The 143,643-nt window shown below is 40.2% G+C and overlaps 10 protein-coding genes across 16 annotated transcripts; 8 read left to right on the top strand and 2 right to left on the bottom strand.

The window, feature by feature from the left end:
* Positions 1–41,319: 41,319 nt before the first annotated feature.
* LOC131664018 (probable cytochrome P450 28d2) lies at positions 41,320–43,121 on the top strand. The gene has a single exon (XM_058934844.1). It carries the CDS (start codon positions 41,333–41,335, stop codon positions 42,803–42,805), a length of 1,473 nt encoding a protein of 490 aa, XP_058790827.1. The 5' UTR covers positions 41,320–41,332; the 3' UTR covers positions 42,806–43,121.
* A 332-nt stretch (positions 43,122–43,453) lies between these two features.
* LOC131664022 (probable cytochrome P450 9f2) lies at positions 43,454–45,447 on the top strand. The gene has a single exon (XM_058934848.1). The coding sequence runs from the start codon at positions 43,630–43,632 to the stop codon at positions 45,070–45,072; it is 1,443 nt and encodes a 480-aa protein (XP_058790831.1). The 5' UTR covers positions 43,454–43,629; the 3' UTR covers positions 45,073–45,447.
* A 187-nt stretch (positions 45,448–45,634) lies between these two features.
* Positions 45,635–47,198, top strand: LOC131664019 (cytochrome P450 3A19-like). 3 transcript variants are annotated; one of them, XM_058934846.1, is made up of 2 exons: positions 45,635–46,506; positions 46,584–46,752. In XM_058934846.1, the coding sequence occupies exons 1-2, from the start codon at positions 45,664–45,666 to the stop codon at positions 46,611–46,613; spliced, it is 873 nt and encodes a 290-aa protein (XP_058790829.1). In that variant the 5' UTR covers positions 45,635–45,663; the 3' UTR covers positions 46,614–46,752. The 3 variants fall into 3 exon arrangements, with proteins under 3 accessions (XP_058790829.1, XP_058790828.1, XP_058790830.1); XM_058934847.1 differs by having other exon boundaries at positions 45,660–45,751; positions 46,222–47,198; XM_058934845.1 differs by having other exon boundaries at positions 45,635–47,198.
* Positions 47,199–50,248: 3,050 nt separating this feature from the next.
* Positions 50,249–51,712, top strand: LOC131663932 (cytochrome P450 6j1-like). Its single transcript, XM_058934718.1, has one exon. The coding sequence runs from the start codon at positions 50,249–50,251 to the stop codon at positions 51,710–51,712; it is 1,464 nt and encodes a 487-aa protein (XP_058790701.1).
* Positions 51,713–54,819: 3,107 nt separating this feature from the next.
* On the top strand, positions 54,820–57,631 carry LOC131663941 (E3 ubiquitin-protein ligase NRDP1). The gene is made up of 4 exons (XM_058934729.1): positions 54,820–55,034; positions 55,159–55,418; positions 55,497–56,084; positions 56,410–57,631. The coding sequence occupies exons 2-4, from the start codon at positions 55,329–55,331 to the stop codon at positions 56,677–56,679; spliced, it is 948 nt and encodes a 315-aa protein (XP_058790712.1). The 5' UTR covers positions 54,820–55,034; positions 55,159–55,328; the 3' UTR covers positions 56,680–57,631.
* A 1,242-nt stretch (positions 57,632–58,873) lies between these two features.
* Positions 58,874–76,169, top strand: LOC131663908 (laminin subunit alpha). The gene is made up of 30 exons (XM_058934671.1): positions 58,874–59,098; positions 60,101–60,247; positions 62,306–62,722; positions 62,794–63,007; positions 63,074–63,283; positions 63,366–63,638; positions 63,708–63,845; positions 63,915–64,187; positions 64,256–64,555; positions 64,631–64,789; positions 64,859–65,305; positions 65,384–65,865; positions 65,940–66,498; positions 66,584–67,964; positions 68,036–68,261; positions 68,332–68,779; positions 68,846–69,106; positions 69,174–69,790; positions 69,866–70,235; positions 70,308–70,597; positions 70,667–70,857; positions 70,929–71,472; positions 71,551–72,230; positions 72,306–73,129; positions 73,199–73,270; positions 73,349–73,582; positions 74,721–74,887; positions 74,968–75,373; positions 75,454–75,681; positions 75,769–76,169. Exons 1-30 carry the CDS (start codon positions 58,874–58,876, stop codon positions 76,041–76,043), a joined length of 11,058 nt encoding a protein of 3,685 aa, XP_058790654.1. The 3' UTR covers positions 76,044–76,169.
* Positions 76,170–77,494: 1,325 nt separating this feature from the next.
* On the bottom strand, positions 77,495–80,719 carry LOC131663916 (solute carrier family 66 member 3). Its single transcript, XM_058934686.1, has 5 exons — positions 80,379–80,719; positions 78,561–79,120; positions 78,270–78,492; positions 78,066–78,186; positions 77,495–78,001 (listed from the first exon to the last, which is right to left on the bottom strand). The coding sequence occupies exons 2-5, from the start codon at positions 78,716–78,718 to the stop codon at positions 77,868–77,870; spliced, it is 636 nt and encodes a 211-aa protein (XP_058790669.1). The 5' UTR covers positions 78,719–79,120; positions 80,379–80,719; the 3' UTR covers positions 77,495–77,867.
* On the top strand, positions 79,061–80,439 carry LOC131663917 (transmembrane protein 208). 2 transcript variants are annotated; one of them, XM_058934687.1, is made up of 5 exons: positions 79,061–79,202; positions 79,559–79,717; positions 79,788–79,924; positions 80,005–80,089; positions 80,165–80,439. In XM_058934687.1, the coding sequence occupies exons 1-5, from the start codon at positions 79,197–79,199 to the stop codon at positions 80,309–80,311; spliced, it is 534 nt and encodes a 177-aa protein (XP_058790670.1). In that variant the 5' UTR covers positions 79,061–79,196; the 3' UTR covers positions 80,312–80,439. The 2 variants fall into 2 exon arrangements, with proteins under 2 accessions (XP_058790670.1, XP_058790671.1); XM_058934688.1 differs by lacking the exon at positions 79,061–79,202 and adding an exon at positions 79,213–79,417.
* Positions 80,720–81,274: 555 nt separating the features above from the next.
* LOC131663958 (zinc finger and BTB domain-containing protein 39-like) lies at positions 81,275–85,433 on the top strand. 2 transcript variants are annotated; one of them, XM_058934760.1, is made up of 5 exons: positions 81,787–81,872; positions 81,952–81,976; positions 82,152–82,331; positions 83,942–84,470; positions 84,986–85,433. In XM_058934760.1, the coding sequence occupies exons 3-5, from the start codon at positions 82,215–82,217 to the stop codon at positions 85,423–85,425; spliced, it is 1,086 nt and encodes a 361-aa protein (XP_058790743.1). In that variant the 5' UTR covers positions 81,787–81,872; positions 81,952–81,976; positions 82,152–82,214; the 3' UTR covers positions 85,426–85,433. The 2 variants fall into 2 exon arrangements, with proteins under 2 accessions (XP_058790742.1, XP_058790743.1); XM_058934759.1 differs by having other exon boundaries at positions 81,275–81,976.
* A 1,076-nt stretch (positions 85,434–86,509) lies between these two features.
* LOC131663957 (protein disconnected) lies at positions 86,510–106,387 on the bottom strand. 3 transcript variants are annotated; one of them, XM_058934757.1, is made up of 6 exons: positions 105,665–106,387; positions 95,537–95,870; positions 91,236–91,361; positions 89,622–89,828; positions 88,068–88,350; positions 86,510–86,891 (listed from the first exon to the last, which is right to left on the bottom strand). In XM_058934757.1, the coding sequence occupies exons 1-6, from the start codon at positions 105,698–105,700 to the stop codon at positions 86,510–86,512; spliced, it is 1,368 nt and encodes a 455-aa protein (XP_058790740.1). In that variant the 5' UTR covers positions 105,701–106,387. The 3 variants fall into 3 exon arrangements, with proteins under 3 accessions (XP_058790740.1, XP_058790739.1, XP_058790741.1); XM_058934756.1 differs by having other exon boundaries at positions 95,528–95,870; XM_058934758.1 differs by lacking the exon at positions 89,622–89,828 and having other exon boundaries at positions 95,528–95,870.
* Between the last annotated feature and the right edge of the window lie 37,256 nt (positions 106,388–143,643).

Here is a 143,643-nt window from a genome sequence, read left to right on the forward strand (position 1 = left end):
CGTCGATGCCAGTGTTTTATAGCAATCCTTGACTCTGTAATATTTCAATATGACTGAAGGCTGAATCAATCTCCCATTGTGATCAACGCACCCAAACAACAAGGAGATAAAAAACGTATATATATATATCCCTTACAATCATCCCTGAGGATGAAAAAAAAATCACCATGTATCAGGATTATACCGACAACGGACGTCGCTCCGGTAATCCGCGTGTCATGCGAGCAGCAGCAGCAACGAAAACTAAAGCAAAATATTATCGCGTGGCCGGTCTAAGGGCCTAATCCAATTGCTCGTATATGTAGGGGAGACGAGCCCAAAAAGCTTCGGACAGCATCTGGCGTTCACTCACTCTCCGCGCGTATGTGTGTAAACAGCCTCGCACGCACGGATGATTAACGCTTAGGTCCATATTTTAGATTTCGAAGGCTCGTTTATTAATTCGCGCATATAGAACGTGTGCGCAAGGGAAGCAGGTGGTGGATGTGCTTTTGTCTGAGTAGTCGAGCGTGTGAACTTGTGAGAGAGTTGCTTGGAAATCGATTAACCGAGAATGATTATTATTATTCCTACGGATTGCTTCGTCGCCTTAGCCGGCGAGAGGGTTTTTGTTGTAGACAGTGATCCTTTTTTAGAAAAGGGTTTGTAGCCAGTCGATCAAGAGAAATGGAGAGGGTTGGACGACCAGCATGAAAAGGATGACCGTGAAGATATTTTAGAATGGTAATGTAGGTGACTTACTAAAAATTAAACATACATAGCACTTCCATTAATTTTTTTGTACGCATAAAGACAGTACACAGCTTTTATATAATTAACATGGAAAACACTATCAGCATCGAGAGTATGATTTTAAAAACAAATATCATGCACAAAAAGATATTTCTGAAACATTCAAAAGATATCCATTACAACCAAGGACACACTGGAAAAAGCGCGTTGTAAAGCACGTACACCAATCATGAGATGAAATCTCGTTTCAGCGTTGTCCTACATCCGCAAAAAATAGATCCGCACACACATACACACATTTTTTTGTTGAAACGGAATACATGGACCTATACAATCTGCCCCACATCTACCCATTTTAATTTCCACAGGGTCATGCAAAACAGGTTTTCGCCCAGGAATGAACTGGGCAGGCGCTAGAGAAAGAGAGTGCGCGTACATTTCCAACGCGTCGCACACACAAAAAGCTAGAGAAGGGAAGAGAGCGAAAAAAGACCTACATCGCGACGACGTAAACGTCAAGGGGATATTAAAAGCGAGAGAAGGGGCGAAGAAAATTCTCGCGCTCTCTTTCTCTCTCGTTTTCGCGGTTACAGTAATGAAACAAATAAAAACGGGGAAATTTGGAAAACGATTACCACCCGTGAAAAGGTTAAAAAAGAAAAAGAGCGAAACGAAGAAAAAAGTGCGCAGCAACAACTCCAAAGGGCATAAAGCGTGCGCCGTAAAAACAACCCTATTGTTATCGTTGCTACTGTCTCTCTCTCTTTCGTGTCTCTCGTTTCACAGTGGGCGTATACATAAGCGGAAGAAAGAGAGAGAGAGAGACCTCGGGTCAGCGTATACATCCTGAAGAACGTTTTGAAATGCCGCTACCGCCGCGGCCGTCGGTTATTACGAGAAAGAGAGGCAGCGAGAGGCTCTCAGAGGGAAGGTATTTCGCTTGTAGTGTCTTGGCCTTCTTTTTAAATGGAAACTCATATGCTTCTTTCGAACATTTTCGAAATTTACATGCAACGGTTATTTGCACGAAGGAATGTATCGCGCGTATACAAATCTCGCATTAATGAATTATTTCAATGCTGTGATTGCCCCTTGTTTTTTTTTCTTTCGAATCGTAAAGCGACCAACAAGCCATTGCTCTTGTTATGCTGTATCGTAGAATTTAACATCAGATTCTTTGAACAGATAATGAATGGCACGAAACGACTAGAATAAAGTTTATAGTATCGTAATTCATTCTAAACCAGTCATTCAACTTCTATTTTAAACTCACATGTCACAGTAGGGGCATTCGAAGAATCATAAACCGCACGCACGTAAAATTTATTTCCACGCTTAAAATCAGCGTGACAGACTCGAACTAATTTTTAATAAGCTCGCAGCTATCTTAAGGAAGCGCTGGGTAGAATTCCTCAACGGGAGACGTAGCAAGTTAAGCGCGCAACTTACCAAAGGTTTCCCACAAACAAAATTACACGGGTTTCCCGCAAGCATCCCCTATCAAATTTCTCAGGATAGGCTTTTGCGGGCGCTCGCTTGCGCGTAGACGAATATCGGCAATTAAGCCAATCCGCCACTTACTTAACAAACTTGTGCTTGCCGGTGCTTGTATCGCTAAAGCTCGTCAGAGGAAAAAAGGGCTGTGAATTAAACTTCTTGCCACCGGCGAGCGAGAAAACTGAAGAAGAAGAAGAAGAAGAACAAGTTGGGTGCTTGGATCGGCGCTAAACTTTCGTTCCGAGTCAACAAAGGTCTGGGCAGACGTGCAGCAGAAGCACCCTTACGCTCAATTTTTGCGCTGCTTGGACTTTAGCGATCATTTTGTATTTTCCTCAAAAGGAATTTCTTTCCGGTTGATATTGAGTTGAGTTCAGATGAAGTTGACTCCACTATTGAACTACGAAATAGCAATTTTTTTCAATTAAAAAAAAGCTCTTTTACAGTTATTGCACACGGACTATATTAAGTTCCCAACACGACGTTATTGGAAAAATTTCTTTCATTCGAAAAATTTAATAACTCATACGTGGCAATACAGTGCCTAAAAAAAGGAGAGTTAGGAAATGCAACGCCGCACGCAATTTTTAATGTCCAAACAACGAGCCAGCAAATAAAAAAAAACTCGAGTGAGCATATATTCGATCGACATGCGTGTAATTAAAAATGTCTAGCTCGTTTTAGCCGTAGCTCCTTCTATCTCTCTCCCTCCTGGTAAAAATCGATCATCTGCTCGAGAGCTTCTGCCGTCGCGCTTTCGCGTCGTTTTCGTAAATTTGGCAGGCTAATTAAAGAGCCAGCAGCAGCTTTTCCGCGCGCAATTAGAGGAGCTATCATTAACATTTTTCCTCCGCTTCCACGTCTCGGGGAAACTATTTCAAACTTAATTCGTAGAGAGCATACATGGGAGCAAGAAAGCTTCGTGTCGTGGGTAGTAATTTTCGAGCTCTTACGCAGAGAAAGCGTTGGAACGAGTAATTGCGATAATAAGGGTGCTTTCGCCCAGAAATTTAAGTGTCCCTGGTTAACGCGCAACTGCCGCAGCGCATGCACGCAAAGCGCACTGAGTTTTCCGTAATTTGCTTGCGATCAAACGGCCGAGAGAGAGAGAGAGAGAGAGAGAGAGAGAGAGAGAAAGAGAGAGAGAAAGTTAGTGCAATAGATTTAGCCCCGTGTTCGATGCGATTAGTGGTCGCTTTGCCTACTTTAGTCCCCGCGCGCGTTGGGAAACTGCAAGTTTAGCACCTGATTTAACCTTGATTTTCTTGAGTTTGTTTGTTAACACGAAGGATTTGCCTCGAAGGGTCGAACGCGGTATCAACGAGCTTAGAATGTTTATCTCACGGTTGAGCACGGATTTATTTTCAATTAACGATTGGAGATTATTCATCATAGTTGTGCGTATTCTTTTTGTTTTATTTTAGATCGAGATTTCGTAGCTTCTAACGCGTCAAATTGAGTGGAACATAGAATATTTTCTTATCAAAAACTGTTTGAATCACTACGCCCAACAACTTTAAATTATAATATCTACAATTTGCAATTAGAAGTAGTACATGTAACAATAGAGACAGCCAAGTTGCACGCCCTTCTTTTCAAAAAGAACAATCGTGCAAAAGGAAAGTAACGTCGTCGAGGCACAAGTTTCGCTAAACTTGAATCTTTACTATCAATCAACGTAAAAGCACAAGCTTTCGGGTTCATTTATGTTTAGTTGGTGAGAGAGTGAAAGAGCGAGAGAGAGAGAGAGAGCTACTGCGAAAATTGCAGTCATTACAGGGAGACGAACTTCACTACTCGACAGACGGGCCACATCAATATGTCTCCTCGTCGTCCAATTGTACGAGTTACAAATGACGCAGCTCTGCGCCCCGAAGATCAAAAGTTAGTTTCATGGACAGCAAGAGGGGGTTAAACGTAAGACTTTAATATATCGCCTTAAATTTTCAATGGCCTCTCTCTTGAATATCAAATGTCGGCCGATATTTAGTCTTAGATCTTTCAATCTTTAACGGGACAACTGAGTTTGAGCTGGAGTCACCGAACTAAATCGTTTAAAAAGAGCCTTATCGTGACTCGACAGATTTAGTTTGATGATTCTCACGTTGAGTCTCTACCTTTCAATCATGATTATCTTAAGCACTTGTTTAGCCGTCAAATTATATTCTCGAGCCTCGCCCCATTTAGATTCAATGAGGAAAAAGCTGCGGTGAATCAATTGAACAATCAAGCCGAGAGGAGAGCCGATAAAAATTCATACGCATGTCTGCGTGTCCATGAACGTATGAACGGATGTGAAGAGCAAATTCGCAGGGAGGGAGCGTGAAAAAGTATACACGAAGAGCTAAATTAGCATGACAAATTCTTGAATTTAAACTGCAGTGTAATGCAGCGCGCGCCGCCGAACGATAAAAGCCCTCTATAATGCACTTGACAACGCCGTTTACCCACTATAATTTATTTGCACACAATGCATGCCAGCAGTACAGCCCGAGCGTGTGTACAGCTACACGTACACAGCGCACAGACAACGCAGGCGACACGCTATCGATTCTACTAGGCAAAGGCCTATGCGAGAGAATCAGACCGTTAGACGATTAGGGCTGCATGATGAGACGTTTTTTCCTGCCGCCGCCCAACGCGTAAATTATGAGCCCAGCTTCACGTGGCTTCATTGAATAAAGTTTGGTAATGGTCTTGTGCGCGGCAGGCCTTTCAATCAACAGCCGCTGCTAAAAATATATTCTCGTTTAAGATTGCGCTGATGTATTGATCGAACACGGCACTCAACATTATTATCATCGCCAGCAACGCTACGGTTTATTTTTCGAGAAAGCTATCACACTTTAATATTTACTGACTGTTAGCAGTACTCGTAGTCGCGAATTCATGTATTTATTGAGAATAAAACAACGATGAAAATTAATCGAGCGAAAAATCAAATTTCAAATAACCAATTTAGCCAAATAATTAACGTTCCACTATCAAAAACCTTCTAGTACGGGTAAAAGAAAACCAGTTCGTTTCTAATAATTTAGAAAAAGAATAGCCACCGAATGCTGATAAGTCCCGATAATTTATGCATGTAATCGTACAGTTTTTAACGAGGTCGACAGTTTTATGACTGCACGACATATCATATAATGATAGTAACTTCCCCGAAAGCCATTCGTGCCTGCATTTTAAGCGCGCACGCCTCACATGAAAATTTCAAACGAACATTTTCCCTGCTCTTAGGCAGGAAATAATTTTTATCGCGCGCACACACACACACACAAATTATCCTAAAGCAACGTACACATTATAATCCACAATTCCTAGCGCGGGCGATAAGTTAAAAATACAATCTTCCGAGGGATAAAGTCGTGCGGCAACGACTTTGCTCGCGCGATAGTGATCGTCGCGCTTCTATATCAAGAGGCTGGTGAAAGTAATGGCGAAAGAGACATTTTTCTTCCAAATCCTGATGATTTGCATGGTGTTTATGCACGGGCCCAAGCGTTAATTGCGTTAGATGGAAATCTATTATCGGCGTACTGCAAGAGACGACGACGACGACGACACTCGATCGGCTTTGAGAGACGAGGCTGCACACTAACGGCAACGAGGTGTTTGGTATTCGCCGCAAGGCTCCGCAAGCCGCTTGTTAAATATTTTAGTAGTACTTAGTACTCCCTCTCTCTCTCTCTATCAGAGATTTTAACGAAATTTTTCGAGAACCGAAAACTTTCGAGATTGTGCCCCTCTGTGAAAAAAACATTAAATTGGAACAGAAAAATCATTAGAAACTGAGTGTTCTCTTGTCCAACGAGGATATCGATAATAGCCGATGTAAATATTGAAAGAGATTTCGTGCGCTATCGACATCCAAACTTCAATCTCATTCATTTTTTCAAAACTTCCAACAAATCATCTTTCTCTCTCTCTTCCATGTGCATTTGAAAAATAATATTTTTCCGCGGTGAAATCGCTGATCTTCCGAGCAACAATGTAATAAAGAGCTAAAAACTCCACTATACCTAGTCTTTTAAATTTCATCCTCTCTGTCTATGTAACTAATCACCAGGAGCCACTGTTCTAAAGTATTTATTGTTTTAACTTATGCAAATTGAGCGAGAAAGTATGTATAGTTAGCCGCGTGAAAGCCCATAGTTTCATGCGCATAAATTTATAAAGTTGGACGCCAGTCAAAAATTCATAAGCCGCCTCCACCGACGTGACATAGCCCTCATCGCGGAAACTATATTGGCTCTATGCAGCTCACTTTATAGCACATAAGTCGTCGCAAGCTCCCGGCACAGCAGCTAGATGACCTCTAGTAAGTTGTCGAATAGATTCAAACACTAGATAAAGCGTCGCGAAAGAGGAAATAAAAAGAAAAAAAATTGGTCAATTCGCATAGGTATGACACATGTAGCAAGGGGGTTGATTGGACAGAACTCCTACCTGTATATCAGATGACAAGCGGTTGTCTCGCGCTCAGCAGCAATCCTCACGTGCCATGCGAGTCCTTTGGCTTTCACGCACTGACACACACAACAATCTCACCCTCGAGCGAAGTTGAAAATAAACTAGGAAGGAAAAGGTATAGTCAGACGTCCTTGGGCGTGATGGAAATTTTCTCTTCCCGCCTCCTTTGCGCGATCGATCGCACACCTTCTAGCTCTTATAACCCTTCGTCTTTTTCGTGATATCAAATACGAGCGATTCACGATATCACCGCGATACACCCATATCTCATCTAGCAATGCAGAGATCGACCGCTCATAAGGCTGTCGTTATTTCAATCTCATGACAGGTGGCGACGAAGAAAGGCGCGAAGGATCGAGAGAGAAACACTTGCGGGTAATACGGCGCGTTTTGTGTCGCAGCGGCACACCAAATATATATACGCAACAAAGGAAAACGCGATGCGACCTCTCGGAGCTCCGAGCGAACACTGGCGGGGCCAACGTTCTCTCTCTCTCGCGTTTAGACTGCTGCTGCTGCTTCTCGTCGTCGTCGGCGGATGCACGAGGGGGTTGCGCGCACGCGCGCCGAAACTCTCTTGCCGCCCGCCGCTGCCGCTAGAGAAAGACAGAGCCAACTAAATGGCTCTACGGGACTGAATGACGGATGGGACGACAGAGAGACAGAGAAAGAAACGCTGGAAAAGAGATAAGGCTATATCTGTATTTTTCCTTTTTGTTCGCGTAATTAGTTCTGTAGCTTTCCGAAGGAAATGCCTCAAGTCACATTTTTGAAACTTTTAAGTTAACGATGCTTCTGATATCCTTTAACCCCACAGTCTTCAATTGTATAAATTCCTCGAGGTACAGCGCTGAGTAAAAGTTGATAAATCCGTGTTCGAAAAATTTCTTCTCGGAAAAACTGAATTAGTCTAGATACCAAAGTGACTTATACAGTTCTTACGGTCACTTACTTGCAAGTTGTTTGTTGCTTGAGGGGTTGCTCGAAGATTGAGTTGCTTTTAGTTGTCTGGAGATGGTATTTATTGATTGTTCGAGGTTCGTTTGCAAAACGGGCTATTTTCCTTGATATTTACTGAAATTACCTCGGCATTCAAAATTATACCCTTAAGAGGAATCGAATCGATCGCCATTGAAAGCCAACGGATCGATAAATTCCATCGAATCCAAGTGATCGCTGAAAGAGGTACAAGAGCAGAACCTCCTCCCACTTGTTTGGCGTCAAATAAAAATGCGTCGAACGCATAACAAAACCAGGCTGCCTAGTTGCGATAAATCAGCGAGGCCCAAAATACCAAACGAAATTCCAAAGCCGTGCTGCATTTATCGAGGAGAGCAGCAGCCAAGCGTGCCCGAACAAATTTTGCGCGCGGGCCAAACAGCAGAACGCGCGGCAAAAAGGGGCGCGCTCGCGTGTATAAATTAAAGTGGGCCCAGAGTCGCACGCGCTGGACGTCTCAATTATCACAATGCTCAAATTCAACCGACGCGTTGGCGCCGCCGGCGCTAGCAAGCTAGGACAATTATTCGAGTCTCCAATATAGGCCTTCGTCACTGATGGAGAATCCCAACTATTCGGCGTTAAAGCTAGTGCACGTGGACTATCCCATATATATATATATATATATATATATATACATATATATACACATATATATATATATACACGTGCGTGCGTACATATATGTAGTCGCGCAACGTACGCTGGAATTATAGCCTCGCGCCCCATAGTAGCCGCACAGCTCAGTGGCTGAATTATAACGATATTTGTTTGTACTTTCGGACAATAGCCGCGGCGTTGGCCAACGAGATACACGCATACCTACGTAATGTAGATTCTCTATATCTTTATTCGTTGTACATAAATGATTTTTCGAAGGTTTATTTCTGTTGGATGTACGCGTATTTTTCATGCTTTTCATTCTCTCTCTCTCTCTCTCTCTCTCTCTCTCTCTCTCATTCTGTCGAAGTTGGAATTCTATTGAAAAGCATTGGAACTGGTATTTGTATGAATTAATTTTAAAAAGTATTTGAGCCCACGTTGAAGGGAAAATTTTGAGTGTGCTCGAGCTAGCTCGTCTGCAAATAACAGTTTCAATCAAATCCTCGCGATTTGCGCGAAGATGAATAATGCACTTATCAGTTCTTTATTATTCATGGGACGCTATTGAATTGGCGACTGAATTATCGACAGGCTAGAGAGCTCGCGGTTTGGAGTAAGTCGCAGATTATTATGCGAAATATTCGCATGAATTTAATATTTGGATTGAATGATAGAGCAGCTGCTGATGAGATTTATTTTGGATAAACATCGATATCCAAATTATAATGAGATTTTTCGATGCGAGATTAAACTGCGGACACATCACAATCACACTTTTAACATTACAAAGCTTGTGATGAATGGAAAAAAAACGTGTTATTGTTTAGAGAAAAAGGTCCCTATTTTTAAGCTGTCCACGTCAAAAACCTAGTTCGTCGCCGTCTATACGTATAACATCTTTCATTACAGTACCTAGCGAGCAAGCGTATAGAAAGAGCCCCAAGAGAGGACAGAACCGGCGCTCAAAGCTCAAATGATCCACTTGAAAAATTAAAACCCTCGAAACTTGCCAAATACCCAGCGTGTCTCGTACGCATACCTATCAAAATGCAAATCTCTACACAGCTGAATATAACTCAACCTGCCCGTTCCTCCTCTCCCAAAAAAAAATGTCCTTCCTCGTCCTCTCATTCCCTCCCCCCTCTCCTTCTCTCTTTCGCTCTCTCTTTGGTGGAGAAGACGCGTGAGCATAGGGCAGAAATTTTGCGAGTTCCGTTAATATCGCACGAGCCGCGAAATTGGGAGGTCGCCGTGTTTGCGCTCCTCGACAAAAGCTGTGTCGAGGGGTCCCTGCAGTCGCGCGCGCGTCGTCGTCGCCGCCGACAAGAAACTGCACGCGTGAGTGCGAGGGTGCAATTTTTTTTTTTTTTTTCGTAGCCAGTGAAAAGAGAGCGATGAATGACGACGACGAGGAGGGGTCTTGTGGGATTTTTGCCGGCGCTCGTATGTGCAGCGATGTGCTCGTCAGATTGTCAGGCTTTTTGTTTCGCGAGATTTTTTTAAGGGCCATGCTGCTGAGCCTGCGTGTATGAATTTAAGAAAAAAATGTCGTTTCATTTAAAGGTTCGCGATGTGAAAGCAAATATTTATTACTTATGTGAATAAATAATTATAAATAATCCAGTATTTAAGTATCGATAATAGATTTTTCATTAGTTAACTTTTTTTAAATTAAAAGTTTGATAGTGATGTGAGAATTATCCAAGATTTCATGCAGAAATAAATTAAATTTTATTTCTGAAACAATTATCGAATAATCAAATTACGCACAAAGATAGTGCAAAACCGCACATTCAGTTCTACCGAAATTGTATATACATTTTCGATCAAAATATGGCATGTTCCATAAAGATCAGACAGTTACTGTAATTTGCGTGAAATATTTACTGAATGAATCGATGAAAAATATACTTTTGTTTCGACAAAAGCAATAAATTTCCAGTATCACGCTGTCTTTATTAACGCCAAAATATGCGCTATTCTCTAGTTTTTTTTCCGATTATTATTTTGAAAGCTGCCAATTTATGTGAAATCAATATCTTGGAAATAAATTTACTCGACCCCATTTTAAAAACATGCCGAGGAAACTCTCGCGGTCTGCGCATCCAACTTGCTGCACACCCAGAACTCCATAGCATGCCGTGGCTGCAAATTCTCCACGACTCTAACCCGCATCTTCATACTCTCCCTCCTCTCGCCTTAATACTTTTTTCGGATACTTGCGCATCGTGATCCCAATACTGCCCTGAGCATTCGTGAAATTCAAGAATTCGGTCAGCTCGATATTATTCGAGTGCGAGCTGTAACATTTTGCCAGATTTCCTATTTTGCTTAGAATATTGTAGACAAATTTTTTCTGTTCCGAGCTTGTCAATGATATGAAAAATATCCCAAGTATATTTACAATAAAATTATACATAATAAGAGATATAATTGGAAGATTCGTTTTAACATGCAAATGGCAAATTAACTTTTGCGGATAAACCATTATTGAAATGGTATAGATCCAATTTAATTTTAATATCTGTAACCAGGTGGTAAATATATCAGAATTTCTTATTATTTTATAAATCTCTAGGAAAATAATGGTTCGCTTAAGGGTTTCTTATTAAACAACAGTCGAAATTCAATAATTGCTATTTTTTCATGATTGTTGTAATTTGCATTGAAAATCATATTTTATATAGTCTAATTAGGAATTAAAACGGATCACTTTCAAGACCATCTTCACTGACTTGTCGATCGAATAAACGTGCATCTTTTATTAAAAAATAATTTTAATTAGAAGAGTTTGTTCTTAAAATAAGCATACAGTGAATTTAATATGATTTTTTAAGTGAAAAGCTGTAGAAATGATGTGGAAATGAATAAATTTTATTACTTATGTCAGAAGCTATCGACAGACAAAGATATTGGTAATCACAATGTTTGATATTCGTATTTACTAGAAAGATGTAAAGGAAAAAATGTTCTTAAATTTTCTGCATATTTAAATTGAGAAATTTCATGCAATTTTATATTCTCATTTCGTTAATTCACTGTTCTATTAACGACATCAGCAGACAGAATTACTTCTGTTATTACAATATTGACATGAAAAATATAATAAATAAAACTTTATTTGCTGCTAGCCAAACTATCATAAAAATGTAAGTAATGAATCTCTCGAAATTATCAAGATCCTTCAAACACGCTGTTTCAACAACTAATTCCTTATGTGTGCACGTTATTGTCTTTTTATATGGTCCTTACCGTATATTATTAGCTATATTTTTATACGATAATTGAAATGAATAATTGAAATGTTTCATTGTAGAAAATATTTTTATTTTTATTTTACTTATAATATACATTGCAAATTATTTCTAGATGTAAACGCACTATGATTAGCTCGTTCAAAATAAATTACAAATAACTTGATTAGACGAGCGTACTATGTAACTCTAATCATAAAAATATATTAAACCTAAGGTGTACAAGCACTGGGAAGATTGTTCTTGCATAGACTTTTGATAGAATGCATCATTCGAAATCGAAATTTATCAAAGTTTAATATTATTAAGCATTACAATGTTAAATAACATAAATTAAAGTATAAAAGAAATACGAGGCATAAGCAAAAAATATAGCAACGGTCTTCGTTCAACGAACTAACCTTGGATTATTCTACAAAGCGAGATAAAGTAAAGTCCTCAGCCTTGGTTGCAATCTGGCGCACCTCCGAGGAAAGAAGCGTAATCGAAGAAAAAGGGACGCGGATAAATCGAATTACCTTCGCGCGGCCAATTTCGTCGTCGCGACGAAAAGGGCAGCGGCTAGCGGACAAGCCGAACAACAACAATAACAGGCGAAAAAAAGCGACACTTTTTTTCTCACCTTTTGTTCACGCAGCGAACAAAAGGGGATTATTTCGTCCAGCGTTACAAAGGGCCAGTGGCGTGTCGCCTGAGGCCTAGCTCTGACAGAGCGCAAGGGGTGCAAACTCAGAACAATTGGTTTGTTTATTTCGATAATGTATTTATTAGCGCCTTTGATGCCCATCGTTCCTACTATGATCATGGCGATGACGTTGTCTGGGAAACTATTTATTCGCTGTTTATGATTATGTAAATTTTATTTTATATTTATGTTGACTTGCTGCATTTGATTTTATTCTGAATTATAGTACATCGCAGGAATAGCGGAGAATACGGTATAAGAAGAGCAGTGGAAATGATTAATTTTGCAGTAGAGTTTGCTTGATTGAAAAGTGATCCGATTTCATTATGAAAAATTTACGGTTTTCACTATATGTTCTATTATAACAATAGCGTGAAGTATATTCAAATAGTCAATAATTGTTAATATTTGAATGTATCTTCCAGGAGTCGCTAATCAAATATTCAATGAGCACAGTTACGAGTCAAACACGTTTTTGGCTTTTATTTTTTTGTGCATGCAACATTATGTCTTTTCTTTCGTTGATTTCATCGACGAGTATTTGCATTCGCAACAAAGGTATATAATCCTCAGGCTGCCACATTTTTCGAGACACTCGCAAAGCTCGCACGAACGTATAAAAAATAACATAGCCCAATAGACAGTCTGGCTGAAAAAGCTCAGAAGTATATAGAGAGAAATGTGAACAAGAGGAATAGAGAGACAGAGAGAGAGAGAGAGAGAGAGAGAGAGAAAGCAGGGAGGCAACGAGGGCAGAAGGTGATAAAAAACAAGTTGAGAGACCTGACCCCTTTTTTCGGCGCACAATGAACTCTTTCGGCAAAATCATTTTTGTCGCAGCTGGGCGCATAATAATCAAAAATCCTCGCCCGCAGCAATCTCTCTCCCTCTCTCTTGCTCTCTCGTTTCGTTTCCACTGCAGTATACATAGATTTCCTATGCACGGCACCGAAACGAAGACAATGTCGCAGCTCGATCAATCGAGGAATAACCTAACGACCTCTGCCGCGTGCGCGAAAGTTTTTCGAGACTAGACGGCAGGGCACACGCAGACACTGAAGTGAGCGACAACGTTCGACCACGTCGATTAATACCCTTCAGCTACAGACGTTCACGCGCGCGCGTTGAAATATTATCGGCGACCGCAACCTTCGATCGCGTCAAAATCACAGATGTGATACATGCATCGTAGCACACTGAGCGAGTAACGCTCGCCTCTTGATAAACTACGCCATTTCCGTGTCTCGTATCTTTTTTGTTGCCCACGTGTGCCTTCACGCTCGTGTGTGCGTGAACGCCTTTTTTTTCGTCAGGAGACATTGTCACGGGCTTGATGTATGGTATGTTTGAAAACTAGACCGGACTCTTCTTATTTCTAGAGTGCGGGTTTGACCTTTCTCTGGTGAAGCAAAATAAAAAAAGCGCCTGGATAAAATGAAAGAATGTACGGTATTTTTAAGTTTTAAATATAGTTGAAATGAATGTTTTAACAAACTTTCTATGTAAAGTCATCACAGTTCAAAGTTATTATTCGATCGACAGAAATTTAAATTAGTATTCATTGCAAAACATTATTTTTGGCGAGTTTGACTGGTCGTTGACTCTCTATATCAAAAGCTTTTATTAAATCTAGGGAAACAGCTAATACTTTTGATTTTCATCCTCTCCTTTAATTCTTTGATTAATAACATAAGATAGAGTATTCTTTGTTCACATTTGTTTTTCTAAACAATCTATTTGTTAGTATAAATAAAAAATTATATATAATTTTACGTTATTTTTTCAAAAATTTTTACAATGCTTGAATATTAATGATATAGGTTTATACTTCAATAACAATTATTCAACGCCTGTTTTATGTATAGATGCTATGTTAACATTTTTTTAGATGGAGAGCCATAGTGTATTAAAAATATACAAATAAATATGGACTCCAATGGAAAATTTATATACGAATCCAAAGTTTTCAATATTCGTGCAATAACTCAATCAACTCTGTCTGCATTCTTTTTTAGAAGTAATATTATCTTAGATATCTCATTTACATTTATATTTTACAAATATATGTTTGTTTTTATTCTTTTTTGACAAATATAAGGCATCATCGCAGTTGATTTTATTCTTCTCTGCAAGTTCAGTAGCTACCTCATTGAAAAATTTATTAAAAGTACTGAGAATTTCATTTGGATTATTAGAGTACATACTATGATATACAATTTATTGTATATTCTTTTTCATTTTTGATTTTCTATTTAATTTGATATTTATATTTTCCAATTACTTTTAGTATCTTTTCTGTATCTTTTTTATATTGTCTTTTTTTTATTTTAGTATATTTTGATATTTTAATAAAGTATGACTTTTTTTTTAACTTTTTCGTATGCGGTGTATTCTTGTTTCATTTTCTTATTTAAGTATGCTGTAAGCCATATTTCATAAAAGTTCTCTTTATTTTTACACGATATAATGATTTCTTTTGTGATCTAAGATTTCATAGTTTTTTCTTGGCTTTATTTTATGCAGGACTACACAACAATAGTTTTTACTGTATTTATCACAGAATTACACGCGATATCTGGTTCATCTATAATGACAATAGCATTTCAGTTTATTTTTCTCGCGAAATTTTTCAGTTTTTCATCGTTGACCAATTTGTGATTTTTATTTTTTCATCAAATTGTTATGAAAAGTCAATAGCAGTGGATAGTAATCAGGGAAAGATTTTATCAGTTGAAACAAGTTGGCAATGAGAAGTCTATATTCGTGAATGCATTATCCACATATGTCTCTTTATATAAATTATTCATATTTGGTTATGTTATTTTGTTAAACAGTGGTATAAGTTTTATTTCAAAATCTTCTAAGATTCTATTTGAGTCCAAAATTACATCAGGATTGAATACATGAAAACAGTCGATTCTCTCAATGTTGACGATATAATTAATATTCTTATCAATCAATAAGACCACATTATTGGCTCTGCTTATATCGCTATGATTGTAGTATATATTGAAATTGAGTAATTTATATATTTTATAGCAATCCAGTCTGCATGATTTAGAGCAGACAATTAAGTGTGGTTTATGTTTTAATCTTGGAATATAAATTTCTAGATTATTAATGTTTGCATTCACACTTCTAATATTAATGCGGAGTAAAATAAATGGATTTGCCAAATCTAGCTTATTAATATCTTCTAAATTATTCAGCTCCATTTCATCTATAAATGGAAAAAAGTTATTATCGGTCTCCATTTATATTTTCTTAGACATCTTAGTCACTATCTTTCCATTATGTGCCTCTGGTTTGCCTGCAATCCTCTTAGGTACTTTTAAAGTCTTATCGATTGTTTCACTCGCTTGCATTGATATCGCTTCCGTATTGTTGTTATGTATCGTTTCCATACTAACACTTTTATAACCAAGGAAATCAGGTATAGTCGATTTTATGAGATAATCAGTTTTGTTTATTTTCCTATTGATTTGATATTTCAGATATTCATATTTTTTCGTATCAGAAGTGATATAATCTATTGATAAGTTATCATTAAGGTGGTTCCACCAAATTTTGTCTTACAACAGAATCAAACTAAAATTTTTATATAGATGGTATTTTGCAAGAGCTTTCAAAATTCATAAAATTAAATAAGGATTATCGATATGTATAAAGATAAATAAATTATCCAATTTAAGTTGTTATACGTCGGTGACACGGATTGTGTGCTAACATTTTCTCTAATAATTTTAATGATAAATGGCAAATTCTTATCCAAAACCATAATATTATTCAATACAACTACTAAATTAATATCTGAAAATAAAAATACTGATCATCGAATTAATAGCAAAAATATTGAAGAAAAACACAGCAAATTATTGCATTTTTCACTATTAAGTGTGAATTATTTCATATCTGAACGAGCAGTCAAATATAAAACTATTTTTAATAAATGTTTTGGTTGGAAAGATGTTAATTTTTTGAAACCTCCAACAGTGTCCCGATGTGATACGGCTCGTCCTAGTAAAACCATCTTAAATTTGATATTTTTGTATTGACAATTTGTACATTTTATTGGTTGTTTTTTATCGCATTCTATTGTAATATGAGGTTCAGATATGAGGCATATCTTAGACAAACTGTAACATTCAGACATTTTTTCCACTACACTCAATCCTACCACAAATGTAACAGGTGTAATGTTTAAGTCATCACAAACCTTACAACGTTAGTATCCAATATATATATTGCTATTGCTACTTCTTATATAGTTATGCGTACAATATAATTACAATATTCTCGATATTCTCGATATACACACACACACACACATACACACACACACACAAAATATTCTCGAAATTTCTTGTATTTATATCTCGCTCCACTTCATCGTTTGTTCTAGCGTTGTCAATTCCATATATTTTCAATTTAGGATTTTGCAGATCTTAAACAATATTGTACTTTTTACCTATTTTTCTTGTAACTGACTTTTAACAATCTGTAAATCAACTTTATTCAAACAGTTTAATACAACAGTTCCATCTTTTCTTTGTTTCCTTCTTATTTGAAAGAATTCTATCTTTAAGTAACTCTTTTACTACCGTCTTATAAATTGTATTTCTGTATCTCTCTGATTTTGCTTTAATTACTAGAGGGAAATTGTGTTTCACCGTGATTACATTTTGCCTAGTTACCTTGGCAATAAGTGAGTTCTTAGGAAATTCGCATTAGGCATCACTTAACTCTTCTTTTGCTTTATTAAGTAATCCCTAAGTAAGCTATTTTTCTCTTCTAATTTAACATTTAACTACCTATTTAGACGAATTTCTGTTTTCATCACAGTAAATCTAATTAATCACCAATTATTGTTAAATTTTTCCTTTCTATTTTATTACTTTTTACATTTTGAGTTATTCTATTACGTATTTTTTGTTATGCTTTGTTTTTTTTCGCATAACTTAATCTGGCTAATTATTGTTTTAACTTTTTTATTCAAAATATTTGAATTTTCTTTATAATTTAAATCAATATATTTCTTATTTGAGTATATTATCAAAGTTTCAATCAATGATATTCATATTTTACATTGCATTACATAGACTTTTATTTTTTAAAGTTAGATTTATGAATTATATGTTCACATATTAAGGAGACTTTGATTGTAAGACATTTATGACTTTGAAAATATATATAATTTTTATTAGTTCTTTTCTCACTTCCTGAATTACCTATTTGAATCTAACTGTCTTATATTTCGCAGCTACGTATAAATAAGACATCTGTTGAAATTAAAACTTTTGGTAGATATGTATATAATTAATTTATTATATTCACTTTTTTCGCAAATGTCTTTCTGTCGAATGATTCGTAAAAACATAAAATCATACCGAATATATACATTGTGTTTTATCTACGAAGCACATGCACAACCACCATAAGGTCTCTTGGTTGACCGAGGCCGAGGATTGTTTTTGTTTCCAGATTGGCAACAGTCAGCAATTTCTCGAGCCACTATAAAAATTAATAAAACCAATATTTGAATGATTTATTTATTTGAAAGAAAGACGTGTCAGGCTTAATATCGTAGTTCAAACCACTCAATCTTCATTCATTTTTTTATTTGGTTGGGATGAAAAATAGTACGTTAAGAACTCTCGGCCTCGCCTCGGATATCCAACACGTACTGTGTGTGGACTTACTAATACTTTCACAGCTTTACATTGTAATATAAGATTTTTTTGTTATTACAGTGCAAAGCCATTGTAACATACTATTGCGTAATAATATACTATTATTTCGTTTTTAAGTTGATAATACGAAATCAATAGTAGTAAACATAAACTTTTTAAGTAATTTCAATTTATTTAATTGTTTATTGAAGTCTATTGCACACCAAAGCTAAGTTTTAGTATATAATAAAAACATTCACTAGCAATTAGTTCATCTATTCATTTACGCCTCAATTAATTGATATCCAACATTGATAGCACACTATTTTTTAGTTTAGGCAATTAAAAAAATTCATTAATAACATTGAAGTATTCTAAATAACACTTGTATCAGTAGCATACTCAATATGAAGAAATTTCTGTTGAAGATTATATACTTACTGCAAATAGCAATAAGAGTAATAACGAGCAGGAGGAATACGATGAACTTCATTTTTGAATTCGAAGTAACTGAACCCAATGGAAATTAATATGTTAACGTACATCGTTCTTTATATAAAGATAGCAATTTACAAAAGAGGGGATAAATGACTCAAAACAATAAAACAACAGGAAAAATTCGATGTTTTTTTCCTTTGTTATTTTACGTTGACATTGATTGATTAAAAAAAAATATTCGTAGTATAATTGGAATGAATTTTCGCAATATCGATCGACGTTGCTTTCTCGACACTGCTTTCTAATTTTCACTGAGCGCTTAGGTCGTAACAACAAAATTGATCTGAACGTGTACAAAGGAGCGCGTCTGGACCCTCTTTGCGGCATTTCGAATGCACCGCAACAGATAGGATTCGACGCGGGACGGCGCACACGGAAATAGAAATCAAACTGCTGCGATAGAAGTGGGTGCTGCGCGGTTTTCCTCGAGATAGCCGGAAAGAAGGCGGTTACGTGAAAAGCTACACAATTAAGCTTACCGTGTCTATTTTCTTCGCAAATCGCTCGCGTTTAACGTGCGATTTTCACAACAGAAATTTCAGAACCGACCATCGATCGCGACAAGGGAAAAATCAGAAGCGTCCGAAAATAAAATGGCGATCCGACCTTTATCAAAATCCCGACGTACTCGAAGCAAGACGGAACGCTCTAATAAAGGCACCGCCTCGAGAATACGCGTCACGTACGGCAATCCGAGTGCACCTGCGACTTTCTCCCTCGTTCCTTCTAGCTTTCACCTTTTTCTTCCCCTTTCCTCCTTCTTCCAATTGCGATGCGTTATTTATCTATTTATTCGTCTTTCTTTCTCCTCCTCCGAAGCGCGTTATCGATTGCGGATGCGCGTGTTTGTCTTTGAGCTTCGCTCATATTTTCTAGGATTTGATAATTTTGAATTATGCGCGAGCGATGCGTCTTCGCCGATTGAATCGCTTGCTATTTGTAACTAAAACGGAAATAACAGTTGACATTGGAATAGAAATAGTGTATATTAGTCTTTTATATCACGAACATCTTCGTAGCCGTTCATTTCGTAGAGAAAGATTTTTCTTAATATGTTTCGAGATAAAAAATACCTTTTTCCATCCAAACATTCGCCAATCTACGTGAATTCTTCCTCCTCCACAAAACTTAATACTTAATGTTAAATATATTTCGAGATAAATTGTAGATCCATGTAGTAGAAGCTCACTTGCAGGATGTATAATATTATTTATCAATCGAGAGAGAGAGAGAGAGAGAGAGAGAGAGAGAGAGAGCAGGGTACACCGCACGGAAAAAGCAAGTAGGGTAACGCGTTTCGGATACATGTATAATGCATCCCGCCTCCTCCCTTCGGGGTCTGGATCTTCTTCGTGCATTCTCCTTGCTATCCGAAAGCCGATAAAATAAAGCCGAACAGGTGGAATGATGAGCGTGCCAGCCGTAATTTCGTGGAGGACCGCGAAAGCACTCGCGCGGCTACTTAGAGATTTATTCGTTCCAAGGTGTAATGTATCGATATGGGGAGGAAAATGTAAGCGCAATTCTGTGGGCGGAATTGAGTGTGGTTTTTTTTTCCTGCTTGCCCGTAGTTTATATTTAAAGCACAATTGCATTGTTTCTTTACTGGGAATTGAAACAAACTGTTTCATAAAATTAAGCGGAATGCTAGTGCGATTGAAGAGTAAGCAAATCATTTATATATATAAAATATACGTTTGTATAGATACGTATATTTCAAAAATACATACACAAATAGTATCGAAAGCAGAAAGCGATATTATAATTTTTTTTCCAAATGCACAGGAAGATCCACACGTCTATCATGCATATTCGATCACCGGCAAAAAATAAGGAAATCCTTATAAATTCCAAGCCGCGCCTTGCACGGCATTACACTAAACACCGAAAAAAAAAACGATATATAAACTCCAAACTCGAACTCCGACATGTGAAATGGACAACATCTCTCTCCCTTCCGCACGTGTGTGTGCGTACGCGCACCCTCGCTTTTCGGAACGAAATATAACACGACGCGTCGGCAATATTTTTCGATATCTCGCGTTTATATACACACTCTTCGAGAGCAGCAAAAGCTTAATGGATTTCCAGCGATTTTATCAAGTACAACAATCATTCTCGAACGCCCGCTCGATTCATTAGCTTCTTAGCTCAAAGGCATCTACACATATACACACACTTGGATGTTTATATATATACATCGGCTCTCTCAATTATCGGTCGCCCGCGGGGTCTTTCGGCTCCTAACTTACGAGCGCGGCCAAGGCAGGATAATTCGTTGCTCGACCGCACTATTCTTTTCCGACGTTTACGGAGATGTGGGCTTTGTTAGTAAGCTTCCTCTCCTCCGTTTGCGAACCGTTCTATTTAAAGGTTAACTTTTCATTTGTTTATTTTCGGCTGTAGCAAAAAAGGTCTAATTAAAATATTCCAAAACGTCCAAAACTAGTCGGTATCGTTTGCGATTTAAAATTTAATTTATTTTTCATTGAAAATCCGTGAAATTTTCACAAGTAAAAAATACTTGTCGTGCATCATATTTTGTAAATATTAAACTTGCAAAATGTTGACAAATTTACGTGCTCTAATAGTACATTTAGATACTAATGCGAGAAAGTGATTTGAGTCTCGCGTGAACATTTGTGCCAGAGCGAAGCGAGGGTGAAGAGGCCAGTCGAGACTGCAATATTATCTCGCAGGTGCATCTAACTTTATTTTTCGATACGACACGTGCAAGTCGAAATTTAAAACACGCTGGAGAAAGTCGTATCAGAAAATAGAGAAATAAAGTTGGATACATGTGTAAGAAGTGATTACAGTCCCGCCTGGCTACTTTACCCTCGCTTCGCTCGAGCGCAAACGTTTGCACAAGGCGACTCAAATCACTTTCCCACACCAGTATCGAATTTCAACAAAAAATATTGTATAATATTATTAAGAAAACTTAAAAAAATGTTGAAACAACAAAATTTCAATCATCTATTTGAACAGCTTGATGCATTCTCGCAACTTGATGAATTGCATAAGTCTAATTAAAGTTAAGTGAAATATTAAAAATGAATATTTTATTACATTTTTCACTAGGATTATCCTATATATAGGACTATACCTACATATACGTAGTCTAATTTCTAGATCATAATAAACTTACTTTAGGCAGATTCCATTTTTGGAATCGTCGTTGAATTATTATGTATTATTTATAGCCATAAGCTACTTTACTAGACTTCTGCTAATATTGTTGTAGATGTCCTACAAAAACTGCAAAAATCTATCTCGAATCACGGCCTCACTCCGCTCTGGAGCTAACTACACGTGATACACTAATGCCACATTCAAGTCATATGTATAGTGATATACTATGTACATATATACGTGTCAGCAAGAAGCATCTTCATAATGGCGTAAACTTGTAATTCACAGCAATTGTTTAAACTAAACGAATTTTCATCGCTCATTACAACATCATTTATTTCATATCAATTAAGAAAAACAAATTATAACCACACACATACATATTTGTATACTAAACTAACTCAAGCAGTTGTCACCGGCTCGTTCATTCATTCCCAGTAGGTATACCAGTGGACGTGCTTCTCGCGTAACTCTCATTACGTGGGAAAGAGAAGCCTCTCTCTCTCTCTCTCTCTCCGCGGCTATGCACGAGCATAAGAGAGCTCCGAGTCATTATGCGATACGACTCTGCGGCGGTTTGCACGTTGCGCGCGGCGCGGCGCTCGTTAAGCGTTTAGTGTGGCGCGGCGCGGAATTAAGGGAGTTTTTTCGGCAAATATCTTTAACGAAAATTGAAGACCTAAAGTATTTATCGGTGTATGATGTGAAAGATAAAATTGTTTATTTATCGTTTGAAAAAGTTGATTTACAGTGAAAAAAAAAATGACGCACTGTAGAAGAATAATCCGTAGTGGAAACTTACATTTTCAGACGAAAAGAGAGAGGAAAAAAGGCTGCTTTTGCTGCTGGGGCAATGATGATAATTAAGTGGAGTGGCTTTATTTTCATTTTTCAGACTGAAATTCTGCGGCCTCACAGTGCTTCAAACGTCAACTTCCTTTCTCGCGGCTATCTTGCAAATAATTTGAGTAATGTTCCTATAATAAAAAATAATAATGTTAAGTACGTTCATAACGAGCACATACGCGTAACGTCGTTTAGTCGAAGGCCCCTTGAGAAACTTCAGCTATTTCCTTACCCGCCTTATTAACGGCAGCTGCCACTCTAATAAACCTTCATTAACACAGATATTTGCTCTCGGAGATTTTCCGGAGGCAAAAACAAATATAAATGCAGCTCTTATTGAATTTTCACGGAGCGATATGTCACTGAAAATATATTTTTTAAATTATATATGATCTAAATTCATCGCTACATTAGTCGACTTGATTTTTGACACGTGTGAGGTGGCGAAGGTGATTGGACTTGAAAACAAAATCAACCCTAACTCGTTTTAGCCGAGCGAAAATAAAACCAACGCGTGTAAAACAACAATAAAAAAAAAGAAGAGACAAACAGAAGGGCGGGCAAGATCAAATCGGTAATTAGTCCCTTGTTAACGAAGTCGCCCTCTTCGTCTCTCCCTGTCTGTTTTTCTAAGGAAGGGAGAGAAAGAGAGAGAGAGAGAGAAGGTCGGAGGACTGAGTTTATTTATAGCATTACGCACGCGTTAATCCTCCTCCTCCTCTCTCTCTCTCTCTCTCTCTCTCTTTTTCTCTTTTTCTCATGTGTACGCTGGCTACGAAAAAAAAATTAGTCTAACTACCTAAGTCTCCGGGATTATTTTATTCACGCGCTAAATTTACAAGATGAAACTTTTGGAGCTTCCGGAAAAGAAATAATTTCAGAGGATATATATCTGTGAAGATATATGATTTTTTGGAGAGGAGAATAAAAAAAAGAAATAGTAAAAGCTTTTGTGCAATGCATGTAGGGATGAGCATCTCAAGGTTCCGCGCAAGAGAGTTTGCCTTACGTGTTTTTCTTTCGTTGAGTGGCGCGTGAACGACACACGCACACACACTTCGCGGTCTCGTCGTTATCGTCTTTTCAACCATCTTTGTTTTTCTTAGTTTTTCTATCTCTTCCATCCTCTTTCGTTCTTCCTTGTCCCGCGTTTTCGGCGTAGTGTGATGATTTTTTTGTGGCTGGAATAGAGGCAATCATTTTCGTTTGTAGAGGATAATTATAGTGGCGTGCGAATAAAATTACTATTATTATTAAATTTATTACAGATCTCAACCAATCTGCGATAATAATTGAAAGATATTTAGTTTGAGCTGATTATCAGAGCCCTACTCTAACATTTAAATACTTTATAAAATCCACATAAATTATATTATTTTCCTTTATAAAATTGTGCAATGGAATGTACAACTTTGTATCAGCTGATTTTTCTAATAAGCAAAAATATTGTTTCTATATCTAGTAGGGAATGTTCGCTTTAAAGAAAGTTACATTACTTTATGATTAGCTCAATCATTTAGACAGTTACGGTTATTAGACATGATCTTTCGGCGGATTTTCAAATCGTCGCAGCGACGTACTCTGCTCGATATACACATTTACCTCGACACCAAAGCTCGCATCAAAGTTGGCGTCGGCTCGCGATCAGTGCTCACACGCGATCGGCAGCGCAATTATGTCAGATTTTTTCGTTTGGAGCGCGTGGAGTTTGCGGGTTCGCGAGCAATTGATTAGGGGCGGAGCCTCTCTCTCTCAAACGTTATTGCCGAGCAAGTTATGTAACGTTGGCTTCGTTATCGCAGCGAGTGCCTCGAGGGAGCAGCTTGTAGGCACGCACACATATACATTCCCACACACGCTCTAAGCTAAAGCTGAAAGTGCCTCGAGCATGTTTATGTCCAGTGTTGTCTCTTGTATTCGGAAAGTGCGTGATAATGTTTCACCGAGGATGTGTTTCGTGTAATCATTGATTATGGCACGTTTCAACTTGATGGAAAGTGAGCGAACCAACGGATTTTTATGGAGTTATGGTTGCGTTGAACTCTCACATACCGATGGAATGGAAACGATATTACCGTGTGTTGCGCTACGATTTACAATCAGACTGATCAAAAATTTATAAACAGATTTAATGTTTTTCACGATTTAAGTTGTACTCTTGGTTATCTGTCTCCATCCAATTAACTCGGATTGATTGCAAGCCACATGCTGAGCCCCAAAAGTATCAACTTCAATTACTTCTACTGATACACCGCGAGGAAAAATTCGTCGAATATGTGAAAACGAAGAACAACGAGTAAATTGATAATGGAGAAAGAGGAAGTGATTTTTAACGACCGAATGATCCCCCATGAGAGATACTATAAGGCACAAGCCCTCATATCCGTACGCGCAAAATTCACGAGTTGTCGCCGTCGTGTACCTCCCCCTCTTAACTTTTACTTCCGCGCGAGCTCCTCCATTTCCGAAGGACGTGGCGCGGCGGCGACGCGAAAAGGGGGGAAACGAAAAAGCTGTGCTTGTACTCTCACTCGCACGGCCTTCATTAGTGGAAATTGAAGTGCGCGTGCAAGCAGGCGAGCTCTTTTTTCTTTTTTTTTTATTCCTGTGAATGTGTGGATGGGTGGGCTGTCTCGTCGTCGCTAACATTTCTTTTTTTTTTTTTTATTGTTGTTGTTTTCGCATATCGCGCGTGTCTCGATTTGAAATGCATACGTTCGCTTTGGTGGTACTATTCGCTGAGGGAGGGGTTTTGATGATACAACGAGTGTTAATTTCGTTAGCTCGTGCGTACGTGCGAGTGTATACGCTACAGTCTCCTTCTCTTGTTGTCTGAAAAGAACAAAAAAAAATACGATGTAACTGTCTTGGTCAATTATTCTTTTTCGAGAGTTTCGTGTTTTAGGTAATTGCAAAACCATTCGTGCACGCTCATTGATTATTAAAACAATCGAGCGTTTGAAAAAGCTCAACCTCCACTCATACAATGCATCGTATCACTCGTTTCTCAACGAGTCTCATTGTCAGAAGCAAAATACAGGTGCACATGTACACACAAGCTCGTTGCATTCTCATAACAACTCATACATCCACGAAACAAGAAAAGTCTCCCCTGGCGTATCATCACGTTTCTCTGCACTTGCGCGTGTTTTCTTTTTTTATTACGTCTCCGCCCCCCCCCCCCTCCCGTCGCTCCGTGTGCAAGCTTTTACTTCTTGAGCACGATGCGAAAGAAAAAAGAAACGATTGTCTCCGACAACGGTGCATAAATTATACGTACGCGAATTTTCCGGCTATTCCGACTACGTGTTCGTTATTCCGCATGCAATCGCGACAATTATTTTGCTGAAAATACATTGTCAGCCGATGAAAAAATATTTCTGACCGGAATTTTCAATTACGGTTATGAATTTGCGGGATTAAAGTATAGTGGGGCGCACGGAAAAAAAGGTAGCTCAAAAAATATACATCGAAGCATCAACTGTATTTTTCATTTTAATCGCCTTGGCTTTTAATTTTATAGGAGGCCGATTTAGCACGAGCAAGCCAGGCTTTAATTAATTATACTTTAATACATGCTGCGGTGTCCGAGCATCGTAAAAAGGACAAATTGGGACGGGTTACGGGCGACGGCTTAAAGGTTCATGCGTGGCACGTCGAGGGTCCACGCTGCTGCAAAAACTCAGGATGGATATGGAGTGGAGTTTGTTTGATCCCTGAACTTACTCGTAAAACCACTCTTGCCTTTTTAGATCTTGACGATAGTGCTGTTCTATTTTATTTTAATTTTTGTTTGATTCTTGTTTTATTCTTGTTCAATTATTTACAGGGTAATCATCAAAGTGGATAAAACATGGGCTTCGGCAATTTTTTTAGAACAAGCGAATTTGGCAGCATTGCAAACCCAAATCTTTTTTGGAAAATCGTGAAAAGTAATCTGTTGTAAATTATATCAGTTAATTAATGAGTAGGCATTAATTTAAAAAAAAATTAATTATCCAGCTCTTTCCGCATTTGTTCAGACCCTGCTTATTCCTTGCCCCCTGTTTTCAATTTCCTAATATGGATGCTATTAATGAATTTTGTTTTACTTTACAAAGATAAATTGAAACTAATTAAAATTTTAAAAACGAATATTGTACTGAGCTCGACGAGGCAATAAAAAAATCCAATAAAGCAAGGACCATCGACATCACTCAAGCGTTGGCATACAAAATCAGTACGAGCAATTCTAGAAAACTCATATCAACTCAGCATCTCTTTCATCTTCATCGTGAAAATATGCACAAGTATGAATTCTACCCCTCTCTCTCTATCTCGACGAAGAATTTTAATTGTTACTGCAGCCCCTCGCGCGTCCACTCATTTCCTTTTCGCCCTTGCGGATGCAAAGAGAGTACAGTGCGCAATATTAATTATTCGGCTTTACGGCCGTGATGGGATATCGTTGTTATCGGAAGCTCGATCGGTGCCCTCGTCGCACTCGCCAATTCCGAAGCAATTACGAAACCCCAAAAACATTTTCGACTACCAGGTTCAAAGTTACACCAGTTTATTGATACATTTTTACCAGTAGGTCGTAATTTTTGGAATATGTTATTGATTACGGTAGATTATTGATAAAAAACGGCCACTTGACGGCGCTTATCAAATCAATACATTTTATACACCACATACTTGCGTTCGGCTGCAATGAATTTCGATTTCTTGGTTTCTTGTAGTTAATAACTTTTGTAAAATATTGTGTATTAATCATTATCATGGCTAATTACGGCATCCATTCTAAAATGAACAATAACAATCTCTCGCGACAAGTTTATTTCACGGCAATACGCACAAGCGCAAATCAAGTTAAACCAGCCAAATTTGCAATTGCAAAACAATTCAGTGTGAGAATAGCAGCCCGTAAAGCGACCGTGGACACGCGGGCAAAATCTCGTCCGGCGCATTCCTCGTACGTCGTTAGGATTGCGTTTCGCGCGCGCGCGTATCCGTAATATGCATCGCACGCGCTCGGTCGCGAATCTTTCCGCGTGCCTGCTAATTGAAATGCGAGGGCTCTATATTTGCGTCATCTCGTTTTCTCAATTACTCGTTGTTGCCGGCGTGATTACGAGAACGCGCTTGCCCGAAAGCCACTTTCGCGTCCTTGTAAGTGGAACAGATGAGATTTCGAGCTGGCAACGCCTGGGAAAAACAAGCCCTTCTAAGCCAATTTCGTTGTTAATGTGTCAGCGAATGAAACCTCGGAGACATGTGCGGCAGGATCATTCATAAAATTACAAAGCGAAACGAAATCGTTCACCCATTCTCAGAAAACTGTATCGAGAGAGAGAGAGAGAGAGAGAGTCCAATGGTAATGTTGTACAAGGCCACTTCTTCAATTGATTTTCCTTGTCTCACGCGCACGAGAAAGAAAGAGAGACAAACCAAGGATTCGTAATGTGATGGGGAGCCAAAGGGAATCGCAATAAGTGGACAAGGTATATATATACACATATATATGTAAGGGAAGCGAGTGCAAAAGAAATGTTGGCTCGGAGATTTACTGGTACGGCTGAGTGAGTAGCCATGGCCGATCGTAAAGATAATTTTATGGACGTTGCTGATAAATGGAATCGATTGGATCGCAATACTTTTATGTGTGAGATCACGCTGATTCTGAGTGATAGCCTTCTGTATGCGCGATACAGATGCTATGATTTTTTTGTATCGTATCTCGATTGAACTACTTTGCGCTTTGCCTTTTATTTGGAATATTTCTGTTATAGCTTCAGTTTCACGGTACTTACCTTCTGTTATATTTACCGCAAGCTCGTAACGAAAGATCCCTCGCTGAAGTTTCTAACGCGATTGGTGATCGCCTACGTAAACCATAGTTACATTAAACATCCAAGTCTTCGCGATTGAAACTCCAACTCGCGTCAATGTATCCCAAGATCTTAAATGCTTCAGGAGACGAGGGAAATAGATATAACAGTGTAAGATGGCCGTCAATCTTGGCTCGAGGGCAAATGCGAAGATAATCAGCATTATCAATCATTTGGCCGCGAGCGCTATTCACGTTTTATTGCACTCTCGCTCTTTTCTTTCTTTTCTTGTCTCATTGATTTTCATGGCGATCCTATTTGCCCCTCGCCCACTGAGTCGATATAACAGTTAAATAATGCGCGGTGGACGATTTATAGACGCTTCGTTTTTCGTGGTAACTGCAATCGTTTTCGAAGGGATGCCTTATTGCGCTCGATTGTAATTGCACGAGGAGCCGGGCAACGCCGAAGGCGAATTTATACACCTGTGTATGCGCGCATTCTCCTCCCGTTGTATTGTAATCACGAAAGGCCAACAACCCTTTACATGTACAAACAATATCTGATGTAAAATTTATCGCCAATGATTAATTTATCGGGCGATATTCACTTTGTTCAAGATTCCGATTACACCGGTCGCTACTTTCGTTGAAAACTTACATCTCTTAAATTCGTCATTTCGTGAATATGCTAGAATACAATGTGTTTCCTCATTTATGTCTTGTTAAAAACTATGCGTCGTCAAGAGTACACTTTATTTATGTTTCTAATGTTACATATAGAAAACGAAAATGCTTAAATTGAAACTCATACACGTTGAACATAACTGCAAGAAAATAAAATTTGTCATTTGTAGAGAAAACAAACACTGATCTCGGTTGCGTGTTATTGTTTTCGAGCCACTGAGCGTTCGATTTCGTATCATTTGCAAACGCTTCGTCTTGAACTGCTGACTACTCGTCAGTAAAACACTTATATTAGCAATCCGTATGTCAAGCCCTCGTAAAAACACGTTTGCGTAAAGCCAAAATTATGCACAAATCTCACTGCTTGTGCCTCAACTCAGCACACGTTAAATTGCTAAATTTTTCAAGCAAGCGCCCTCGTACATAAGCAGAAAAGGTTGCGATAAATCATAATACATTCTTGGCTAAAGGTCAGCCAGCGTATTATACATATTTTTTTTATGCTTCTTCAATGCCTACTCACCGGAATAAATCAAACGTGTTTGCGGCCCCTTGGCGCATTCAAATCTCGCGGTCGGTTATTTTTGAAATTCCTCTCACGCATCGCAGCGAAGAAAGGTAACGCGCGCGCATACGTCCAGCTAAAAAAAATAGAAAGACCGGCCACAAATAAAAAGCGCGCGCAAGCTCGCGAAGTGGCGGACCTTGCTTAAGGGGATTTTCCTCGAAAAAGTCTCGAGGAGCGAGAAAGAAAGAGAGAGGTGGAGAGAGTTGGCTTGAAGAAAAAGCATTTGTCAGGAGGGGAGTCGACAGCCGCTGTGTTTGCTCGTTTTTCGAGAATAACGTTGTAAAATTTATATAGGTTAAAAAAGACAACTTGTAAATAAAATGGCTTTTCACAGTCAGTAGAACATGAATTCCTTAAGCTCCCGAATCACACGACGAGAAGGAAAGATTATTGAAATAATAAACACAGTATTTCTTTTGGCCACAATACATTATTTTCAATAGTTAAAACTTCTTAAAACTAAATACATTCATACGTGATCACAACTACATTCATACAATATTCACATTAACATATCTGCATTCACACACTATTCACACATATTTACGTATCCGCATTTCAATTGCCAATAAATTTAATTCTTTTTCTTTGGCGTAGAGTGATGATGGTAAATTTATGATAGATTTACTATCATAATTCGTTAGAATAATTAATACAATGTAATTGAGCTCAATTCGATTAATGCTTACGTTTGTCAACAAAGTCCGCTGGTATTCGTAATACCGTTGTTATTTATTGTATCACTAACAAATTCTATGACGTAGTGAATGTTGAGGATTCCTTGAGATCAACGAATTCAAAAGCCTCGACGAAACTAGATACATAACCACCGATGTCAGTCATTGATGATTTGTTCCGTGGCGATGATTTCCAGTCTCGTTAGATCACAGGGGTGGCAATTTCGGCGTTGACCTTGCCTTGCATCCCGCTTCGGAGACGGCAGCAAGCGCGACGATATGGAGTCACGCTGGTGGGACGGCAGTTCGAACAAAAGCGAGCGAGCTATGATGTTCGTTAATTTTATTTAACTCTCGCTCATGCGCAGTGATCCGCAACGAATCTACACACGCACACACACAAATGTGAAAAGGCGCGAGGTTCAAATCGACTCGTTACAACGTCGACAAGAGTATTGCGCCTGCGATTTTCAAGGGTGCCCAGTTCTGCATCATGCGATGGGGTTCGATTTGAGCAATCATACTTTTCCATTTCGAATGCTTCCATTTGGCTCGGGGGCTACTCGAGATTTAGCCCTGAATTCCCGCTTCTTGCTCATCGATTAAATTAATTCCGTACGTATCACTCATTTTTCTTTCGTCGCCATTTGTATCGCACGCAAGTGCAAGCTCTAATCAATAACATGTTTTCAAGTCGTGATTAATAATATTCGTTACAAAAACAAAAGATTTCATTGATCCAATCCGAGCCGGTGCGTATCATATCCTTCGTCCAAGATAACTCTCAATTAAATGTACGTCGTGTAGCTTCGTTCATTTCAGTAAGACATAAACAATCTTAAATAACTCAGAAGCATCCTGTTCCACTCTTCGGCGTAGAGAGAGAGAGAGAAAAAAAGGGAGTAAAATTTTTCAGACAAAGTACGCAGGTGCGGAGAGTTTATCAAGACGGCATTAATTCGCAATATTCAAGACGTCGCGCGGGCATCGTAAATATTTAAAAAATTCGGACGAGGAAAAAGTCTCTCTCGGTGTGCGAGCGAGCGCGAGGAAAAATCGAGTCGCACGATTGCTGCTCATCTCTCACGTTGACGTTGAAATACTAGTAAACATCGCTGCAATCTTCGAGGAGATAAGTTTTATTGTTTTCTTTTTTTCTTCTTTGGATTGAGTGCTTCTTTATACCTTGCAATTGTCAAGGTTTGCTAGCGCGTACGGTGTGTTATCGGCAGTTGTGGCTTTGAAATAATCTTTGTTGAAAATAACGAATAGAACTTGGCGAAGAAAATGCAGTTTTACAAGATTGTCCTTACGCAATTCTCAAAGAAACCGTTGCAAAATATCTATTTACATATGTTACAAATATACTGGTTGATGATCAAAGGGAGTTATAAGTACTAGACTCGAATATTACCTTTAAATATTTTCAAATCTACAGCATTTAGGATACAGAATTAACACGAAGCATCATACTTTATGGAAAAAACAACTCTCTCCTGATTATAGTATATATTTTCTTGCATATCGACATTCACCCACGGTTTCTCTCGGAGGACGCCGCTGCGCGTTTCTCTTACACTCACGCTATTTCATTTACTTCATTTCCTCATCCGAAGCATCTATAACCGTCATTCTTTTTACCCCCTCCCCCTCCAAATAGCCCTTCCAGAGAGAGAGAGAGAGAGAGAGAGAGAGAGAGAGAGAACTTTTGCGCGACTCGTTTTCGCACTTCTAAAATTCGCTGCTCCGCTCCCTTCTTCTCTTTCGTGACATATGATTTACGGTATCGGCCGGACGTGTTGATCTATGCACAGCGGGGCATCGCTCTTCTGCGCAAGAGAACCAATATAAGACGCGCGCCGCAAAAATTTATACTTCTCTCGAAATGAGTTTACGAAAGAAATATCTATATATAACACACGTGTGCGTTAATTCACTGTAAAATTCGTTCTCTCACTCTCTCTACGACGGCATATTTCGCTCAGTTTCAGCTGATGGATTACCATAATTCATTTGCATAGTCTCGCGAATCTTGTGCACAGCCGTAGGGTGAAAAAAGGGGAGCGCCTAAGGAAATTTCCCGTTGCCACACCGAAAATCCGCAATAATAATAATAAAAGGGCCTTGAATACTTCCCTTTTTCTCGCGCATACATTTATTACGTCTGGATCACTGCCGCTGGTTCATGAATTTTTGACAAGAGAAAGGCTGGACATTTGCATAGGGAAAGAATTAAGCCGCAATGGCAAAGTCGAACGAATTTTGTATTTGACACAATTGAAAAAGTTTTCGCTGCATTCTGTGTCTCTCATTTTCACAATTTACGTGGAACAATTTTTTCGTTCTTGCCAGATTGCAGTATGAAATCGATTAGGAATTATCCAATAATTATTCGCGAAAAATAAAAATGAGGAAAATGTTTCTCATCAGTCTATTACAGCAATTCAGCCAGTTTATTTAGCATATATACGCTTTGCTCAGCATGAAATCACGTAATAATTCTATCTAATGCAACGCCAACCAAATAATTATCATCGTTCAGTTATTAACATTTCATTGTAAACTGCTTTGATCGCTAATATTGATTTTATTCGATTCGCTCGGCTACGCGATTGTGTAGTACTTAATCATCACGTTATAATTTCAATGGAAAGCCTGGACGCACACAAACTATACTTGGATCCCCCCCTCCCTCCCCGCACAGACTAGCTGCGGCACAATCATTCAAAGGCTTAATATATCTCGGCTACCTCAACAATTACTTATACTCCCGACATCCTTTTCATTAAGCTTAAATTATATATTTTATGCATTGCAGATCTGCAACAACGAGATTGACCTTTTTACAATTCGTTTCCGTAATGAAGTCGTTTTATGTTTTTTTTTTCTTTTCTGCTACGAGGTTTGCTTCGCGTATCCGCGAATGTCAATTAAGGGGGTTGCCTCGAGCGAATACCAATTGGGCTTAAGCAGACTGTACGCAATGGGAACATGCGCTGAGCTATATAGATTCTAACCTCACCTTTGGATATGTTCCTAGAGCTTGTCGATAATCTAAGGTGAGATATATGTGCGGATCTACTAAATTATTCATTCAACTATCCAAGGTAATATAGTTTTAAAAATCCTTATGAATTTTATTAATAACGAATTATGTTCATTCTTGAAAAGCTGTATTTTTTGTCTTTTTTTTGCAAAAGAAAAACAGCTTTGTTTGTGCGTTCTGTTAGCTTCGAAGAAGATAAGATTAAGGAGATTACAAGGTATTTTGAGAAGCTTGGTTAGCAGCTATGTGAAAAAATACTATTATCTTCTGTATATTTTGTACTTTTATTTCATTTTTTCCATCGTCAACGGTACATGCGAGAATTAATCATTTATTGGAGATGCAGTCGAATGGAAAATTACTAACAATATTATTTATCGCACGTGCTCGATAAGTGTCGATCGTAGGCAAGTATAATTCCTACAAATTACCTTGCAAAAGATCAACTGCATATTGCTTTATCTATTTCAATTTTCCATCGATGATTGGATAACAGACTTAAACTATTGGATTTTTTTCTATATACGTGAACATTGGAAATCTATTCTACAAATTACGATGTCATCTGGTTACTTTTGACTGACGCTTTCAATTTATACTTTTTTTTATTTATTTTTGATTATCTCAAAACGTACCAATTATTACTTTTGGTCGTTTTTTATTGACTTGATATGATTATCCGAGATGTTTATGAATGTTTACAGCTTTAATTTTATATTCTTATGACTGCGATGATCTGGACAATTTGTCAATAACTCAATAGTCTTGTGAACCAACGATATCATCTATTAATTGATCTGCATTATAATGTTCTAGATTTACGTTACATCGAATCCTCAATAAGTAGTTGAATCGCTAAGGAAGCTTTGCAAATCTAGCATTTTTTAATGACTACGAAAAAAAAACAAATATATAAAGCATCCCCGAAAGCACATTTGATCTTTCCGCATATACGTGTATATGTATATACATACATCTCAGATGCGATTGAAGTGTGAAACGCGTCGACTACTGTTGCACAATAGACCCCCCGAAGTGTAACAAGACAGGCGCGCGGTTCGCGCGCTCGGCTCGTTATTAAGACTAGCTGGGGCGCATATCCGAAACACGCGGCAATATCCCGAAGCTCATGTGCGAGAGCGAAGCGCGGCGCGCAGCTTCATAACGATAACTCAAGAAACGAGACAACTCGAGCACGTAAGCTCCGCTCTCTCTCTCTCTCTCTCTCTCTCTCACTCTGCGTAATCCTCATCTCAGCCCGCTCATACTGCTACTGCCGCTGCTCTGCTACTAGTATACTCGGCTAGCCCGTTAATTTATGCGCGTGCGTGCGAAAAACGTGCATAAATTTCAGTGCCCCGACGACAAGCGAGGATCAGCTGACTTGTGCGATGCTTTACGAGCGCTTTATGAGCACCACCGACCTTGGGAGGTAAATTCATAGGTTGATACTTTTTCGTTGCTTATTTTTCGGGAGTGCTGCGGAACGTTCAGCATTCGCGCGACAATGGTTGCGCGGAGGTGATGGATTTTTACGTAGAATTATGACTGACAGTCGATCAACTACTGTTTTCGAACGAAGCACTTTGTACGTGCAAAATATTATATATCATATTTTGAAAAAAAATCCCCACTGGACCTCACTCACAAAGATGTGAGCTAAATCCTCGTGTGTGGCCGTAGCGAAAGCTCGCTAATTGACTTTTTCCGATCAAAGCTCGCGGCACCCTTGCGGCTAATCCGGATTAAAATTCGCGTTGCGGGTTAATCCGCCCGAAAGCAGCGGTTATTCAACTCGTTTTTTTTTTTTTTTTTTCAATCCCTCGTGAAGATTTTGCTCGAATTTAGGTGGTCGATGGGTCTGCCGTGCAACGATAAGTGGGAAATACGAAATGGTTCTTTGCCTGCACTGCGATGTAACGATAGACGCAAATGAAATTGCTTACGGCAGAACAAGAAGCTTATGCGAGTAGTGCTTTGCAGGTATTTTTATGAATTATCGACGACACGCCGATATTCTCTCAACAGCAACAATCAGCGCATCGAAAAGAAATTCCGACGAAGCGCGGAAAACACGGCGACGAAGAGTTTCAAAAGAATAATTTTATTTTCACGTGCGCACGCGCACCTTAATAGTCCAATAAAACCTTTGCCCTCGCTTGCACGCACTCTATGTTTTACGAATCTCGCGCGAGCGTTTTATCATGTCTCCGCCAAGTCGCACGAGCTACGAGCGCGACCCTCCGAATAAGGAAAGCAAAAAACCGTGGGCTGCGCGCGCGCGCGCGCGCGTGGAGACACCCCCGCGCAACAGCAAAGAAATCAGCCGACGCGTGCGACGCGCGCGCCGATTGCGCTTGAATAATTGTGCATCGATCGCGGCAACATATTGCGGGATAATTTGGCGACGCGACCCAGCGAGCTGCGAAATCAAAATTTATTTAGGGTGACACGCGGTCCGGCATCGACAGCTTTGTACGACTGATTTCCTTTTTTTTCGGCCAGCGAAGCCACTCTTTGTTTTGTTCGGCGAAAAAACAGCTCTAGGTGTCCCTCGACGATGAATAATTCATCGGCGATCAAACGAATAAAAGAAAAAAAAATATATAGAAAGGAAGCAAGCAGGAGACAATCGTAAATGAAATTCACGATCCGTCCGTGTCGCTTTATCCGTCGTTTCTCTGTCACTTTGATTCTCGTGAACTATTTCTGCGAGTCTCTCTACTTCGTCGTAATTACGTTTTCTATTTGCAATCCAGTTGGTTGTCGTACGTATAGCGAGGAAAAAGAAGAAAAATAGACGTTTTGCAGTGGTGAGACGTCTCTATTCGCCTGCTTGCTTTATCTTTTGCATGAAGCATTGCACGACACGTCCGAGCGCGCAGCTATTTCCGACAAACAAACATTTCATCGCAACCTCAATTTGCCAGGCGCGTATTAAATTTCAAAATCAATCCACGCCTGCCTGACTTTTTTCTGCTCCCGCCGCGATAATTCCATTCGGCGAATTAAGCGAGAAATTTTTCGGCTTATTTAAACGTTTCCCTTAATTCAGCCGCAGTGAGTCACGCAGGAGAACTGCTGCTAGTGCTGCGTAGCAGCGGCAGGGGCTTAAGAATTACCGCACGTTTTACATTGCCCGTCGGCCTTTAAATTCAGTTTATCCGCCTTGTAACTTCGCCATTGTTCCCCGCCACCGCTACTGCTGCTGCTGTTGCTGCCTGCTGCATAGTATTAAAGGAAAATGAGAGAGAAAGAGAGAGAGAGAGAGAGAAATTAATTCGTAGGTGGAAGAGTTTAATTCACTTAGCCGCATAAATGCGTCAAGAAAATATAACGGGCTGTTGCGCTTTCGTGGCGGCTTTATTTATTTTGATACGTTCGCTCTCTCCCCTAATTATACGATTCGTTGGATAACAAGAACTACCTTTTCATAATCAATTATGAATGATAAATATTTTTCAATCTTTTTACTTTTTCGAATAATGTTTGTATTCTCTTCATTTAATTGTATGTTGTACTTACAAATTATGTAATTGCATTATTAATCCTTTTTTTGTTATTATTTTTCATTTAAATATATTTCGAAATATTCGTTATTGATTTGACCTTTTATTCATTTTTTAATAAAATTAAGACATTTTTTAACTTACAGTGTACTGGTGCTGCTGGAGTAACACGAGAAAGCGCTAATGCGTTAAACGCGGACGAGTTTCCGTAAAAACAAAGTAGACTTTGCGGATTAGACACATGCGACTAAGGCTATCAAAAAAACATGAATCCTAAAGGCTTATCATGATAACTAACACTCTTGAGCAACACATTTTACTACGATAAGTGCTTGATATAATCACTTATAGTTTATATATATTATTTCTAGTAATTAATTGTAGTAGCTGTAAAAGTAAAGTAATCAATGGATTTTAACTATAAAATAACAAATTTGAAGCATCTATAGTATAGTATATAACCCAAATTTAGTAGATAATTCACGAAATTTCAGTTTAAAATGCACAAAGTTTCAGTATACAGTGACGAGTAAATTATCATGTTAAGCTTGATTGTAAAATTTTATCGAAACACACATGTAATTTATTTCTACCGATTAACGGTAGAATAAAGTCTTCGAAAAGAATTTGCAAATCCAAGGCTAATTTGTCGCGTTATCGTACACATGCATAGATTTTTATTGTCCTATCTATTATTTCCAAAAGGAACGGGGAATAGTAGACTAAGATAGGAGACTATGTATTATCAGATATACAAAATATTTGTCGTGACTCTTTCTCTTTTGCGCTAGCGCTCCTAATCCACAGAAAAAATACAGACTCTTGAGAACTCGGCATATCCTTCCAACTTAAGTCCTTGAACTAAAAGCATTAAAATTGCTTACAATAGTGACAAGGTACATCGAACAATCCTTAAATCAAAAGTCATTCATAAAATATTTCCTATACAGCAAAAATATGATATAATTTATAACAATCGGCTTTCTTATTCATACGTCCGTTTTTACTTCTGAATATCTTTTCAATTTGTTCGGATTTATCATCCTACACAGGAATTTTCTCTTACAGGTCCTTTGTCATGTTCAATTTATCTCCTCTTTTTCATTGCAATTCCTCTGCAAAGGATAAATACACTGTAACGGACACTTTGGCACTCCGTGTTTAGTTTTTAATATAACCACACAAGCTTAGATTGGGCGAATCTTCTTTTTTCATATACTTTTAAGAATTAATTAACTCAAGTATACTTTTCGAAAACGTTGGTACAAATGATTCATTACTTAATGCCATGGTAATATCATAGTCTGAATTTTCGAAGCTTTTGTTTTCACGAAGAAACATTGCTGGAGCCAAAGGTGTCAAATCGTCCGCTGCATCGGAAATATACGTCAACACGGGCGAATTTATTGTATTTTTGTAATCGCACAGAATCGTACCTATCACTTCGTGTGTGAGACAACTTTTGTCGAGCACTTTACGTAAAATAACTTTTACTATGTCTACTAATCTTTCCTACCAGCCTCCCTACCATGGTGCCGAGGATGGCTTATTTTTGCACGTTATTTTTGGTGCTGTACTGTCAGTCTAGATCACGTCCTAGTTTAATTTTTCCAGCGCATTTATCCGTTTCGACGAAATTTGTCCTGTTGTAATAAATGTTTAACGTACGTTCGCGACGGTCTACAAAGCGACGCAGTGACATTAAAGAGATATTAGCTGATAGATACGTGTTTAACTCTAACTGCACTGCTCGACATATAGCACAAGTCGAGAGACAGATCCATCCCTACTGTTGCCCACGTAAGAACAAAGGTCCGGCAACAGAAACTTTCACGCGATTGAGTGGTAAAGGTGGCGAGTGTGCTTGCATTGACTTTGCAGAAAACCGCTTACCAACAATACACGCAGAGATTACTTTTCTTGTAGTTTTTCGCTTTGACAGAACCAATATTTCTCTCTTACTCGACACATTACTGACTTTACATCTACGTATCATGTACTCTCGTGTTCCTCTTGTTTAATCAATTCTACATTTCTCTATTTATTATGTAACGTAATTCCATTCGAAACGGAAAATTTGCTAATTGTCGTTCTCAAACGTAACAAGCTATCGGTGTGCAAGAATGTCTGTAATGATCCCAGTTTTAATTCGTTCTTAGGTAAAAACATTGATTTCTGTACACAACTCAAAAATGTACACTCTATCTTCTATACCGGTTTGAACAATATATATTTGTCTTGTGGAACTCATTTGTTTACGATAAAATTCTTGTATCTAGGCATTAACATGACAAATGTTTTCAATTTTGCATATAACGAGAATTGACTTGCGATACTAAAATTAACCTTGTCACCTAATATTGCTATCTAATCCGACTTTTTAATTTCACTGTTCAGCTTGGCGTCCGCGCAACGGAATATAAACTTGGTTTTCTGGACGCAGTACGTGCTGCCACTTACGCGAAGTCGATAATCGACCTATTTCTCGTACACGATTCCAACCTTACGTGCCCTATTGATTGTCTCTATGCAACCATGCTAAAACCCTTGTTGAGTCTAACCAGAGTCAATGGGTATAGGTTCGGTGCTCAAAAACGTAATCGTGACGTACGCCATTTGACTTGCGTCCGAAAAGGTGTGTTGAGATAACGTACCTAATCTGAACTTTCTTGGAATTTCGGTCTTGTTTAAATACGTGAATTGTTCGTGCCATAATGAAAATTTATTTCGCGTTATCGTCAACATTCGCATTACAATCGACATTTAATTCACACAATTTCTTTTCCAAATGAACTTATTAACAGTATTAACATTAGCGGACTCGCGAATCTGATTGGGTCAAAAACTTTGTGTGCAACTGATAAAATTCTACGTTTTGTTATATCATTGATACACTGACCCAGTAAAGCGGGATCAATCGATAACGTATCATTCGATTTATTGAATAAAATGCCAAGCACCTGAGTAATTTCTTTTTACGTGCCGTTGCCCGTATATCCTATCACTCAACTCCAAACCACCCTTTGCTATAATTTCTTTAGCTTCTTTGATGAAAGAACTCAATTCTTGTTCTGTTGAAATGCTCGTATCACATTCGTCGACATAGAACGATTTCGCAAACTTTTCGATATTTTCGTCGGACTATAAATCATGAAAACGTTCCGACAGGATATGTGATATCCAAAACTACTCTCAATAGAAATGGACCATGATAAGACCGAAAACTCCGCGCCTATATCATAAAACTGTCAATTTTTCATTTATAAATCAAAGAAAACGTGAGCAGTTTTGATCTTTCGAATTAATTTCAATCTATAGAAAAACCTTTGAAATATCCGCTATCACACCAGTCTCATTTTTCCGAAATTTCAACAAAATATCAGGAATTGATTTTATTCAATTGGAGCCTTTTTCTAAGCATTTATTAAGAGAGAGAAAATTCCTTTACACGCGGATTTCACTAGAGAACTACAGACGAGCTTATAAGCAGTGAGAGAAAGTGGCAAGCTGATTTTCGGGTACACGTTCGATAACGCCTTGATCGAGCCGCTCCATTAATAGCTTATCATGCGCCTGATAGAAATCACTCTTTTAGAACTTTCTTACTGTGCTGTTTTTAAAAGTAACAGTATGCATGAAATTTTTTAGAACGTCTAATCCCCGTAAGTTTATAAACATTGTTGTCACCTTCAAAATCTTTTCTCTCTTCACTTGGAACTTATGATTTTTACTTTACTCACAATAACCCAACCTAAATGTGACTCAAAATCAGTTACACCGTTTCGCAAGTCGTACTCACTGCTGGTGAAAAACTTCCGCGACATCAGCGTCTATCAAAACATCAATAGAATCGTCACAGTAGCTTCAATTCATTTCCCCAGCCGATAGAAAAACACTGATTCTTTGCAATTCATGAAAACCAATGAGCTCGTTTTATTCGATATGTAACTTAAAAATCGCACACGTACTTATCATCTAAGCTCTTCATGTAAGTAAGGTAAATGTCGTGCAACTAAGTATTCAAGCTCAACTCTTCCAAACAGTGCACGTGTCACTTCACATTTGCCGATAGATTCATATCCAAAAAAACTTAGCCACATTAGAGCGAATATACAACCTATGCGAGTTTTGATCGATAACTTCGCGTGCCACTCTCGGTTTTGACTCCGAATGCACAATGAACCGCAATGTTTGTAAATAGACATGAGGGTAACTACAGAAATTCGCGATATTATTTACTTGACGCTTGTTTAATTTCGTACAAACAGGAATGGAAGGACGATCACCCCACCACGCGCACATTATTTTTACTTTGCATTTATTAGATCGGTGATTCGTTACCAAGCACTCCTTTAATTATCTTATTATTACCAAAAGGGACGAAGAGTAGTAGGGTAAGATAGGAGAGTCTTTTTATTATCAGAAATACAAAATGTGGCTTTAATTAGCTGAAAATCGGAGCACGCGTGAAGTGCGTGCTACACTTGCCGTGCCTCCCGTCCAGGCTGACGCGCTCGCGCTCCTAATCCGCAGAAAAAATATAGTCTCGTACTTGAGCACTTCGCACACTATCAGATGGATCGTACATTGATATAAGCCGTGATGGACTTTTTTGCAATCCCAGTCGGTCGGTCAACAGTTTCACATCATGAGTCTCTTTTACGGGCTCATCATTCTCACAATTTGTCTGCTGCTCCTCTATCACTACTTGACATGCACTTACGACTATTGGACGAAACAGGGAGTCGAAACGGCAGCTGCACCGATTCCGGGCTTTGGACACACATTGTCGGTACTATGCCTGCGCGAGAGTTTGAGCGACGTGTGCGACAGACTGTACAAAAGCTGCACGCCAAGTTCAAGTATGCTAGGAATGTTTCATTTGCGCACCCCGGTTCTGATAATACGTGATCCAGAACTCGTGAAATCCGTCCTTGTCAAGAAGTTCTCCAGCTTCCAGAACAACCTAATGCATTTGGACGAGCATCGCGACTGGTTCTTATCCAAACATCCATTTTTGGCGACAGGTGTTACGTGGAAGGAGAACAGAACGCGTCTTCTCAATGGTATGTCCTCGAGAAAATTGAAAGTCATGTTCGAGCCAGTGAAACGAGTATGTGCCAAATTTGACGAGCATCTCGATCTAATTTTGTCGAACGATCAAACGGAAGTAGAAATTAAAAATCTTTGCTTAAAAGTAACTGGTCAGATAGTATGCAATGCTGGATTAGGTATCGACGACGAACAACGTTTCACGAAGATTGCAGGAAGGCTATTTGAATCTTCGTGGGGTAATGCTACAAGGTTGATGCTGAATTTCTTCTTGCCGACATTAGCTGCAGCTTCTGGAGTCAGCTTTGCATCGAAAGAAGTAAGAAAATACTTTGAAGACTTAACAAAGAATGTATTTGAAAGTCGCCTAGTAAAGAGAAAAAAGAGCGAAGAACTATTTTTGGATTTGGTAACGTCCGGAGAAGTTGACGAAGAGACATTAGCAGGTTTAATGAGTTCCTTCTTTCTTCAAGCTTTCGAGTCAGCAGCAAGTATCACAAGCTTCACCTTATACAGACTCTCACAACACTTAGAAATTCAAGAAAAACTACGAAAAGAAATACATAGTGTTTTGGAAAAATACGAAGGAAATTTATCATACGACGCATTAAAAGAAATGACATATTTGCAACAAACAATCAATGAATCTATAAGGTTGCATATGACCTTAGAAATCAGTGCAAAAATTTGTAACGAAACGACGACTCTTCGAGGTTCTGACGGTAAAACTTGTACTTTGGAACCGGGTCACATAGTTATCATACCAGCACAAAGTCTACATACTGATGAAAAATTCTGGAACGATCCATTTATATTTGATCCTGGTCGATTTGATTGTGATAGAAAGAACGAGATAGCTAAATATGCGTATCTTCCGTTCGGCGAAGGTCCCAGAATGTGCCCAGGAATGAGGTTTGGATTATTAGAGGTCAAGGCGCTTTTAATTACCATTTTGAGGAAGTGTACATTGAAGGTATCGTCTAAAACGACTAATCCTTTAAAAATGGATCCGCGTAGTTTTTTATTGTCAGTGAAAGGCGGACTTTGGACAAAACTCGAACGAGTTTAAAGTTAAGATAACGCTCGAATGACGCAATATGTTTTGTTCTAATATAACTGGATTTATATGTAAGGACATTTCGAATGTGCATCTATTTAAAATGTACGAAAGTGATGAGTGATTTATCGAATATAAGTTATTAACACTAATTATTAATCATAAATATTTCATTGTTTTATATTTTCACCATATACTGATACATTTGCTCACTTTGGATTGTTGGTAGATATAATATATATGTAAAGCTGACATAGAAATATTTGTTTCAAAATAGAAGGACGAAACCTTAATAATAACATTTATTTTTTTCAGCCGACTTTAATAATAACTTTAATAACAATAATTTTGACTTATATTAAAATTAATTATTTAAATAATTAATTTTATAAACTATTAATTCTTATAAAAAAAAACTATAATCAAATAATTACTTCTTATTTGGTTTTATAATGATTTATGTACATAGTATCGCTATCTTGTAATGCAGGCAAGATAAGTTACGCAGATATTAATATTGCACGATACAAGTAATTCTTCAAAACACGAACGCCATTATGTAAGCTATTCGGTATTCTGTCATTTCTATAATGTATTATTATCAAATAGATATATGTAATATTAGCTTCTATATACAGTTAATGACTCTAATATCTTCTAAAATGTATCGATTTAGTATTTCTCTAGTTTAGAATATTGAATTTCTAAATAACGCAATTGATCACGGTTATTTAGCATTTCCAATTGCATATTATCTTACCAACGGAATTATACCAAATTGATAAAATAATTTATGCGTAAATTCTTCCACAGTCTTTAACGAGCAGTTGACCAGTATGGTTTATTTAAGCGTGCTTTTACTTATTGCGATTGTATTTATAATAAGATATATTTACGTAAAATTGCCATACGATTATTTCAAAAAACAAGGAGTGGAAACTATAAATTCGTTTATCCCATTTTTCGGGCATACCATGTCGGTACTATGCTTTTGGGAAAGTTTGAGTGACATATGTATTAATCTATATAAAAAATCGAAGTCAAGCATGATTGGCATGTTTCATCTCACTACTCCAGTGCTCATCATTTGTGAACCAGAATTAATTAAAACTGTGCAAATTAAAGACTTTTCCAGCTTCCGGAATAACATTACTAGTCTAGATGAGGAACGCGACCCATTTACCGCCGTACATCCTTTTTTCGCAGTGGACGAGAGGTGGAAAGAAAGTCGTACCCTATTTGCCAGTGGCATGTCCTCAAAAAAATTAAAAATTATGTTCGAAGCTATGCATCGTGTATCTCAAAAGTTTGGGACTTATCTCGAAAATCTCGAAAATGAAGTGGATTTAAAAAAGTTGAGTATGCATTTTACTAATGAGATTGTTTGCAACGCCGGATTTGGCATAGAATACAATCAGACCTATGCCACCATGGCTGGTAAAATTTTTGAATATACCTGGGCCAATGAATTCAAACAGTTGTTCAACTTTTACCTTCCCAAGGCGGCAAAAATTCTGCAATTGAATTTTGAAACTGCAGAGATAAGACAATATTTTGGAGCAGTTGCAAAAAGTATTGTTGAGAATGAAAAGGGTGATGACTTTGTACGTATGACAATGGAAACATTGGGAGAAATGAACCTCAAAACTGCCACAACACTAATAAGTAGTTTCTATATCGATGCATCTGGGACAGTTGCTACTGCTATTAGTATGGCATTGTTTAGGTTATCGAAAAATTGGAATGTTCAAGAAAAATTACGCAATGAGATTCATGAGACTCTCTATAAATACGAAGGTAAATTAACTTACGAAGCTCTTCAGGATATGACTTACCTGCAACAGGTTATCTACGAGACGCTTAGACTTCATCCTATACTTGAAATCAATTCAAAAATATGTACGGAAACTACAACTCTCGTTGGTTCTGACGGATTGAAATGCACGTTGCAACCTGGTAACATTGTGGTCCTACCAATCCTGGGATTTCATAAAGATGAAAAGTACTGGCGTGATCCCGAAACTTTCAATCCTGATAGATTTGCAGATGATAATAAAGAAAGTATAACAAAATTTACATTTACACCTTTTGGTGAAGGCCCAAGACAGTGTCCAGGAATGCGATTTGGTTTAATCGAAGCTAAGATCGTCTTAATCACAATTTTAAGACAATATAAGGTGGTGTCGTCAGATAAAGTAAACTTTCCTTTAGAGATGGATACTCGTAACACTTTACGTGCTGCTAAGGAAACGTTATGGGCTCACTTAGTACCCATTTAAATCAATGGATGGAAAGTTAATGGACTTTTAGCAAATTACTAAAAAAATATTCTAGAATTGCTTGGGTAATCACACTTAATAAGTCAATCTACAAAGTTTTGTAACTAACAATTAAAGTGACAGAGAAAAAGGAAGCTTCGCTCAAGCTATTACTATATTTTTATTTTGTTTGATGTTTATTTTTATATAAAATATTATAATAAATAAGTACCAAATGTAAAATAGTCATTATTTAAAAAAATATATAATAATTAGTTATATCCAAAGTATATTATTTTAAAATATTGTTTGTCCCTGATGAATAATGAAATAAAAATTATCAATGGAGTGTTATAATAGTTAAATGACATATTTAACTGGCAATAGTTTGTTGTTCAATAAAAATAAATAAAAAATATTTATATACAATAATGATGTTATTATGATATGTCACTTTCGACCAAACCGGTACTTTTCCAATAAGAGAGACAGTGTCTGTGTATATTTCATTTTTATCTCTACCGTGATAAGATACTTAACCTTTGTATCTGAACCTTGCATAACGACATTAAAAACCTTTCCGAATCAGTTGCTCTTACACTGTTACTCAAAATGATTCTTGTTTTACCACTGATCGTTGTGTTTTTATTTATTCTTTACTACTACTTGACATGGCCGTACGATTACTGGAAAAAACAAGGTATGGAATATGCGAAGACAATCGTCCCGGGATTTGGCAATACTTTGCCGATGCTACTCTTTCGTGAAAATTTAAATTTCATCAGTGACAGAATTTACAGAAATTGCTCGCCCAACGCGAGTATGATTGGCATGTTCCATTTGCGGACTCCAACTCTGATTGTCCGAGATCCAGAATTAGTACAAAAAGTATTAGTTACAAAATTTGCTGCTTTTGAAAATAATTTAGTATATCTCGACGAGCATCGCGACGAATTCTTATCAAAAAATCCTTTCTTCGCTGTCGGTGAGACTTGGAAGAATAGTCGCAAACTTGTAATCAGCGGAATGTCGCAAAAAAAGCTCAAACTTATATTACAATTTATGCAACGAGTGTCTGTTTGTTTCGATGAACATTTCGATCGCATTAATCATTCAGAAATTGAATTAAGAGATATGTGCTACAGATTAATCTGTGAAATCATTTTCCAGGTTGGATTTGGTATAAAACCTGAAGGCAATTTTGACGTGATGATAAATAAAATGTTTGAATCTACATGGTTTCGAGCTATTAGACAGTTGCTAAATTTTTTTTTACGTAGTTCAGCTAAAGTCACTGGTATCAGTTTTATGCCAATAGAGTCACAACGATTTTTCAAATATTTATCAAAAAATATCATCGAAAATTATAAAATGGAAAAAGAAAGGAATTACGGAGATTTGCTGCACATGATTATAGAAAATTTTGAAGATGTAAATGATGTAAATGAAAATATGGTATTGAGCATATTGAGTTCTGTGCTTTTTAACGGATTCGATACTGTGACCAACGTAGCGATAAATGTTCTTTATAGATTAGCATGGAACCAAAGAATACAAGATAATTTACGTAAAGAGATTCTCGATACTTTAGATTCATGTAACGGAGAATTGACGTACGAATCTATAAAGGAAATGTCTTACATTGATAATGTAATTAACGAGACACTAAGACTGAATCCAATATTGGAAATTAATGCGAAAATCTGCACTACAACAACGACACTCGAGGGATCGGACGGTCAAAAATGCACTCTCCAACCCGGAAATATAGTCATTATACCCACCAAAAGTCTACACAAGGATGAAAAATATTGGGATAACCCCCATGTGTTCAATCCAGATAGATTTAATAAAAATGAAGTGACGAAGTTCGTGTTTCTTCCATTTGGCAAAGGCCCAAGAATGTGCCCAGGGATGAGGTTCGGTTTATTGGAAATAAAAGTACTTTTAATCTCGGTTTTACAAAAATTCAAAATTAAAACCACAGATAAGACAGTGACTTCTTTGGAAATGGATCAACGGAGTTTTCTACCAGCTGTAAAAGGAAAAATACTTGTACAATTGGAAAAAATCTAAAATAGAAAGCATGCTTCGACTGATTTTTATTAAAAATAAAATAGAGATGTACTTAATAAATAAGTAATATATTTTCATGTACAACATTGAAGTAAAATATATACTCTATTACTGTTTTATTGTATTTTATTAAAAGAAACACCATATTTATTGGTATCTTCCATTTAATATAATTCGTTCTATTTCAAATTTACTTACCATTTTCCAGAACCTGAAATGTAGATTATAACTTTTATTCGCATTTATTTGTAACCGCTTAATTAATCTTCGTATGATTATCTCCTTTTTTTATTGATAGTGGAATTGATAAAATCTATTTTACAATTTACTTAAGCTCAATTCAGTTTATTAGCTCATCAAATCTTCAATTGTTGTGGTTAAATAATTGAATCGATTGAGTTGGAAATTGATTGTTTTCAATAGTAATATTAAAAAATGAATCAATTTAGCGAATCATATTTTAATTTCTTTTATTTTATTCTTAAATTTATATTAATCCTATATCTAAATCTATATTTTTAAATGTTTTCTAGAAATAAACTTTGCTAATTAAATACTCAATTTAGTAAAAAACCGGTGAGACAACTATATAAAATTGCATTATAGAAATGTTGACAGCTCTACTACTTAAATATTGCAGTATTTTAAAGTAATGAAAAATAATGAGTAATGACAACAATGTTTCTTTTCATAATACTTCCAGAGATAATAGTACGCAAAACAAAGAACATTTCCATTCCTGATCAAATGATCATCATTAGTGGACCTGTATTTAAATTATTGTAGTAATTTCATCTTCAAATACTTAACGAATAAGAAAAAGAATACAAACATAGTATTAGTGTTGTTTTATAAAAAAAACAAAGCAATATTGAAATATCTTTCAGAACCATGTACTGGTACTTGTAATATATGATAGATAGTATAGAGCCATTAACAGAATCACGAAACTTTTTCAGTCATTATATCATCATAATCTCTTTTTACTTTTAATCTGAGATTTAACATTAATCAGTTATAATCAATGTCTGAAGAAAAGAGGCGTGGAGTATCCGAAACAAAAGAATAGTAAGCACAGACTGATAAGTTATTATATATCCCAAAAACAATTTAGCTTATTGTTCGTTTCGATATTAATAAAGTCAAAAAAAGAAGAAAGCAGCATTTTACATTAGAAATTTTTTTTCGGCCCGTTTCGTATACCGTTGTTCGAAACGGGCCTCTATAAAGTTTTGCTCCTAGTCACTGTATTTTCAATCAGATGGTCAAAACTGCACTCTTAAACTAGGAAACATAGCTATTATATTTATAAAAAATCTCGAAATCGACGAAAAATGTTGATACAATCCAAACGTATTTGATCCAAAAATTATAGAAATGTGCTGATGACACATAACATTTCTACCATTTGATGAAGGCTCAAGGATTTGTCCCGGAATAAATTTTTCTCTTTTGGAACTAAAAATCCTTTTAATTTCGCTCTTAAAAAATATAAAATGCAAACAACGGATGAAATAACTTTAACACTTAAAATGAATCAAAAGAGTTTTCTACCGGTAGTTGTAGATGAACTTTTTGTGAAATTTGAAACAAAATTAATTAATGAACTTCTTATGTTCTAATATGGAATGATAAGAAATTTAATTATAAAGAAGAATGAAAATACTTTTTCTGAAATTTGATAGTTTAACTTTTTTATATATTTAACTGTTATTCTATATTTGTACTTTGTACCTAACATTTTATTTTTGAATAAAATTAACCATACAAATAATTATACCAAATAAAAATAAGTTTATAAATAAACTATCTCTAAATTACTTATAAAATCTTTGCTAATAATTTGCTCCTTGATTCTGAATATTTAGTTCTATATTTTGAATCTTATAAATAAACCAACTTTGTATTTATAAATAATCAGTTCAAATTAGTTTATCAGAAGATCTTCATCAATATTGTAACTAAAGTAACTTAACCATTAAATAAGAATTTTAATTTTGTTGTTATTAAAAAAATTTGTTACAAAAATTCAAAACATACACAATGGGCAGATTAGCATTAATTAGCAACGACGTCGAAAATTTTTCAACTTATTTGTTTAATCAATTATGATGTTAAATTATTATTAATATCTTTTATGTTGATGTTAAACAATGTTAAACAGAATGAAAACTAAAAATACATAAGTATTATGTTAAGTATAAAGTTCTATATTAATTAAACTCAAGTGTTGCAAATACTTCAAAGCACCATGCGCAAAGTACGACTTTCCCGCATGTACAAGTTGTTTTCAAATAGTAAATTACTCAACCAGAGCAGAAATAGTACAATTCGATACAAATTCCGGAAAGTAGATTCTGGTCTCGTGTGGTGTTTACGCCCGAGCGAAGCGAAGATAAAAAGGCATACGAGACGAGAAACTCTTTCCTGAACATGTGTCATGCCAATATTTTTTTTTTTTTTTCGACGTGCGGAAAGTACAATTTTCAACACTCGTTTTTCGCCAAGCGTGCGGGAAAGACGTACTTAGCAAACGTAATGTCGAAATTATATTCTTTCCTCGTTCGAGATTTACGTCCGGACGAAGTGTGGGTAAAAAGGCACACGAGGCGAGATAAAGGGCAAGAATTTGTCGTCTTATATGCTTTTCCATCCTTGCTTTATACGGGTGTAAACCAAACACGAGGCAAGAATCTACTTTTACATACTTGTTAGATAACCTACTATGGTAAAGTTGAATATTAGGATATAACAGTCCTTGATGATACAAGAATTGTGTTATATTAACAAATTAAGAAATAAGAGAAAAAAAACTTTTTTAAATTAAAATATTGTATTTTATAAAACAGTATATTTAAACATTTGAATTGCCGACATGTTCAACCTGAGTCTCTGATTAACATTCAATATGAAATAATCGATACAGAATCATTTTTTATAAATACACTGAAAATACAAGATCGATAAAACGCGTGACTCCGCATCACGTGTTTCTGTTTTCATTTAGTCATATGATTTCGTACTTTCTTATGCTTGATAAAATTAATCTCTGCTATCAGAACGTAAAAAAGTTTGTTAATTTATATAAGGAGATGAAGTTTTTAGCAATGCAGTTCTCACAATGTCGTTCTTCTATGTGCTATTAGTTATCTTCTGTGCACTGATCGCCGTGTACTACTATTTAACATGGCCTTACAACTACTGGAAAAAGCAAGGATTAAAAAGTGCAGAATCGGCTGTTCCAGGATTCGGCAATATTTTGTCAATGTTGTGTTTTCGTGAAAATCTTAATATGATATGCAAAAGACTTTACAAGTGTTCAGATTCAAGTATGTTCGGCATGTTTCTACTACGAACTCCCGTCTTGTTAGTGCGTGATCCCGAGTTGATCCATACGATCATTGTCAAGAAATTCTCAAATTTTTGTAACAACGTTACCCATTTGGATGAGCATCGCGATTGGTTTCTCTCAAAAAATCCATTTTTCGCCGTCGACGATACTTGGCGAGAAAGTCGTCGTAGGCTGTTAAGTGGTATGTCCTTAAAGAAATTGAAAATCATGTTCGAGACAATGCGTCGAGTGTCGGCGAACTTCGACGAGTATCTTGATCGGTTAGGTCGAGCAGAAGTGGAGCTTCGAGATCTCTGCTTCAGATTTACCGGCGAGATAGTGTGCAGCGCAGGATTCGGCATTGAGCACGAGGAAAGTTTCGTCGAGATAGCTGAGAAACTGTTCGAACCTAACTGGACGAATGGCATCAGGCAAACTCTCAATTTCTTCGTCAGAGGGTTAGCTAAGACCTTCCACGTTAGTTTCGCACCGAACGAGGTACAAGAATACTTTGCTGATCTGGCGAAGAATGTTTCTAAGAGTAGAAGAAAGGAAAAAGGAAAGCTACACGAAGACTTTTTACATATGGCAATGGACGAAGCTATCGACGTGGATGAGAGTTTCGTTTTGAGTATCCTTAGTTCATTTTTCGTTGATGCATTCGAAACTGTCGCGAGTATCGCAAGTTTCGCATTGTTCAGGTTGTCGCAGCACACGGAGGTACAAGAGAAATTAAGAAAGGAGATTCGCGATACGTTGGATAGACACGAAGGATACGTGTCGTATGATGCTTTAAAGGAAATGGCTTACTTGGAACAGGTAATCAAAGAGTCAATGAGATTGAATCCTATTTTGGAAGTCTTTGCCAAAGTTTGCAATGAAAAGACAACCCTTATCGGAGCTGATGGCTTGAAATGCACATTACGCCCAGGAAATCTTGTTATCATACCAACCCAAAGCCTACATACTGACGAAAAATACTGGGATAATCCATTCATGTTCAATCCTGAACGGTTTAATCACGATACCAGAACGGAAATAACACAATTTACGTATCTACCATTTGGTAGGGGACCGAGGATGTGTCCAGGATTGAGACTTGGTTATATTGAAGTAAAGATTCTTATGGTAACGATCCTAAGAAAATGCAGAGTAATGTTATCTCCCAAGACGACTATTCCACTCGTGATGGATCCAAGAAGTTTTTTGCCGGTGGTGCAAGGCGGACTGTGGGCTCGACTTGAGCCAATATAAATTATTTTTTTTTGTGATATCAAATAAACTTCATACTTTTGTATTTAAATCCTGATGATAAAATATATTCACAACTTATACTTGATTTTTATATTAATATATATTATTTTTATCAATAAAACAGAACATATTTATATAATTTTCATCGCTTTCATATCTAATGTAATTATTTCTGTATACATCATTTATATATTAATAAAGTATTATACATACACAACTAATACACATATATTAAGAACATTGGTCTATTTTACCAATAATAAAAGTACCACATTTTCGAGTCGTCAATTTACTTTTAATTTTGGGAAATCTTTTGATTTCGTCGGAAGGTAAAAATATATAATTTTCTTGTAACAAAAATATCTTACAATCTAAGTAATAAGGATTCATTTAAATATTAAGAAATCAAAGTTACTAATCAAATATTTACAACAAAAAATACGACTATGAAATTCCAATAAAAAAATAATGCAGTGTTTGGGAAAAATATTTTAATGACAAATCATTGATAAATTTAAAAATAGCATATATTTTTCTATATCTTTATTATAAGATATTTCTGTGGTTTACCGTTACAATGGGAATAGTTTGTAACTAATAAAATCGAATATTAGATCGGATAGCTCCTATTTGTTACAATTTTTCAAACAAAATCATTCTCTAAAGTTGCAAATGGTTTGTAAATGATAGTTTAAACCTTCTTGAAAAATAAAATATTTAAAAGATATATTTAAAAAATATTATAATACTTGCAAAGTACAAGTAATCACAGGAAACAAATGAACAAAATATATATTTACTATTGCAATGTTAGCACTACGCAAAGTGTCTACTTCGTATGATATACCGTCACTTATTACACACATCATAATCTTGATTGTATTTATTATCTCATATCAGATTGTGCAAACATATCGAATACTTTGTTGGCGCAAAATAAATAAAACGTTAATCAATCTGATTGTTATTAATGAAAAATTGTGTACGTGAGAAATACTTGATAGATGTTATGTGAATTTATTCAGTTGATATAATAAGATAAAATAAAGCTAAAAAGTATCATTTTGAAAAATTATATAAAATATTAGTCGTTTTTCAATTTTAATACAACAGTGTAAGATAATCAATAGGTGATACTCATTTTTTAAAATACTAATGATATTTATTATATTATTTGAATCTTTTACGTGTCAACTTGGAGATTCTAATGGGCACAAATAAATCATGCTGTTTAAAATAGGCTACATACATCACTATACATTGATGATAAAAATAGAACTTGCACCCATTTTTCACAAAAACCGATAAATTTTTACTCATTTCAAGATATATCGGAAAGCTTAATTCCAAAAGATTAATTCAACTTACGATCAATAAATTATATTATTATACAACACTAAACTTTACATACTGAATAGTAGTGGTTACAGTTCTAATCTTATCTTATTAGTATGAGCAATACATTTAATATCGTGTGCTTTTGTTGCCTATATAAAAATGCCCGTGAATATTCTTCAAATTTGATGGGTTTAATATTCTGATAATTACTCGCACACTTCTTAATTTACAATTTACGAAAAATAAAAATGTATTTTCATCTATTTTATTCTATTTATTTTCTTTCTATTTCTACCAAATTTTAACATGATGATATTAATTTCAGTATTTCAGAAAGTTATAAAATTAACGATTTGTACTGATAATTTCAAAACATAACGTCTTATGTTCTCAAAACGATTTGTTAACGTCATGTTTCTATTCTTGCAGATTATTATCCATGTTAAGCAATCATAAACTAAATTTACTGCTGAAATATAAATATCACACTCCTAGACGTATAATAGAAATATTTCAAAGTATGCGAAAATTCAAAATTTCACGCTCTTTTTAGCATCAACCAATCACAACGCTGGATGCCGGTGATTCATCATTTTTTTTAAGATAGAGAAAATAGGATATATATAGTTGGAAAATTCGACAAATATTTTAATTATGTGTGACATGCTAGTTTTACAATTGTACCAGATACGTTTGCCGAAATCAATGATAATATAAGACAAGAAATTTTTACAAAATCCTTATCGATTCATTATCACTGTAAAATTTTAGCGGCCGCTTTATCCCGGTACATTCGCGTGTAACTGCATTGCTCGTTCACTGACCTCGGGTAAGGCTATTATTGTCTCACTAATACAAAGAGGAGAGAGAGAATAGATGCTGCACTTTAATAAAGTACTGCGTTGCTCTTCAAAGGGCATTTTGCATTTTAATGCACGACTAATAATACAATCGATGAGTGATATTTTTGAGAAAAAATTTGCATTTTCAATAAGACAAAAGGTTGAAGTTTTCCACTTCAAAGAAATGATATAAAAAGGTAGGGAAAATAGAGGAATATTTGCATTTTACTACATAGAAAAAGTTTGCATTTTCAATGGAACACAAAATCGAAGTGTACACAAAACTTTATAAAAATTAATATAAAAGAGTAGGGAAAAGAAACAGCATTCTATACTTAGAAGAAAAATAATACTATCAATGATATCGTCAAAATTGATATATAAGAAATAGAGAGGATTTTGTATTTCAATGTAAATTTTAAGCTAGAAAAATTATCGACGAAAAAAATATTTTCGGCAAAATATTTTGAACGGTATACGATATCGAAAATTAATAGAAATTATTCGTCGAACATATTTATCAATGTAAAAATTAAATTAAATCGGTATTAAATTATCATATACAAGTTTGTACATGAATTTCTTTAATAGCACTTTCTTACGTATATTATTAGTCATATTTACTTAACTAATTATTTTATAGATATCTATAGAAATTACAACTTTGATTGATGTGTTAACTCATCACCTAATATTTAAATATTCGAGAAAAAAAGCTTTGAAGTTGAACACCGTCTTAAACGGTCCCGCTGTAAATTGAGGAAAAGAGAAAGAACTCTACATTTATCGACACTCAAACTTCAAAAGATCATTGACGTGACATCTGTTGTTCACCTCATCAAACCAGTGCAAACATACAAAACATATATATACACATGTACGTACGGGGAAAGAGATGGAAGATCTACATAGTCAGTTTACAAACGCAGGAGTGAGGGATTTTTGTCAAGAGAGAAGAAAGAGAACATATATAGTAAATTGACCCGCTTGTTGCCGCAGCGACAGCGACGTTTTGTACGTGTATGTAGGCAGCTTTGGCTTTATATAGTTTATTGCATCCATGGTGCTTGTTGGCGTTCTCCTGAACAATCGCAAGAAACCAGCTCGACGGAAATCCCGCGTGTAGACCACGATTTTGTCTCGTAAGTGCGTTTTCGTGTGTATCTTGCATATGCGAGCGTGTCACTTTCTTACTCTGACCGACTCCGTTCTACTCCTAGCAGTCCCTAAAAGTAGTTTGGATTTATCTTGCCCTCTTATTTTTAGGTTTTTCGACCTTCGTCAAGATGATCGTGCAGCAGACGCTCCAACATTCGTTGTGTTTGTTCTTGATAATAAAATCGTATTGATTGAACAGACTGAATACCTGTGAGAAAAAAATAAAGAGAAAGAGAGCGAGACGTTCATTCATGCGACAGTAAACACGAAGTGAGAGAATGGGCTTTGATGTCAATCGATTCCAAGGACCTGTCGATGAAGAACTGATCTGTCCTATTTGCTCTGGAGTGTTACAAGATCCTGTGCAGGTTTCCTATATTTCTATAATACAGGTGAGATGATGTTTTATAAACAAGTTGTACCTAATTGTCTGAATTGTTGCATAGGCACCAGCTTGTGAGCATGCATTCTGTCGTATTTGTATGACTGAATGGATCAATCGTCAACCTACCTGTCCGTTAGATCGTACTCCAACCACAACAGCTCAATTGTCACCAGCTCCAAGAATTTTAAGAAATCTTCTGGCAAGGTTACGTATCAAGTGTGACAACTATGTTCATGGTTGTCAGCAAGATATCAAATTGGATACCCTAGGGCAACACTTGGAAGAATGTGAATTCAATCCCAAACGACCTGTTACTTGTGATGAAGGCTGTGGCCTAATCATCCCCAAGGATGAGATGAAGAATCATAACTGCGTCAGGGAGCTCAGGAATCTCATTCAAACTCAGCACAAGCAAATGTCTGATATGAGAAGGGAATTAGGTGAACATCAGTTACAACTCAACGAACAAAAGAGAGAGATACACTTATTAAAAGACTTTATGAGAGCAATGAGAGTCTCTAATCCTATTATGAGAGACATTGCTGAGCAAATGGAAAAGGATGAAATTGCTAGATGGTCTGCTACTTTGCCCAGAGCTAGAGTTACTCGATGGGGAGGCATGATTTCTACTCCAGATGATTTGTTGCAGGTAGCGTGAATTTTGGTACACAGAAAAAATTGAAATTCTAATACTAAGATATATCAGAGAAAACGTTTTTTTTCTCTTACAAATACATTTTCAGGTATTATATAGTATCAGTATCTAATTTGAAATTTTTATATCAACTGTTTAATGTATAATATAGCTAAATTTATCATTAAAAATACATATAAATAGATTTTGTTTAATGTAGTCTTTTAATTTGTTAATTTATTAAAATCAAGGTTATGTCAAATTCATTTCAAATATTGATTGATTCATAAAGGTAAATAATTTATTGAACAATATAGTAAGAAAGCTAATTATTTTGTAGACAATGATTAAGAGGACACTGTCGGAGCACAATTGTCCGCCGCACGTAATAAACGAGCTGATGGAAAATTGCCACGAGCGTAAATGGCCTGCGGGACTCAATAGCCTGGAGACGCGTCAAAATTCAAGGCGACTTTACGACAACTACGTATGCAAACGAGTGCCCGGTAAACAAGCTGTAATCGTGCTACATTGTGACAACACTCATATGCCTGAAGATATGACTATTGAGCCAGGTCTCGTTATGATCTTTGCTCATGGTATCGAGTGATTTTCAATATTGCGCGTTGCAAAGTTGAAAGGACAAAAGAATTCTATTTTTTTACGAAGAGATAGGTACTAAACTGTCCTTTGACAATTGTGGTTTTTCTATACTAGCATATTCTTATTTCCCGCTCCATAACATGTTAGTTTTTGATTCTACTTTTTATTTTTCATCGTCTTCGAGTTGTCTCTTTGGAAAATGAATAATCGTTCGTATATATACGTCGAAGTTGATTTTACAATATCGTTAAGTTTTATTAATTGTAACGAGAAAATGTGATAATTATCTTATAAAAAAGTATACAAACACACAGTGATCATATACTACCGTGATGTATGAAATCCAAAAAACAAACACGAGATCGTATATTTAAACTGTATGTTAAGAATAAAACAATAAAAAATGTTAAAAGGTGTTTGTATTGTACTCTTTAACTTCCTTGTAAAAAAAATATTTATTCTTTTGTCATTAAACCAAAGTTTATTGTATTCAGATGAACTCATTTGATTCACAGTCATATTTCCAATATAATTGAATTATTTATACTAGTTACCTATTTCATATTTATTCAATTTCTTTGTTGCGTGAATTTATAAATAAATTGGTGTTGTGACCGTAAAGTGATTTTATAACCATAAGAAAATGAACAGTGATCTTTATGGATCCCATCAGTTTCCAATTTGTAAATTTAGTTAAAAAGTAACTTTCAAAGCGCTCATAGCGGCTTTTTCGGTTATATCATGAATGTAAAGTGCTTGGCACACTTGCAAGTATAAACTGTCACAAAATTCAAACGAGCTCATACATGTATTACAGAATCGGTGGTAGTGCATTGAGTTTTTAATTGTGTATTATATAACCTTAAGTATGAGATATAATTTTATATAATTTAACAGGATCCAATTAATATAAAGTCATTACAATGTATTGTAAAATTATTTATCATCTGTCACATCGCATTCGCAACGCTTCTTACACAAGTCCTATAATTGCAATCAAAACAAACTCGGAAATCATTATCACACTCAGTTTTGATACAATCGTCGTTCCTAAAGACTACTTTGTATTGAAGATCACACATGATTATTAGAATAAACTTTAATGTGTTATGATGATTGCTATAAAAACATTTCATTTTATATCTTTTTGTACGATCCACAACTACACTTATATGTTACAAAAATAATTAATATTAGAAGAAGTAGCTTCTTTTTACTTGATATAGTTTTAAATAACAAAAACTAATTAAAATGAGTAAAACGGATATATTTTATTTTTAAAGGTAAAAGATGATTAACTCAACACAATTTTCAATCTAGTAGGTATATTTACAAGGAACCAAAAAATTATTTAATTTATATATCTGATTTCAACATTGGTTAAAAATAGAAAACATGTAAAGCATAGGTCTAGCTGATAATGAATAAGTTATCAATGAAAGAGAAGCTCACAGAAGTAGAAAGAATTGCAGTTTATTTAAAATGATACGATTGGCTAAAATAAGTCATTGAAACGTTAATGCGATTCATACATTTTAAAGTAATTTATCTGCTCCGATTTTTGAAACTACTATAAGTAAAACATTAAGTTTATTGATAACTATTTGAATGTAAAATATAATTTTTTAAAATTTATAATAGCTAACTTTTTGACAAGTGGAAATAACATGAAGAATAAAATGAATGAAATATATTATTTAGGAAAGCCATTATAATTAAAATCAGCAATCCATATATATATATATATGTGTGTGTGTGTGCGTGCGTATGTATTTTTTCAATTTTTACAAAATATTTATATATACTATCGGTATAATACAATGTGGAGCAAAATGAAAATCATTATCGCCAAACATTTGCCGAACGAAGTACGTGCCAAAAGCCTGCCAGAAATTTCCGAAAACCCATGAATGCTAAAAAACCACAGCTACATGGTTTATTTTTCGCACTGGCTATCCGTCTAAAAAGAGAGAGAGAGAGACAATGGAGGTTCACGCAGCCACGGCAAACCGGTCGACGAAATACCAGCAGCAGCAGCAACGTGTCTCCCTCCTCCCTTTTTTTTCTTTCTTCTTTCTAGCTGTGCGTCTCGTCCGCGCCACCATGTGCGCTCTTCCAGCCTCAGTGCTTGACGAGCAGCGAAGCAGCGAAGAATCGTGAATGAAAGCGTGAGGGTATTATTTTAGTTGGCGGTGTTGACGATGGGGCAGTTACGACTGCTGCTCCTGTTGGCGTTGCAATTATGCTGGTCAAAAGGGGAGATATTGACGCCGCCTTATTTTAATCTTGCGGCTGGTAAAGCCATCACCGCTACGGATACATGCGGCGTTAACACACCTGGACCTGAACTCTATTGCCAACTCGTCGGTGCTATTTCCGATCAAGAGGCTAATAGCGTTAATAATCAGACTATTATTCAGGGACAGGTATGCGAAAAAAATTGGCTAAAGTCTTACATATATTTTGCGGGTATAAGCGATGACGAGAGCGCGTGTAGGACGTAGTTTCGAAGTATTTATGGTGGTTCTATTAATAACATGCAAAGCGTGTACTGTATCTTGGGATGTTTCTATATGCGAGGAAATGGGGTGCAGCCGATTTTTGAGATTGTTAGAGGGGAGTTCAGATTGATTCTGAAATGAAATACTTATTGATGACATTCGCGATAAAATTTTTTAAGTATTTTTATGCGCGGGACCGACTTAAAAAATGCAACAATATTTTAGTTTCACAATTTTATTTTTCTGTTTTTCTGTACGGATGCCTAAAAATGATCTTGATTTTATTATTAATATTACTTTTTTGTCAATTGATACTCGGAAGGAAACGGAGTGCTTCCTCGCTGCATGCAATTATCATGAGATAGCACTGAAAGAACAGTAAATATCTTTTTGAATCATTGCGCAGTACAATTCACCACATTGTATTTTATCAATCGTGCTCTTTAAATGTGCTCGACTAATGAAAATAGTTGTTTATAATTGTTGCAAATTTTGTTCTGAAATCTTTACAAGTTCAACGTAATAATTCCAAGATTACCGTTGCTGTAAAAATCAATTAACTCATAAATGGTCGATTGAAAAACATTCAACATTAAAAGCACTTGCTTCACGATAAACAATTTGCTAAAAAAATTAATCACTCATTTCGCGGCATAAAATTAGTTACATAAAAGTATTGCTTTTATCACGCGCGCTACGACAGAAGAAAAAATATCTTCGCTCACCAAGCGAATTCCATAACAATTATCGCTTAGTGTTAAAATGACTCAACGGTTACCCGATATCTCTCAAGCCGCGTGGAAACGGGAGCTTTGCTGCTTCGTCGTCCAAGGGAGGCGACTACATAGATAATGTTGACCTCTTGATAACTGTAACCTCGTTTTGTTTTCGGAACAGCCAAAAATCTCAAATCATCAATGATTTCAGCAATGCGACTACTGCGACCCCGATGACGAGGAAAAAAAACATCCGCCCGAGTATGCCAATGATGGTAGGGAAACCTGGTGGCAATCACCTCCACTTTCGAGGGGGAGGAAGTATGAACAGATCAACCTTACTATCAGCCTTGGACAGGTAATTATCAGAGTTAAGATTTACAAAAAAAAAAAAATTTTAAATATGACGTTTGTTAATTAATAATAATATCTCAAGTAGAAAATTCAATAAAAAATTGTTATAGACCATAACTCCGTGAGTTATAGTTACTTAAACTTGTTTATGAAGTATAGAACTTTTTTCAATGATCATCATTTAAATTAATTAGCCTTATACAGACTCGTTCTGAGCAGTGGAATTGAAAAATATAACAAAAATCTGTTTCTATAAAGAAGAAAACGAATAATTTACAGCTATAACTAAATGAACACATCTATCAGAAATGGTCAATTGAATTAAAATATCAAAGCTTTATATACCTACATGGTCCGATTAACATACATGTTAATCGAGAAATTCTATGAAACAGCAACAAGTTCTCAAATCATGCGGTGATAAAAAGAAAAATAACGGACGAGATTGCTTCTCGGGCGCAACACTAATCACGCATCCATCGCCATGTCGTGGGCGAATGATTTCCTGTTGAAGCGCGTATACAATTTGTTATCTGTATCTCTTGGCGCGGACTACTCTCTTAAGCGGATGCGGCGATAGTGCGTTCAACCCCCTTATCTCTAACTTCATAATGCCGCTTCTCTCGGCTTCTGCCTCCCAATAATCTCCAACTGGCCGCCGCCGCTGCCGTCGCTGATAATTTGGTCTCTCGAAAAATACTGAGAACCCATACATGTGAGAAACATATATGAATCGTTCAATTTTTTTTCTTCCTCGTTCTTTTCATGATGCGAGAGAGAGAGAGAGAGAGAGAGAGAAAGCAACAGGGACCCGGCACATCTGGCAACCAAACGGACCTCCTTAATCTCTACGACTTACCGATGTGCGTGGGGAAAAGCATGCACTCGTCTATTTTGAGACGAGACAAGTGATGGCATTTAACGTGTATGGTCATATTGAATGAAAGTTTTTCTTAGGGCGTACACAGCTCTTTTGAATATGTTATCAAACATGCTTTTTCCAAAGATATAGCAAGGATTTTGTTTCAAAGTTATATTTAATTCACCAAATTAATTATAAGATATGAAAATGAAAGTAGCTGTAAATTAATTTTGCAAAATGTTTCCTTTTCTTTAAATAGAAATGATTGCTAGTTGAATTGTTAAGTCCTTTACAGCAGCCGTAAAAGTACTATTCTTATCGATGCTTACGCATTCAAATAAAAACTAATTTAAGGCATTCCTTGCCCGACTTCTAGACGTTTGACACGCGCTAGATAATGAAAAATCAAAAAGCCGGTCAATCATCATAAAAGGTTTATAAAAGTTTTCTACAATTGTAATTGAGACCTTTTACAAAGATTATACAAACTTAATTTCAAGCTTTCAACAGTGTAATGAAAAAATCCATTTCAGTCAAAAATTATTCGTGTTGATTTATGCTATAAATTCCTATATTAGATAGGTTTATTTTATTACAATTAATATAACGAGTACCAGTGAACCGAATGACAATATGTATAACAATTTCATAAACAGACGCACGCTTCATGCAAAGAACAAAAACTATGAAGATATACACTCTTTAAACGTTATTTTTAAAGACACTTCTATGATCATTTTGAAAAGCTAATTTTCATGAAAGAGAGCTTTCTCAACAAAGAAGCATTAGCTAATATTTTATGGATAAAAATAGCAAGATTTCAAGATTTAAATAATTAAAATGCAAACTTTGATCACTTTTTATCGAAGACCTATGTTACTTGAACGAAACTTAAATGAATAGTTCTTTGGAAAAAAAAATAAAAATACTGTTTAGTTTTTGAAACACGCTTCAGTTCCTATTTTCAACTTATTGATTAAATATTAATCAAGACCCATACATCATTATAATTGGCATATTTTGAGTACACCACTCCAAATTAAACCACTCAATTATTTTTAACTACTTCGGTTCAGCTATTATTTTTTTACACAAAAGGAGTAGAAAGAATTACTCTAATATTTTTATATATTTGAATATTAAAGAAATAATTATATATAATTATAAGTAAAAAATTTATTTAAAAACTTTTTTTCAAAGATATTCCATGTCGCATACGTGTATATGCGTATGGGTAACGCACCACGACCACGACTATGGGTACTCGAGAAATCTAAAGATTTCGGCGAGACTTGGACATCATGGATGTACTTTGGTGAATCAAACAACGATTGTCAAACATACTTCGGCATCGAAGCAAACACGCCTATCACACGTGATGATTCGGTTGTTTGCAAAACCGAATACTCAAAAATCGTACCACTGGAGGGTGGCGAGATACCAATCTCCATTCTAAACAACCGACCATCATCCAACTACTACTTCAATTCATCGGTTTTGCAAGAATGGACTAAAGCTACAGACGTTAGATTCAGATTTATCAAGACAAATAATTTCCTTGGACACTTGATGTCCGACGGACAATTAATTAGACAAGATCCTACCGTGACGAGACGAGTAAGTTTATATTGAAACTGCATCATTATTTTTTTTCTTATTAATAAAACTTCACTTCCTTTATTTTGCAGTATTTTTATTCTATAAAAGACATAGAAATCGGAGGTCGTTGCTTCTGTAACGGTCATGCCGATAAGTGCGGCACTTTAGATGCCAGTCGTCCAACTAAGCTGTTCTGTCAGTGTCAACATAATACTTGTGGCGCTCAGTGTGAAAATTGCTGCAAAGGTTTTGAGCAGAAAAAATGGAGACAATCAACTTACTCTAAGAAATTTGTCTGCGAACGTAAGTTTAAATACGAAAATTCTTATTTAAATAATGTAATAACTTTTACTTTTTTGACATTGTTAGCGTGTAACTGTTTCGGACATTCGGAAGAATGTGAATACGACGCTGAAATTGACGAAAAACATTTGTCGTTGGATATTCACGGTAGTTATGAAGGTGGTGGTAAATGTAAAAACTGTAGACACAATACCGAAGGTATTAACTGTAACCGTTGCAAACCCAAATTCTACAGACCGGGTTATAAACCACTCAATGCTACTGACGTTTGTCAGCGTGAGTATTTGAATATGAATTCGTTAGTACACATCTTTCTTGATGATTTATAATAATTTGTAATTTCTTTTTACAATTGCAGCATGTAATTGCAATAACTTCAATCTGACCGGTAACTGTTACGAATCGACCGGCCAGTGCGAATGCAGACCTGAGTATGCAGCACCAAATTGCGATGAATGTAGTTACGGTCACTTCGGCTATCCTAACTGCCGACCATGCGAGTGCAATCTTAACCGTACCGAAGGATATCACTGCGAAGCTATCGAGGGACAATGTCCGTGCAAAGTCAACTTCGCTGGTCATTATTGTAACATTTGTGCTGAAGAATATTACGATTTTCCCAACTGTTATTGTAAGCTACTTATTAATTTTTGTTTATTTTTGTGATTTTTGGTATTAATTTTTAATATGTTTATTTAAGCTTGCGACTGTAACCCAACTGGCTCACTGAACAACGTTTGTGATGTCTTGTCCGGTAACTGTTCTTGCAAGTCCAATTATGGTGGCAGACAGTGTGACATCTGCGAAGATGGTTACTACAATTATCCCAAGTGTACATGTAAGTAAAAAAAATTTACATAAAAAATCGATGAAATTTGTTTATCATTTATTAAATGTCCATCGTCAGATTGCGAATGTGATACACGTGGTACTGAACCCGGCGTTTGCGACAAAGAAAACGGCAAGTGTCTATGTAAAGAAGGGTACGGCGGTCCTCGATGTGATCAATGTATCAGTGGTTACTACAACTATCCCAACTGTGAGCCATGTAACTGCAGCTTTAATGGTTCGTCTTCAATTAGTTGTGACGTTGGTGGCAAATGTCACTGTCTGTTCAACTTCGTCGGCAAAACTTGCAATCAGTGCGCCCCTGGTTATTACAACTATCCTGATTGTATCGGTGAGTACATTAAACTCTTGAATAACTTTACAAACATTGTAATTAATCATAACATATCTAACTTACAGCTTGTAATTGCGGTACTCATGGTTCAAATGGCATATCCTGCGGTCAAGACGGCAAATGTCAATGTCTCGAGAACTTTGAAGGCGATCGCTGTGAGAGATGTAAAGACAACTATTATAACTACCCCACGTGCGAGGGATGTAATTGCGATCCTGCTGGTATTGCTGGTACATTCCGCGGATGCGGTAGTTTGCCAGCTGGTGAACTCTGTCAATGTAAAGAACGCGTAGAAGGACGTATTTGTAATGAGTGTAAAAAGCTATTCTGGAACTTGCAAGCTAACAATCCTGACGGGTGTGAAGGTAGAGATTTATCTTCATAATTTCCAATGAGTTTGTAATAAAGTTTCCTGTGATATTCATGTCTTGATTTTTTAGACTGTCAATGTCACATTCCTGGTGTTATCGGTAGCATCGGCGAGTGCGATGGCAAAACTGGTCAGTGTATCTGTAAACCTGGTGTGACTTCTCGAGACTGTTCCGTATGCGCGGACGGCATGTACAATCTTCAAGAGAGTAATCTTTTTGGTTGTGCCGGTCAGTAAGTTTAAGATAATTTACAAATCTATTTTGCTAAACTAATTTCTTCCTTAATTATTATTGCAGGATGTAACTGTAATATCGGTGGTTCTTTAAGTCCAATTTGCAATAAACAAGACGGTCAATGTCTCTGTCGCAATCGCGTGGAAGGTCAAACTTGCAACCAACCTATGAGAGCTCATTATTTCCCAACTCTTCATCAATTTCAATATGAAGCCGAGGACAGCCATGCTCCGAACAACCGATCCACACGTTATGGTTTCGCAGAGGATCTTTTCCCCGGTTATAGCTGGAAGGGATACGCAGAGTTCTCGTTGCTTCAAAACAAAATCATTCATGAAATTGATGTACAGAAATCGTCGCTATACCGTATGGTGATGCGATATGTGAATAAAAATCCTAAACCGATCATTGGATTTGTGACCATTGCACCTGATAATCATGCTGATGACGAACAGCACTTTAAGGTTCAGTTCAAGCCTACGAACAAACCAGCATTTGTTACTGTAGCTGGTAAGTTTTTTCAGATAGTTATTTCTTAACATACGTCCAATTAAACATTATTTAAATAAAACCATTGTATTTGATTAGGTGCGCAAGGCAATCTACCATCGGTAATGGTAATGAATGCCGGTCATTGGACAGTTTCAATCACCGTTGAAAAGAATATCTTGCTCGACTATTTTGTTCTCCTCCCATCCGAGTACTACGAAGCAAGCATACTCACTCAAGATGTCAGTACCCCATGTCACATTGGTGACAGGGGCCTATGCCGTCACTACGGTTACCCGAACTTGACTCCATTCGACGCTGTGCTCGGTAATGGTGCTTTTGTCGATGATAATGGGTCAAGAAATCCACCAAATAAAATATTCGATGACGAGTATGCTCTAAGAGAATGGGGAGAGAATCCATTGCCAATAATCAATGACGAACAATCGAAATTGTACTTTGAAATGGTGATTAGCAAGCCGGGACCATATGTGCTTGTTATCACTTATGTCACACCTCCAAAGGAACAGAGCCGTACTGCTATCTTCAATGTCGATGTTAACTATAAAGACAAGGGCAGGGTAAGAATCGAACATTTAATGCATTTTCCTTAGAGTCCTTTCAAATATTTTTAATAATCATTACTTTTTTTCAGGCTATTCTTTATCCGTGCACCTATAGTAGCGTCTGCCGTCAAGTAGTTACAGAACCCAACGGCAAAGTGGCTATGATGAACTTCCCCAATAATGATGTAATCATTGTGTTAGACGGTGAACCAGGCTTGAACGTTGCCGTAAAAGCAATTGTTGCAGTTCCCGTCTCAGAATGGTCAGTTGAATATTTGATGCCAAAATCAGTGTGCATACGCAATAATGGCCAATGCATCCAAGATCAATTCCCTGAAGCACCCGATGCTAAACGCATAGAACTCGATCAAGTTAGCAATGTATTAGAAGTTGCTACGACACCCGATGGAATTTATGACAACAGTTCCAAGTTTATCTACCTTCACGATCAAGATGAGACAATTGATATACCGGCAAAAGTTCCTCATATAGGAGATTACGTTTTTGTTGTGCAATATTATCAACCGGACTACCCTGAATTTGATCTTGAAGTATTTGTACAGAATGGAAAGTTCTACGAGGCTAGAGTACCTATGACACATTGCCCGAGCAACAGCGGATGTAGAAGTCTTGTTCGTCAGACTAATGGTAACTTCCATTATTATTTTATTTGAATAATTAATTTATATTGTTTTGAGAATAACAGAAAACGTTATGATAATTTATTTTTTAGGCGACGCACGCTTCCAGTTGATCGAAAATTTTGTAATAACTCTAAAAGAAATCACCGGACGTGGAATCTACCTGGACTATATTCTGGTAATACCGGCTGATCTCTACAGCGATGACATCTTGAGGAAATTACAATTCGATCAAACTAAACAATTCATCGAACAATGCAGTCAAAATCACTTCACGATCGACATCAATGAAACTAGTTTCTGTCGGGACTCAGTATTCTCATTGACCACCAATTATAACAGTGGAGCTTTACCTTGCAGTTGTGACGTTGAAGGTTCTCGATCGTTTGAATGCGAAAAGTTCGGTGGTCAATGTCATTGCAAACCTAACGTTATTGGCCGTAGATGTAACATTTGTAAGTCCGATTATTTTGGTTTCCCCAATTGTCGTCCATGCAATTGTCCACCGCGTGCTCATTGCAATCCTGAAAATGGCGATTGCTTTTGTCCACCGAACGTCATAGGTGATAAATGCGATCAGTGTGAAATCGGTACTTACGGGTACCATCAGATCTTCGGTTGCGAAAAATGCGAGTGTCATCCACATGGTGTTCTCAATGGTGATCTTCAGTGTGACCTTCTCTTGGGTACATGTAAATGTAAGCCTAATGTGGATGGACGTAGTTGCGACGTTTGTCATCCTGGACACTATGCATTTCCATACTGTGAAAAATGTGACTGTGATATTAGAGGTACGACAGATGAAATTTGCGACCAGGACAATGCTGACTGTAAATGCAAAGAGAATGTGCACGGACCAGCTTGCGATGTTTGCAAGGAAGGAATGTTTAATTTACAAGCTAACAATGAGAAAGGTTGTAGCCAATGCTTCTGCTTTGGTAAAACAACTAGATGTAGTTCAGCAACTTTGTACAGAACTCACATTACGGATATGGATGGTTGGGATGTCGCTTTGGTGAACGAGAAAAATGATACCGTGAAGATTATCAAGAATATACCACAGAAACTCAACGAGACTCATATCATGGTCGATATGAAAGTTAACGATCCAAATGAAGTTGACGATAAGGACATCTTGTATTTATCCGTTCCACTAACCTACCTCAACAAGAAGATCACATCCTATGGTGGATGGTTGAACTACACTATCTTTTACACTACTACTGGTATCTATGGTCAAGCTGTTCCTGGTGTCGACGTTATATTACAGGGCGCAGATAATTTCTTGATGTACAGAGCTGAAGAGCAACCACCATCGTTGGAGAACTTCATTACGTCGGTGCAGTTGGTCGAATCAAATTTTGAGACCAAACACAATGTTATGGCGACTAGAGAAGAATTTATGGTTATACTGAAAGATCTTAGAGGCATTTACATTCGAGCGACCTATTGGCTACCGACTTTGAAAGTCTAGTAAGTATTTTCAATTTCAAAAATCTATTTATCATACAAAAACATGTAGTGATAATGTTTTCGACTTATAGCTTATCCCAAGTAACCCTCGACACCGGTACTGATCAGTACATTTTGAACGCTGAGTTAGCTAGTAGTGTTGAACATTGTCAGTGCCCACCTAACTACAAAGGTCTGTCGTGCGAAGAATGCGCTAAAGGTTATTACAGAGTACCAGGACCATTTGGTGGTTCCTGCGTGAAATGCCAGTGTAACGGACACGCTGACTCATGCGACGTTAATACGGGAATTTGCATAGTAAGTCCTTTTTTTCTTTGCATAAAATATGCATAAATTTCAATGATTCAACGAAATATTTACTGTATAGGATTGTAAGAATGGTACAATTGGCGATCACTGCGAGTTCTGTCAAGAAGGTTACTATGGTAACGCTACCTACGGTACACCATCCGATTGTCTCATCTGTGCCTGTCCATTACCATTGCCATCCAACAACTTTGCCAAAGGTTGTGACGTCAGTGAAGATGGAAGTCGTATCAGTTGTGATTGCTTGCCAGGATACTATGGTGCCAGATGTGAATCTTGCTCAGCTGGATTCTTTGGTAGACCAGATGCCATCGGTGATACATGTAAACCTTGCCAGTGTTCTGGAAATATCGATACAAATTCTATCGACTCGTGCGATTCTGTTACTGGTGACTGTTTGAAATGTTTAAATAACACTTACGGCGAAGCTTGCAATCTTTGCGCCCCTGGATTCTTTGGTGATGCCGTTGATAGGAAAGACTGCAAGAGTTGTTATTGCGACCGATGCGGTATGTAATTTATATTATTTTACGAAATTTGATTCGAACAATTGTGTAAATATTAATTTTTATTAGGTATGAAGAAATGCGACAGCTACAGTGGAACATGCGAATGTCATGAGAATGTAGAGGGCGAAACGTGTGATCGTTGCGCGGACGATCATTATGGTTTTCAATCTTGTCAGGGCTGCAGACCTTGCAACTGTGCACTTGCTTCGGAGAGTACTCAGTGCGCTGATGAAGATGGCAAGTGTAAGTGTAAACCTGGCGTAGAAGGGCGTACTTGCGACCAGTGTATGGCTGGATTCTGGAATTATACTATTGAAGGATGTATATGTGAGTATTATGATTCACAATTCTTCCAATTAATCACTGAAAATATTTTATATATTTTTTATTGTAGCTTGCAGCTGTACGACTGGTTATTCGCGAGGTGCCTCTTGTAACCCCATCAACGGACAGTGCGAATGTTTACCCGGAGTGCTGGGTGAAAAGTGCGACCACTGCCCTGAACGTACCATACTTGACGAACGTCGCGGTTGTCAGACTTGTGACAAATGCACTCACGACTTACTCGACGTTACGGATGATTTGAGACTTAAACTAGATCCAGTAGCCAATTCCTTCCAGAATGTCGCCGACACTTTCTTTACTAATCAACGTCTTGATTTTATCAATCAAACTCTGAGTAAATTAGCCCCAGAAGTGAAATTGTTGGACCCAAGGCGAATTGACTTCCAGCCATTGAAAGAACGGATCGGTAAACTAAGTAGCAAAGCTTATAGTTTGAAGAGAACAGTTGAGTACCGAAATGACGACAGTATGAAATGGAAAGGAATGGCCGAAAAGAACTTAAAAGATGTGAATAATCTAGAGACAGATGTTAATAAAGAAATTAATTTGGTAAATACAATTATCAACGAAGTACAGTCGCTGGCAACTAACACTGAGTTCAGCAGTGGTCCCAAAGTTGATAATGCGTTGAAGGAATCGCGAGAAATTCTTGAGAAGATGAAGCAGGTTTGTACTTGTTGACAATGAAATTCAAATAAATAAGAGATTACATAAGTAATAATTGAAATTTACTTCAATTAGGTAAGCTTTACCGAAGCTCGTGATAAAGCAACTGACCAAGTTGATCAAGCTAACATTCTTGTATCTGAAATGATTAGTTACGAAGAACCTGTAAAGAAACTCGAACATAACACTGAAGCTGTTAAGAATAAAACACGTGAATTATCCAATCAAATAGATGATATGTATAATCTAACAGTTCAAGCTGACGATAAAGCCAACGAAGCTGAAAGACTTAATTTTGAAAACAAGAAGGTTGTGGATTCCAGCACAAAGAATGCCGTCAACATAGCTTACGACCAGACCAAGGACGATATTGCAAAGAGCGACGAGTTGAATAAGAAAGCCGAAGAGTTGTATAACGAAGCACTTTACAATTTCAGCGAATTAAGTGAGTATACAACTTTTATTTTACGTAAATAATATAAAAATGATCGTTTTGTAATAAAAACAATTATTTCAGAAAACACCGTGGAAATCGATAAGCCGACTGAAGCGATCGAACATCTTACCAATACTATCAACGACAACGAAGTTTTACTCGCGGCAGTCAAAAACGAAGTACCCGAGGCAGTACACCACGCTCACAGTCTTGAGAATAAATCTATGAGATTGGAATCTATGCTTTTGGACACACGTAATTTAACTGCAGTACGCGCTGCTTCAGTTTATCAAAATATTGCACTCAGTATCGGTGAGGCCAGAAAACATGCTGAAAGTGCTATGAAATCAGCTGATAATGCTACTAATTTGGTGATTATCTATTCTACTTGTAAAAATAATGTGATTTCACAGGAATAATTTGAATTGTGATTGGTATAGGCTGATGGACTTGGAGACAGAAGTGATAGTGCCCAAAGAAAAAGTAGTGAGCTGTTGAATAACGCAAGAACGGCTGTGGATAAAACTGATCGAAATCTCAAGCCAACGCTCTTAAATGCTAAATATTATAATGTACACTATATTGCCGATGAAAACGCTAAAAATATCCAGAAACTTGACTTTATTGATAAGTAAGTATAATTTTTTAATTCATTCAAGCCTATTATTTATATTGTATTAAAAATTATTTAATTGAAATCAGGTCGCTTAACACACTGTCAGTAGAATCAGGTTCGATGATCATTCAAGAAGCTGACAACAACGCCGACAAAGCTGAATACACTATTGGAGAAGCTTTAGCCAATCATCTAACTGGTAAAGAAGAGAAGATTCCCGAAGATCTCAAACGCACTAAACAACTATCCAAGGATACTTCAGACGCTAACCGTGACGTATCTCAAGCCAACCATCAACTTGATTCTTTCGGTACAATTCTACCTGACATCAACAATCGTTTAAGAATCTTAAGTGATAGACAACAGTCGATCAATGGAAATGGAACTAGTTTGTATGACAATATCGAGCAACTGAAAAAGAAGATTGAAAATGCCAGAGATTTGGCTAATAGAATAAGAATTGGATTGACATTCTTCCCGAATACGACTTTACAATTAAAGAATCCTGAAAGTTTACCATTGCAAACTACTTCATCGAAAGTCTCGTTATACTTTAGAACGAAACAGGCCAATGGTTTCTTATTGTACCTAGGAAATGAGAACAGAACTAATATTCCAAGAACTAACACGGTGAGTATGCTCTATTTTTCATTGTAAATTATTCTCTTGAACGTTTCATAATGCAGTTTTTATTTTTTATTTTTGTAGCATGATTTCATGGCGCTAACGATCGAAGGTGGATACCCCATATTGACATTGGATTTAGGTTCAGGACCTCAACGAATAATCGGCAACCGCTACGTCTCCGATAACATGTGGCGTCAGTTGGTGGTTGATCGTACCGGTCGTAACATCAAACTAATAGTTCGTGAAGATGAAGGCGATGGTCGTGAACAGAGCTACATCACTGAACAATCCTTGCCAGGGTCACACTCAGTATTCAACTTGGATCAGGAGAAATCGAAACTCTTCGTAGGTGGTATTCCACCATCGTTCCAAGTTCAAGATGCGGTTATCTCTTCTTCATTCGATGGTGAAATGGAGGATGTAATAATCGGCGATGTACCGGTTAGTTTCTTCAACTTCGTCTACGGAGAGAATAATGGTCAACCAGCTTATGAACGTGATAAGTTGGTGAATCTTCAACCGACGACAGGTTACCGATTTGAAAGGGATGGATATGCTCTTTTGAGCAAAAAAGCACATTCGCTACCTCCGGATGTTAAGAAGTTTAGAGTAATGTTTAAATTTAAGACGTGGGTTAACAATGGACTTATGTTTTTGATGGGAGGAAAGAAACATTTCCTTGCAATAGAATTGAAAGATGGACAAATTCTTTATCAATTTGAATTAGATGATGGAATGGTTGCCATCAAAACACCACAAAGGTAAGCCAGTTAGTACCATATTACAAATTCAGATTTATTAGTCATTTATAAATGAACTTATACTTATATAACTAGGTACAATGATGGCAAATGGCACGAAGTTACAGCCATGCGTCTCGATCAAATAGGAGCACTCAAAGTAGATGGTAAAGAAGTCGGCCAAGGCCAAAGCCAAGGTGCGAATAAAACTTTACACAGTACAGATTACATGTACTTCGGTGGTTATCCAGTTGCCATTCAACAACCATACAAGCCGGTGACGCAAGTGGGCTTTGAAGGTTGCATCGATGACGTATCTGTTCAAGAGCTTTCGGTTGATCTCACAAAGAATATGAAAGCCCTTGGCGTTGTCAATGGATGCCCTGTTAAATTCGCAAGTTTGGTATCGTTTACTTCCATGCGACCAGGACATGTAAAATGGGGTGACGTCTCGGTGCAAAATGCACGTCAACTAAGTCTTAAATTCAAGACTCAAAGCAAGAACGGTGTGATTTATCATCTAGTCAACTCGGATAGTTCAGCAGTAAGTACGTTGTTCCTTGAAAATGGCCAATTGGTTCTCGAAACTCAAGGAGCACGACTTGAAGCGAATACTCCGGATATCAGATTTAACGACGGCGAGTGGCATTACATTACCGCTACACATAATAATAGCTTGTTAAGACTAGATATTGATGATACTGAGGACGAAAAAATGGATGATGCACCTTATCCCAGTCAAATAAGCAATGGTGCACTCTACGTTGGTAGCGTACCAGATAAATTCAAACAGGGTAGAATTTATGATCCTTTTGATGGTTGCATTGGTGACGCAACGTTGAATGGAATTATTATCAATTTTGCCAATTCTTCAGAGAAAATTTACGCGAATCTAGGACAATGTACTGATTCCGCACACAGTAAGTGTACTCTATTGGGTTTTCATTGATTATTTTTGACTATTTTATAAATGGATGTATTTATTTTAGTTACGTTCCCTGAAGAACCTACAGTGCAAACAAATGCACCGTTACCACAGGAGGAGTGGGACGACTCTGATAGTAAGTATTAAATATCTTTTATTTTTTAATTTTTCTAGAATTTATTTTTAATACATATAATTTACAATCATTTGTCAGATATAATTAACACGCCCGATATAGACATGCGATTCCATGAAACAGACGACGAATCACCAAGCGAGGGTCGTCCGCCACTGCATGAGGATGATAACGAATCTCCTATAATTATCACTACTACCACAGAGCCATCGACAACATCGCCAAGGGAACCTGAAACTGTTGACGGATGCCGATTACCTTACTATCCAGTCACAGATCCTGATCAAATGAGTGAAAATGCTTGGAGATTCGGTAAGCTTGATTTTATATCATTCACATTTTCGTAGTTGATTTTTTGAATATACTGAAATTAAGTTTCTAAAAATTGTTGTTCACCTATATCATTCGCAGCAAACTTTAATTTCCATAGAAGAAAATTAATCAATGTTTATCCACATGAAAAATTTTGTCGCATAAAAAAGTAAATTAAACAATTATTTTGCATTGGAAATATTTTATTTCAAATTTGTTCAAAGATACATTCTCTTCATCAAAAAAACAAAGATATTTAGAGTTTAAATAATTTCCTTACTAAAGTTTTTCAAAACTGTTATTTTTTGTTATTTTTCCAAAATTCTTCAGCTATGTTGGAGAACTCTTTGAGCGTGATTGGCTTAATATCGTATTCCACTACATTTTTTTCAACGCGATCGGGTACTTTATTTGGAACATTGGCCATTGGACTGCTTTTTTTCATTTCCTTCTTTTCCATCTCTATAACAGGATTTTTAGATATTTCTCATATGATACTTAATATCACTATAAAAAATGACGGTTACACATTACATACTTATTTATCTCAAGTCGATTGTACAATTTAATGGTATATAATTCACAAAAAGACACCCGATTGTAAGAACGGATACTAATCTTTGATCTATTGAAAATCGAATGCTTACGACAGAACTGCTGAAGCTCTACTGAACTACTGTGAAACAAGTTTGTTGTTCTTATACGTATCGGTAATAACCAGCACTTCTGTTATAAGTATTTTCCGGTGTTAGGTGACTTCTTAGAAATTTGCATTCAATCAACTGAAACATGATCACAATAAAAGAATGCAACAACAGTATAGAGTTCAATTTGTAAATGCATTGAAATTCCACTTGAAAATATAGAATTAGACGTTCTCTTCATCTACTCTTACACTTTTTGAGATATCGATCATTCTTTTAAAAGTAATGTTAAAAATATATTTCTAATTATTATGGGATATTTAAATCGGATGAAGTAAGAGAGATTGCAATAAGATAAAATATAACAACGATTGCTAGTTGAAAGAACCATTGACTGTTCCTAACCCGATCAAGAATACAAATGAATGTAAATCTTAAGTGACGACATCAATGGTATTTTTGAACAATAAATTTAAAAAAAAATTTTATTGCAGGAACTCAAATGAACAGTAGATTCCAATATAATTCGCTGGGTGGTCAAACATTGGATGACTTCGATTTCCAAATTGACATCAAAACATTTGCGACGGACGGTATTGTGTTCTACAGTTTCAATGTCAACCAGCCAGATATGATCGCTCTTTACATTAAGGATGGATACGTATGTAGACAAAATGATAGTGTTTCATTTTTACTATTCAAGTCAATCTACAATAAAATATTTTTTGTCATGTCGAATAGGTTCACTTTGAATTCAACTGCGGGGGTGGAATTCCAGGAATGGCAATCAGCGATAGGAAAGTAAACGACCAACAGTGGCATACAGTGTATTTCCGTCGCGAACTAACAACTGGCACATTAACCATCGACGGTTCACCTCACATGAAAGGTCAATGCCAGGAAGCAACCACGCAAACGAACGTTCAGAGACCATACTTTGTTGGAGGTGTCGATCCTATATATGCCTCTATTGTTGACAAAACCATTGGTTTTAACAAATCGTTTAGTGGCTGTATACGTAGCTTTATGTTGAATGGATTACTCGTGCCCCAGCCTACGTTTAAATTTGGAGTGATACCTTGCTCCAAAAGGGTTGAGCCTGGAATGTTCTTCTATCCGGGTAACGGTAGTAACTGGTTCAAGGCTGGTAGGTATCAAATTCTTAAAATTTAGAGATATTACGGAGTTTAGGAATATTTTAATTTAAGAACGATTTAATGTTTGCAGATGAAAGGTACACCGTGGGCAGGCAGATCGACATTCAGATGGATATAAAACCGAGGTCATCCTCGGGACTTTTATTATCGGTTCACGGTAGGAACGATCACATCGTGCTCGAAATGGTTAATGGAACAATCAAGTTCCTCGTCAAAGCTACTAAAGGACAAATGGAAACCAGTTTCCAACCTGCTAATCCAAATGCTTTATGCGATGGTAACTGGCACAACATCCGAGGTAAGACTATAAACAATTTGCTTTTCATAAGCACGCATAGAAGATGTGATTATAAATTGAAAAAATCAATTACCAATCGATTTCTAGCTCTGAAACAAAAGAACGCCGTCGTACTTTCGGTTGATCATATCGGCGCACCACCAGGAATCGGTACGAAGAACTACGGTGGTGTACTCACTAAACATCCGATTTATGTCGGTGGTCATCCACATCTTGAGTCAGGAAAGTCATTGAGAGGCAGCGTTTCTCGAGCTCAATACGTTGGCTGCATTAACAATATCATCATTAAAGATAAACCATATCCGCTCGACCCAAGACACATTCACGGCAGAGTCATCGCTGATGTGTGTCCAACGATCTAAATTAATTAGCGACTGATTTCTTTTCTCTTTCTATATGAACTAACTTGAATTTGTTAAATCAATCCTAAGAATTTTTGTATGTATTTTTGTAAAATAAACAGTGATGTAATGCCAAAATAATTTTAGTAAAACTTCAATCAAATAAAAATAAACTATAAATACGACGAGTAATCTTATTTAATTCAATTTGGTTGCTTTTATTTTGTTGTTTTTTTAAAGTAAAAAATAATTTCATGGTAAAAACCGCGAACAATACAGATGAACTCAAAAGGGTCGAAATTGTAACGTTTGATAGCAGTGCGAAATTTGATGAGACCATTCACATTGTGAAAATTCTAGCTGAAAGTTAAATGAAAATTAAATAATTCTATCGTTTATTTGGAAAATAACTCCCATAATCAAGTAGAATTCTGTAAAATACCGACCAGAATTCGTAAATACAGAAAGAGACCAAGTTATTAACGACACAACATCGGCATTCTTAGTTCTCAAAATAGCTACTATAATTGCATTATGTTGCTTGAAGCAGATCCTAGAGTGCAAGTTGGCTACAATTAAAGAAAAACAAATACGATTAAAGATAATTTTCCTACAATTAAATAAGTCCAAGTCACTTTGAAATCATTACGAACTAAAAAAATCATAAGAGTAGTATTGGTAAAACATGCGTCAAAAATCCTATACAGACTAATAATAAGTAAATTAAGGCTACCAGAAGCATTTGAATATTTAGTAAATTAAGATACTTTAGCACTAGATAAATTAGAATACATTGCTGTACAAGAATAATTAGATATTCTAAATAAGTCAATGGTGTGTATCCTTTGATAATATTTTAACTATACAAAAATATTTTTTTAATTAATTATGTCTAATGCTAAATTATTTAGTCAACTCCTATAATTTTATATATTATCGTCAAGATTAGTATATACCTCTATAATCTATTCTAACAACAAACTTGTCATTAATAAGCTGACTACGGATTTACTTTCGGTCAACTTATTAATTTAAGATATTTACATAATCAAGCAAGTCCATTCGTTATGTACGGTAAAATGCTCAAAATCTAGGAGCATGATTTGTCACCTGCCAAAACATTCAATGTGCAAGCAGAAAATATTATTTGATATTTAGCAACATTCTTTCCAAAATTTACATTAATTACACTAAGGTAACTGCAACTAAAGTTATACTAGGTAAGTCAGTGTTACATAAGCCGCTGCCGCTGAAAGAACGAGAAGAGAGGAAGAACGGAATAGCGTATAATTTATTATCGTTTCGTGCTTTGATACAGATGTTATATTACTGAATGCCCATAGGAGTAATTTAATTTTTGTATGAGATTTATAAAAAAATATGAGGTCAATTTAAATATTAAATTATTGAACTAATAATTTGTTAAAAAAAGGAAAGTGTTAATGAATAATAGACAACATAATTCACAATAGTTAGATTCGAATTTATTATGAAATATAAAATTTTTCAATTAAACTTTTTTCAAATAACATTGGTAGACTATTCTCTAAACGCTTCTAACAGATCGCATCTGTTGAAATTAAATTTGGAAAATCTAAACCTTCTTTATTTTATCACTTACAATGTTAATATACAAATCGACTTAAAATTTATTGGAATAAGTAATTATTCATTGTTTATTGATAATAATATTTTTAAGTTGTCAACAAATTTGTATGAAAGTAATAGACTTAATGCCAATATACTTAATAGCAAAAATATAATGCCAATTTAATATAGTAAATTAAAATTATAAAATAAACAAAGTTTAGTAGCCTAGTTAAATTTAATAATTTTGATTTTTTTCTATTCAACTTTTTTATGGCCTTTTCTATAGTAGAGAGTTGCACACATTATTGATAAACTTAAAAATGTTGAGATAATGAAATTTGACAAAAGTATGATGTCAGCTGAATCTATCCAAATTGTAAATATTCTAGCTGAAATAAAAAAATAGTTTAGTTTGTTTTATAACAATAAATGCAAAATTTGTCTGCTACCTACTTGAGTTAGTAATTGTAGAAATAAACCATGTCAATGGAGAAACAGAGTCAGCATTTTTAGCTTTTAAAATAGTTATTAATTGTACTATTTTGCTCGAAGCAGATATAGGGGTAGGAAATGGCTGAAAAAGATTAAATATTAATAATTTAATCTTAATTTTTATATAAAATATTATTAATCAAATGTAATGAATTAAGAACATACTAATAATAAAGTTAAAATTATCTTTGGTATCGTTTCAGTTACAAATCCTGCACAGACTATAAAGTAGATTAACACTACCAGCGATGTTCGAGTATTTATTAAATTCTGATACTTCAAAACTAAAAATATTAAAATATATTCTTGTATAATTATAATTGGATATTCTAAGTAGGTTAACAATGAATATCCATTAACAAAATTATAAGACGTTGAAATACTATAACTGCAAAAGAATTTGTTGCATGTATCACATAATTTCATAGCAAAATTTTGTTAGTACATAAGATGTACCTAATTAATTCTAGTATTAAGCCTGTAACTGACATGCCTACAGTTGATTGACTATCAAGTAGCTTTTTTATTTGAGGGATTTTTAAAACTATGCACAACGCAATTGTAACGACACTTAAGCCATCTGAGATATACTGTAAAATCTGTTCCAGCGCCATAGTTCTTCAATTATAAAAACATCACAGATTATTTATATTGTAACAGAATAAACGTTTTAAAAGAAATATCGATATTCGTCGTATAAAAACCACTTCATTTGATTAGCAAACCATATAACGTAATGTTCTTCCTTGCCACAACACATTCGAAAATATCTTTTCGCCACTAGTTGTCAATCGTCATAGTCTGCTCGAGTCTGGCCCGAGTCAATGGCAACGATTGTCAAATCTAACCTCTTCTATGGATTTAATCTCTCTACTCTTTTATAATTGTATTTACTGTGTTCGAATATGCACACACGCTTACGTGTACCATGTATACATATATATAGTTTTCTGTTTTGTCAGGACATGTGGCACTCAACAGTTTCGACAGGTCGTTGAAACCTGAAACTTTTTAAACTAAACATTCCTTGTTATTTAGTTATTTAGTGTTTATAGTGTACATACATTTAAAACGATAATACAAACAGTGACAATGGCGGTGAGTTGAGTGCACGATTATGAATCGCATTCGCGTGTTTTTTAATTTTGTTTTGTGTGATACATATGTTGGAACAACAAGATAATTTATGCAAATACTATTGCTATTTTTTTCAACCCGCGAGAATAACAAACTTGCGGAACTTGCACTCGTGGAATAAATATAACCTATCTTAGCAAGCATTACAAACTAAATTCAGATTGAAAATTTGCTGTGTAATACAATGATTTAAAAAATCTTTTTCCAAAAATTATTTGTAGAATCCAATACAATTAATAGTTGTTAATTCATTATACCTGTGATTTGTCTTATGTAATAATGGCTTTATTCATTTTTATTATTTTAAATTATTTCAGCCTCCTATAAAAAGTAGTAAACAAGCAACACGAGGCGAAAAACAAATTGTTGAAGAGAACATATCAACGTTAAGTTTATATAGAAATATGATTTTTGGAGCTTTTGGAATTTACATTATAGTTATGAGCATCTTTTTTGAATTTACAACTTTGACTACGGTGAATACTAAAAACAAATTAAAGTTTTCAAAAATTAGTTCAATATATCTTAACTATTAAGTATTTTTAGATATTTTCTATATTTGCTGGTATAGTTTACATTGGAGCTTATCAATTCATGTCATATATGGCTCGAGCAACATATACAGAAACTGGTCAACTGGTAAGCTCAGGAGTTGACTTGAATATGCAAGGAGGTATTGGAGAGTAAGAAAAAGAATTTAACACTTATCTCAAAGGGGCTTTAGTGTTAAGCGCAGATTAAAATAGTTTAAATAAAATTTCAGGCATGTTAAAGACATAATCATTCTGACTTCCGGAGTTCAAGTGTTATCACTTATGTCAAATTATTTTTGGCTGTTATGGCTACTGGTAAACATATTTACTGTATTCTTATGTCATCCTTATTTTTTGCCAGTAAATTTTAACATTATTTTTTTTATTCAGGCTCCATTAAGGGCATTATGGATGTTATGGAAAAACATTCTATCGCCATGGTTCTTCCAAGAAGCTCCACAGATGACAGAAAAGGACGAAAAGAAGCAAAAGAAAATGGAGCGGAAAATGGCGCGAGTTACTTACAAAAACCATTAATGTGATTGTGAGATAATGGTTAGTCAAGAACAATTTTTTTACACTCGTATACTCGATTTTTATATACATAAAGTGCAACGAATTGTGCAATTAAAGACTGCCTGAACTTCCATAAAAACAAGCGTGTGTTCCAATCTTAATATACGTTTCATCTCTGTCATTTACATAACGTACCGTATGACCTAATTTCCCAAATTAATCTACGCGGCAGCATTTAAAACGTCGACTATATGTTAATGACAATCTTATATGACCATAATACGCAGTCATGGAAACGCTTCGCGGCTTGGAGGAAAAAAAAAATAATATTTCGATCACCGTCATCACCGCTCTCGTGGACGGCAAACAGTGTTTGTTTGCCACGAAGCTATGCAGATAAAAAGGAACTCATTCATCGTATTAAAAGCTGAAGCATATATACATGCATATACGCAATAATTAACTTTTCCCAGGCGCGCATAACGTTTATAAGGAGAGCGCAGCTCCCGTAACGGTATACCAAAAGGGTTTTGCACATGTATACTTTATACAGATGCGGAAATCTTGCTCGCCATGTACGTGTGCGGGTATCATGTTATTTCACCCGTGCGTGGAATGTACGAAAATAAAGCACGAGCGGTTATAAATAGTTTGTTAATTAGCGCGAGTGAGTGAGTGAAAGAGAGAGAGAGAGAGACAGACAGCGCGTACGCTTGTGAGATAAGCGAAGAATGCGTCTTATAAGGAATTATTTTTTACAGCCGACAAAAATTATTCTTTTTTTTCCTATACGTCATAGATGCGGCTTTTTTTTTTTAGTGAAATGCTCGTACGTCACGGATACTTCCTTTTGTTAGTGGAATTTATTCAGCTGAAGGATTATCACCTGTCGATCACCAGCGTATCTGAATAAAAAATGAAAACGGAAACTTTGTAATCAACAACTTGCACGCATTGCATGTAATTATAATTCCTACGATTCAGCGATAAACGAATTTGCTCGCGCTCTCTTTCTCTCTCAAAAGTTTCACTTTCGAACTAAGTTGGACATGAGAGATCTTCAGTAGCTGTTTACGCCGATAAAAGCTCGGAAGGAGAAAAAAGCTCTTGGTCGCCTACATTGTACAGCATATAGCACCAGCGTAGATATAAGTCGTAAAAACAAGTATATAGGATGGAGGCTAAGTGTGCATTGGTCGCAGCGGCGGGAGCTGAATGAACGTACGATATTGGTGTGTAAAGTGGAAGGGGCACCTCGTTGCTTCTCGTACGCTCATGGCAAGGTGCTCGGCACAGCGGAACGTGTATTACGTACTTGGATGTTTACACACAGAGAGCCTCCTCTCTGCTATGGCGAGTATAGCGCTCTCTCTCTCTCTCCTCTGAGAAATAAAAAAACTTACGGAGTGGGGGAAGGCATAGCAAGAGTAGTACTGGCGCGCGCGCTTGTTATTGCGTATGGAGTTTTAGTCGAGAGTGCCAAACAAACGTAGCGAGATGTCGTCGGACGGCCAGCACTTTTCTCTGGTGTGGAACACCTTCCCGCGGAATCTATCCGCGGGCTTGTATGACCTGCTCACAGGTGAACAATTAGTCGATGTAACTCTGGCTGCTGAGGGTCAAATTCTTAGGGCCCACAAGCTCATCCTTTCTGTTTGCAGCTCATACTTTCGCGAGCTGTTCAAGGTACGTTCTCTTTCTCTCTCTCACTCTCTCGCTCTCTCTCTCTCTCTCTCGCTTCTGCGCCGCACGTGCACAGTTAGCTTGTTTACCGCGAATAAACGACGACGCGACGCGACACACACGACGTGTTATGATACAAAAAGTATGTGTGTTACATGGCTGCTGTTGCGCACTACAGGGGACCACGTGTAAACATCCAATAGTCATACTCAAGGATGTCAACTATCGTGATCTCTCGGCGATGCTGCAGTTTATGTATCAAGGTGAGGTGAGCATCAAACAAGAAGATATCGCCAGCTTTCTCAAAGTCGCCGAGATACTCAAGATCAAAGGACTCACCAGGAACCACGACGATGATGTGAGTTGCAAAGATAAAAGCAGCGCACCATTTTTGTTCCTCTGGCGATGCGCGTATGCATAATGCGCCGAAAACCCACGCAAGATCTTGCGTACGCCGTCCGTGCGCGTATTATAATACATATATGCGACGTGTCTCTCGCGCACGCACGCGACGACGAGGACGCAGAACGAGGCGCAGAAGTGCTTCTTGTTACGGTTTTTCTTTTTTTTTGTTCGCTTCTTCTCGCGCTCAGCGCGTATAAGCAATAACGAGCAGCACAGAGAGGATTGAGTCATGTTTGCGTTTGTTTGTCGACAGCGTCGCCTCTCTTTCTAATTTATTCACGATCATCTGATAACAAGCAAGTGCGTTATGATTCACGATGCCTCTCCGCCGCCGCTGCCGTTGCGCTATTTTTCATAGACTCTTCGCTTCGTTGTATTCTTCTTCTTATTCTTTGTTGACGATCGCTTGCGCGCACACACGCGGAAATTTGGAGATTTCGCGAGCTTACGTCAATTCGAGAGCTTCGCGTACTTTAACCGGAATGATTGCGCAAAAAGCGCGCGAGCTGATGGTAAACAACCAGTGCGCGCGAGTTTTCCCTAATCCGCGCGCCCAAGTATATATACAGTTGCTGCAGATGCACGCAGATGTTAGAGAAAAAGGAATGCCCGTGTGCCTGCGTCAATCGTTCAAACAACGTATCAATGACTCTTGGTTTTTAGCATATCGGAATCACTCCTAAATACTCTTCGTGCGTTCTCGTGAATTTCAAAGTGTATGCAAAACAGCCTGTCTCGATTCTAAAAATGAACTACGGCGCCGTAGTGCCGCGGCAAGAAGTGCACTTAACAACTTTCGGGAACCGAAACCCGTACGCAAACCCTATGGCTGGCTGTCTTTAACGAAGTCGCGCATCTTTTGAAATTCAGTTTTCTTCTGCTCTCAGCACTCGTTGCGCGTGCCACCGCGAGGCGGCCAGCAGAGAGTAATGCTCACGACGAAATAATGAGGAGAGCAAAAAATTGATACTTTGTGAGTCTACACGGTGTTACGGTGAACTTTGATTCTTGCACAAACCGCGCAGCGCGATAATCGACGCTCGTTACAAAATCGTTTTTTGATAATTCGCCTGAATCGCAGTACGTGTGCCCCATACATTCATTCAGAGAGACTGCAATCGCAGCCGAATGAGGAAATTGATGCATTATTATTATTTTTTTTTGTTATATCAACTTAAATTTTGCTCGGCTCAGTTTTAATGACCTTTTACGTTGGATCGTGATATTTCAGAATTTAAGTACACTCATACCAGCGCGATATTTGTCGTTTATATTGTTTTACAGATTAGCGTTGTGTCATATCACCATTTAAATTATTGTTTCATCATTCGTGCTATTAAAAGACGATCATTCGGAATCACATCGGCATTTAAAGTTCCGACGACTATTCTAGTGAGATTTCGCGTGTTGAAAATAGATCGATGAATAACAAATTGAAAAATCGCAAAGAAAATGAATCGTAAATACCGAATTTTATCAAGGTCGGTAAAATAGAATACTTATTAACCGCGTGCAAGTATGCGCGCCAAATTCAATTTTTGAACTCGCAACTCGTAATTTCAGCTTCAAGACGACACGGAAAAGGATCTAGTTGATGCACTACCTCTAATCCATCCGGAACGTACAAACAACAATGTGACCTCACGATCACCCACAGCGTACAATGCAGAGCCATTCTGCGACATGCAAGTGTCATGGAATGCCTCGTCGCCGTGCCGGTGCACGCCAAATACGCCAAAGGAAGAAAAGTCGTATCGTGAACCAAATGAGCCTTTAATGACTGATTCTAATGTCAATCCAACTGACCATCATCGACCTCCGGACGTTGACGATGATCAACCACTCGATTGTTCAGCAAGTGTTTGCGAAGATACGTCAAAGTCAACCATCGAATTTCCAGAGTACAAGCCAGATTTGGGTTTAATTAATCCAGAAATTCGGCATTTGACGCCTGAAGTGGAATGTATACAGAGGACGACTGCACCACCGCCGATCACGACGATCCCGCAACCGGAACAAGAGAATATGGACACCATGCTTAACCCTCAGCTGATGCCCTATGCTGCACCTCAATGTCAGAGCGAACCAGTCGGTAAGCTGTGTTTGAATAATAATTAATGAATCAGGTTTTCATTGGAATTAGTCATTGTTTGATTAGTTTTTATTTTACGACGGAATTACGTCTGTCGGTAGTAATCAATGCTGATTTGTCATCACCTTATACTTTACAGAAATTTTAACAAAATTTATATATCAATGAAAACAACTTGACTTCGAATAAAATTTCTGCATGTGCGCGAATACATACCGTGCAATTTAGCCACACAGCGTAATGTTAATTAAGCAGTAACCTTGTTTATATCATCGATGCAAACAAGATTAGCTAAGCCATTCGCTAGGTGACGAATATTATTTTCTAGAATTATCGTGCATTAACGGAAATACGCTTTATGTCTCTCGTGTATGATTGAAAGAATATGATAACAATAGCTACTTTCTTTCTTTACACACCTGAAACACGAACGAACTGAGAATGTGTAATCAGACTCCTCGTATAATGACAAAATTGTTTATAAAGTAATGAGAGAATAAATCGCGTGCACGCAGGTTTCCACGAGGCTACGGTAGAAGGGACATGTACCGCAAATGATTACTCTTCCCAAGACCCGTCATCATCGTCGAGCAGTACTGCTCCCGCCGGCAATAAAGGTCGCCGTACGATCAAAGGTCTACCAGGTAGCAGCTTATCTCTAGAAACAACACTGCGCTTTATCTCTGAACTTGTTCCAATAACGCGAATGGAACGTGGCAAAGTTATACATATGTACACGTGTCCCTGGTGCTTACGACACTTTACGCGGAGGGAAAATCTCAAGCTACATGTTAAATACATCCATGGACCATTGGAAAGTTTGACGTGCAAGCTTTGCGGTAATAAGTACAAGAACAGCAATAGCTTGCGAGTACACTCGTATCTTTATCACAACGCGCAGAGGAATAAATCTAGCGGTGGTGGAAAGTCACCTGTCGTAGGTGGAAACGTTTGATAATTGTCGCTGGACTGCTGCTGCTGCTACTGTTGCTGCTGGTGGTTAACTGGGCGAGAGTCAACGATAATTTTCGTGTGCGTGCCAGAAAGCGAGTGAGACAGAGCGGAAGTTCTGTACCGGGGAGGCGTAACGTCGAATTACGAAGCCACCTGTTCTCTCTCTCTCCTCTCTCTCTTCTCTTCTCTCTCTCTCTCCTCTCTCTCTCTCTCTCTCTCTCTCTCTTGCTCTCTCCCCACACGCCCTCAGAGAATAACTTCATCCTCGCGGCCGACGGCCAATTTGAATTTCGCTGCCGATTGGCCGCTTAAAATCCAATCAAGTCATTATATGTACCATTCTCCCGTGTGCTTGTTTTCTTTATCTTTTTTTCGTTTTTATTGTTTGTTGCAAATCACTCGAGACCAATTCAGTGTGTATGTTTTGAAGAAGTTTTTTTTTTGTTTTTATTTTAAATGCAGTATTTACAAATTCGTTTTTCTTCTTCTTTCTTTCGTATAAATGTCGTTGTTGATTACAAAAAAACGCACTTTCGAAGAGAGAAGAGCGATGGAGACTGCGATCGCTGAACAGTACGCATCACCGACTAAGGAAAGGAAGATAATAATTGTACAAATTTTTTACAAGTGATTATATCGAATTAATATTACGCAAAGTTGATACGGTTAAATAGTTGAGCGCATCGCAGTCTCGCGGCTCTATCTCGCGTACAAAAATTATACGCATCTACAAAATATTTTACAGTCGAGCGAAGAGTTTTAAAGTACATCACCTAGTTTCTATTTACAAAAAGAGAGACCTTATAGCGCTAGGAAGTGAGAGTGAGTGAGTGTACGAAGGTGAAACTACGAAACGTTTTTCGTGAATAGACTTTAAAAGCTAACTTTCCGGCGTACCGTAGAAGAGAAGGCGTATCCTTCCCTCTCTCCCCTCACTTACAAGCTAGAATAAATAACGTTCTTTTCGTGTTCGTTTTCTTCTTTATACAACACATTTGCGCGCGCAGAGCACTTTAAAGCTCCTCTGTAGCCATTTCACTGGTATCACAATCGCGAACCGCACTAAGGTCCGCGCGAATCGACAACTAGATGTAGTCCGATGGGCAGCTTTCGTTGATCGCTTGAAGTCTATATTGCGAGGCAGACTCGTATACGGGTGGCGCGTCACCCTCAGGCCCCGATAAAGTCGTTGGCACGTTCATCATCATCATTTGTTGATTCGAGTTCGAGCTCAAGTCACTGTAATAAGCACTACTCGGTGCACTACTTAGAGTTGAGGGACCGTCGGGCTCGTTGTCACTTCCAGTGTAACCAGTGTTCTGATACGACGGTTGTGCTTGTTGCTGTTGCTGTTGTTGTTGTTGCTGTTGCTGCTGCTGATGATGATGGTGGTGATGATGATGGTGCTTGTGATGATGAGGCAACGTGGGTCCATTCTCGTACATCTCGTACTCTGGCTCTCGCAACCTACGCAAATTGAAGAAAACAAATACTTAGAGCGCTTCGAAAACGTCTTCATACTCTTGTTACCATCACATTGATTTCTTGTTTGTTATTATACTCGTGTGACAAGGTTGTTAATTGTTTGTTTTTTTATTATTTTTTTATTATTAGTAGTTGTTGGATGCATCTAGATTTCACGAAATATATATATACATATACGTAACTAGTTTATAAGCATAAATTATTGATTATTAATCGACCGACCGACTGCGATACATTTGTAAAAAGATTTTTTATTGATAAATAGATTTGTGAAAAGAAAAATCTAGATACATATAGTGGTAGCTGAGTATTTTTAAAGTAATAACTATACATGATAAATCCGTGTGAATCGTTGAAGAAGGCTCTCTTGTAATTCACGGAGAATAAAAACAAATGAAATTTCCAACGTTTTAAATGATGTTGTTTTTAGTTGCATATTATTAATATTATTATTACGTTTTATGGTTAAGTTTTAATGAGAATTAATGATGATTAAAAGCGCATAAAAGATATTACACAAAGAAGAAAAGCATAAGCAAAATGTAAAAGGGGCTTCCTGCAATTTGCCTTTAGATTTAACGCAATCTTAGATTGTAACAATAATTGTAGTATTAATTTGTATAAAGTTGTAATTAAGAATGAAATAAATTAAAGATAATCAGGTCTAATGGCGTGTTCCTTCTTAACTCCAGTCCTTATTAAAATGCTCCTCACAATGCCGATTATCACTCGCGAACTTGTATCTATTGCACGATAAATTTGTGTTGAAATGGATGTTAAAGAATGTATGTGTGAAATGTTGTAAAAAATAAAAGAAAGGGAACGTATAAGTGAATTTGTCAAAACAAAACAAAACTCAACGTACATCATTTAATCGCAGAGAGATCGGAAATGATCCATTCTAAAGTTCGTCAGTGCCAATCATCATCATGGGGAGTATTTGGTATCGACAACTGAAATGAAGCGTTTTCTCGATTTATTTCTCCCTCATTACTATCAACAATTGAATTTTAAAAGTAAACATTAGCTCTAACGCGTCGTCCTACAAAAGCATTCAAACAACGACAGAAGGTCGATTTTGCATTTTAACAAAGAAAAGTAATAATCAGGTATTTACAATCTCTTTCCCGGAGCTTCGAAAGAAAAGTCAACACTTACCTCTGACTGTGTCGACTACAAAGTGTATCTTGATGCTGCCTATGCAATCCAACGGCATCAAGCTCGTGATAATGTTTGTCTTCGGAGCCACTGGCGTAACTAGCAGCCTGCGAGTCCAACTCGGCGTACAAAGCTTCGTCAGTTTGCATGTGGGTATAATGATTCTCGACAGGTAAGTTAATGGGATGTCGGTGCTGAGGCAGAGTCAATGGGGTCGCGACGCAGCCAGGAGGCCCACCGCCACGACGTGAACCTAGCCATGACCACACGTTCACGTTGTGACCTACGATGAGTAATGAGACGGTGTCATGAGAAAATTTCGCATTCGTTGCCGTACAAAAATCAGACTTTTTCCTTGCGATCGTGCGTCGCTTTGCGAGTTAATAGAGACATTTCGCGCGACGCGCAGAGAGAAAACTAAAGAGGCTTAAGGGAATTTAATGAAGGTAACTCGAGATTAAAAGTTCATTAAAAAAATACAGAGGCTTCTCACTTGTAACGTGTAGTTTATGTCGGGCAGGTCATTAAGTAACCGCGAACAAAAAGTAACGTAATCCATTCCTCGCTGGAACTTTACATAATCTTTTCGTAGAGCCATGCGCGTATGCGCGTATGCGCGTATGCGCGTATACACACACACACACACACACATACTCGTTCTGCGTTTCCACCGCACACCGAGACGACAATGGAGTAGTATCCACGAGAGAGGGGGGAGAGAGAAAAATTACCTTCCGATGGGTTTTTAAGCACTTGTAAAGTACGCATCTATCGTAGGCGCGCGAATGAGACGAAAAGAAACAACACAAGCACACAGCACGCCCGATTGTGCGTCTACATATATAAATATGGCGCGCGCCTCGTATGAAAATTTCATTGCCTTCGGGCGAATTGCTTATGAATGTTTGACGAATGTAGGCGGGTACTTTATGACACTGCGCGCGCTGAATCCTGAATAAGCAGTCAGTGAATTTGTAATCAAATCGTATCGCGTTTCAAAAACTTCTCGTCCTCTTCGATTCGAAAATTTATACGGCTTATATGCAGGCATTGAGAAAAAAGAGAGAAACAAGACCTTCCTCCACCTGCCAACTTGCTTCTCTCTCTCTTTTTTATAGCTTTCCGTATATAGGAAGATATGATAATGACGTATTTCCTGTGCGCGCAAAAGTTCAGCCAAACAACATTTACCACGGCGGAGAGGGGTGGGGGAGAGCTTAAATTACGAAAATATGCAAAACTCCGTGGTGGATGATATTAAAGTACTTTAGCAACAAAAGAAGAACATTGAATTAACTTTGGCGTTTGCGTTGTGGAAAATTCAGCTAATAACCACGGAGCGTGGTTAAGCGTTTATAACAAAGCCTCTTTCTCTCTCGCTACTAACGCCACAAGCAATTCGAGTTTAATCAAGTTTCTCGCGTCGAAAATTAAGCCGTTCAAACGCAGCGCTTGCCGCCACCGCCGATCAATCACTAGCAGACGCCACTTATACTCGGGTACATGCACGCGGCAAAAAGTACGAGGCGGAAGGGTGGTGTATGTAATACTAACCAGGACTAGGAGTGACGTCGTGATAAGGTGGTAGCTTGTCAAGTTCAAGTGCCGGGCGTTCGGGTATGACAGCTAAAGCAGCGCTGCCTGAGCTCGGACTACCCATTGGATGATGATGGTGATGATGATGGTGGACGTGTTGCCTACCGGCTCCGTTGCCGCCACTTCGATGCTGGCCACGCTCTAATGCCATGCCGCAGCAACTCGCTGTGTGCGAACGCGAAATGTGTATGTACGAGAGACTCGTTAGCAAGAGAGACTCCAATTAGACGCGAGACAAAGGCAAAAGCTCTCTCTCTCTCTCTCTCCCTTTGAGTGTGCGTGTATATGCACGTGCAACTCAGGTGTCTGCAGCGCAAGTTTGATGACGGCGAAGCCGAGGTAAAAAAATTTCTTTTTTTTTCTTTTAATTTCTTTGCTAACTCGACCGAGAGCTTAATTCACACGGCGTTCAAGTGCTTTTCAAGTTCGCTCGTAATGAGTCTGCGGTGAAGGAGAGAGCGAGAGCGAGTGAGAGAGAGAGAGAGAGCGCGCGAAATAAATATAACGTGTGTTTACCTTTTTACTTTGGCTCGAACTTTACGTTTTTTTTGCGTCTCGAAATGATGCTCGTTTGGAAAAACGAGATTTTAATTAAAAGCCACTTGACAACAAAGACCAGAGAGAGAGAGAGAGATATTGCCATCAATCATCGTGTGCGCGCGCGGGTAATTTGATTCGAGAGAGAGAAAGAGAGGAAGAATATGTCGAGTGCATCACAAAAGCCTCTTTTATGAATCTCTCACGTATACGAAAATTGATTAGAACTGGAGCACGAGCGAGTAGAGTTGAATATAATAGGCGAAGAGAAGAATCTCACCCCTAACATTTACAATACTCGAGTGAATCTTTTCGATAGATGACATCCGTTTTACAAGCCGTCGGCAATTAAAAAAGGATCGCGCACGTATATACTTTTCGCTACGACTGTACGCCAGCCGTCATAAACGCGTATACGGCTTTATTGTGCGGCTGTCACACTCGCGCGGGGAGTGGCGTTTGAGAGAGAGGAAAAAAAAGGCGGAATTTCGGCGCGATATTATATGTAGATTTTTTTTTTCCACAGACCTCGCTCCCAGGGATTATATATACCTTTTTATTGCGCGATGACAGCTCGTCATCGATTTATATACTCGGAAGCGAAAGCACAATGCCGTCGTCGGTAATCTGATACGTCGATTAATATTTCGAGACTTTTTTTTTCTCTCTCCGTCTCTCTCTCTTTCTCTTTCTCTTTCGGTCGAGACGGGTTTTCATTGTACGAGACAGACGCGTTGATTTATAAGTTTTGAGTATAGAGTTTAGTTTATTCCTTTTTCCATCGACGACTATTTTTTTGTTCTTTTTCAAGTGCTCGTCGCGACTTAATTATTCGCGCGGTGCATTAGCGCGGCAGTCAAAGGGAGCGAGCGCGCGCTCTTTGCGCCAAGTTTCACTGCGGATGATACGCGACACCGACGAGCTCTTCGGTCAACAAACGCAAGAACCTTAGTCTCCGATCGCCACGCACACTTGATATTTCGATGCACTCAAGAGGGACGGATAGAAGGTAAACTGCCACGGAGGAAAGCTCACCTCTGCCGCCGGCGCTCTTCATTCTCCTGCAATGCAGCAGCGTGACCATGATAACGGCTCCGATCCCCGCAGAGATGAGCGAGACGATGACTAAGGTCAACACCCAGCCAAGCTCGCCTGGTGCCTCTGTAACAAAACAAAAAAAAATCAAACGCTTTTATTTCGGCCGAGACCATTAGACGTTAAGTTCAAGACAATGGAGCGAGCAGAGAGCAAGCAAAATCTGCTCGATAATGATAATGCTGTATCTCTGCTGTGCGCGCGAGGGGAGAGCGGAGGACGACGACTTTGGTATGCTTTTAGCCAAAGTGAATTGTGCTTGTTAATTTAGGGATGCTGTCTGACTGCCACCCGCGGAAGTGAATTGGATGTATAGTTTCCGCGCGTATCGATCGCATACGACGCTCCGGATATCTCGTTGGACGGATATCCTAGAAGCTCGGCCAAACTTTCGAGGTACATAAATATCAGAAAGTTTATCGCTTACCTAAAGCGCCGCTTATCGCTTTTCGATTGTAACGCGCGGATTAAACGCCTACCGACGTCAATTTTTCCCGTTCGCGCGTAACAAAAATCGCGTGCTCTCCCCCCTAACCCCCCCCCCCCCCCCCCCCGCGGAAGAAGACGAAGAGGAGAAAAAACATGAGGGCCAATTTTAACTTTCAAATTTTTCCACATTCCAATACGCTGAATAATTCAAGCACATCTAGCGCGCGGCGGCGGTAAAAACTTTCGCGTCCGTCGTCTCGAAAATAACATCAAGGTGAGCGCCGCCTGCCGCCCCGAAACTGCAATTAAAACCCGTGTATAAAGTCTACCTCGTAAAACACGTCGCACGGGCGCGTGCAAACTATAATTATTCGCACTTATGCGCGCTCGCGTGTGCGTGTGTCTGTGCGAGAGCATCGACGATTTCCGAGTATCATCAAAGGCGCGCAGCAGCCGACGTCGGGAGGATTCGGATTGAAGAAAGAACTCCGCGCGTATATAAATAACGAGCCTGCGCGGCGAAATCTTAGAGAAACAAACCGTAAAAGTCGACTCTTATCGCTCTTATATATTCCGAGAGAGAGACGGCGTGATATTTCTTTCCTCTCTCTCGGCAAGCCACTCGAAGAGTGCGCGTAATCTCGTTAGCGCGACGAATTATTAAAAGACTCCGCGCGCGACGTTCACGCCGGCCGCATACGCAAGTGGCATTAAACGTGAAAAGCGTCGCCGAAGAATCGGAAATTCCTCGCCGCGCTCGCGAGAAGATTGGACAGAAATTTTGTCGCGCTCTCACGCGCCAGCTGATGATTGATAATACGAGTATTCTCCGTGCGCGCTCAGTACCTTTTGTGGTGCACCGTTAATTCACGCGTCGCTATCTCCCTTTCGACATCTCGCGGTTGTATTTCACCCGCCGAGGGAGAGAGAGAGAGAGAGAGAAAGATTCTGTGCCGATGCATCCGAAGAGGGAAAAAACAATTTGCAGGATTTCCTGCGCAGCGCGCCGCTGTGTACTAGCGGTTTATTGTGTGCTATCGGCGAAGGGGAAATGGAATTTTTCGAGGAGTTCATCGATCGCGCCGGTATAGTAACTCTCATTTCACGCTCGAAGCTCATCGGTCAAAAAATACAGCCTTCTGCCAGATAGCTTTAATTAGATCGCAGAGAAAGAGAGACAGAGACACGCACACGCACACGCGCACGCATGAAACAAGGACCGTTAGACAATCGAATATCCATTATGGCGCCTTTCTTTTGCTTCATCTCCCGATCGATTTTTCGATGGATGGCTAATGATTGGAACGATTAATGATCGCGCGAGAAGAGGCGTACGTAATTCGATATTTCGAAATGATTAGATAATGTATGGGCCTTGCTGCCGCACGCGAGCTTAATTTACGTTGCGCACACGCGGACACGCGCGCGCATCTGATAATCCCTTGAAATATCTCGGATATATCATTTTTTTCTCTCTCTCTCTCTCTCCCTCTCTGTCTCTCCTCCTCGCCCTCGCGCTCGGGGGTAACAGGTGCTCGACACTCTCCTCATAAATCGGAATTTCGCACAATGCTACACTCGCGAGTCTGGCTTGCGTCTTCATTATACAAAACGCATAGCGGGGATCCCCGATTTATTAACTGCCATCTCCAGAGAGAAGAAAAAGCGTTCTCTCTCGCGGTATGGGGCGAGGACCGCCCGCTGTATAGATATATATAAGAAAACCTCGAGCGCGCTTTATACAAAGGAAAAAGAGATTGACGCGATTAAGCGATCTGTCAATATACGACTATGCGTGTGCGTGATTGTATACACGCGCGAGAGAGCCGAGCCGTTGCGACGACGAGTACTTGGTTTCTTTTTCTCTTTCTTCTCCCAATTAAAACGAGCGCCAACTAACCATTTCCTTCCGACGACCAGTCTTCTTGTCGATAAGCATCGACGAGAGAGAGAGCGCATTTTTCCAATCTCGCTTATCGTGCTCTTCAACTCTTTCATTCGATGAAAGCTTATAAGTGCGCTCTAGTCTCTTTTTGTGTTAATCCAACGCGCGATATCGAGTTCTTGTTTTCGTCATTTTGTATTATATATATAACAATATACTTATAAGCTTCCATCGTATATATATATATATTTTTTTTTTCGATGTAGTCTATATGACACTCTTGTTCTCTGTCTCTCTCGGTATATACACTACAGTGCACGGGGCTATAAAAGAACATTTTCTCTCAGCGCGTAATGCTCCGAATCGAAGCACATATACAGGACTCGAAACGATTTTACCGAAGTGCTTTTACCTTTGCAAAGTAGTACGCGTAACCATCCATTTGCTTCTCTCTCCCTTTATCCTTTGCGCGTATCGATATATATTATTCGCACGAGAGAAATGCCGCGTGGTTTCCCAGGAAAATTCCTTACCTTCGGAGACGAGGAGACGCGTATACATGTACACATTGTAGCTGCGCGATGCGATCGAAAAGTGACAAGCTGTCGACGCGGTAGCAGCGCAAGGTGTGCGCGATTCAATGGCTGCACATATATCCTCTCTCGCTCTCTCTCTCCTTTCTCGCGCCGAGGGTATAAATCTACGTTGCGATCGTCGCTGCGATTATCAGCGCCGCCGCGCCGCGCCTTCTTCTCTCGTATGCGTTTGAATTAGCTTTTGCCACACACGGCAGAACCCCGCGCGAGGAGAGGAAAAAAAGAGCAGACGATTATCATACCCGAAGGATCTCCTTTTTTCACGCGGCCTTGGCGAGAAGACGTAAAAAAGAAGAGCGAGATTGTAGTTCGAGAGAGAGAGAGAGAGAGAGAGAAGCAAGGCTTTAATTGCAGTTTTTCACGCCGCCCTACGTTCAAGCTGCTCTTTTAATTACGACTCGACGGCACTTACGCGTGAATTCAGGACGTAGTAAAACGAGAAAGTGCGCTGTAGAGAGAGAGTAGTATGCCACAGAGCTTTAACGAGCTTGAAATCCAATATCTCAATTTCAAAACTACGATCAAACAAACGCCATTCTCTCTCCGCCCCTTGCCGCGGTACAAAATGAGACCCCTCCCCCCACGGGCCGCATCCGCGGGAGTTCTTTTAGTTCCAACGCGGCGCGGCACATTTTAAAAATAATGTTTGACAACTGCGCCGGCACTGAGCGAAAATTCATGTTTAATTAAGCTTTTTGCGGCGTGCGTTGGCGAAAGCTCGTCGAGCGTATAAATCATGTAAGCGCGTTCATTTTTTTTATTTAATAATCTCCACCCGTACCAATAGCCATTTTATTCAAGTGGAATTCACCTTTGTTTATTTATTTATTTCGTTCGTTTGGATGATTGGGGAGAGCTTCTTTTTCCCAATATCATAAATTTTCAAAGCGGCCCTCATCATAAATTGAATTTAATAATAAATCGCATTTTTCCTCGCACATTAATATCATTCGGAAGGCGCAGAGAGAGAGAGAGAGAGAGAGAGAGAGAGGGAGAGAGAGAGAGAGAGAGAGAGAGAGAGAGAGAGAGAGAGAGAGAGAGAGAGAGAGAGAGAGAGAGAGAGAGAGAGAGAGAGAATTCTAAAACTTTTATGAAGTCGGAATAAGCTTTTTACGCTGGCGAGAGGTAACTCGGGCTGGAATTGCGGGAAAATGCGATTGTCTTCTTATATATCGAAAAATCAATGAGGGAAGCGAGGCAAGCGCTTCCGTATGTAATTCCCATCTCGAGTCGACGTTCTCAAACTCAATAACACATTCATCTCGGGCTACGCCATTTGAAAGTTTGCCGTCGCTGGAAACAGTAGGAAAAGGCTCTCTCACCTAACGTACCGTCCAAAGAGAAGGAGTACCTATCGTTCCTAAGCGCCCAAGAGCAGAGATCACAGGTGGTCAGTCCGTCGGTGGGCAAGCTCTCTTCGGCCATGAAGGGCGGCCGCGGCGGCGGTGGCACGAAGCTGCCAACAACGGCAAACAACGAATCCAAGTCGCTTCTGTCGGACGGCGAGTAGTAGAGTAACTCTTCCTCGGGCACACCGTCGAACCAACTGTCCGAGTCAACCATCTCGCTACTTCTTCTCGCCACTTCACCTTCTTTCCTGCTGCTGCTGCTGCTCGCTGTCGTCTTCTTCGTGCTTGTGCTGCTCGTCGTACCGGCAACACTTGTCTGCAATTATAAATCAGGATTTAGCGATGGGCGAAATTCACGCGCTCCAACTTCGGCGTCCAATTAGCGCCAGGCCAAGTTTGTTTCGACCGAGACAGAGGCAAACGTGCAACTCGTCTCTCTCATTCGTCTTTCAAACATAGAGAGAAAGAGAGAGAGAGAGAGAGAAGATTGCGCGGGCGAGCGCGATTCTTTGAGCCACTCTCGAGGAATAACGAGTTCTGCAAACATTTTTCTCCGCTATGTGCCGCCTGCAAAACCTCTCGAACGAGCCATTTTCCATCCCGGCTTTTTTAGTTGCGCAAACATTTCAAATCGAATAAATGTAATAAACTGCGTGTTTACTCAATCCAGCGCGCGTCTTGATTTACGTGCGAAAATCGCCCTCCTCCCTCTCTGCCCCTCGAGATGCAACGAAATTATTTTCAGAAGCAGTAATAAGTTTCTCGAAAGGCGAACTTTTCACTCTTTCTCGTCGTTACGCACTTTCAGAGACTGCAATCATCTCATCAAGGTGTACATATACACGAGGATTGTACTGCCCGAAGGAAAACCAGTCCGCGAGCGCACCAAGCGTACTTTTCTGCAAAATCCTTCTCGAAAGCCTCGGCGCGAGCATCCTTCGTAGAGGGCAAAAAAAAAACATGTCGCGTTGAACAATGGCTACTGAGACAAAAGAATTGGATCGAGCGTGAAAAGAAGAGAAGGCCGAAGGCCCAAGGAAGTCGCAGCCAGACTCGCCTAAATGTATGCGTATATATCTGGCACACTCGGGGTAATTAGCCGCGGCACGCGCGTTCCACGATAGTCGGCTAATTAATGTCGTAGCCTTGGCTCGCAGGTACAATAGCGGCATCGGCGCGGCGCGCGATGACAGTCGTCGTCGTTCGAAAATGAGATGCGCACAAGGCTATCTACCTATCTCTTCCTCTCTCTCTCTCTCTCTCTCTCGCTCTCGCTCGCTCTCGTTAAAGGCACAGTGTGCCGAGCTTGGGCAGTATATAACGGATAATTGACAGCGGCACGGCCTGAAAAAGCGGCCGAGCGCTCGTAAATTCTTCAGTCGCTCTCTTTCCGAAAAACAAATGTGTCAGCACAATGGCGGCATTGTCCGTCCGCGGGCGTACGTGCGCCAAAGGTGTCGATGTATACGTAATTGGCGAAAAGCTCGAAGCGCGGGAAAATTTCACCGCGGCGACGACGACTCAATCTCACGGATAACGACTCAATCCTCGCCGTGGAGCGTGGTATCGCGTCCCCTCTCGCTCGCTCTCTCCATCCGCCTCGGATGCATTAACTGCGATCTCCTCGCTCGCGCTCGCTTATCGCTGAAGGGGTATAAATTTCAGCACTCTCCGCGGCGCGGAGTTTGTTTGATTTGCCGAGCGCGAGTTGACGCTTTAATTGACTCCCGATCCGATGATTTACGGCTCGGCTCGCGATACGCTTTAGTGCTTGCGAAGCGCTGTCGACTCGGCGCCGCTGTCCTCTGGCCCTAGCCCCCGCGATCGCGCGAGCTTTCGCTGGCTCCTTCCTCGGCGCAGAGGCATTGCCCGATGAAATTGTTAGCTCTGTCTCGGGCGCGAGAGAGCGTAAGAGAAACCTGTTATTTCGTAAAGGCTCTCCCGCGCGCGCCGAGATTACACGCTGTCAAGCGCGCATTCCTTTTTTCCCGCTCGATCATCATCTCTCGCTTTGCCCTCGACGTCTTGATCGGAAGCGTAATTTTTGGCCCGCGCGAGCAGGCTAATAAAGAGATAAGGCTCGCGCACGCCTTGTTTCCTTTTGTGCGTTGCCGAGCCGGCGAACTGATCGAATTGCCAGGCATGTTAAGGTGAAAAAGGCCATGCGCACGATGACGTGTGTCGGAGCTTCGGTAAGACAATGACTTCGTGGAAAAGACACTACAGGGGGGCTGCTTTCGCGCCATGACCAAGTACTTTTTTGAGAGAGACAGTCAGCGAGCGAGCGAGAGAGAGAGAGAGAGAGAGAGAGAGAGAGAGACCCCCTTTTCTGCCGTCGCTTTGTGAAGCAGCAGCTCTCCCTCGGCTGGCGCCGCCGTCGCCGCCGCCGTCGCCGTCGTGTGAAGGGTTAAAATCTCGTCTGGCGACCGAGAGGGGGAGAGTGTACGCGTGTGTCTGGATGATGTGTCTTATCAATGATGCATTCACAATCTACTACTACTCCCTGCAGCCTGCAACTGACCGACCCTCTCTCGTTCGTCCGTCCGTCCGTCCGTCGACGTTGATCTCTTAATCATTCCGGGTATATTTTTCCGCTGATCATATTTCCAGCGCTGGCCGGACCCCACGTCCATCCTTTTCCCTCTCTCGGCTGATGTTTGCTCTCTCGGGACGGGCGAGCGGGCACGCGCGCGCGGGTGGCGGCTGCGCGGGGCGGTATCGTCGAGGGAAATTACACAGTCATTTGCTGCCGATTATGCGTCTCCGCTTTCCATGCCAGCCGCGCGGCTGCAGCGGACTGCGAAATCAGCCCCCGAGATCGGTACGCTAAGTAGCCCGGCCAGCTTCAATATCGAGATGCCGATGGATCGCTGCGCGCGCGCTCGCCGAGATTCTAATCGGACCGCGGCGCCGTCAATAAGCCCGCAATCCACTTGACATCTGGCACGAGGAAGCTCGAGCGCAAAGATGGCTGCAGCGCGGCGAGAGAGTAAGAGAGAGAGAGAGAGAGAGAGAGCGCAAACACCGGCGAGAGGATATAGCTTGCGTTTGCGGTTTTCTGCGGGGAGAAAAGAGCGCGAAGGGTATAAAGGTTAATGAGCGAGCTGAGCCCGCGGAGCGCAACCTATTATTTCAGCTCCTCTCGAAGCCGACAAGCTGCGCACCGCCAGCAACAAGAAGATGAACAAGAAGACGGAGAAGAAGAGAAAGGCACAAGGCAATCGTATATATGTGTGAGAGGGAGCAGGGGGGAAGGGCCCGAGTCTCCGCTGGCGATGGTTAAAGTTAGCGCGGCGGTGGGGGAAAGTGGCAGACCTTGAGCTGCCAGCGCTAGACATCTTCATCCTGCGCCCCGAGCGCTACCTCACCCATATACCTGTGCGCGCGCGCACGTGTGTGTAGCCAATTTAATCCGATCATATTAGCCTTCGTATAATCTCCTCGTAAAAGCCTCTCCTGCAGCGGCAGCGCGCACTTATCGTACGTGGCTTTATGGCTTAATACGCGGAGAAAGGAAAAGCCAAAAATTCCCGAGGAGAGCAGCTGCGCGGGCGAGTAAAAATTTGTTCCTAACAAAGCCGCGCCGCATGGCGGTGGGTCTCGTGCTTGCGGAAACTGCACGATACTCACGAGCCCCACGTGGAAAAATAGTAGGAGGGGACACACATTAATGCGGCGAGCGAGAGAGAGAATCGTCGTCTTTTTGCCGCGCACGAGAGATCGAATGTGCGATCGGCCACCAGCAGAGAGAGAGAGAGAGAGAGAGAGAAAGAGAGACCACCACCTTCGCGTTTCTTCAAAGATATACGCAAAAAAAGGATAGTGAAGAATGCGCGGCGAGCCGCTCGCGTACGTGCGCAGTGTATCGTTATCAGAGGCAATTAGAGAGAGCGAGCGAGGCTCGTTAGCATTGTTTCCGAAATTCTCGCACTTTTCGGATGAAGCGATTATCCATAGGCAGGAAAAAAGGTTAATAGGTTAATGTTTTTTTTTGGCGAATTCCGCGGCGAACTTGTGCCTGTCGATACAAAGGAGACAAGATTATTAAGTGAAAACGAGCGCACGACGAGTATTGCGAGACTCATTCTCGCGCGCCTCGATCGTAAAACGCTTTTCGGTTGCGCATTTGCATAATTCGCTTTTGATGATGACTCCGCGTTGCGCCGAGTTTACGCTCGAACTCACCCCAGTCATTACCCCCCGCGCGCGTGACGAGATAAGTTTTAACTGTGAACGGGAAAGTTCGCGCGAAAGCTGTCCGAGGATGGGGATTGATGACGCGTTACAACAGCTTGGCAGAGAAATGGAGCAAGCTTGGCTCCACCCCGATGTATCAATTTGACGAGCATCGAACAGAGAGAAATTTCACGTTCACAAGGTAAATCCGGCTACAAGAAGCGACAATGGCGAGCGGTATCTTGTAATGCGAGCACTTCAACACCTGCTTCCGAGAAAGGAAGACCACAAATTCGTTAAAAGGAATAATAGACGCGATGACTGTCTACGAGATGCGCGCCTGTGTGCGCGTGTATTGACGGGCGATTTGGACTAATGCGCCCGCGCGGTAGAAGCATAACAAACACGAGCGGAGGTGTGAATGAACGAGGAAATTTTTCATTTGACAGACGGTTGACTTTTTCCCCGGGCCGTACGAGCGCGCATGCGGTGCGACACAACGCAAACCACAAAGAGCCGACGACGAGAGGCGACCAGGTGGAGGGGAAAAACGATTTGGAGTGGAAAAGTATTCAAAATACACAACTGCCAGCTGCGCGCTATATATAGGTATCGCATTCACCGGATTTGTCAACGAAAGAAAAAAAAAAACACGGATAATTCGCCAAAAAAAAATATAAATCTCCGGTGTGGCATTGTGTCGCTTTAAATCCTTGCGCTGTAATCACCTCATTGACAACAAATAAGAACTAGTCGATCGTCGAGGAGGAGAAGAATTTTTCCATCGCAGTATTAAGGCTTTTGTGCTCGTATAAGAGACAGGTATACAAGAAAATCCCCCCCCCCCCTACACACACAAACATACATACACAATAGTGCAGCGTTTTTCTTTGTGCCTCGTATTTCCAGTCCAAATAATCCCACGGAGACACTCGAGACATGACGTTCTCTCTCTCTCTCTCTCAGCGAGCGCGGCGACGGCGGCGACCACTTCACGCGGAAACGTACCGAGTGCTCGTAGTAATTAAGGGAGGGATGAAACAAGGTGTGCTTTTTTCGCGCGCGCGCGCGCGCGTAAAGTCCGACCAACGACTGCTTTTGATGTCTGTATGGCGCGAGTGATTGCGAACGACGACGCTCCTATTGTTTATTCGCCGGAGCAGCGGATTGTCTCGCCCGCGACAGAGAAAAGAGCTTTTCTCAACTGACAGGCCTCCCAGATTCATTAAATTTCCAACGGCGCGGCTTGCCCGAGATTCGCGACAATTAAATCCAGCCGCCGCGCGAGCGAACTCTCCTTTCAGAGGCGCGCGCATCGCCGCCAATTCCCGTCCGCGGAGTTGCGCATATTTTATATTTACCCAGCAACTCGGAAACGAACGACCGGTATCAAGCGTCAATAATGCGCGGCGTGTATAAAGTCTTGCTCACGTGTGCACTGTACGTAAAACGAGAGAAATTCGAATCTAAAACCAATACTCTCTCTCGTGTTTTATCGGAAGGGGATATGTAGCAGGGACAGGCACACGTATCGCGCGTCGCTTGTTTACAGAGTATAATCGAAAAACGATCTCTCTCCTACATCCATTGTCCGGCAAACCTCATTACAACATAAAATCCAAACAGAGAGAGAGAGAGGGAAAACGACTTCCTCGATAGCAATTATGACTTCATCGCGTGGAGCGCGAGTAAACGAAATAAAATAAAAAAAAAAGGAAAAAGGGAAGATCGGTAATGTTTACACGATGGATCATCGTGAACGCAGTGACAATGAGCCGACGTCCCTATCAATTACTGTATGAGGGAAAAAGCGGCGAGTGGCTTTTCATCCCGCGGCGGCAGCGTCGGCGCGCTTTACTTTTTCTTGCTCCTCGGTCGATCGGACTCTTTCATCCTTATGGGAAAGTCGTCGCCTGCATAGGTGTTGTAAAGACGTTCATCCGCGTTTAACGAGCACAAGTAGGCATAGCGCAGCCGAAACCACGAATTCACGGCCGGCCGAGCCCTTTATTGTTTTCTTGAAATTTCTCCGACACAATTGGAGGGGACCGACCTTCTCGTTAGACCACGGTGCGAGAGGATTACGCTTGCGCAGCGATAATTGGAGGGAATATGCTGGCGTTTGCGGGAAAACCGAGGGCTTTCACAACTCTGCGGAAGATATGGATTTTGTTTGTGTAACTTTGCTCGTTTGCTCAGTGGTCTGCGCGATTCCATTCTTTTACACTCAATTTGTAATTGAAAGGATGGCTTTTCACGCGTAAGCGTGTGAGTATTGAGAGAGAGAAAGAGAGAGAGTGAAAGGGTGAAAGAGTGAATTTTATTTCAACGTCGAACGTTAATTAAAGAGCTACGCAGTAAAATTGCGTAGTTTATAGAAGCATAACTGTGCGCGTAAAAAAAGGAGTATAATTTAATAGGAAAACTCGCAAATGTGAAAACGAGGAATGAGAGAGCGAGAGAGAGAAATAGGCATACATCAACTTTTATCCAACAAATTAAGAAAAAAAGCGAAGAAAGAAAGCTCGAAGCTCGTGGAATGAAAACAGCAAAAGTTTCAAGTATGACCGTTATCATACTTCTGAGTGTTCTCTAGCGAAGCAGCGGCCTCCTTTTTCTCCTTCAGTCGTATAATAAATTCGCGTGTGCCCCCAAGTTTTCGGGGTAAAAGTTGAAAAGCGCTCGCGCGCGGAACCTGCAGCACAAGGAAGTTGGACGTCGCGGCCGCGCGCGTACGTGCGGAATAGTACCGTTGCCGCGGCATATTGCGGTTTTGTTTGTTTATTCGGTTATAGGCGTGCGCGCGCTCGCGCGACAGGTTTTACGGCGTCAATGTAAAAAGAGGCGCTCTCGGCAGAAGCGAGTCATAAAGTGGTTGATGCGCGCTGCGCTGTTAATGTTTCCCTCGTCGTGTATATATATAAAAAGCTAATTTCTTCTACTACTTTTTCTTGTTGCGTCGAGGATGTTCAACAAGAAAGTTATATCTTCGCGGCTAGGTATGGCGTGGTAAATACCACGATCAACCAAGGCAAAGTGTGTCTATATATAAAGTGGATGATACTTGACGCGCGAGTTGAATTTCTTTCCTCAAGTTTGTTTGCGAGGCTTTGAAGCAAAGTACACGCCGAGTAGTAGTATATATACACACAGTGCGTTCATCGACAGCGGCGGCAAGTTCGGAATTCCCGAGGAGAAAAAAGACGCGGCGCCAAAGCGAAAGTTGAGACTCTTTTGTGCTGACAATCATCGTTTTTGATAACGGTGCGCGCGGGCTTACCTGCTTTCAAAGTGCCTCGAGAAAGTTCGTGGAGGGTGGAGGGGGCGAATCGAGCTGTCGAACGTGTTGTTGCTCGATAAAAGAAGTGCAGCACAACTTTGCGCAGACGCAATTAACATCGAAACAACAAGAAACTCCGGCAAAGTTGACAATGCACAACGCTCGCTCCATTTTTAACGAGTTGTATAACGCCCAGCTCACGATCTACTTACTTTCTACGTTCGTCGCGCGAGCGGCTTGACGTTTTCGTGATAAAGCCATAAAATCCATTCTACTTTGTCGACCAAGAGAGAGAGAGAGAGAGAGAGAGAATGAAAGTCTATAATATCCCTTTCCCGCGCCGTAAGTTTATAAAAACGTAAGCCGACGTTATTTTTTGTTTTATTTTATTTTTCGTCGCTGTAATAAAATCTCAAGACACACACGAAAAATAAGAGAAACAAAAATGAGCACAAGCGACCGTTTTACGATCCTAGGTATAGTAAATCATCGCGTCTAGGAGCTAATAATCACAGAGCGTTTAGCGAGAAAGGAAATTTATAGCCCGCGGTGTAGGCAACATATGTCGGACGGTCAGACGAAAAAGGCGCCTTCATAAACACATTATAGCGGGGCCCTTTGGCTCGCTCGATTTTTCATTTCCTCGGAGCGTACGCCCCAAAGCGGAGCGGCGGTAGCAGTGGCCTTGTCAAAAACCATCTGCTCGCTTTTCCCTATAACAGAAACTCGTGCTCGCGCGTCCAAGAAAAGTCGGTCGCGAGATAGGCGTAATACAAACTTCTCTTTTAGACGTGCACGTCTCTGCGCCCGGGCGAGCGAATTGCGTAAACACGGCATATGGACCGTTAGCAAAAGACGACAGAGGCAGAGAGGCCTATGCGCGAGCGCGAGGGATGAGTTATGAGGAGGACGCGCATGCATTAAACATGAGTGCGGCGTCGACAGATGCTGCCGAGATCTAATTAAGCTCTGCGCCCGCCGCCCGCCTCGCCCGCGTCCCGCGGAGTTTGCCAAAAGTTTTGTAACCTCCCGCTCGCGCGCGGCGGCATGCGGGAGGGAGAGAGAGAAAGAGAGAGACAAGACGTTTCAATTCACGCGCCCCGCGAGCTTCGCTTTTTTTCTCGTTCTGTCTTTTCATTGAACGATAAAAAATGAGGCGCGCAAGAAGGCTACAATACTGTCGTGTCGCCGCCGCCGTTGAAGACGACGACGACGGCAAAGAGAGCGGGAGTGATGTATGGTGCGAGAGGAGGGCTGCTGCCGTGACGTGACGCACGTTGCTGCCGCCACGGCGTTTGTTGTTGCGAGGGTGTGAACGCGCCGGACTATCTGCCGTGCGTGTGCGCGCCGAGCGGAAGTTTTGTATTCTGCCGCACGCCGTTGCTTTGCGCCGGACAACGTTTTTCCCACTAGCCCCCGCCTGATTTACGGCGTGTTTTACGAACTGCGTCCACGTGAGCCTACACTTGGCGTCTCCCGTTGAGTTTGTTGAAATGATCAGTCGACGCAACTCCGGGGCATACGCGTCGATCTTCATCTTTGCGTTGGACGCGAAGAATTTCACGCAGGTGGATTTCACGGATTGGTCAGAATCGCCAAGACTAACAATATCGCTGAATTAGCGCAGGCGAGCAGTGTAAAGTTGCATTCGAGGCAAACAAGCCGGACGAATGTAATCAAAATCATTGCATTAATTTGGCGCGCATATATATACAGTGCAATCAAGTTCTATTTCAGAGAACGAAGTGTACCCACTGCTCTGCATAATACAATTTTCGTCAAATATATATATACATATCCATAACTCTATCTCATAACAAACGCTTCTGCATATATATCAGACGGGATATCCGAGTGTAGAGAGCGCTGTACTAAATGTTAGATTGTTTGAGAGGCAAACGAGAAATTAGAATTTCAGACATTGAATTTCCCAGTGATGCCTATATAGTCGATTTGCAGAAACACCAGGCTGCCTGCATTCGAAGTCAAAGCATATATACACCCATTCACGGCACAATAGGCAAACATTTCACTCGGCAACTGCACGCGCAGCTCTCTCGGCTTGTAGGATACACATCGGCACTACATAAACCGCAGAAATTGACAAACATCAAAAAGGAGAAATGTCATAGACATCAAAAGACGGCATTTCTGCTCCGGCGCTGGTGAATATTCAAAAACACAAAATCCCAGGCAAACGCGGCGACAGACGCGGCTGCGGCGCAGGCTCAAAAGCCGAAGCGGTGCGGAGAGAAAAAGAGTCGCGCGGCCGCGCACAACCTTGGCATAGCCCGAGCGAATTACGCTCTTTAGAAAAGCGCCCGTGCGGGATCGTCACGCACGTTCCTCAAGGCTATACGCCCGAGCGAAATGGGTTTTTCGTGTCGCTCAAGAAACTCGCTATACAGTTTTCTCTCTCTCTCTCTGTCTCTCGTCGCACAGCTGCGCGCGCGAACGACAGACGTAACGAGGCTAATCCGTGCGCGTGCCGCGCCAAAGTTCGCTGATGCGTTTAAAGCTCCGCTCCCTCGAAAATAAGCAACGCGAGTTTAGCCAATTACGACTGTCGCTCGGCACTGCCAGGACGTCCGCGATATCGCCGAGGACCGTTGAATAGGGAGGCAAACGAAGATTTATTCGCTGCCGCTACTCACGCTCAAGTCTTCCATACTGCAATTGCCCAGGATCATGAGACGCCTTCTCTCCTCTTTTCCTCAGTTGTGTTGCGCTTCTTTTGCTCGCGTCATAACGATAGACCAGACACCACTCTCGCACCAAGCGCCCGTATATACACGACTGTGTGTGTGTGTGTGCGTATACAGCTACACACACACACGCGCGCACACACAACTCACACGAGAGAAGGTTTTGCAACGGAAAGAGAGGAGCACACACGCGAAGAGAGAAGAGCAAGTTGCACGGCGCAGGGCCTTGATCCGCTGGACCGCCGCGCTCTGCTGCCGGCTACGGACCACACACAGGCATTCAAGTCTCTTCTTTGCCGATCTTCCTCGCCTCTCTCTCTCTCTCTCTCTCTCTTCCAGCCGCGACTTTGTACTTTAGCTCTTTCGACCAAACACCAGCCTAATCCTTTGACGTAACCATCGTTATTTTTTTTCGTCGATCTCCCTCGCGCACAATTTCCAATGCACACCTCGACGAAACGTGACAACAAACAGAAAAACCCAAACGACTTCCGTTTTAGAAGAGCACTTGTGACGACACTTGGCTGAATCGTGTGTGTGTGTGTGTGTGCGCGCGCGCGTGTATTTGCAAAACAGAAGAGCGCGTGCTTAAAAAAAAACGAAACAAAACAAAACAGCGATCAGTGGCAAACGGAAAGGGTTGAGAGCGTGCGCAAGCACGTCCGAATTACTCGGCGCTTGCCACTCGACTGACGCTCTCTTTGCCGCACGACGACCGCGCTGCTCCCTCTGAGAGACGACGGTATAGTGGGGGGAGTGCGCGCGGCTTCCTTTCTCGGGGGGAGCTGTGTCGCGCGCGCTCGCATTATGTGTGTGTGCGTGTGTGTGTGTGTGTGTGCGTGTGTGTATACGTATATATTTAGGAGAGAGAGAGAGCGGAGAGCCGGCGAAACGAGTGAAGCTTATATCGACGAAGCGAGTGAGAGAGACCGACCACGGGATATTGATTTCGACTGCATGATGTCCAAGCGATCGCGCTGCAACTTTCAAATGCCCGCCCCGCGATAGATACCCATCCCGCTCTCTGATCGACCGAGCCGATGCACGCGGGCACGAAACGAGAGAGGTTTAATTGCAAGCTCCGTAGGATGCATTTGTGGGTGGGGCGAGGGGATTTTAATATTGACGGCCGTACGCACCCGGACAAAAGCTACACTTTTTATTGATGGCTACGTGTCCGCGCGCGCGGCCGATTTGTTTTTAATTTTAACCCGCTGTCAGGGACGGCTCTCGCGGGAATGTTGCTGCTTTTTTCAGGATTTTTTTCCGCATCTTTTTGCCTTTGTTTTTCGCTTGTTTTACGAGCGCGCGTCAACCATGCGGATTTTTTAGAGACAGTTTTGCCATGTTTACGTTGTTTCGTTTTGTTCTCCGATGCCGATTATTTTGGCGATCGCCGAGCTTTTTCGCCGGTCGGTTTTATTTCGTATCGTCAGCGGATTTGATCGATGACTCGGGAACAGAATTATTTTACACGCGTTAAACATCAGAAAGAGAAGGATGCAGGTGAAATAGCTGTGCAGCGAGTGATTTGAATAAAGCGACGCACAGGAATGCGTTATTGCTAATGGAGCTCCAATAATCATAAAGTTTAGGGGGGCGGACGTAATCATGAAACTGGCACGGCGTAATTTCCATTTAGCGCTCGATAATCTATTATCTCTAAATCAAATGTTTATATTACTCGCGCTGCACAAATTTATAGACACGTAGCTCGTGTAATTTCCATAGCGAATCAGTTTTTAGACTGCAGCACAGACAGTAAGTTTGGCGAGAGGGCAAACAAACGCGAATTTGATTTCGTAATAAATCTTGGCCGCTGCTAGAATATTGGAAAGCGAGCGCAAAACGATAACGAATTCCAAATCTGCAATTCTGTATAAACCCCTTTCGATACCAATATTTGCATGAATAGGATTTGAACTGCTGCCAAATGGCTTGCAACGATGTTTTCTGAAAGAGCCATCATTGCTATTATTTCATACTTCCCGCGAGCGCTCGCGCAAGCGGGCAATCATATCGGGGGCCGAACGAACATTCCAAAGATGAGAATTGTCGACGCGAATTAATGTCTCTTGTGCTCGCGTGCTATTTTGCATGATATTGACTTTCATTTGAATAAATGATTTTCCGTGCAATTACGTTTTTCGGCCACGCTGCCAGACCACTGTGACATTTGCGATTTTCTCTCTCTCTCTCTCTCTCTCTCTCTCTCTTTAGCTCATTCTCCAGCATCAAATGTTCTTTCCTTGGAATTTTGTTATTCATCATTGACGTACCCCTTTTTATCGGCCAAGTTTCATTCGCGGAATTCGCAGCTATCGGTATCAGCCATAAGATTGAAGACAAAACAAAAGAGAAAAAAAAGAAATCCCCATCAGTGTTACATCGCAGAAATCCAATGTTATAGCATTTCTCGTATCTCGGGCGAGAAAAATAAATTTCCATGGGCTGTGTATATACGCTGCCGCTGCGAGCAATACTCGTTCATTCCGCTTACGAATTTCCTTCGTAATTTTTTTTTTTTTGTTCCGAGTACAGCTATAATCTCTCCGCGCGGGATAAACAAGGCTCGCAACTTAATTAAACTCTAAGGATGATCTATTTTCCAATAATTGCAAGCTTAAAAACATATACGAGCACACGGCAAGAACTTCCCATCTCCGTTTTCAAAGCAAGAAAAAGGCTTCCATTGTCGGGAGTTTTTCCCTAGCCGCATAAAGTATCGACGCCGGATGATCAAATTAAAAGTTGTTTCATTAACGGGCAGCATTTGTCAGGCAAAGTTCTCGGTCGGATAGCCTATCTCCCGCTACAAATAACGCGCTAACTGTTTGCGTTGACAAGCGCGCGAGCCAAGTTTGTTTCTTCTTCGGGCGCCGCTGCGGAAGAAGCAAAAAAAGAAGAAACGGATAGGAGAGGAGAACAGTGTGTGTATCTGTACACGCTTGGCCTACGAGGAAAAACGGAAATAACCCTTGCATTCCGCCGAGGGGAAAGGCGCTGAATTATCACGATTACAGCGCAGATGGGGAGGGGAAATTGTTTAATGACGCGACGCGACGGGCTGGATAATTTTTCGATGCCAGCTGACTAATGCGCGCGCGCGCGCGTGCGAATGCCGCGCGATGGGAGTAATTCCAAAAATTGAGTATACGAGGGGACGGCAGTTTCCTTGCTCGGTCGCCTTTTTCCCTAAACAATTATAATATATAAGTTTTTATCAGATTGTACATATTCGTTGCTGCGCGCCTGTACGAATATACGTAATCATACGAGAGCACTTTTAATATCATTGTAGGCGTAAATTATACATAGCCCGGCGAGCTTGCCGCGATAAGGATCTAGACCCCTATACGAGCACGTTAAAATCCATAATGCTGGAAATGATAATTTTTCTGTAGAATGAATAGCTCGACGCACGAAAAAAAAATGTGGATTTTTATCTCTCTTATATAAAGTTTAATTAAAAGCATTTTCTATAATTGAGACGAATTGAGAGGAATTAACAGCAGTAGCCAGTATAATTGACGTGTAATTTTCAGTGAAATTAAAGGAGCTATGCGGACGACACTTATCATCCTCCTGTAATCGAAATATATAAATTAATTCTAATAAAGCTTATAAGGGCCAAGTGTTCCAGCGACGGTGCAAGTAATTAAAAAAAAATATTCGTTCGACGGTAAAACGGTAAGGCCGTAATAATGAGATTTAATATCGGCCGCAAACACAAACAATTTCACGAATGAGCTGCAAGAGCTAAATCGAGTTTACCTTCTCTCTCTCTCTCTCTCTCTCTCTCTCTCTCTCTCTCTCTCTCTCACTGGGCGTTTTAATCAGTAGCTCAAACAGCCTTTGGAATGCTCGATATTGCGGGGATGCCTGCGAGGTTCTCTTTGCTGCATCGCTCGCGGTGCGAGAGAGTGAGAGAGATAAGCGGTTTTATTTTAATAGAGATTTTTGCGCTTGCTATCGATCACAGGTGTCTTCCGGTAGTCATTAGTTGGCTTCACCGATTCACGAGCGCGATAGACAATTATGCCGCTCTGCGAACAATGGACAGCTCTCCGCTCGGCGCAACAAAACCAAACGCGATAGCCGATCTTACACATACACACACACACACACAATGCTCCATTCGTTCGCTGTGCTGCTGATGCTTTTTAAAAGCAGCACTCTGACTTTTCTGCGGCAGGGGGCTGCGCTGCGAGAGTGTCGATTGGCGCGTAAAAAGGCAAACTGAGACGCTTGCTCGGGTGTCGGACTTTATAATTGCTATACGCGCGGAGAGGGATATTGGCTTTCGGAGAGAAAAAAAGAGAGAGAGCGCCGGAGGTGAAGGGAATCTCTGGAAGGGTAAATCGATTTGCCTCTGACGCCATCCTCTTTTTTTTTTTTTTTTTTTTTTTTCGGGAGGTTCACACTTGAATAATTTGAGAACTGCGGCGCTTGCGGGAGCTGTGGGATATACGCGCGCGCGGATTGAAATTTAATAACGTCACAAGGCTACCTCTCGGATCAGCGCCATTTCGAAGAATACTTCCCCCCCCCCCCCCCCCCGATCGCGTGTACTCGATTCGCAGACTTCGTCGCTGACAAAACTTTTAACGAGACGTTTAAAGATTTAGTTAGATTACTTTACAAGAGAGAGAGTTTGTCGCTTTCGGGCAATTTTTCCACTTGGCCGACAAGCAACTTTCCGAGCGTCGATTGATCGAAGGTATGCAATTCATAATATTCAACGCGAGCGCGGAAAACTCGCGATCGACTTTTGATAAAAAGTTGGGGAAATTTTGTTGGCGCGATAAGATAAGCGAAAATAAAAAAAAACCGCAAGCGGGTTAATTTTTCGGACCCTCGAAAAATAATAAATAAAGGAGGCGCGTTATCTGTAAAAATTCACACACACGACAGGTTCTATTGACTTTCCAAGCGAAGCAAAATTTACTCACCCCAACCTTTATCGCAGTTTACTCTACTCTTTCGCCCCCCTTTTTTAAAAGTAAAAAAAAAAAAAAGAAACCGCAGCTTGCCAACATAACACACAGACACGAGGAGCGATAAGCACACGAAAACTTCCTGCAGCTCTCGTCTCTGCCAAATATTAGTAAATCTTGAAACTGTTATAGTAGTAAATCTTTCGTGTGTTAGTTTGAAAGGAAACAATTCAGATGAAACAGGTGAGTTCAAAAATGTTATTAATGGACAAGAACTACAAGACGTGATAAAAGTTTTGTAAAGATTTATTTTGAAAATAAAAAACTTCAAATTCCCGAATCAGTTTCGACGGATTCGTCTAGTGTATGACACGAAAAATTATTCTTATACGTCGAGTTACTTATCACTGTATTTCTTAAAATTAGTGACAACTAAAATTTTTTTATGAGAAAATTTGAAGAAAAATAAATGCCAAAAATATTGACTTAAAATTTAAGAAATAATATAGTGATAATAATATAATTAATTTTTAGTTTACCAACTATTGTAAAAGTCGCGATGAATAAAAAACATAAAAGAACCTTTATATTTGACTGTCCGATTAATGCTCACCGTACGGTAAAGAAAGATCCAGATTAAACTAAGATTATTTTGTATTGTGGAATCACCATTGACATGTCAATCAATTATTGTCACGGTAAGAATGTAATGATACAATATGTAAATAAGAATCTACTTAATACTTATTCACGTTTATTATAGTTGGAACACGTTTGTTTAGTTCTAGTTTGTTGCTTTTTAGATTAAATTTAAATTTCGAGTATTGTTTTTAACTCACAGTTTTATAAAAGATTAAACTTCCAAAAATGAAATTAAAGCTGACGTATAGTAAATTAAAATGAACTTTGATATTTAAATTAACTTCGAATATTAAATTCGAATATTAAATTAAGGAAACAGATAACGTCGACAGTAAATCTATCACCTATCTATACACGACATTCCAAAAGCTACGTCGACGTGAGAAACAACGATCGGTCCACCCCGTGCAACGAGTTGGATATTCCCATAGACGGAGGGGACAGAGAGAGAGAGAGAGAGAGAGAGAGAGAGAGAGAGAGAGAGAGAGAGAGAACACGTGTAAATCCCTACGCGCGCATGTTTTGCATTGCGTGACGTGCGCGAACACACATGCAGGCATACACACAGCTTCACTCCTTTGATTCGCGCTTCGCGTCCCTTGGGATTATGAATACATTTGCATATTTTTCTCCAGTTCCCCGCGCGACGACGACGATGCCGACGACGCTCCTACCGCGCCGCCACCAACACAATGCGTGCGCGGCTGGAAAAAAAGAAGGGGGTTGTGAGCTCCGACCTCGTTTTCCCCATTTTTTTTCTGCCTCACTGCAAATATTTGAGCTCGGATAAAACACGAGTGTCGAAAGTTGACAAGAGGCGATCGCGCCGTTTTGACGGGGAATAGAAGACAGATTTACGACTGCACGGCCGTGAGGATTTTCTCGACTGACGGCTCGATTATTGCCCCGCTGTAGAGGGGGGAGGGATGAACGAGAGCTTATGCAAGTCTCTCGTGCTGAAGGCTACGGAAAAAAAAGAGAAATCCGCGCGCTTTCTACGGCCTTGCGTGCGAGAGCGCAGAAAGAGAGAGAGAGAGAGAGGGTAAGATTTGTTTGCGCTTTGGAAAAGCTTTTTGACGGGGCAAGGGGGGATGCCTCGTGCGCGTTTACTTTTATCTCGAGCGAGTGGCTGTAAAAGTTTGGCTAATGCAGCGGGCCAGCCACGCTTGCTTTTTGTGCTCTCGCTATATACACTTTTATTATCATGAGTTCACTAGACTGCGAGGATGCCGCTTCCGTCTATATATCTATTTTCTCTTTTCTGAGGGCGCGAACAAATATTGTGCGTTTAAAAGTGGAAAGCTATTTACTTTGGAATGCACGAATTTTTCGAAGAATTCGCGAGCCGCGACTGCTCGGAGGAACGACAATGAAAGAATGTGTGCGTATACAATATTCCTTGCGAAAAGAAGAAGGCGAAGGGGACGAAATAGTCAAATGCGCTCGGGACCCAAAGAATTTTGAGCAATTTCTTAGTATAATAAAGCGAAAATCATGCAAATTTTTTCTCACAACGAAAATATATCGCGAGCTTCTTTCGCATTAATTTTTTTCAATCTTCGCGTGTACGCAACGTTGTTTCAGCGCTAACAATGTACAATAAAAACAAAAGAAAAAATCGCAGTACAGCCCATTATACTAGAAAATAGTATTTTTTACGAGCTGCATTAACACACTTCCTGTGTGTATTATGGTGAACGCGCAAGAAGAACAATAACGTTTTAAACGTTATCTTCATATGATATTATGCGAATGTGCGATAGCGATTCAACGTAATAAGGAAGTATCCCATCATTCCATGTATCGCATGTATGTTATAGACATTTAATCAAAACAAATAATACCAGCGTTTTTAACCTCTTTGGCATACAAATTGTCGGTAATTCAAAATTTCAAAGTATTATTTTAACCATCCTACCCGCCCACAAAGAACGAAAAGCATAATAGTAATCGGAAGAGAATATCGCGGAACAAGAGTAATAAAAAAGGCAACACAGAAGGGTAAGTGCAGTCCCAAAAAATATATTCAATTTCACGCACAGCCGCGTTCGCTCTCGCGCCGGAGGGCAATTAATCGTGCAATTCAATCTACAATCGCGAATGAGAAGAGGAAGCGAGGGCAGGGAGGGGGGGGGGGCGAAGCATCGCGGGTAATTGAGACATTTCGTGTCGGCGGCGCCCAATAACAAAAATAAAGCAAGCGGCTTACTTGACACGCAAGCTATCATTAATAAAGTTCTGCTCCTCTCGTCGGCGCTGCTATCTCTTCGTCCCGAAGCGCAGCAACAACAAAAAAATCGATAAATCAAAAAGCAAGGAAAAAGAGCGAGCGAAGGAGAGCGAAAACAAATCGATACCCCGTAATTATTAGCGTTGCGGGTATTGTGGTTGGTGATTTTTTTTTCGTTCTTTTTCTTTTTTTTTTTAGGAAGACAGGCGCAACGACCCATGCTCGCGTGTGAATAACTCGTTTGCACGCGGCTGCACAAGCCTCTTTCGCGAGCGGCGCGCGGCGCGCGGCGCGCTCGGCGTAATGACTTTATCTGTCGGAGCCTTTTTCTGGAAACCTTCTCTGTCTGTCTGTCTGTCTCTCTCTTTCTCTCTCTTCGGGCGTTGCGGGTTATGAAACGAGTTTCTCACCTGCAACCGCGCTGCATTTGTCCGTGTGCGCGCGCGCGCGCGTGTGTGTGCGTTGAGAGTGAGCAGGTGCGGAAACCTGGTCATCGGGCATAATGACTCTATTTTACCTGAAGGATTTTGCGGGGCGGAGCGACTGTACGGACTATCCTACACCAGATGCCACGAACACATGCCCTCTGTCTGCCTGTTGTAGTTGACGCCGGAAAAACTATATCGTGTGTATGACGCCAGTCGAGAGAGAAAGAGAGAGTTAAGTGGCATTGTTCTCTCGACTACTATACGGCGTGGCTAAGTTTCGTTTTTTTGCGCGAGGCCGGATGCGGCGCGACGTCAAAGGGGACTTAATAGGATGTGATGTATAGGGATACCATCGTTTTTTTTGTATTCCTCCTTTCGACACGATACAGTGTGTGCATGATGGCTGTAGCGGATTAAAACGCCACGTAATGTAGAGAGAGAAACCTGCCAGCGGTAATAGAGAAATAATGCTAAATTATGCGTCGTGTGATTCACGGGGCTGCGGGACAGATGGAGATGTTACTTTTTATTGAGAGAGCGAAGACTGCGAAATGTCGGACGAATGGAAGAGAAGGATTTTAGGATTTGACACGGAAGCTTTAAATACTCGGCGAACCTTCCATTTAGTTATTAAAAAAATATATGTGCCCGCCGAGTTAAAAATATCCTTTCAACGACGTTCCCGCAATCTCCGTAATATCCAGATCCATTCGAAACAAGTTGTTGACAAAACGTTTTGTAATATTTATAGCTGAGAAAAAAAGGAGGAATTTACTCCATCATACAAACTTTATCTCACGTCGGATGTATATATAAAAAAAGAAAACAGTTTAAATAGCAGAGATAAAAAAAGAGAAGAAAGAAACGAGACATACTCCTTTTCACACGAAAAAATCGGAGGCATGCGCGTTATGTATACACACCGTCATGATATTTCAAGTCGCGCAATGCACGCGCTGCTCGAGATAAATACTCTCACGTGGAAGCGGAAAAACCTGCAGCGAGCACAGCTACTTGGTAAAAACAAACGCTACTAGTCTAATGGGTTTTTCCAACTCTTCTTTTTTTTTCTCTCTCTGTCCATCTCTCCGCAAGCCAACAAATTGAGGCTTCTACCGAAAAAAAAAATAATAAGAGAGAAAAGAAATCAAGCCTGAAGGGTTTTTTTTTATTTGTTCGTGTGTGTGTCTGCGTGTGGAACGTCTCTATTTCGCAGAAATTTCTTGCGGCATCTCAATTACCCCCTCGCTCGCTAATTGGATCACGCACACTGTGTATGTGTATGCGTGTGTGTGTGTGTCTGTTGCAGCAGCAACGGCAGCTGCTTTTAAGCCATAGTCCACTTATGCATTTCGTGTACAGAGGAGATGCAGCAGACGGCGGTATGTTTCGAGGCGATCGTACGAGAGGTGATGCGAGTCTTGAGGATGACCCGCACAAAAGCGCAACTACACGTTCAGCAAGTTCTGAAGGAGGGTCTCAAGTTTGGCAAACTCGAGAAAACACCTCAAGGCGATTATCGACTCAAAGGTGGTATCAGGCCGCCTGCCGAAATTCAAGAGATCGATACTAGCGACGACGACGATCATGACGAGTACGGGTGCATTCGACGACCCTGAAGGTATATTTTTCTCTTGCACCTCCTTCCCCATCACAAAGAAAGCAACTTGTTTGACAGGATGATCGAGTGGCCAATGAATTTTCTGTACGTGCTAACCGATGCTCGATAATTGAATAGCAGAACATAGTGAGCTTCGTTGTCTTCGAATTCGATGGCCGTCGGTTGACTTTCGAATATACGCATACGTGGCCGGGACGGTTCTCTTTCACAGAAATTTCGTCTCATTTTCTTTTTTCTTTGACACCTCGTTGAAGGCAGCTTGTTGATACGGTGATAATTTTCGAAAACAACAGAGATAACGTGTTACTTTGTGTTCTCGACCATTGCAACACTTGCATTTCTGCGTACAGCGAATGGTGTACTCCCCTGTCGTGTTAAAGTTATTTGACAGTTGTTACAAGCTTTACAATTTTCACTTCATTGTACAATCTAACGAAAGTGTCGCGCTAACGGATTTTAAGAGTTATATACACAAGAAAGCGGCGAGGAAGGAATGGCTTGTATATGGGTTGTAGGAGGTGATTGCTTTACCGTCGTCGTTATCTATTTCCTCGATTTTATGTCTGTATCAAACGAGAAAAACAGTCATTCAACCTTTATTTTAATTCGATGTACGTCGGATTTACTTTCACGTTTGTCAGCTGTTCATTCATGTACAGAAGATCAGTGACATATACGTTGAGGTAAAAAACAATGCTCGGAGATTTGAGATAATATGAATAGTAACGAATTTTAACTGTGTTCGAATAATCTCAAAAGAGAGCTGCATTTTTATTGGCGATTATTAATTGAGACATCAGTGCAAATCATACGAGTCGGGCTGTTCTCGCAAGGCACGCAAAGATTTGTTGGATTCTTGAGCTATATTACCGCGAATATTACTGAGCAAAACTTCGCTCGGTCAGAAACGAGGCCAATGCGCTCACGAATGTGCCGGAGAAATAATGAAAGATAACTCCTATCATCTAGGCAAATTCAGAAGATAAGATTAAGAAAATTGTAATAACTTCAGCTTAGCCTTAATTTCGTTGCCGTATAGTGAGGACAAATATTGAACAGTCAACAATGAATGTCTCTTTACTTTTACTATTCATCGTGACTTTTACCATGAGTGATAAGTAACACATATCATATTGCGGATTGGTTCTTATCATACACATTTTTTAGGGTGAATCTATCGCTTGTTGCCGGAGGCACAAGTGTTACTTGAAATATACGAATGAAGAACCATGAACCATTTGATTATATCAAACCCAATCATAATGTGATCCGTATTCTTATTGCATCCTGAGAAGAGGCACAATAGTCTTCAGTGCAGAAATTTAACCAAATTTATTAAATATTTTATGTATTTTATTGTTATTTATTACTATAATAAATGTTTCATAAATCATCTACAGCTGCTCCTGCTACATAGCAAGTGACCATGTATAGACAGTAATATGAACTTGATTGTAGAAATTAAGCAAGTATGGATATTAAATACCGCTCAATATAGTCCATCCAAAAGCCCACAAAAGATGCTGTTGTAATATTTTACCAGTAGTTGACGGTAATTGTTGTTTCGCTAGGATCAACAAATATTTGATTTTTTTTACATATGGAATGACATCACATTCCTTTCGACTAAGAGCTAGATTTCGCTAAAATATTAATTTCTTCAAAGGTGTCTACCAAAGTCGTAATTTTAACTCTGAAAAATCGAATGTCTTCAAAAAAAGGAAAAAAAGGCTATATGTCATCCAAAACCTCAAATTAGTCGGTCTGAAATATGATTCCTTCGAGAAAGTCATATTTCTTAATAAATAAGGAGTTACAATCTTGACGCCACGATATTATTTTCGAACTCCTAAATTTTTCTTCGAGAGAGACAGGGATTGCCAAAGAGTAGCGATGAGCGCGGTCGAGAGAGAAAAAGATCGATCCTCTCACCATGTAATTATTGGCTTATTAGCACGCGACTGTACACAAAGCTTCCTCTCTCTCTGCATTGAAAAATGATAGGAAATGTTCTTTGTTTTCGTATCAGGAATGATGATGCGCATACACACCGTACGATGCTGGTGTATTTTGGGAAAAGAAACAAAAAAACACGTACACATACATATACAAAGAGAGGCTCGTCAATTTCGATTGTTAGCAAGGTGATGGGGGCGTTTTTCACTATTCTTTTGTTGGAAAAATTCGAAAAACTCGCTACTCCCGTGGGGTGAACGATTGTGTCATGGGAAAAGCCTGAAGGGGCAAGCTCCATTAACTTTTTGTTCGGGCGCCTCTTCGAACGCCTCTATTCTCTTCTCTTTTTTCGTTGTTTAAAACCGAAACTTTGCCAACTCATCTTTTTGGATTTGTTTTCGAGGAGTTGCTGCGCGCAAAAAACACACAACGAGATGGCTCTATCGACGCGAGAAAAGCAACGACGAGAGAGAATCTATTTTCGTACGCGAATTCTAAAGACTCCTGTGCATGTGTGTGTAAAGTTTTTTTTATTCATTGCATTAGAATGCAATCAACGCCCATTGAAAGCTTCGTACTCGTACTCCCCAAAACTTGTTTCAAGCGTGTTATGAATGGCTCCGTAAATAAATATGAATGCCAATATACTGAATGAGCATTCACACGAGAACGAGATAGAGAACGAGAGAAAGAGTAACTGCCATGTAGAATACATATCTCTCAGGAATTTTCAAATGCATCCCATTCGTTACATTTTAGCACGGTACCAACGTTCAACCTTTTTTCGGCAACTTCAGACGAGCATCGCGCGATCGCGGTAGGTTTCGCTCACTTGAAAAAAAATTCAACTGCAACTACAATAGGGGAAAAAATAACTAAAAAGTTAGTCGCTCTATTTACTCTGCTAATAACTTTCTTTCTTCAATGGGCGGTTTAATGCCAGACCATTCACAAGAGCGAAAATTGCTCAATATTTCATGTTATTAAACGAGCAAAGAAGGTAAGAAAAGGAGCATATCGAATTACACGTACTTAGCCAAAGTCACAATTACAAATATTTCCTTTCCCCTTTCAGGAAAAGTTTTAGCTTGCAATCAGCGCCACGCAAGCACACTTACGCGAACGAACATGAATACGCGCATGACGCTCTCGGCAGGTAGGCAACACCCATCACCTACCGTTGAAATATCAGGATATTTTTCTCTCCCTGCCGCGCAGTAGCATTCCAAAAAAGTCAACAACAAAAATCGCCGCATTAATATTCATGCAAGAAGTTAAGTAGCACGTGTCGGACAAGCACGGGCGAAAAAAAAAAGAGGAAAACGCAGGTAGGCGGCGTTAATTAAGCCTATGGCGCGCGGCATCTCGTTAGGCGGCTCTAGCGTCGATATTAAATATTATCTTTCTCGAAAAGAAACTCGTTCGTGTGCGCGCAGCAGCGTTAATTAAAATAAGTAAGTTCGCGCTATATAGACACATCTCCGCCGAAAGAAAAGAAAGGAAGAAAGGAAAAAAAAACAGAGAAGAAGAAGCGCCTTGCCCTTCGTACGTACGTATCGATTTCTTCGGGGGAGAGAGAAAAAAAGCTGCGCGTAATTGCCGAGGGATTTATGCGCGCTTGCTTGGCCTGCGTAAGATATAATTGGCCGGCGCTATTAATATTCCCGAGCGACTCTCTCTCCCGAGCTCGCGCGAGCGCAGGTATTATCTTCGGACGCGCGCGCGTAACGAATAGTCGCCCGGAGCGAGCCGAGAGAAAGAGAGAGAGAGGCCGAGGAATTCCTCTTGGCTCGTTTTCACAGCAAGCCGATCTGTCTTCGCCCTGACTTACTCTTCGTTCGTTCGTTCGCTCGCTCGTCGGGCGCCTTCGTTTTTTCTCCCGCTGCCTTCTTCTTCTTCTTCTTCTTCTTCGGCTTCTTCCTCCTCTTCTTTTTCCAACGAGAGAGGTGGAGTGCCGTGAGCCTGATTATTACGCTTACGAAATTACGTGTCGGCGAGAAGCGAGTTTATCCTGCTTTTTAGCAGCCGCCGCTGCTTCTTTTTCGACGAATTTGTTCACTGCCGCCGCCGCCGACTGGCTACTTATAACGTCTTAACTTCGTGTCAGTGATTTGGACGAACACTCAGCTGCTGCTGCTGCTGCTGCTGCCGCTGCTGCTGCCGCTGCCTCCCGATGAATCTTTTTTATTTTCTTTTTTTTTACGCGGCAAGTGGAATTACGAAAACAAGACCTTATAACTTCGTCATAACTGGATGACTGTGTGCGTATATAGTCTTACTTGCTTTCTTTCGTTTTTTTTTCTTTCGCAGAAAATTGCTACTTCGCATTGAATGAGTTTGCATCGTCAGATGCAGAGTTTTATATGAACTCTTTCGTGCGCCGCACCGCGATAAAAATACTTTTAAGCTGTCAACAAGGAAAACAAAACCAGTCGCAATTTTTGCTTAACGCATATTAACCTTTTAGCATTTCTTAAGTTTATACGATAGAGAATTAATAGCTACGATAGCATTAGTTTATGAGCGTGTAACTATTTTGACGGTCTACCTGTCGACAAGGAAACATTTAAATAATGTGTACAAGTCAGGAGAATGGTCATGAATACCTACCTACCATTAAATTTGATTGCCTAGCAAATCATTGACCATACATTTTCCTTTTGAATGAAAACTTTCAATTGTATTTTAAAATCACTATAAAGGATAAAAATGCGTCGGATATTTCAATTGTTTGTTGTTTTTCAATACATACATGATCGGATTGTCTTTAGATGTATAATTTGCTGATTTGTTGTTATTCTCTTAGCATAAATCTGGCTTGTACTCTTTCTCTTGATCTGCAAATAATTAAGTTTCTGCTGGAATCTATGTCACATTCAACTCGACCGGTAAATCTTCATGCCCGTTAAGTAAGGCGAAGTCATCATTGAGGTGTATTAAATATATAGGAATGTATTGCTTGAGTGCAAGTGATTCGTTTTTTAATGTGCTTATTTACGCAGTAAAAAAACATTGCTGGAACGAATTTACATAATTCAACAGTCGAATAAAATAATAAACAATATGCGATTCCGTCTGCCTATAAAATCCTTATACTACTTATTGACTAGAAACATATGAGCAGTAGCAAAAACTTAGTTTTTGAGACTAGAAAACATAGCACTGGCGAGGAAATGTATCTGTCGTCTTTATATATTACTGATTTGAATATGGCTACAAAACGTGACTCAAATGCTTATGATTTCACCTTCTTAAAGAAGAGATAAGAGATAAATTTTTCTAAATTATTAATATCTGTCGAAAAAACTCATGAAAAATGTGCTTATTAAATGTTTGAAATATGATTAAAGTTTTAAGGTTTTATTGGATATTCCATAAATAGAAAAATTTGCGTTCTAAAAGCTTGGAAAAACCTGTACAAACTATGAAGCTTATCAGAATTCTAAAAATATCAACGTGATTGCATGCTGTATTGCATAATATGGACAAAGTGCTTGATAGTATCCGTTTCTTATTCAATAAAGTGTCGTAATATTTTATCGGATTATCTGAGATTGAAATTTTTCTTTGAATACTATACTCATCTCTATACGTCTATAGTGCGCATGTAAATGAGGAAAGATGCAACGCAAATACTTTATCACAGCGGATGCATACCGTGACACTGCATGTTGCTAACAGATAAATGTTATAAAAAATATGAGAAATTTTTATCACAAGAATTTGAATTTATAATTTTGTGTCGAAACGATTGATGCCAATTATTCACTGAAAATGTTGCGGTTTATTCAGATCATAATCTAACCAAAATAACAGTTGTTAACATCTATATGCCATTAAGAAGGATTGCATAGGAAACTGCCTGGCACACATTTTCTTTTCAAGCGGAAATTTGCAATTAAAGTGTCATAAATAATTCATAAAGTTACTATTCGTAAGAAATCCCGACAGCCTATTGCTTTTCGCAAATGCATATTTGAAAGAACTGTGGAGCAGGTCCTGGAATACAAGTTCCCGATCCTTTGTTGTTGTCTTGGCACTCTTTCAAACAAGATTCTGGTTCGCACTCTTTCGCTTGACCTGAAAATAATTAAATTTCTGTTGAAATCCACGTCATATTAAACTCATACGGTAAATCTTGGTGCCCGTTAAGTCAACCTCTTCGTCATTGTAGTTTATTAAATAATATGAAAATTTATCATTTGAGGAAAAGAGTTTCCTTTTCTACCATTTCGTTGATATGGAGTAAATTGATTGAATTCAACTTTCAAACACAATAACTGACGTTATTCCGTGGTAGAATAATTGTATTACTTACTCATCAACACAAGAGCTATGAAACACACAAATAGTAGTAAAAGCTTCATTTGTGATACTTGTCGATTTCCTCCAACGAACTGGAAATTAATTCGGACTGACGTGAAAATACATTTGTCATCTTTATTTATAGTAATTCAACTGTGTATAAGGAAGTCGCTATTATGTTATTGTAGATAAGTTTTACTTTTTATGATTTTCATCTCAACAACAAAGAGGTCAGAGATTGTTATTTTTCAATAAGCGTATAAATACGTTTATACTTCGCAGTTAAACGAGGAAAGATGCAATGAAAATACTTTATCACATCGTATAAGTCGTAACATTGCGAATGTTGACAACGGATGAATTTCAAGAGAAAAAATACGAATAGTCAGTAATCATATAAATTAGAACGTTAAAATTATCCATTGAAAAATTAGCCGTTTATTACAAACAAAATTTTTTCACGTCACATTATCTATGCAAATATGAGAACATTCCGAAAGGGATATACAAAGTACATCATTATTATGGTCGCAATGGGTATAAACTATATCCTTACGACCGCAGGTGAACCACTGAGCTCGAGTATAAGTTATACCGTTGTTTTGAAGCAAACAATCACGCGCGCAATTTGGTTGAACTATCCAACAAATTATTTACACAACTCGTATCTTTCGCTGCATCAGCACTATCTAAACAAGCTTTGTAATAGCTCGCACGAATAAAACTTGGCGCAGCCCCGAAAAATCCATCCCTCGCTTACCGTACGCAGTGCTGACTTAAAGGAAGAAAGAAGTGTCGCCCTCACAGATTTTCGTGCATGAAAGAGAAAAGAGGGCCAGATAGATAAAAGGAAAGACAGGCCGCGCAAGGGAGCCGACTCGGTTCGGCGTGCGACCGCACCAAACGACAAGTCTGCGCGCGTGCGGTTGGGCGAACAAATGGAAGCGAACAAAGTTGAAGTCACGCGTGAGCGACACCCGAAGAAAATCCTTACATGACGGGCGTTAAGGCTAGTAACGAAAACTCTTGGCGCGGACAGTTTTCTCTCCCCCGTGTCGGGGAGGGGGGCGTTCGCGTGTGTGAGTGTGTGCAGAGGTGAGAACTAATAAACCGATCACACGCCAGAGACCACCGACAGAAGCTTATAAAAGGGATTTCCTCCGCTCTGGAAAAATTGTGCCAGCCGCTGATGATTAGATACGCGTGCGCAGTTTTTTTTTTCTTTTTCCAAAGAAATCATGCGCCTCCGAAATGAAATATGTTTCACAGCTGCTCGCCGAAATGGAAAAAGACGCTTGAAACGTCGCCAGTGAAATTTGGCACTGTAGAGAATCAAACGCACTAAGCGTGTGATGTATGCACAGTACGTAATCAGTTCCCGCAGCGTATCAGTTGTACATATATACTCTCCCAGGCGAATTGTGAATATGGAAATTCAATGCTGTACTCCGCTGCTAAATCATTCCAACGGAATATTAAGTTGCATGTATCGCATAACTGGAATTGCGATAATTGAGTGCGTCGCGTATAGTGCCTTCTAAAAGCAATAATACCGTTGAATACCCTCGCGCGGAAACTGGGCCAAGAAAGTGCACAGCGTTGCCTCGCTAAGGCAAACCTTCCCGAGAAATTCTCGAGCTAAATTTAGTTGGACTCGCGAAAGAGGGAACAATTCCGTGCGCCGGGAGAGGGAAAGAGAAAAAGGCCGATATTTCTCATCAAATGCAGTGTAACAAATGTCAGTCAGTAAAAGGTAAATGATTCAGAAGTAAGAGAGAGAGAGAGAAAGAGGAAGAGAGAGAGGACAAGATTGAAGTAGAGAAAATCAGCCATAAAACAAACGCTCTGCTCGGAAAAAAGAGAGCAGTTCTATGACAGGCGTTAAGGCAATAAAAGTGACTTGGCTGGGAGTTTCCCTCGTCAGGCTCTCTGTGTGCTGAGTCGAGAACTAATAAACCGGTCACGCGGAAGAAAGAAAAGGGACCACCACGAAAACTCAGGAACAGGATTCCCTTCGAGTCGGCGAGAGAGAGTTAGAGAGAGTGCTCCCTTCCCCCCTCCGCCAAAAAATGAAATCGCGTTAGCCACCGATCATTAGACACGCGAACCCCTTCTGTATTATCTATCAATTGCATCGTCTCGCGCCGCCGAGGTTTCTTCCGAGACTTTCTCATGACGGGGTCTCGTCCGCTGCGGTCCGTCGGATCGTGCGGGCAAAATGAAATTGCGAGTCTCCAGCGGGCTACCCCGCGCGGGCAAGTATAATAGTGGCGCTCGCGCGCGAAATTTCAACGACAGCTGAATAAACGAAACTTGACGTTGGGCCGAAAAATCTTTACGCGAGCGAGCGCGAAAGAGAGCACTGTTTTTTTTTTTGTTCTGCTCGCGTCCCTTGTCACAAGCAATCAACTTGGTCACACGGGCACGGCAGGAGGGGGGGGGGGGGGGAGGGGCAGCGAAATCTAATTAAAAAACATTCAGTGGGAAAATCAAATTTCCATCCTTTTTATATATCCCCTTTCCTCTGCCGGTGAGCGGGTGCGCACGAGCTTAAAGCTTATCTGGCTTAGCCTCGCGCGAGCTTTAATTGAATCTACCAGGGCGCGCTCGTATATGACTGCTCTCGCGAGGATCAGAGAAAAATTAATTAGCCTCTCTCCCTCGGCCATCGTCTCCGCTCGTCGTGCAGTGTGCGGCATATACGTATACACGCACATATATATCTGCGACTGGCATCTTGCGCGCTGACAAATACCTCGAGCCGGGTGATGCCTATCTGCCTCGGTCGCGTAGTCTTGAGAGGCTCGTGTAGTGTCGTGCGCGACCGAGAAAGCAGAGCTCGCGCGTCGACGAGAGGGCCCTTTTGCGGGGCGACACTACGCAGAGACGCGAGCGACTCACTTCTATATGAACCTCGCCCGGCTTGTCTTACACGACCGACCGTATTTTTCTGTCCTCGCGAGCGCGCGAAAACGACCAAATCTATTATCCGGACAAATTTACGGATGTTAAATACCTGGAACTTTGCGACTGCTGGCTAGACAAGCCAGCGTTTTATTTTTTTGGGTTGCTTTTTTTTCCGCTGAGCTCATCCAAGAGACGGGATTTCTCGTGCGACATAAATTGGCTTGGTTTTTAGGTAGAGTCGGTTGGACGGCCTTTTCGCCGGAATCGGTCGTACTAATTTTCAAGGTTAAAGGACTGCCTGACAACTCTATTATAGATATCTATCCGATTGAAAGGAAAAAAAAAGAGTCCATGGGAAAATTTCTCGCCGTGCGTAAAAATAATTGTCTTGACGATCAGGTATAGTCGTCCGAATGATGATTGAGGAGAAAAGTGAAGAATTTTCGTAATGGCGTTTCACCAAAGCCAAAAGCACAAATCGCGCACGAGAGTTTAAGTCCGATCTCTCCTTCGAATGTAACGAAGTAATAGCTCAATTAGCCTTTGTGGATACAGACGGCCAAGCAGCCTCTCGTTGGCGCCCGAAGAGAGGAACATAATTCAGAGAGAGAGAGAGAGATAGAGAGGCAGAGAGAGAGTTGGTTGCCTGCAGCGCCAGTGGCTCTCGCCGCCACAAAGTTTTTCAAACACCACGAAAAGTGTAAAATTTCACGTTACCTCATCGTCCCCGCCCTAAAAACAGAAGGAACAAGCTTCTTTCGCCAAAAGCCACGGAGAAGAGAGGGAGAGAGAGAGAAACGCGAGAGGAAGAAACGGAGAAGATCGAAGGAGTAGCGTGTGCGCGCGTGCGTCTACCTGCTGCCGTCGGTCGGCACACACAATCTGGCGAAAAGGATCCATTCCAGATAAATATACATAGCGAGAGAGCGAGAGAGAGAGAGAGAGCGATTACCTTTGCCTCTGGAATAGAAACGTTAAGCATCTGGCGAACGAGAGGGAGAAGGAGGCGGGCGCGATTATCGCTCGCGTCAAATCGAATTTCGCTATGGGGGCTACCTGCAGCCCTCTCGCCTGGAGAATATTAATTCCACCGAAATAGATCGGACGTCGATAAAGGAAACACAGCACAAGACTTTGCCGAACGCTAGACCTTGTTTTCCCGACAACAGCTTTGTTCTTTTCGGAAAGCAAACGCCGTGGACGCATACTCGGCGGGGAATTGAGATGTCGAGTCAGGTGTCGCGTGTACTTGTGTGTGTGCGCGCGCCTGTCCGATAATTATCGCTATACCTACGCTCCGTTGCATTTACCATGAATTTCCGGTCGACTCGCCATTTTGCCTCTACTTTTTTTTTTTTTTTCTTTCGGATGAATTTATTCAAGCTGACGCACTCGAGTTTCTTCTGCGAGAAGAGAGGCAGATTTTCGCGTGCCCGAGTCTCGTACGTGCACGCATCGATTCTCACGATAAATCTCGAGCGGGACTCGCGCGAGCATAATAAATCCGTCAACAACAGCGGAAAAAAAGAGAAAGCGGGAGCTTATCTTGTCGCGGCTTCCATACGCGGGGTCCATACGCAGAAGGCGAGCCGTCGATTTCGCGCGCGGCGCGACAATAAAACGAGCGCGAAAAAACGGTTAGTAAGACGAGAGCGAAGCAGGTGAAAAGCCCGATTCTCTTATCTCGCGAATGCGCGCGAGGTTCCTCGCTTATCTCGTTCGGTGCCCGAGGATTACAGGTCCGAACGAGCCGCTCTGCAGAGGGAGAGAGAGTATGTACGATTTATCGCCAGCGATTTTCGTCGCGCCGTTAAGGGATTGCAAGCAAAAGAGGTGGTCGCTTTCGAGAGAAACAGAACCGCGCGCACGGGAGAAGAGAATTTCTTTATTTGCTTTTTATCTCTCTTTATCGCGCGCGCGCGCGCGTGCACGCGCGTCTGTGTGTGTGTGTGTGTGTATCTGTGCGCGCGCGTGCGGTTTAGGTTTACAATTTGTTTTCTCCGTGCCTTCTTCGCTTTCTTTCTTTCTTTGAAATAAATTCGGGTGTTTAAACACGTAAAATAAGGGAAATTCGTGAGAATTAGTCACGTACTTTATTTGTGTTTTCCATTAAATTTTACACATATTGGTGCAGCGAATGCGATACAGCTGTACTCACAGTTTCGCAATTGCAATTTTAACATTAATCTGAATGCGCACCGATGAGCTGTTTAAATTTCCGTTGTAGCCCATTTTTTTCGGCGGATGATTAATAGCTGTCGCCACGCTGCGACAGTTACTGAAATTTACTTTACGACACCCAAAAAATTTCCCCAATTTTTAAAGAATTATCGCATTATCAAACGTAAATTTCGATGAATCAAACAAAATGAATGGTCGTGCAAACGATGTTCAGTGTAAACAAAGTATCTTGTGGTAGATGTGCATACGCTATTATAAAATCGGTAGGGTAAAAATAAGCAGGATATATATTTTAATGCAACTATCAATTTAAAAGCTCCTTTTTATAAGTAATGTAAAAGTAAACAGCCGACAGTAACATTTAAAGCGCAGCCGTAAAAAGTTCTCTCATGGGAGCAAATTGAAAAGTGTAAATCTAGTGAAACGGTTTTAAAACGCATGTACTTATTTTTTTTACAATAGTCAACGAAATGACTGGTGTGTACACGACACGGCATTTGGATTATTTAACGAGGAGGCTACTTTACGGGTGATCGTCGGCAATAAAAAGCCTCGCACGCTCGCAGCTTCCATTAAACACTTGTAAGACAGTCCCGCGCATTTGCATGCAGAGAGACAGAGACAGAGAAAGAGAGAGCGAGAGCGACGGGAAAAATGTTACGTGTGCGAAATAAGCCTGGTCTGCAGAACTAGTCGTCGTGGTCGTCGTGGCCAAGGGTGAAAAGTGAGCATTATTGCTCGGTCGTTAACGACTCGTCGCTTTTATGCGCCATTAATTAGAGCCCGCGCGAGAGCCACGCGATTGGCCAGCCTGATTTACGAGTAGGACTGCCTTTTACAGCGTTTCCACTCACCAAACAAACAGCGGCGACCCAACCGAAAAGAGTCGAAGAAGCCGCGGAAGGCTCGTAATTATAATTCGAGAGAAGATATCCCTCTCCTGTCTCGGCGTTCGCGAGGAAAAGAAGTGCGTCATTTGCATACGCGCGCGCGTCCAACTTTGTTAAAGGGAATTGCGCTCGGTCGGCAATGAATTTTCATAAAATTGCTAATTTCTAACAGTAAAACGATTATGCGGCGAGCGCGTTCGCATGAAATGCGTTGTTTACGTTTATGCCGAATCCAATGCGAAATACGAGCCTCGCCAATTACGCTATCAATGTACGTTTCTCTCTCTCTCTCTCTCTCGCGGCGAGTCCCAGTGGCTGGCCAGTAAAGTCTTTACTGGTAACAATAAACACACATGTGCGCGCGAGCAGGCGAAGCAACCTAACGGAACTATGAGAAACATGTCTCTCGCGCGCGCGCGTCTGTGCGAAGGCCCATTAAATTTCTGGAATTTTAGCGTTTACCTCGCGCAAATTATTCGCACGAGCGCGGGTACATCGGAGACCGACGCGTGCGCGCAGTTGGCGCATTCGGCCAATCAAACCGCGACACTCGATACGTCCAAGACGACCGTGGCCGCTGTTTTTGCGGCATTTCCAGCGGACGCTTTTCGGATTATTAAATTCGGAATTACGGTACAGCCGCGGAATGTCGCGCTCGGTGAGTTTTCGGTGTATCATTTTAATTAAGCTCATCCGCGTGTCCAAGGCAGCCGAGCACCGGGATTTCCGATGAACGAGAGCGCTAATTAGTCTACTGAAAGAAGCGAGAGCTTGGCGTGCGTGAAAAACCCGTGACGCGGGCTGCTTTAAAGTGAACGACGGGCATTATAATGTCTGGAGCGAAACAACGGTGTCTGATAACACGGCCTCAACATAATTGGGACCGAATAACGAATAGTCCGTCCGATATCTCGATCTCAAGAAGAGGCGCGCACAATAGCGAATGCGGTTCCCGGTATTATAGCCGAGATATAGTTAATTCTAGACAGAATCCAGAGAGCCGGGAGGATATATAGCCAATGAAATCTGCGCGATAAAAGGCTCCGAGTGCGCGCGCGCGCGAGTAAAACCGAAATCTCAAATCGGCGGCATTCTCACGGGGGAAGGGAGGGGGGGATCCACGCGCAAATAAAATCGCGGACAATCGGCCGTACACCGAAAGAAGAAGGAGAAGAAGACGAAGAAGGTATAGTAAGTAGCCTTCTCTCTTTCGCAAAAGGCGTAGATGGCGTTACAGATACCCCCTGATTTTTATCCCATTCTTGCGGCCATCAATTGCAAGCTGCTGCTGCTGCTGCTGCCGTGCGCGAGAGAGAAAACAAAAGGAATTCGCATAATGCGGAGGGAAAAAAAGAAGAAGAACTTGACGGACCTGCGGAGAGGAGGAGAAAAGAATAAAAAAAAAATAGGAAAAGAATCGATTCTCGCGCGCACAAAAGCCAGCGAAAACGAACAATTTATTGTTTTCCACGCGCCGACTGCATTTGCATAAGAGAGAGAGAGAGAGAGAGAGAGAGAGAGAGAGAGGAGGCGGCGCTTCGCATAGATAATTTCCGGATTTCTTCGTGTGCGTATACGCGAGGCGAGCTAATAATGGGATGTAGAACAACAGCTGCAGCCAAAGGGGGAGCGGTTAATATCGTATCGATTGTTCGTGGGTTTCGTGCGTGAACCTAAGGCCCAGGAGAGAAGGACAGACGCGTATTGTTGGGTGTTAAGGGCGGGGACTTCGGGGGATTACTTATTTCCTTCGTTCTAGCTGTTTCTTTTTTTCCTCGCGACCAGCTGTGATTTTTCGCCGCTATCTTTTTTTTGCCCATCTTTTGTTTTTTTTTTATTTTGCGGTGATTTATCATGCGCGCGAGCGTGATGCATCGTCCGACGGAAAAATTATTGCGTTTTTAGATAGCCGCGGCGAGAAAGTGGGGCATCGCTAGGATTTTGATAACATTTTTTCCGCTTTATCGCGGTATTTCGATCTAGATTTTTTCGTAATAAATCAAGAGGACGATGATGAGTCACGCGCGGTGACGATGACATTCTGAAGGTGAGGATACAATAAAGGGAGAGAGAGATAGAGAGAGAGAAAGGAGAGCGTTGAACTTCTCGACTCTTCTTTTTTTCACTGTACTGCCTATTATACGCTTCGTCTGTTTTCACTCTCTCGAATAGCTTTGTGAGAGGGAGATAAGATAAAGCCAATAGAGTCAATAGACTTCTTGACAGTCGTTTAAATCGATGTCGAGGTGCGAGCTCACAGAACGCATTTCCGAAACGAGAAAGAAAGCGCCATTTATTCTGTAGATTTTTGCGTGGGTGTTATTGTCCTTTGCCGCTAAAAATCAGCTGTACAATTCACACTCAGCGATATCATCCTAAAATAAAGAATGTTGACACGGGGCGGGGGGGGGGGGGGGGGGGCAGGGTTTGGCAAAATAACCTTTTGTCTTTATTCCAGTGATGCGTTTGTATGTAAACTCGTTCGCTCGGTCCAGAATTCATAATTCAGCGCTGGATTGCGCAGTACCGCAAAGGCATAGGCGTTTTGCCGTACAGCCCTTTGTCGGTTTTTGAACCTTTGAATTTCATTGAGAGCATAGAAGTCGCGGTAGCGGCGGCGGCCAATTGATCTGGCCATTAAAGGCGACGGAATATCGGCATTAATTCAATGGTTGAAGGTGAAGAGAGGGTATATGCGCGCGCACGCACACACAATACAGGGAGAAAAAAAAGGGAGGGGGGCGTCCTCGGAATTTCGTCAAGCGGGGAGGAGCGGGCAAGAAGAATGGGCACCGACTGCACTCTCCCACAGGCCTGCTAAGAATGGGAAGAAAGAATGCCGCCGTCACCGAAGAAGAAGAAGAAGAAGAAGAAGAAGCGAAAACGAGAGAATACGTATGGGGTGTTGGATAATCGAGAGAGACGCCGCGCGGACGTTTATTGCCTCCTGCGGGAAATACACACGCCGCTTTTGCGACATTGCGCCCCTCAGCTCTCCAGTGGCAAGTGCATGACTGCCGCCGCATCGCCGCGCCGCTGAAAGAGAAAGAGAGAGAGAGAGAGATGCACGCCTATTTTCGGCATTGGCGAGCGCCGGACTGAGGGGTGTGTCATTGATTTTTACATTTTTCTTCTTTTGTTTTGTTGATGGAGCTGCTTTATTGTACTAAAGCTTCTTTGTTGAAGAATATTATTTTTTCTTTAAAGAAATGCAAATGAAGTGACACTAAATGTTTAATTGTACTGAAAGGAACACCAAGAAGCATCGTATTAATAAATTCCTTACTATCGCCGAAATAAGCTTTTACGACGTAAAACACTTCAATACTGTTTATGATACTAATCAAATCATTAAACATACATTATAGTTCCCTCTATCATTTTTCCACAGTACATCACGAACTATAATAAACTAATTTTAACTGTGGTAAATATTATATTTTTCTTAAATGATATATAAATTTTTTTTAATTTAAGATTACATTTCCAGTAAGTAGAATGAATGATAGTTTGCAATATGATCTGTGCAGTAGTAGAATGAAGTAAACTCGTTTGAAAACTATATTAATAATAATACTTTATATTAATAATAATTACTTACAAGCTTTAATAATAACAAATACAAATTAAATTTAAATAAAATCACGATCAGTTTTTTACTGCATGATCGCATAAGCTTTACTCATCTGGTGCGGAGTTTCGATAACTGCTCTCGTTTACCTAACAGTAGTTCGTATTTTATATCGACATCGATATTAAAAGTAAATAATAATAACAACGATTCAATAAATTATCACAATCGTTATTCCGCAATGTTATATTTTAATAATGCTTCATAGGCGTACGAATAAATGAAAAAGAATGTGGAGAAGTGCTAATGAATTGAAAACACACGAAACTAGAAACGCAAAGGAAAATTTAATTAATCTAACGTGTAAAGATTGCAAAGAAAGCACAGAGAATAATATTATAACTGCATTTGCAGGTGCAAAAGAGACAATGTATTTCAAAAGAAAAAGAGACGCTTTAAAATATAGAGAAAGAGAAAAACGAGAAAAAAAGATCATCTCAGCAATGTACATTTTTTTCTTTTGCGAGCATTTTGTGGCAGTCCGCATTTATAATTAAATTTTACTAAGCGGCGTATAGTGTGTAGGTAAAAGTCTACAATTTTCGCGTTGGTGAACGAGATGAAAGAAAAAAAAAATATAATTTCGAGAGAAAGAGAGAGAGAGAGAGACGAAAAATTGAATCAACTCGAGGAGGCCGCGAAGCGTTAATTCACCTTGAATTTGTCTCTGGTGGATTTAGAAAATGAAATCGCTGTGAATATTCAACAGATGCTTGCACATACTCGACGATTAATTAATAACTCTGCGGTCGATACCTTTTTTTTCTGGCTCTCACTCGTATACATATTGATCGCCAGGGTTCCTTACCTCCACCCTCATTCAATCCATTAATTAAGGACGGCATTCCGCGTTTGTTTGTTTTGCGCCGAAGTAGGGTCGCCTTGCCATTGTCATAATGACGTCCCGATTGTGCGCCGCGCTCGCGCGTGCGCGGCCGAGGGAGCAAAAAGAATGTCGAAGGCGCCTTAATTAGCCACGCTGATTTATACGAGTGCATCGAGAAGCGTTGTACTTTTTCGGGTGTTTATTGCCTGGATCGAGGATCCACCTGCTTGGCGCACATACGCACACGCGCGCGCCTGAGTTTTATTTTTGAATGAATTAAAAGGCGCTCCAAGCTTTAGCGATGCGAGTAATCAAAGTCTGTGCTACTTTTTTCTTATTTTTTTCTTTTACATTGCTTTACTTCGATCGCTTGCTTAATTCGCATTGCCGAATGTTTTGCGTTCTGAGAGAGGGAGGGAGAGTATAAATGATTACACGATGTAAATCGTTGGGGTTTTATAGTCAACACTTTTTTTTAATTTTATTTTTTTAAGATTGAATGAAGGAGCTAAGATTTAATTAGTACGTTTATATTGCTGGATTGTTTGGTTCCTTAAATGCTATGTTGTAATGCGAAACAACGAGCGAAATATTAAACTTACAATCAAACGTTAATATATACGTTTCGAATCAAACGCATTTATTTGCTAACGACAACGACTTTGTTTTCAGTTTCATGCCGCCTAACAATCGCAAACTGGATTTTTACATTAGCATTTATATCTGTAAACAAGCACTATTTACTTTTCAACATTTCGTTAACGCCAAATTGCCGGCGCAACATTACAGTTTGGCCGCTGCAAACAGCACGAACATAACAAAAATTATTGCCCTCGCGCGACACGACAAAACATCTGCGAAAAAAATGTACAGCAACCGAGCACAGAGAGAGAGAGAGAGAGAGAGAGAGAGGGAGAGCACGCACTCAATAACCGTCATAACCAAGCCGCAAAAAAAGTCATGGTATCTTCGGTTCTCCGCTCGCACGCGCGGGCGCGCGGGCGCGTACACATACATACGCGGAGGAAAAGCTCGCTCGCGCGCGAGAGAGTACAGAGAGCCGTAAATTGCAGCCGCGAGGTATATGGCTTCCTGCTCCGGTTCGAGCTACTAAATTGTCCTCCCTGCCTATGCTTTCTCGCGCGCGCGCACACACACACACACACACACACACACACACACACACACACACACACACACACACACACACACACACACACACACACACACACACACACACACACACACACACACACACACACACACACACACACACACACACACACACACACACACACACACGTGTATGTGCAGCACGAAAGAGAGTGAGAGAGAGTGAGAGAGAGAGAATCGCGCTGACTCCTTAAATTTCAGCCAAGCCAGCGGGAAAATTATTTGCTGAGCTTGGTAGGGTTAAAGGAGCGAACGAACGAACATCTTGTTGAATCATCGTCGCATCGTTATATATGCTGTATGTATTTTTCCACCTTAGCTCTCTGCATTATTCATCGATTGTTATACGCAAAAGTACGAAATGTATACGCGTACCTTAGGAGATTAATTGTTTCAGCAGGCTCTCGATTGAAGTAGCGCTGATTAGTGGTGCGATAAATCATCCCGAAAGGATATTGTGGTCGCGCGAACGTGTACTGTATACAGCCCGAGAGTGAAAAAAGAGAAACGGGCATCGCCGGAGGATTTTTCGCCGACTCATAACCTCCATCCAAAGAAGCTCTCTCGCGCGGGGCTGCCGCTGCTGCCGAAAATCGAACTCTCTCAAATGGTCCTTTTCTCTCTTCGTCTCTTTTCAAAGCTCTCACACGCGGCGCGCGCGCAAAAATCGACATCATCCTGAGAGCCTTTAACTCGAGAGCGAGAGAGAAAAAGAAAGTCCCACGTCACATTTGCCCCGACAACTCTCTCCGACCGATCCTCCGTGGTTACTTCGTCAATCAAAGCGACGCCGGCTTTTAAAACAATCACCTCCGGGGTAACCTTTCCTTCTACTTCTTGTACTTCTTTCGCCGTGAGCAATTTATCTTACTTGCCGGTGCAGTTTTTTTTTTTTGTCTTTTCTTAAACCGCGCAAAAAAATTGACTGACGTTTTCAAGAGCATGGGACGAATTCAATTTTTGCCGTACACCTTTTTTTTCTGGAAACTATTCTGTAGAGAGTTGTAACTTTCGTCTGCGCTCCTCTTTGCCTGAATGATAACACCAGTCGTCGCGCCGCGATTCGCGCGCGATACCGCGCGAAAATATAGCAGCGTCCGCAGCAGATCGTACGCGCGCGACACTTGTGCTGAAATTATCATTCGCAAATTCGCGATCTTATCGCGAGCGTATACCTCTGTTACGAAAAGAAATGCCAGCTCTAACTTCTCGTCAAATGCCTCTGAAGCACGCTACACTTTCGTGTGTCACGGCGTGCGAGCAATTAAATAACCCTTTGAATTAAATTTTTTGCTTTTATTAGTGGCGGGGGGAGGGCGAAGCAATTATTTTTACGTTCAGTAAGCTTAACTAAATTTCCGAGAAAATCTTAACTGTTATACGCCTCGTATTTTAACGGAGTACGTTCGTCCCGAATAATTGGTGGTAACAAAGCCAAACCCCGTACACGAGTTTCCGTACATGGAGAGTCTTAATCGTATAAATGTCAAACCACCCTACCTCTGCGGTGGCGTGCTAGAATCAACCAAAGCTGGATTCTAACCGCTACACAATGCTACATAAAAAATGAGCCATACCCAAGTCAAAGTTGGTAAACACTTCCATAGTATAACGACACTAAACAGGTGGTTAAATAAAGTTCCGCTCACGAGAATTACCAGCGGCAATCACTGTTTCGTTAGTTGTTCGCTTGCAGTTTCTAATCTTCTTTATCTTTTCTCACTTCTTTTGCGATGATAATGGCTGAAATTATAAGCGCGTTGTTAAAGCTGAAGAAGCCGTTGATTTTGAACAAGCATATACGTGCAACCAGTTGCTCCGTCGAAACAAGACACTGACATTAATGGGGTCAGGTGGTGTTTATAGGCTGGGGATGTGTCGAAATTGAATGACTTCATGACAAACTGCAAACAGGTGTCTTTGTCCATCGAAAGCTGTAAGATAAACCGTCGCACGTGTTGCGGATCGATCATCGGTAATTAATGCCGATACGATGAAGCCGTTCTACTCGATAGATTTTTATGCGAATCACTATTTGAAGCAACGAGCTTTCATCCAAGAGCGACTTTGGTGAATATCTGGTTAAATAACAGAATGAAAGGTTGCCTTATAGTGATTCGGAGTTGTTCTTAGCTAACAGATTTTATTTCCTAAAGACCACAACTACGAGACACAGATTTTGCTATTACGTCAATTGGATTAAAAATAAAGGTTATATACATGAACAAATCCATTTGTCAATTTTTTATAAGGGACATCGCTTATAATTTTACAAATTAATGTTCAAGAAATGATCGAAATTGATGTGCAGTAAGAAGAATAAATGAAAATCAGACGTTTCATTTTACAGATATAACATTAGATTTGAATTTATAATCGATCGAATCAAATTGTTATCTCATTTATCATAACTTTCGTATAACTTTGAATTAATTACCGTATGATATTCCTCTACAGATATCTAAAGACGATGAAAACGAAACTTGACGTATTACAATTCTTGTATCGACAGACACACACATACATACACACACGCGCGCGCAAGTATCTGACAAATACACCCGATACGTCTTCTTGATGTAATCAAACGAGGAGAAAAATCTCACTGACATGGCGCGCTTAGTTACGCATTTAACGATGCTGCGCTGCATTATCTATTTCATCAGCTATTCCTTGTGTGGCGCTAGTAACGTTGCGCTGCTGCTGTTGCTGCTGTGCCCGTGTAACTAATTTGTAAAGCCTCAAGACGCACACGCGCGTTAATAATCAACGGATCCTTAAACGGACATGGTGGTCGCCATTTCCTTTTGTTCTTGCACGGCTAACACGCGCACATACGAACTCGAAAAAGAAGAGAGAGAGAGAGAGAGAGAGAACGAAAGCGAAGGCCCACACGATTAATCTCGAGGTAAACGCAGCTCGAATAATCTTACGCAGGCGAGAAAAATGATTTGAAAGTTTAGTAGTCGTCGCGCGTGTACGCGGTAGGAAGAGTGGGAGAGAGAAGAAAGAAGAAGAAGAAAAAATACGAAGGCATATATCGGTGCGACGATCTCATGACGAGGGATGACGGTTTTAAAAATGTGTACACTGTACGCGCGCGAGAGAGAGAGAGAGAGAGAGAGAGAGAGAGATTGAAATCGGCGCATATATTTTAAATCGAGATGCCGAGAACAATTAAATTTAATTGAGTCGAACGATCGACAGATGTTTTTTCCTCTCTCGTCCGGACCTTCACCGCCTACATAATGGTAGAGAGAGACAGAGAAAGAGAGAGATATGGATTTTTATGTGTGGTTCGTGCTGCTATGTGTATGCGTTGTCGTGTGGCGTGGAAAACACGTGGTTTCCGTGTACACGAGAAAACACTACTGTTAGAGGAATTAATCTACACGGCGCTTTCGGGAGCGAACGAGGGGAGAAACACAGAGGATGTTTGGGAAAGATTTTTCACCACACGACGGTACGAGTTCCTGCCCTGGTTACGTTCGTGAAAAATTTACGAAAGTCAATATTTTCGCGAAGATTAGTGATAAACGAGATTATTTTTCGAAAAAAAGGTACAGCTGGCCGGCTCGCGCTTTTCTTTCGGAAAAAAATTGAATAAAAACGATACGCTTACTGACCTCACGTTAGGTTATCGCATTTTCCTCTTTGGTAAATGTCTTTGCCATACATATATATCGTTTATCCGTCGATCAACCGCGCGATGGCGCGCGCTGTATGCCTATACGTATTTATTTTTTTTCAACCTACTTCTTTGTTGCTGCGGCGCCATTCTCCCTTAAAATTGACTATTTCATGCACGCGGAGATATTCGATTGCACGCGAAACTTTCATCAAACGTGGAAAAAAAAGAAAGAAAGTTCGAAAGCCGAGCTTAGCCTTTCGCTTTTCAAAGCGCAAAACGAAAGAAAAGACTGTTTCTACCTTTCGCTCTTGGCAACAAACATTTTCTTTCTCTCTCTCTCCCTCTCTCTCACGTAGAAATCCAATTCATTTACTTTTTTCTACTCGAGCCGTTTGATACCCTTAATCATCGAAAGAGGCGCTCGCAATATCAATTCCCTCGGTAAAGCAGTACATTTTTTCTGTTTCGCGTATATCGTACAACGGAAAACGCGAGAGTGCAGCTCGTTCCCTCTCGCTTGCATTTTTACCTTAATCGATACACGTTATATAGCTTTGCATATGTGCAACACACCGAACATATCTGCCGCGAGAGTATAACTTACGAGGCTTCGCATGTCGGAGGTGAACAAACGGCGAAAAATGCTGTCTCTTTTTCCTTTTATTTTTTTCTCTCTCGCTCTCTCTCTTTCTCTCGACGGAGATCAAATCGGCTACAGCTGTGCTTAATTATCGAATAATTGTCATTTATCTCTTTCTCTCTCCCGCGCTTCGTAGGAAGTCATTAACGACGGCGGCGACGACGACGACGACGACGACGACGACGACGACGACGACGACGACGAGGGTATCGAGCTTTTCTCAAATTGATGTCGGCATCGCCGCCGCGACACGCTTGTTTCGTTCTCTCGCTTTGCTCCTCCGGAGGTGCAGATTAATTGTGTTTGAAGAGATCAACTGAAACGTAATGCGATCTCGCCTCGTTAAATTCGAATGAGTTATCGAGTTAATCGTTTCGCTCCTCTCCCCGTTGATTTATACCGCAGCCACGCGTCCGACGTAATAGATGTCGTTTTTGCTTTGCGTATCGTCGCTCAACGATTTTGACCGACCACCACGGACAAACAGTCAGTCAAAATAAACAAGTCGTTCTTCATCGGCTTCTTCTTCGCTTCTTTTTCGTGTGCAGGAACTCGTTGGATATATATATATATATATGAAAAGGAAAGAAAGAAATGGAGCCACACGTTGCACGGAGGTAAAGGAAGAAAGGAAAAAGGAACTCAAGCTCTGTGAGCCCGAGAGAAAGAGAGAGCAAATAGTCAGAGGGAATTTTAAATTGTACATTTTTATGCATTCAAATGCACTTATGTACATACTTTTTGCATTTATATACTGGCGCACCTGCCTGCGCCACAGGTATAACACTTACACTCCCGTATAAGTGAGGTCGAAAAGAAAAACGAAACAAAAAAAAAAAGGAAGCAACAAGAATTAAGCGAAAAGTCGCCGCAAAAGGAGAAAATCGGCCGGATATCGTGCGTACGCCAATGGGCTGCAGTGCGTCTATATTAGAGCGCTTTAAAAGCCGCGTCGACAGGCGCAGAGACGACATACGACTGGCGCAATTTTTCATTGGACGTGTCTCGAGAAAAAGAGACACGGCCAACGAGGAATTCCGCATAAATTAGCCATTTATATACATATAATAAAGCAGGCCACTTACTTGGGTTTGTACCGCGATTTCAACACGAGATAAATAGGACATTCGCGCGGCGCGTCTCGTTGCCCTCCTTGCCGCCATAATGCAGAGAAAAATGGCGCGCAGATGGCCGTCGCGCGCTCTGAATAAGCGATCGAGAGGCCCTCGAGACAAACGCATTTTGCACGCTCGCTGTCTGCCAACGAAATTAATATAACGAGGCGGCGCGCCGGCAAAAGGGCTAATTAAGCCGACGACGACGCCCGCATTCGGCCACGTTTTCATTCCGAGCGCTGACGAATGTTTTCATTAGCCGACGATTTCCTGGGATTGCGTAAGTCTCTCGTTTCGCCGCTAGGCAAAATGTATTTATCCGTTGAACGCGCTGCACGGCAAACCGATGACGACGACGAAGCCTCCGAAACTCATCCGGCCGAGAGAGAGAGAGAGAGATAGAGAGAGTACGAGCAAGTCGAGCGTGAGCGTCTCGCTGCGTTACGCGCGCGCGCTGCTTAATTAGAGCGATCGTTTCGCGCAAACTGTTATCTCCCCGCGACGGAGACTTTGATGCTAGGCACTTTTCGAGATGGATGCTCGACTGAACTTGGAGACGCCGTCAGCGAGCGAGCCACTTCCCTCGGCCGACTTGCCGAGCGACGCGACGATTTACGAGATGGCCATTATTTTCTCGCTCGTCGATTGAACCGCGCCCGTTACTAACGACGACCTGCCAACGACGAGGCGTCCGCGTTTTTGGTCGGATACACCCGCGCTCTGCGCATCCCCACCCTTTCCCCGACGTCAAATTGCGCATATAACGCGCTCATCCTCCGTCCGCACTTTCCTTTATTTTAATCCTCTTCTATTTTTTCCTGCCTGCTCGCAATATGCAATTCAGATTCGCGCGTCACGCTCGTACAATGGAAAAGTCGCCGGCTCAGCCGCGAGCGCGTGTATCACGGCCGCGGGTATACTAACCGTGCGCGTTTTGTGTGTAGAAAGACCGGTTTTTCATGCGTCGTCGGCGGCCCGAAAATTTAACGAAGCAATTAAGGCGCCGATTTTTGTTGCTTCTCTTTCTTCTGCGCCGTCCGCAGCGGCAGCCACAGCGCGCGCGCGCGCGCACACACACGGCGTGCGCGCGGGGCGAGTTTTTAGCACCTGTTCCGTTCGTTCAAATAGACTGCCTCTCTCTCGTATGTTTGCTCGAGGGGGCAGTCCGTTAAAAATGAAGACGTCGCAGATGGAGATATGATTCCGGGTATAAATCAGCGTGCGCCTCGCTTTGTTAGGAGCTTTCTTTCTCTCTCTTTCTCTTTCTCTCTCTCTCTCTCTCTCTTTCTTTCTCTGCCCAGCACGCGACGCGCACGCAGATGAACGGGGCCAGAAATAGACGTGCGCACTCGGTTGCGCGTCGCGCCGAGCCTCTCGTTCGCGGCGCGGGTTCGCGGCCCGACCGAGAGCGACACGGCCTATTTCCTTGAGGTGAGCTCGCTCCATTTGCGCGCAATCGCGCGGAATTGATTTGACGCTCGGAGCACGGAGAACTTGAGGCGAACCGACACAAGCGGCGCACGAGGAGGAGGAGGAGGACAGAAAGAGCGGCGAGTTCAAGGACACGCGTGTCGCCCACAAAACCGTATTACAGCGCGAAGGGGGCTTCGCGCCGAGGGAGCTGAGCTGCGAGCGCGCGAGCAATATACCCCCCCCCCCCATGCCATATAACATGTTATAAACCAATGCTTGCCCGCGCAAGACCCAACCAGGCGTACGCTATATCGATTACTTATGCCGCGGCCTGCGAGCGGCAGGAAGAGCTGGAACTTGCACAAAGGCTAATGTTCCCTTCGCCGCGCGGACAGACTCTGCCTTGTGATGCATTTCATGTTAAGATACTTGTCCGTTCGACTTGCTTTGCCCTTTTACTTCTTGTCTCTCTCTCTCTCCCTCTCTCTCTCTCTCATTCGCCCTTGTCTGCGTATTATATTGTACCTTATGGATTCGCCATCGACTCGCTTGACTCGCTGTTGCCAGTCGCGCGCGTTTCCCAACCATTCGCTCGCTCGTTTGGCAGTTCTACCTCCGGCGCAATATCAACTTTTGCTCTCTACGTTTACTTGCATAATTCGCTGGATCTGATCAATCTATTACGAGTTAATCAAGCGATAAATTGATGGAACAGTGAATTTCAAATGTCCATCCATGTCACTTAAGACCGTATTATCGTTCGAAAATCCATCGCGGTTATTTAGAGTCGGACTCTACTTCGAAAATTAAAAGCACACGATGAAAAACAAATATCCGGCCTTCCTCTCTGGCTCGCTCGAACGGAAAATTTCACCGTCGCAAGACGAGAAAAAAGCGTAAATCTATTTTTCCACTATGAAAAAAAAGGAGTGAGCATAGCCGCATGAGTATAGGAACTCCGGACGGCACAGCGGAGAAATTCTTTGAGCACACGTCGCCTCCTCTCGCCCATACATTATGCTAAATATTTGCTCTGAGAAATGTAGAGCTGTATACATAGCGCGGCTTCGTAAGAGCACAGAGCACACGGGTTATACGCGTACGCACGAGTGCGCGCACAAAGCCGCGTCGTGCCCGGGTATAAAAAATTACCTGCCAAGAGGCTGGAGTGCGTGAAAAATCTGACGCGCGCGCGGGAGAGCGGCCATGGGCCGAAAGTGAAAAATCACTGAATTATTAATACAACGACGTCGCACGCGCGCCTTTCTTTTGTGTCTGGCCGTCGCTTTCGCGAGAGCGAGGGCGGAAACTCGTAAAGAGGCCGCTTGGCTCTTTGCTCACGGGGGTGGTAATTACCAAGAGGAAGAGAGGGAGAGAGAGAGAGAGAGCATCTGGGAAAAGGAGTATACTTTATCGGCCGGAGGAGCATTAATTTTCTCCGCGGCGTTTGGCGCTCGCCGCGAGAGGGTGTTAAAAAAGCGAGGAAAGAGGCCTGCTATCGTCGCGACCGACCGACCGAAGTATATATACATCGTCAAGAGTCGTCCATTGATCTTGATGGAACGCCTCGCTCCGCTGTACACCGAAAGACGAGAGAGGCGGGTACCGCTGGCGAGCTCATTGTCTGATGCATAAGGATTATGCGTAATTGAGTTATTAAGACGTTTCATTTTCTTGCGCCGACCGGAGAGCCGGCTGATTTTTTTTAATGCTCGCGCCGCCGCGCGAGTGGGGCATAAATTTTACGACGCTTCATTTTTTTTACCTTCGACGCCTGATTATTTTTTGCCCGATCAATTTCGATTATATGCAGCGCAATGATTTATGAATATGGAACATGGTTTTTGTAGACTGTGTTTTTTTTTTTGAATTGTTAGTTACGAAGATTTGATGAATGTTTCACAGTTGATGTGCTAGTAAGTATCGGAGGTTGAAGCTTTGTGATTTTACTTTCAAATATAATTGCGTCGTACTCTACGACCGCGGATAGTAACAAAGTAGGGAAATTCACAGTGAAAATCCAATTTCTTGGGATTGAAGACTACTTTTTTACTCATTTATGGTTTACATATTATATAAAGTTACGAAATTTTGAGCAGCCAACTAGTGATAACCTATCGGGAATACTCACTTGAAAGTATCATAAAAATTCCAAAACATTTTTAAGATATCTTAGAACTATTAAGAGTTTTAGTATGCCACGAGTTTTAGTACGGCTCACTCCGTAGGTCTTCATCGGTTTAAAACTTTTGCCAGATGTTTGAATAATTTTTTCCCAGAGGCAGTTTTCCAGTCTTTGACGAATCCTGACATTTGAAGACTTTGGATGATATTGTACAGATTATGAAAACTTAAGCATTCACCATGATTTATATCTTGCTCAATTTGATTAAAAGATTAATTTCACCAAGAATTTAATAATTTCAGTTTTCGAAAATCGAAATTATCAATTTTTACTGAAAAAACATGTCAACTTTTCAATGAGTAATCCTTTGCAAGAAACGCATAACATTTCAGCATGTCACCTTCGCGTACAGACAACATTCTTCCTTACATAATTTTTCAAGAGCACTGTTTCACTTCAGGCAACATTCGTACATTTTTCGAGCTTCGCTAACAAAACTTTCGCGCCGTCAAATTAATCCTTAGGGTTCGCCGAACTCTTCAAGCGGAGCGCACAACACACTCCACGAAAGAAAAAAACTGTTCGCTCTTCGCAACACATCTCCTCGTCATCTTGCAAACACGCGCGCGCAAAAAAAAAAAAAAAATGAGACTACCTTTTCCCAGCCCGCCGATACGTAAGTACGATTCAGCAAAAACCTTTTTGCAAGTTTCTCCTCCCCCCTTGCTCTTCGAAAACAAAAGGCGTGAACACGCGCGGACACACAGAATTTCGCGGAAGCCAACTTACTTGCATCGTGATCGTCCGGGAGGTTCCAATACACACACACACACACACATGCCTACGTACATACAAGCAGGCAGCAAAGAACCTCTCTTCGCACTCTCCCACAGCTGATGGCGCGTACGCGATAAACAATCACCGGCAAAAGACTTTAACGAAGTGTTGCTGGTAATTAGTCAGCCGACAGCTTGAGAGATTATTGCTTCCTCGAAATGGACGTACGCCTATACTCGGCACTTGCGATTTTCTATTAAATAATAGAAAAACGGTGTTCGCGAGTAAGTTTTCATTCGATTTATACGCACAGGCGCGTGCGCGAGATGATTCCCCGAAACGGGAGTATAAGTTTCCATTGAAGGCAAATTTTATCGCCCGGCGAACAATGAGTTCATTCAATTCAACTCGAAACATTTTTCCCAGGAATAAAGATATTTTTTTCTCTCCCTATATACTTCTCTTAGCGCGCGCGCGAGAGAGAGAGAGAGAGAGAGAGA

This window comes from Phymastichus coffea, unplaced genomic scaffold (genome assembly GCF_024137745.1).
Source record: "Phymastichus coffea isolate CEN01 unplaced genomic scaffold, Cenicafe_Pcof_1.1 PCOF00039, whole genome shotgun sequence".
Taxonomy (NCBI): Eukaryota; Metazoa; Arthropoda; class Insecta; order Hymenoptera; family Eulophidae; genus Phymastichus; species Phymastichus coffea.

Bases quoted from the DNA above. Each gene is read 5' to 3' on its own strand.
- LOC131664018 (XM_058934844.1), top strand. From the start codon at position 41,333: ATGAGTCTCTTTTACGGGCTCATCATTCTCACAATTTGTCTGCTGCTC.
- LOC131664022 (XM_058934848.1), top strand. From the start codon at position 43,630: ATGGTTTATTTAAGCGTGCTTTTACTTATTGCGATTGTATTTATAATA.
- LOC131664019 (XM_058934845.1), top strand. From the start codon at position 45,664: ATGATTCTTGTTTTACCACTGATCGTTGTGTTTTTATTTATTCTTTAC.
- LOC131663932 (XM_058934718.1), top strand. From the start codon at position 50,249: ATGTCGTTCTTCTATGTGCTATTAGTTATCTTCTGTGCACTGATCGCC.
- LOC131663941 (XM_058934729.1), top strand. From the start codon at position 55,329: ATGGGCTTTGATGTCAATCGATTCCAAGGACCTGTCGATGAAGAACTG. The intron at 55,419-55,496 runs GTTTCCTATATT...ATTGTTGCATAG, and splicing joins TGTTACAAGATCCTGTGCAG to GCACCAGCTTGTGAGCATGC. The intron at 56,085-56,409 runs GTAGCGTGAATT...ATTATTTTGTAG, and splicing joins CTCCAGATGATTTGTTGCAG to ACAATGATTAAGAGGACACT.
- LOC131663908 (XM_058934671.1), top strand. From the start codon at position 58,874: ATGGGGCAGTTACGACTGCTGCTCCTGTTGGCGTTGCAATTATGCTGG. The intron at 67,965-68,035 runs GTAAGTATTTTC...TTCGACTTATAG, and splicing joins CTACCGACTTTGAAAGTCTA to CTTATCCCAAGTAACCCTCG. The intron at 72,231-72,305 runs GTAAGCCAGTTA...TTATATAACTAG, and splicing joins GCCATCAAAACACCACAAAG to GTACAATGATGGCAAATGGC.
- LOC131663916 (XM_058934686.1), bottom strand. From the start codon at position 78,718: ATGGCGCTGGAACAGATTTTACAGTATATCTCAGATGGCTTAAGTGTC. The intron at 78,493-78,560 runs GTACATCTTATG...ATTCTTTTGCAG, and splicing joins TTAATACTAGAATTAATTAG to TTATAGTATTTCAACGTCTT. The intron at 78,187-78,269 runs GTATGTTCTTAA...AATCTTTTTCAG, and splicing joins TAATTTTAACTTTATTATTA to CCATTTCCTACCCCTATATC.
- LOC131663917 (XM_058934687.1), top strand. The intron at 79,718-79,787 runs GTGAATACTAAA...AAGTATTTTTAG, and splicing joins AATTTACAACTTTGACTACG to ATATTTTCTATATTTGCTGG. The intron at 79,925-80,004 runs GTAAGAAAAAGA...ATAAAATTTCAG, and splicing joins ATGCAAGGAGGTATTGGAGA to GCATGTTAAAGACATAATCA.
- LOC131663958 (XM_058934759.1), top strand. From the start codon at position 81,788: ATGTCGTCGGACGGCCAGCACTTTTCTCTGGTGTGGAACACCTTCCCG. The intron at 82,332-83,941 runs GTGAGTTGCAAA...TCGTAATTTCAG, and splicing joins CCAGGAACCACGACGATGAT to CTTCAAGACGACACGGAAAA. The intron at 84,471-84,985 runs GTAAGCTGTGTT...GCGTGCACGCAG, and splicing joins ATGTCAGAGCGAACCAGTCG to GTTTCCACGAGGCTACGGTA.
- LOC131663957 (XM_058934756.1), bottom strand. From the start codon at position 105,700: ATGATCCTGGGCAATTGCAGTATGGAAGACTTGAGC. The intron at 91,362-95,527 runs GTGAGAGAGCCT...GTTTTGTTACAG, and splicing joins CTCTTTGGACGGTACGTTAG to AGGCACCAGGCGAGCTTGGC. The intron at 86,892-88,067 runs GTAAGTGTTGAC...CAATTTGCGTAG, and splicing joins TGTAGTCGACACAGTCAGAG to GTTGCGAGAGCCAGAGTACG.